The following is a 144179-nucleotide window of genomic DNA, read 5'->3' on the forward strand; positions in this document are numbered from 1 at the left end:
ACCAGCCGCAACCCAAAGGAGACATACCCAAGACACTGAACGACACTCAAATGGGTGCCCAAACGACAACTGCAACCCCCTAGAAACCAAAACTATGAACACGTAACCACAAAAACTCACACCCTAGGCCTAGGAGACAAAGTTGGCGCTACTACAGCAGTAGACGAACGGTCAAGCCACATTGGGTGCCCAAAGACCTATTGCATACTCAAGGTTACTACGAAGTCAACAACTAGATTTGGTTGCCCAAAACTACAAGCGGTGTGCATGCCCCTCAATCTAGGCCCTCCAGCCCATCTCCACAAAATGGTAAGCCAACCAAGAATGAGAAACCAATTGATTGACAAAGCACCAAACCCATAGAACCTCAACGAGTCTATCGACCAAAACCACAACCAACTACCCCATTACCAACTCAACCTGATGCTCGTAGTGTCGCGATTGCTCCACAAGCAGAAAGCAAATCATCATCTAAGCCCCATGATCAACCCATCACACAAGTGGTTGCAAAACACCCTACTGACCCAATCCACAAAGTAAGCATCAATTCCTAAGTTACCCAATCCAATCCCAACCTCTCTTCGTAGGTCTCAGACCCTCCTATGAGCGTATATCTATCCTTGCCTTGGCCTTCGACCTAGCCACGAATACAAGGGATGATTTAGCCACCTGCATTAGACAATTGGACACCACCTTCACCACACTAGCCAGGAGCTATGAATGGCTAGACTTAGGTCATAAGCATCTAGAACTTAGAAAACGTGGTGATAAAAGAGCAAGTGGTAAAACAAATTGTTGACTAGGGTAATCTTGAATATGGAGAAGGTCAGCCAAGCCATTGACTCCCAATGGTTCAATTTTAGTGGTCGATTGATAGGTAGTTGCTCCTCAATTTGCAACATCTGGACATTGGGCACTTCTTGTGGTCGGCATTAAACTTTCTCCTTGTGAATTCAACCAACTTCTTGCATTTCCTTTTGGCCTTGATCATTCTTTCCACAATGGCAATATCTCAAAATTGGGTCCTTCTTCCCTTGGTGGTTTTGCTTGGGACACTGTAGTTGACTACTCTCGGTGCTCTTGCTCTCCAACTCGAAGAGCTGCTCCAACTTTTCTGTCAAGATCCCTACTTGCATCAAAAGTTTCCTCTGTTGCATCAAACTTGGGCTAGTGCCAATTCTAGGGGTGGGCTCCTAAGCCCATATCTTATGGCTCTCTCTGAGATCTCTAGCTTCCTCTTTAGCCCATCCATGAAGTTGTCAACCTGAGTTATGTGAAGCATTGTGTTCAAGAAGGCATGTTGCTGGACTTCTAGCCCTGACTCCACTGCTTTCGGCCATTGCTTCCACCATGATTCTCCCACTTTCTGCTAGGGCAATGCATATTTCTAGTCTTTGACCCTTCCAAGATTCCTCTCCTCCTAGGCCTCGGCCTTCTCCTTCACCTTTCCCTGACTCTAGCTCAGCTTTGATGATAGCATTGTCACCACCTCCTCTTCTTCTTTCCAGATTTCCAATATCTTCTCCTTGTCTTTTTTGTAACTATTCAACTCTCCTTTCAGTCGTTCTTGCTCTTGAAGGATCCCAAGGAGTCGATTTTTTGCCTTTAGAAGCTTTTTAGTTGACTCTCTATCTTTCTTCTGGGCCCTAATCTCTTGCAGTTCCTTTAGGAACCAGTCTCAAAATCGGACCATGTGTCCTAGTCCCAAAATCGAACCTAGTGCCAAAATCTGACCATTGGTCATAGTGCCACAATCGGACCACTCAACCCATCATAGCAGTCGGACCCCCTTGTCCGACTAGGGAAATCGGACCAAAGTAAAATTTGACCACCATGTCCGAGTCTCAAAATCGGATCAATTGCGATAATCAAACCACTGTTCCTAGTGTGAAAATCAAACCAGGCTGTTCGATTTCCAGAATCGGATCACCTCACCAGAACTTAAAATAGAGGATTTTTGAACCTGCCTGACAATCCTAGCCACCCAGTTCACATCTCTGACCCCCCCTAGAAACCTAATTTAGCCCTTAGAAGCCAGAGACCAGACAGGATAACCGAGGATTCACCCCAAACAGCTAGATGTTAACCCCAACACGAAGAAGGCAAAAGAAAGAGGAAAAGACGCAGGGCAAAGGGAGAAAAACGGTAGCCCGACTGAAGAAAGAAGAGGAAAAAAGACCAAAAGTGCAAGGGCAACCTCAAAAGTCCAAGGCAAATGTCGAAGGGGAAAGACGCATTTTAAAAATGTAAAAGAGCGCCGACTCTCACCTGTGCAATTTGTAAATGTAGACAGGCGGTGGAAAGGAATCTAGGAAGATAGAAGGACAATGGGAAAAAGGGCCTAGGCTACGGCCGGCCATGTAAAAAGGGGAAAAGGGGATGACCGCCCAAAAGGGATTTAGGGTTTTGTATATAAAGTTGAAAAGTGAATGAGAAGCTCATTCTTGTGTGTGGCCAAAAGTAGCTCTCCTCTTCTTCTTCTTCTTCTTCTTCTTCTTCTTGCTTGCTTGAGCTTGTGCTTGAGAGAGGGAGTGTGAGAGTGTGAGGGAGTGAATGTGTGAGGGTGAGGGACGGAGGAGGAGAAGCTCTCCATCTTCTCCTCTCTTCTTCTCTTCTCTTCTCTTCTCTTTTCTTGCTCGCGGACGTGGAGCTTGAAGTGTGGAGCTTGAGGATGGAGCTTGCTTGAAGCTTGCACTTGGATCGTGGAGCTACCGGAGTGCGCAGGAGAGGAGGTAACTCGAACGGCATCAAGGTAAGCTCACTACACCCGTAAGGTAGGCATTGCGCATCGGCTATGTGAGAGGTAGCCATTAGTGCTCGGCTTGGAACGTTTGAAAAAATAAGCGGTCCGAGGGTCTCGACGGTTGAGTGAAAGCTCCCACATTTTGGTTCCGTTGCCGAGACAACGGATTCAAGCCTTGAGCGCTTGCGCGCTTTGAATCGAGCATTGGAGTAGGGTTTTCCCCGAACCGGTGCTTGAGGTAGATAGGTAGGAAGCGAGGGGGTTGAAGAGGGTATTCGATCTCCTTGGCAAGTAGGTTTTTTGCTTTCTTGAGATTTATGTTGTGGAATGGAGTAGTGTAGGTATTTATTTTGTAATTTGGATACATTTAGGATAGGAAAAAACAAAGAAAAAAACAAGCAAACAGTAGGGTTTTTTGTTGTTGTATAACAGGCTAAAACAGGGAAACAGGGGACCAGATTCAGTTTCTAGGTGAGACAGGGACAAGGAACTAGTTGTAAGGTTCTGCAACGCTGGGAATGGACCTTAAGAGGCCTGGGAGGCCAGGACAGACCTCGTTTCCTTGGTTGGCCTTGTGTGTGTGTGAGAGAGAGAGAGAGAGCTTCCGGTTCACAGGGCGAGGAAGCGCTACCCCGATTTCTAGGTGCCAGCGATTCGTGCAGCTCCAGGTGATTCTGGTGTTTTCCAATAGTGCTCTAATCAAATCTAGGAACTCTGTGGTGATTGTGTGCAGTACATAGTAAGGAGGGGTCAAACGCGCCGGAATCGCGGCTCAAACGCGCGGGAATCGCGCCCGCCACTGACGCAGTCGAACCAACTCACAGTGGTCCGATTCCCAGAATCGGATCACCCGAGTCTTGGGGTCGGACCGTCCGTCAGAATCGAACCGTCTGACTGAGGGAGTCGGACCAGACCTGTCCGATTCCCAGAATTGGACAATCCGATCGGACGTGCCACGTGGCACTCGGACCACTCAAATTCAGATCAACCCGTCCGACTCGGACACTCGGACCAGTCCGAAATTGGACCAGCCAGAATCGAACCACTTTTTGATCCAACTCCTAGAATCGGACATGACCAAAATCGGACCACTGGTCCGATCGGACCCACCCAAAATCGGACATCCGATTCTGATAATCGGACTCCTGAAAATCTGACATCTGAGAATCGGACAGAAAACTCTCAAAATTGGACACGTGTCTAGAACACAAATTTTGATACATCTAAACCCCGAGATTGACCCCAAAGGCTACATAGAGCTAAAGGAACAAAATTACAGATCCATAACCGGGCTAAAATTTAGAGCACATAGTTTAAAATTTGGCTATAAACAGTTCTCCAAATTGCATATGGTGTCTACCGTAACGGCCCTGCGGGTCGGGGGGGACTGCCCCCCCGGACCCCCGCAGAGGGGGCTCTGCCCCCTCCGCACCTCCCCCGAGTAGGTTGGAGAGAAAACGCGCGCCGTGACAGGTCTTCCAAATTGGACCCTAGTGAAGCAATGGCTCTACACGAGTATGGATTCTCACCTGCAAAAGAGCAGCCAAAAGCCCATACCCGAATAGAGACAAACAGAGACCCTAGAACCTCAATGGGCCAATCTAGCCATCAAGGGCAAAAAGGCCACACCACGTGAACACAAAGATATTGTGTTCATACCATGTCTAGTTAGAGCGAAATGCAACATCAGCAAGCAACAAATGCCAAGATGACTAGACATGACACTCTTGACGAGAGATGTACCTTGAGCAACACTACACAGACAACCCAAGACATTGGTAGAGAATCCACGTCTGGTCATGCAAGTAGGGACTTAAGGGCATCTATCAGAAGGCTTAAGTTTACGAGCCAAGACCCGGAAGATGAAGACATAGTACCACCTGCTTATCTTAGGGTCAAACTCACTGGGAAAAGAGAGCATACTATTGATGCTCTAATTGATGAGGGAGCAGATTTTAATATCTTGACCTATGAATCATGGACTCTACTAGGCCAACCAGAGCTCACACTGACTAGTGCAACTCTTAGCCCTTATGGGAGACACCCACAAGCACTCATAGGGAAGTGCAAAATCCTTGCGACAATTGAAACGGAAAGCTTGCCTATCCTATTTCATGTTCCTCCAAATAGTGCTAGCTGTGGGAAAGAAACCCTCCTAGGAAGGCCCTTCAAAAGGGCGACCAAGTGTGAGGCTGACTACGTAGCTTAGAGGATACACTTGACACTACCGGGTGTAAGGATAGTCACGACCTTTAGCAAGGGTGACCTCGGCAAACCTCAAGGGAAAGGCAAGGAAGGTGCTAACGTAGCAGTAAAGCCCATTAACAAGAGCAAGGACTTGTTGGAAGAATTGATACAAGCACAGGTCGAGCAACGAGAACCAGTGAGTGAGGCCATGCTTGAAACAAAAAGGTTAGGGGACAAGGCCAAGGATAGGGTTTGGACTCACAAATATCGTAGAAGACCCCAAAAGAAGCCCAAGCCTTATAGACGCAGGCATCGATGGAAGGCCAATACAACACCACGATGGATATCCAAGGCATTGCTTCGTGCTCAAGGGTATTATACATGCAATCATTGGATTTGGGTACCCAAACTCCCTGCTAAGCCACCTCTATCTGAAGCCCAAATTATGTCCAAAGCAAAGAGGCGTAGGAGGAAAACTAAACGAAAGGCCAAGTTTCAAACCAAAAATATTGGAGTGATCGAGCCTCTCAAACATGGCCTATCAAAAAGTAGATCCTCAGCCTAGTGTGCTTGACAAGCGGACATCAGATGTAGCCATTGAGCATGCACAAAAATCATTAGTGCCCAAGGAGCCTTTGATTTCCCAAGGGGAGAGCAAGCATCATAGGCACAACATTGCTCAAGGCAAGGCTGATCGCTCAACAAAGCAAATGGCACAGTCGTCTAATAGCCTCGAGCAAATCATTCAGCCACTGCCAAGTCCACCTAAGAGTTCTAGATCTCCTACATCCTCTTTTTCCAAAAGGACACAGGAAGCACAACAGCGGTTGTTAAGGGAAACGGCTCAATTCCAATCTCTATCTCCATCTAAGTTTCCAAATGTCCAAGAGGTGGGACATTACGCTATCTGTAGCTCTCGACCCAAGGATATGCCTGAGCCACCTAATGTGACTAGATCAACTCATGTTCGATCTACACAGATGAGTGCTCAAAGGCCAACAAAAGACACAACCACTTCTGATCGCCCTAAGGACTTGACATCGCAATCCACCAAGGGTAGCCATCCCACTAAACTAGCTGCTACTACTTCCAATCAGGGATCACAGCAATCACAGCCCTTGGCCATGACAAGACCCCTTGCGGAACGTGTCCTTAGTAGTTTACCTATGGAGAAGGTGTCGCAACCAACTTCCTCGACAACTCCAGCACTTTCAAAGTGCCTAAAGCCTAGGCTGGAGGAGTTAAACACAAGGGAGTTGGCTGAAGAGCTAGACTCTCCGAAAAGGGAGGTAGTTGTGCTCTCACAATCTAGCGAGGCTATTCAGCAGGCCACAGCCATGTCCTGTAAGGATACTCTAGAGAAGGAGAATGCTGAGGCCCAACCAAGCACATCAGCGGTCAACCTAGCCTAGGGTCCTAAGCCATTAGATGCACCTACGCTGACCAAGAAAAAGAGGAGAAAACAGCGAAAACAACAACTGTTGCAGGTAGTTGCGGACCCCAAGAACATTGGGACGAAGAGTGCTGGAGAGCTGATGAATAAAGCATCAAGTCCATCCACCAATGAACCCATAGATGTCTCCCCTAATAGCGGTGAAACCTCAGAAACATCCGTGTGCTCTGAAAAATCAAAGCAGCTGTTGCCATCAACATTTACTTTCAACGCTCAATCCACTGACAATAGAACCCACATCGACCAATCAAGAGTGGATACAACACGGTCACAACAAGATGACGAACTCACACTAGTCACATCCAAGAAGAACCATAACACAACAACGAAGCCTCTAGAGAAACATGGAAACCCCAAGGGCATGAGCAATCCCAACGTTGACCAATCTTGCTCATCTAGGCCTGAGCCCCCAGCTATGCTAAAGCCCAGGCAAACTCCTAGAACCTTGCATGAGATGGCAACCGAGCAAGCCCTCGCTGAACATAGAAGTGTCGCGGAATGCTTAACTGAGTTGGATGCTAAGCTCAAAGTGTTCGCACGTATCTATGTCCTTGCGGACATGGGCGCATGCCCTAAGGAGCAGCTTGAAGAATACTTGTTATTCCCCTTATCTTGGGAAGAGCAAGAACATTTTGACGAGCACTATAACAAGCTCTTACATGAACGCATGCAACTCATCTCTGACGAGGAGGCTAACAAACTGCGCTTAACCGTCACGTTCAATGAAGTGCTCTACCGACCGAATCTCATAGACATAGAGCAACTAAAGCGACTAACAGAGGGCCGAAGTCAATTTGAACAGCGTTGATGTGAATGCCGCATTGCAATGGCCGAACTAGGGGCTCAGATCATGACAGTCTCTGAGGAGCGATTGGCCAAATGGCGATCCCAAAGGGACCCAACATATGTGGCACCAACTTCCCTTCGAGTGTTGTCTGCCATTCCGGGTACGGACTTAGCTGGAACTAGCCTAGAGAGCCCTTTGATTAATAAGGTTCTCACTGAGGAGGAGTTACACGTTGCCAATAGACTCAGATAAGGTTCCATGTTGCTCGATGTGGCAAAATATCTATTGATACTAAGTAAACTGCCACGAGTGCTGGATGCGTGTGCCATGCTCCAGTACAACCCTGAGTTCTACAATTGGTTCTTATCCTCGTGAACTGACATTATGTATATAAATAAACACTGATTCTTGTGTCACCTTGTGTAAACAATATCAACACACACAAGTAATGATAGTCAAGCGCAGGGAGAAGAGTTGGGTCTGACAGGATAAGCTCCTCAAGTCCTCCTCTCATCACCCATTTAAAAGTCATGTGACCATCCCCACCTCCAAGTGAAGGGCATGCAACCCACGTTACCGCCATAGGAAGCCTTGACCAACAATACTGATGGTGTAGACAAGGTGCAGCCCCTTTCTATACACCTTCTTCCCTTTTTTGTCTATCCTTCCGAGAATGTGCCCTATCCCACTCCATGACAACCAGTCCATACAACTTAGCACAAGCCAATATTGGCTAATGGCTGGAGGCAAAATGAACATCATCATGGGGGCCATCCCTTTACGACAAAACACTACATGCCTCACCCCTCCCCTTCTTGTCACATGCGCTTGATAAACCACACTAAAATCCCTTCCATGCGAACAGTTGTATCCTATATCAAGGTCTAACCCTTGGATTGCATCTTGCAGGCTTCCAGACGGAACACATGGAGAACCATGGACATCTAGCATGCAAAGACGCTCTTCACAGACGACGGGAGCACGTGGCACGCGCCCCTCCACCGGAGCGCTATATGCCCACCATCAAGAGGTATGCCAAGAAGCGAGGCCGTAAGCGCCACTATCTAGGGCGAAGGCCGAAGAATCCTCGAGTCAAGAAAGCCAAGACTCAAAACGCGCAACAAGTGGTAGCACTAGTGGCACGAACCCCCAGCTCACGCTCGGGCCCCCGATGCTCAAGGGCAGAAAGGGCAGCTCGGGATAGGGAAGAATTTAATGAGCTGTTTAAGGACATTTTGGAAACGGTCACGGCCCGAGACTACACCATTCATGTCCCAACCGACATGTTCCCTGCCCAGCCTCACGGGAGCCCCGCACCAGCAGTGCCCCGGTCGCCTAGCCAACTGGACTCACCCTACCTAGTACCTATCGACTAAGCCCCTATGATGTACAAGTAGCTTGGTAAGTCATCATGCCATAACTTTTTGTTTTTGACGAGTAAAGGGGCAAGATCCCCACTTGTACACATTCCCGTTACCTCTTGTTAATGTATGTGACCTTAACAAGCAATGAAATAGGCATCCCAATATACATCATAGCATTCTGAAGAATTATGTCTTAACATGATTGCATTGGTCCGATGTACTTAACACAAGCGAGCATGTACTATCACGAAGTGACAAGTTGGTGCAGAATAACACAGGTCAACGTCTAGAAGCATTTAATATCCAAGTCACCACAAGACCACCAACCCCACCAAGAACCATTATGGAGAAAGTAACAGGATACCAAGAAACAAGAGCCATGACGGAAATGCCACTGGATGAGAACCCAAGGACACCTTTGCAGAAAAAGCACATATTGCAACTGAGCATGGCCAAAGCATAATCATCGGTTACCTCCTCCTTCTTGGCCAAACTCTATGTTCGGGCAGGAGCCACGCTGTGTAGGCCATTTGAATTTGAATTCTTCTACCCTTCTACCTTGAATTGAGTGCTACCCCCACAAGTGGTTGAAGGAGTCATTCAGGTCTCAAAGAGGCTAGGGAAGTGGTGGCTAGACGAGAGGGCTAAAAATCCCACATTATGGCAAAGAGAGCCTACAAAATATTGGAAGGATAAGGTCATGGAAGAGCCGAGAAAGGTCAAAGACTATGTAGCCCAACCTAAATGGCGCCGAAAGATCTGGGATACCAAATTTTGAGGCATGGATGGATTTTTGCAATATGCTACCATATGAAAGGGATGACCCCACTTACATGGCTTACCCGAGGTGCCATGGTGTGGATTTTGATCGGGGGAAGCATGGCAGGTACGACTTCCCTTTGATCTACAACATCAATGCCGTCACTCCTAAAGAATGCCTAACCTTTAGGGCACAAGACCTCTGACTCTCCATCACTCACTTCTTGGATGAGTTCATGGCATGCCCCAACCCTACTTCCCTTACTACTTGCAATTGCCTCTGCCTCTTGCAAATCCTACTAAAAAAAACATGTAGTCCAAGAAGAGCACCTATCACCCCTTTATTTTGATATCTATGTAGGGATAGATAGTTGTGCAATGACTCGCCTGATGTTAAGGGCTGCTCTTCTTGCCACCTTTTTGCATGAGCCTTTTGGAAGATATGAGTGACAGTAGGTTCTCAAAATGTAATCATCCTTTCCTCTCTACTACCCCTCTCTGATGCCAGAAGGCATATTTCATGGTGGATTCCATGAAGTTTTGTGGTGGATTCCATAAAATTATATTTATTTGTCGAGGCTCATACACAAGGCAGATTCCTTGCGCAAAAAGTTGATGGGGACGCCTGTCCTTTTTGGGCGTCACGTTAATTTAATGTGCAAGTGGGTGATTCCATAGCGGGTGATTCTGCAAAATACATATTTAAATTAATGGATGTTTATGAGTTTAGAGTGCACACTCGTATTAAATTACGGTTATGACAGAGTTCCAACCTATTTATTTATTTTGTAGCTAAAGATTGCTAGGTATTCACTTTTGTCAGTTTAATTTTATTATTTTCTAACAATTGTGAATGCTTCAGTTGATGTGTAGAGCAGGCCAATGATGGCGCTGGGAAGCACTGGGTGATAGCGTGTATTCAAGTTATTTAGAATAAATTATCATTTTTGATGGGCGTGTGTCTTAGACGTGGCACCAATATTAATTTTAACGCGCTTATTTATTGAAGCGCTTGACATATATTTATTATTTTGTATGTGCATGGGCGCACAATTTAAATATTCATTATTGGTCATTGTATTTGGGTACAGCCCAACTCTTGGGACACCCAACTGCTTTATTCTTTATTTGGACAAAAGAAAACACAAAAGCTAAAGCATACTAATTGTAAATTTGGGCTATTTTTGAGCTTGGAGATGAATAAAATACTAAATACATGCTTTGTGGAGCGCTCACACAAGGCATGGGGGGAGATTGTACCCAATTGGTTTTTTTGCTTCATGTCGTGCAAGTCTATTTTCTTGTTTTTTGTACAAAAGTAGATTTCTTTTGTTCTTGGGGACCTTCCACCGCTCACTACGTACACATCTAGCATCCGATTTGCGCACCAGTGGTATCAGAGCAAAGTTGAGATCGAGGGCTTCCAATCACTTACCATCTCGCACGAAGGCGAAGTTCCTAGAACGAACGGGCTCTACAGTAAGTCTCGCGACAATCCGTCAATACCAGCACATTCCTGGCAGTGAAGAACCCCCTGCTATGCAATCGAATCATGAAGGACTAGTCTCTAATGGCGGATGACTACCCGAGAAGCCCCTTTGTAAGTCTTTTAGTATAATAGAGAACAGAGGAGAACTTTATCAAGTTTGAAAGTTTAAGATTTAACAAAAGCTTAAGCTTCACAAATTCGATGGACGGCAGCGGTAGGATGTACTGATCATTGTTGAATTCAGCACCGACATCTTCTTGTCCTGCCACGTTGATTTCAGAGAAGTGAAGTTTTTTTTAATTAAGGTTTAAGCTTAAAAGCTTAAAGACTACTACCTTTAAAATTTTCTTCCTAGCCGGCATTCACATTGGTTAATCCCGAACCAGTTTTTAACCTCTCTACAAGCCCCTGTTCATACCTGTGTTATGACATAGATGAATTCTAGCAACCAGAGAATCACACACAGACTATACAGAAGACATATCCGCTTGGAAGAAGACCGACATTAATTTTTGTAACCGCGAAAAAGAAAGATTGCTAAAAAGCCTTTTTTTTTAAGAGAACAAGCCTTGTAAACCCGACCTTGAGCTACGCTCATCCCGCTAACATGATTTTGAGTATGTGAGGTTGTTTGAAATTTTTTAGGATGATCAATCAAAATGTGGAAGATTTTATGCCGAATGTGATTTATCAGATGCGACGATGAAACAAAAACTGGACCTAACTATGATGCAACTTCAAGAGGAATGAAGAGCACGTCAAACTTTGCAAGCTCAATTGGCCAATCTTCAACGATCTACTGCCGATCAAGATGGGGACCGCAACCTAAAGATATTATATGGCATACGATCGATGTGACACTTGAAGCACAATCTATTCAGAAAGAAGCCAAGTTAAGTAAAAGAAATTTCAAATTTCGTACTTTCAATGGGTTACGCGATGGAAAGATTGTATTTGCTTTTATCAATCATTTTGATTATTATTTCCATGAAGAACAGTATACCGACAAAGACAAAATTAAGTGTGTCACTAATCATTTAGTGGGTAGAGCATCCCTATGGTGGACTGTTGTCCACAAAAGTGTTGATTGTCCTACTACTTGGAAGACTTTTCAAAAGAAATTTTTGCACAATTTTCTTCCACCCCAATTTCACGAAAAAGCAATCAAACAGTGGGATCTTCTACAACAAAGAGATTGCGAGCCTATTTCACAACATACTGAGAATTTTTGGAATGCTTTATTGCAACTTCGAATGCTCGAAGATGTACCTGAGGCGACCCATAAGCCCAAGTTTATGTTTAGTTTGCTTGGTCACTTCTATGTGGAAGTGAACATGTTCAAGCCAACGACTCTCGAGGATGAGATTTCCTTGGCCCATGATGCTGGAGACAAAATTCAAGGACGAGAGAAGTACCCACAACAATTCTCAAATAATGGTAACTTCGGTACAAAGCAATCCAATTCTAACTTTCGAAGATTCAATCAAAACCGGTTTGTTCCATCTTCATTCTGTAAATCTTGGACACGACCCCCTACTTTACCATCAAATACAAATCCAAATCCTAAGCCATCTCTTCAGCCAAATCCCAACATTCCTAAACTTCCTGCCATTACCAATAATGTTTCTAAAGCCAAATCCATAGTCTGTTATAAGTGTCATCAACCTGGACATTTAATGGTGAATTGTCAATCCAAAAAGCCAATTGTTCACATCAACTACTTGTGAAGATGAAGACCATGAAGAAATGCCAGATTTCACGGAAGACAATGACGATATTGACACTACTTCAGATACTTTACCAGGTATACCAAATCCCCATTCTTTATTAATGATGAAATGTCTTGTGCATAGTAAAGAAAAGACTATTTTACATGATGATGGGAGCACACACGATTTTATTTCTACAAAATTAGTCAAAGAATTGAATTTATATATTGTTTTCACTCATTATCGCATCAAGGCTGCATTCTTAGGCACTAGATACAATGGAACACAAGAAGTGCATGACTTAGAAGTTAAAATGGGTGATTATGCTGAACGTAGAAATTTTTTAGTTGTGCAATCTAGTGACATTATCTTAGAAATGTCTTGGTGTCATTAGTATAATCTTGATATAGATTATTCCACACATTCAATGAAGATTCATTCTAATGGAAAACAAATCACATTGCATGGTATGCACACTTTTGATAATTTTCCATTGCTTAGTCATACACAGGCTAAACGTGCGTTAAGAAAAGGTAGCAAATCCTACTTAATCTGGGTGAATGAAATTGAAGTTAAGGAAAATAAGATGCATCCTAGGCACGCACAATTTCTTTCACAATTTAAAGATTGTTTTGCCCTACTGACTTACCACCTGGTTTACCACCCATACGTCCGGAAGATCATAAAATAGACTTAATTCTAGGTTCTCAACCACCATGTAAAGCACCTTATCGACATAATCATTTGAACAGAAAGAAATTCAAACTCAAGTTGAAGAATTGTTAACCCAAGGACTCATTAGGCCCAGTAGTTCTCCATTTGGTGCACATGTCCTATTAGTTAAAAAGAAAAACAACACCTATAGGATGTGCATTGATTATCGTGCCCTAAATAAGATCAATGTCAAGAATAGATATCTGATCCCTAGGATAGACGACCTCATGGATAAACTACAAGGGGCTGCAATATTTAGCAAAATAGATCTTAAATCTGGATACCATCCAGTACGACTTGACACATCTGACATTTTCAAAACTACATTTAGAACTCAATTTGGATATTATGAATTCATTGTTACACCTTTTGGTTTAACTAATGCACCAGCTACATTCAATCGTATGATGAATCGCATATTTTTGAAGCATCAGCATTGTGTCATTGTTTTCTTTGATGACATATTGGTTTTCAATAAGAATGAGAACGAGCATTATGAACATTTATCCTTGGTTTTCAAATTATTGAAAGAGAATCAATTATATGCTAATCCTGAAAAGAGTGAATTTTTCCAAACCCAAATTGAATACTTAGGACATATTGTTTTATCTCAAGGTATTAAAGTTGACTCCAAAAAGATAGAAGCAATTTTGAATTGGCTGATACCTAAAAATGTGCATGAATTACGTTCTTTCTTAGGTCTTGCTAGCTTTTACAAAAAAATTGTGAGAAATTTTTCATTGCTTGCATTACCTTTGACAAAATTATTAAAGAAAGGTATTGTGTATCATTGGTTTGAAAATCAGCAAAAGTCTTTTGATTTACTAAAACATGCCTTAACCCATGCTCTTGTATTGCAACTCCCTAACTTTAATAGACCATTTTTCCTAGTAGTCACTAACACTAGTGGATCTGGAATAGGAGCTGTCCTTATGCAAGATTCCCATCCCATAGCCTACTCTAGCTGCAAGCTTAAACCCTCTGAACTCAAGTATTCTACCTATGATAAGGAATTGCTAGCTATAGTACAAGCTTTACATCAATGGAAACATTATTTAATGAGATCTGAATTCATGATTAAAACTGACCAAAAAAGTATCAATTGACATATTAAATGGACCACTTTTATTCAAAGTTTTCATCCACTTATCCAATATCAACCCGAAAAAGAAAATGTTGTTGTCGATGCCTTAAGTAGAAGACCAACTATTCATAATATCTCTGTGATATCTTTTGATTCCCTTATCCCTATGAAAGATACCTATGACCAAGTCCATAGTTTTCAAGCTGATTGGAATAAATTAATTGCCAATAATTGGATTCCAATTGATTCATTGTCTTATGTTGATGGATTTACGTTTTATGAGAAAAGGTTATGTGTAACTGTTCCATTTAGATCATTTGTATTGCACGAAATTCATTGTCCCCCATATCAATGCCATAGAGGTATTATTTCCACTTTAGGTACATTGATTGAAGATTTTTACTGGCCACAGATGGAATCTGATGTTTCTAACTTTGTATCTAAGTGTTTAATTTGTCAAAGAGTTAAGCGACACCATGGTAAGCAATATGGTTTGTTAATGCCTTTACCAATTCCTAAAAGACCATGGAAACATATTTCAATGGATTTTATTTTACTGGTTTGCCTAACACTCACGCTAATTATGATATGATTTGGACTATTGTAGATCGCTTTAGCAAACAGACATATTTCATTCCATGTAAGAAAATGTTAACTGCATCTCAAGCTACTAAATTGTTTCTGAAAATTGTTTTCACTAAACCATGGTTTACCAAAAGTTATTATTTTTTATCACGATTCTAGATTCTGCAATAATTTTTAGACTACTTTGTTTGCAAACTTAGAAATAAAGATTGATTTTTCATCAGCATTTCATCCTAAAACAAATGGGCAAACAGAAGCTACAAACAGTACAATCTTGGATCTTTTACGTCCATACACAATTTCAAAACCACAAACATGGGATACATACTTGCATTTACTTCAGTTTGCATACAATAACACTCCATATAGAGCTACACAGAAGCACCTTTTGAAATCATTTATCGGTATAGATTGCCTACACCTATTACTTTATTATCAAACAAAGTTAAAGTTGCTGATGATATTGCCGATATACATGCTACTATTTTTTATGAAGTTAAAGATATGATTGCAAAGGCCTAGCACTCATATACTAAACAAGCAAACAAGAAAAGACAAGCTATGAATTTCACAGTTGATGATTATGTTTGGTTACGAATTGAAAGTGAAGACTACAAAGTATTAAGAAACACCCTATTGTAAAGTTAGCTCCTAGATTTTATGGACCTTTCAAAATCATTCACAAAATCAATGACAATGCCTTTAAATTAGAACTACCCCAACACTAGAAAATCCACAATACTTTTCATATCAGTTTGTTATGACCTTTCAAAGGCCAATTACCTGTCCACCTTGTCTATGAAAATCCTCCTTTGTTAGAAGAAAAAACTGAAATCCTTGAACCTGAGACTATTCTAGATACCAACTTTATGACCACTAGAACTGGCTGTAGATATTCTAAATATTTGGTGAACTTTAAAAATTATCCTGTTGAAGAGGCCCAATGGATGCATGCTCATGACCTAAGTACTTACCCCTCACTGCCCGCTCCACATTGAGCTAATAGCAATTGAGAACAATTGCTATCCCACCCGAAGGGTATGATGCCAGGAGGCATATTCCACAGTGGATTCCATGAGGTTTTGCAGTGGATTCCATAAAATTATATTTATTTGTCGAGGCTCGTACATGAGGTGGATTCCTTGTGTGAAAGGTTGATGGGGACGCTTGTATTTTTCGGGCATCACATTAATTTAATGTGCAAGTAGGTGATTCCATAGCGGGTCATTCCGTAAAATATATATTTAAGTTAATGGACGTTTATGAGTTTAGAGTGCACACTTGTATTAAATTAAGGTTAGAACAAAGTTCCAACCTATTTATTTATTTTGTAGCTGAAGACTACTAAGTATTCACTTTTGTCAATTTAATTTTATTATTTTCTAATAATTGTGAATGCTTCAGTTGATGTGTAGAGCAGGCGATAGTGGCGATGGGAAGCAATGGGCAGTAGCGTGTATTCAAGTTATTTAGAAGAAATTGTCATTTTTAATGGATGCACGTCTTAGGCGTAGTGCCAATATTTATTTTGACGTGCTTATTTATTGAAGCGCTTGACATATATTTATTATTTTGTATGCGCATGGGCGCACAATTTAAATATTCATTATTGGTCATTGTATTTGGACACATCGACTCTTGGGGCGCCCAACTGCTTTATTCTTTATTTGGACAAAAGCAAACACAAAAGCTAAAGCATACTAATTGTAAATTGGGGCTATTTTTTAGGTTGGAGATGAATAAAATACTAAATAGATGCTTTGTGGAGCGCTCACACAAGGCATGGGGGGAGATTGTACCCAATTGGTTTTTTGGCTTCATGTCATGCAAGTCTATTTTCTTGTTTTTTGTACAAAAGTAGAGTTCTTTTGTTCTTGGGAACCTTCCACCGCTCGCTACGTACACATTTAGCATCCGATTTGCGCACCACTCTCAATGTAAGAATTAACCAAAAGGGCTACACATTAGGAAAAAAATGAACTCGCGAATGGGCCTTTTAGTCCCCCCTCTCACCTCCTTAAAATAAGGAAAAGAGGAGAGAATAATAGTAAAATAATCCTCTTCTCTCTCCACTTTTGCAATCTCGTTTTTCCTTTTTTATATTATCTACAAAGATATACTCAGATTCCTTCTCTCTCCTCATTCAAGAAGTCTTTTTCAACCAAATTTTATATTCAAAAAGAAGTTAGTTACGGGAGTGTGGTGCTTCGTTTCCAATACACAATGATTAGTAGATATGAGGTAATTAATTTTTTAATTGAGAACAAGGAAAATAAAATTTTGAAAGTTCCTTTTAAGATATTTTGTGGATTTTTTATATTCTAGCTTTTGGTCAAAAAACAAACCAACTAGTCAAATTTCGTGTTTTTTGGAGATGTTTTTGGAGGTAAAACAGAAATGTCTAAAATACGAAAACTATTGGACATCCCTACCCTCTGAGTTATTTTCCCTCATATATATACTCTCTCATGGCTCTATTGTGACCTCTTCTCTATGTTTATGCAACCTTCATTAACAGAGTGAATTACTTACACCCTCCTTTCCCTTGGCACCTTTGTGTGCCTCTCTGTGCATCTCCACTCTACCTCCTGTGACAACCAAGTAGGCTCCCTGTTTCTATTAATAGTAAAATGAATACATGAAAGAAGAATCTGCATATTGAGGTAGAGATTGAATTTGCCCCATTATTCAAAAGAACCCATCATACCAGTGTCAACCCTTAGGTTTTTCAGAGTTATAGGCAAATGGGATTGAAACATGTGGATTTGTGGGTTGATGGGGGAATTTACCCAATTGACCCCTTAAACAATAGACCTCCAACTTTCTCAAGAATCACAAATTTGCTAAAGTATGTATGCGAGGGTGAAAATGGGTTACTCGGTTATACTAGGCGTCTCAATGATCAGGCGTTCAAAGTATTTACAACTTGCCAAGCAACCATAAAAATTTGCCATGATGTGATTGCTTCACATCAACTTCATATACAACAGCTCATAGGACAAGTGGTACACCTGAATGACACTATAATTCAACAAAAAATCAAATTATTTCAATGCAGGACACTATCCGTGACATTGGTATCTCATATGAGGAGGCAAAGGCATAATTGGATGACTTGAGAAATATCAACAGCAAGCTAACACAGGAGCGCAAACGAAAGAAGAAGCCAATCAATGAGTTAATTGTGAATAGCGGCCAGTGGAAGCGACATATCAAAGCATGTAAGGTAGCTCAGAAAGAGAACCTAGGTGAGGGTGAGGTTGGATCGTGTATTAGTAGATTGCTAAAGGCAAGTAGATTGGAAAACGCTTTGAGCAATCCTAAGTTCAAGGCTATGAAGGAAAAGGTGATTGAGTGCACATTAAAAGATGTGTCAAATGAGTTCTCAGCTGTGGATGCAAAATCTATTTGTGATAGGGCCAATATTAGCACAACTTACTCAAAGATATTCAAAGGTATGAAGGCTAGGTTTGGTCGTATGCTAAAGAGAAATAGAATCGTGCCTCTTCCTCAACCTTCAAAGTTAATAGAGGCCCAACGGCAACTTAATACAAAGGTTTTGGAGCTGATAAGAGATCCCATGCATGTTCAATGTGTGGAAACACTAAAGGTTGGGACCAAAAATGCATATGAGGTGAAGTTCACCGAACTCAACAATTACTATTTAGATTTGTACAAGGTGCAGTCAACAATGGTCATGTACTACAATGTGTATGTTGAGGAATGTAATGGTAAATTGTAGTTTGTTATAAAATTAGATGAAAGTGAGGTCGTCAAAGAAGTAAAGCTTGAAAGAGTTAGTGTAACTTCGATCAATAGAGCTTTACAATTCGACAAGAATAACCCAGGGAACTTTAGTGTTCAATCTCAATGCCATATGTGTGGTGGCTCACTGCATTTGAAGTTCCTAAGCAAACATTTGAGATGTTGCAGCTATTCTTTATGCACACAAGCATTCCAAGCATCATCGATCATCAAGAACAAGGTGAGATGCTCTCGGTTGAAGGGTATGGTCAATACTTGGTTGAATGGCATCTTGCAAGAGGCTTGAAAACTTTAAAATGCATGTGTGGAATCTCCAATGGTGCAAATACAAAGAATCCATTCCTATATTGCTTGACAAAGAGGGTGAAAGGAAAGGACGGAAAGAAGAACTAGCAAAGGGTGACAAAGTGATGCATCGACCCATAATAGAAACGATCCCACTTAGAAGCCCATTTTCAACATTCCATTGGATCGTATTCACATTTGTTCATTGCATGCTTTTTTCAGAATCATGGAGAAACTTGTATATGAATACATTTGATTTGCTTATAAGATGCAACCAAAAAAAGAAGCCATTGCATCATGTAGGAATGTGGAGTGAGTGCTATCAGAAATTGGGCTACACAAGCATCAAGTGACGATTGAAAAAGATGAGAAGAGATCAGGAAAATCCGGTAACTTACTAAAAAATCCTTGCTTTGGAGAAGCAAAGACTAGGAAGTTTCTCTCAGTACCCATCAATGAGGAAGGAAATGTCATGGTTCATAGGCCGCACGACTACGATGGGTGGAAAAAGTTACATTTTGCAGTTCTTGATCAAAGTAATGGAGGAAAAACAAGATTGGCCAAAGCTAAGGTTTGGATAAGTCTTAACAAATTGGCCCCCTTACTTTGCAAGATGGTGTTTAACAATGAAGATAAGCAAGAATTTATCAATGTTGTCCATAGCTTCTACGAAAATATGGTGGAAGCATGGAGCAAAAGCTCTATCGCACATTACATGGTGCATACTAAGTTAATATTTTAAAATTATATGAATTGTATAAACTATTGAGCATAGTTTTACTTGTGTGATATGTGGCTTTGTAGCATATGCTTGAGGAACATGGGCCATACTTTGCAAAAAAGGGAAGCATCAGAATTTGGTCCACACAAGGGATGGAAAATTCACATTGGATAGCGTGTGGTGCATACCAAAGAAAAACGGATCATGGTGGAGGGGTGAATGGTAGCAATCCAATGATCCAATTGCTATATTGGTGGTATAGGATTATAGTAGCGGATGAAGCTAAACTCTCACAAAAGAGAGCAAATGAAAGTGCTAATGAATCGGCTGCAAACATGATAGAATCGTGTTGTGTCACTAGAAGAGTGTGTTATGAAGCCTCAAGTGCGAAAGAAAACCATGCCAAGTGGCTAGAAACAAGGCTTCTACAAGGTAGCAAATAGGTTCGAAGAGAGCTAAGATAGTAAAATGAACAATGTGTTTAGTGTGAATGCAATTCATAGTTTAAGAGAGAAAGAGATAGTGTGCATCTATGTGAATGAGTCTTATAGTTTAGGGTTATATAAAAGAGGATTTTACTTTCTATCTTATTCATTGAGTTCTCACATCTCTTGTGCAGGAAAGACGGCTAGGTCTAAGATAGTTGCAAATAAGCTTCCACTCAGAGCCCCATATCGTGTTCAGCCCCTTGGAGCAACTACTAGCTCAGATGCACCCCCTTCTCAACCTAACCCACCTTCCTCAAGCCGCCCTCACAAGGGTCCTTCTCAGCATCCCCACAAGAAATGCAAGTGGAAGCCAGGTACAATGGCCTTGAGGGTAATTAGGAGGTATCAACGCTCTTTTGATCTCATCATTTCAAAGGCGAGCTTCTCGAGACTTGTTCGTGAGATTGTGCAAGACCTCTACCACACAGAAAGTAGGAGGTGGTTTTTGGCACAAGGTCTGATCGCTTCATAAAAGAATGTCTTCATGCTCTACAGTGTGCTGCGCAGAGGCCTTTTTAGTTGACTTGATGACTAATACTCAACATTGTGCAATACATGTGAAGTGCATCACTGTAACTCCCAAGGACTTCCAACTTGTAAGAAATCTTCAACCAGTGAAGGATACATTCGATCCAATGGAATGAACACAGTTTGTGTTAACCATCAGACGAACAAGGTGGAAAATCTGGAAAAGCTAAAACAGAAGACAAAGGCCAAGGCAAAGTGAAACGGAAGACGAAGGCGCGCCAAGAAAAATCTGGAAACACAAGAAGCGCACAAAAATCCTAAATAAGGGAAAAAGACACATAAGGAAAAATGCAAGTAGATACTTTTGTAAAAGAGCGCAAGCGCATCATGATTTAATTTAAGGAGCGTCGGGCTCTCACTCGTGCAATTTGTAAATGTAGACGGGTAGTGGAAAGAAAGCTAGAAAGATAGAAGGACAATGGGAAAAAGGACCTAGGCCACGGCCATCCATGTAAAAAAGGGGATAAGAGGATGACCGCCCAAAAGGGATTTAGAGTTTTGTATATAAAGTTCAAAAAGTGAATGAGAGCTCATTCTTTTGGTGTGTGGCTAACAAGAGTTCTCTTCTTCTCTTCTCCTTGCTTGTGTGTGCTCTTGAGAGAGGGAGTGTGAGAGTGTGAGGGAGTGAGTGTGTGGGAGTGAGGGATCAAGAGGGTGAAGCTCTTCACCATCTTCTCTTCTCTTCTTCTCTTATCTTTTCTCACGCACACGGCTATGGTGGATGGAGCTTGGAGATGGAGGAGGCTTGAGGATGCTTGAGTTAGCATCTAGGATCGTGGAGCTACCGACATATGCGAGAGAGGAGGCAACTCATTTCGGCATCAATGTAAGCTCACTACACTCATAGGATCGGCGTGTCAGCTAGGTGAGAGATAGCCATTAGAGCTCGCTTGAAACGCTTGAAACAATAAGCGGTCCGTAGGTCTTAGCGGTTGAGCGTGAGCTCCCTCTACATTTTGTAATGTTATCTTTTTTGGCATAGTGTTATCCTCGTGCATTGAACATATAACTATGTCCAAGTGCAAAAATATTATATGCGTCCTTAAAATATAAATTAAAATTTTACACTTGTCCTTCGCTCTCAACTTTGACTGTGCATCTTCGCTGTATTTTCAATTCTTACTTATAGTTTTTGTTAGCACTATCAATTTCAATAGAAAAAACATGTAAAAATTTACCATTTCTTGTTGCAAACTTTACTCCTGGTGCCTCTATATAGTCTATGTGGTGTGAAGTTTCTAAGGGCCAGAAACTTCACACGCGCACTTGTTAGGTGGCCAAGAGCCCAATTTTTTTTAAAAATGCCTGCAGACCCTTGGTCCAAAGTCTGGCGTCTAGAGCCACTTTCCTACCAGATTTTGCTTTTTTTTAATAATTTGGGCTCTTGGCCACCTAATGAATGCTTGTGTAAAGTTTTGTCGCATTTCGATAAAAGGTTATGGATTTATGATCACACGATGTACAATGCGTATGAAGCTACATTAACCCGATTTTGGGGTTTAAATGGGTTAAAAGTTCATTCTTCTTCTCATTTTCACATCTTGCTTTCTTTGCTTCCTCCATTTTCAGATTCCCAACCTTTGTCTCTTCTCCATCTTGCCCTCCTCAAGCTTGCATGGCACACACCAAGCAAGCATGTCGTCGTTTTAGCCCCATGAAGACCTCACGTCAAGGCCCGCCACCTAGAGCACAAGATGGAGCCTCCTCTAGTGCAGCAACAGGTGCTTCTCATAGAGCACAAGGACCACCACAGAAGAAGAGGATATGGAAACCGGGCATTTTCGCCCTTCGAGAAATAAGGAGAATCCAATGTGGATACGAGCTTCTCATCCCGAAAAGTTCTTTATAAGGTTGTTCAGGAAGTCATGCAAGACTTGGAGTTGAAAGGGATGGGAAGATTTTGGGCGCAAGTGCGAGATGGCCCACCAGCAGGAAGGTGAACTGCTGTAGCTATGGAGGCCCTACAAACAGCTGGCAGAGGGGTTTCTCATCGACTTGTTCGATGATACATAGCTTGTGGCCATCCATGCAAAGCGTGGTCACAATCACAGATAAAGACATGAACTTTATCATTCAGCTTTGACATAGCAAGGGGACTCTACCATAGGTTACTAGATTAATTATGCAAGGTCTTGTAATGAGTGTTATAGCACCATAGCATCTTTGAAGGCCAAAAATTTTTATATACTCTGCCACATTGGAATATTTATTTAGATATACATAATATCTCATGCGATGTGTACTGAATTCAAATAATTGAGTAAAGTTGTTTTGTTTTGTTTCTTGAAACGCACGACTCTTAATTTTTGTTTAATGTACGAACGCATCAAAAGTAGTAATACATACGAATACGGGTTACATTATTGCTTATGCACAATCGCAAGTACAATACTACGCGTTGAATTATGTTAATATATTCGAATGCGTCATTCACGTACCACACATTATCATCACACTTACACAATAGCAAGTGTAGTACTACGCGTTGAATTATGTTAATGTATGCAAATGCGTCATTCACGTACCACACATTATCGTCACACTTATATGAACCACACATTTATTTAATAAATATTTATTTATAGGGACAAAGTAAAATATATTATATTCATCAAGAAAAATACATGTGATGGCTGCTAGTGATGGTAGATACAAAAAGCCGATAGCCAACGCATCTAGTTTAAAATAGAAGCTAACAGGTGGATTTTGTATTAACTTTGTAATTTTCTGGCACATTATACTCAAGGGCCAATCATCCTCTATTTGCAATACTTGGGGCTCACAGCCCTCACAAATGACAATAACATCCACAGCTGTACTTTTATGCATGTCTTGATCAAGGCACAACCATTTACCCTTGAGCATCCACCATCTACGATACTTGAACACTAGGCATAAAGTCTATCGTGTGACAAAGTACCTGTAATTGGAAAGGAAAGTTAGCCGATTCATCCCAAAGTAAGATAATAGTCAACTAAGAGAGAAAATTTTCACCTAAAAGCCATGTCCCTTGTTGTGACTCGACACTCCACTATGTCAGGACTATGAATTATTTTTTATGTCCAAGTTTTGCCTAGAATCCTTGTTACATAATCCTCTGATACACTTTTTATGACGTACGTGCTTTTGGTACGTCTCAAACCCTTACATTCCTTGAACATGTGTGCAAAAATTGCAATCGATATGAACCAGCTTAGATGTACATTCTTTGAGCCGGTTCTTGGCTTCATAGAATTCAATATGTCTACTGAAATTTTTGTACTACACATGTGCAAAATGTCGCTACTACACAATGTCCATTCTATGCTATTGAGATTTGATATGTGCATAGACTCAAGGGTTCCATATTCTCGACTCCCCTTGGACAATATGTACTTGGAGTCATAGAAAAAACCAAGGTCCTCTGCAAGCTACTTAGCTGTACGCCCCTCAAAGAGCAATCTACCAATTTCAAGGTGGTAATACTTAAAAGAACCAGTGAAACTCTCAACATTTTGCCACTCATAGTAATCCGAAGGGTATACTTATGTAAATACGAGATAAGTTGTTACATAGGTATCATGAAATTTCTCATTCTCAATGAGTTGCAAATACTTATTGTTTGCAATATTTCGTTGAAAGGGCACAGTGGGTGCAATATGTTTTTTTTTTTGCATGAATACATGTACAAATGCCTCTGTTACAAGGTGAGAATCAACATTCCTTTGTCTGAGAGTGCATATGTACCGAAGACAAGCAATGATACGTATCAGTGATCCAATTCCCTTCTTTATCTTTTCTGTTACATACTTCCATCGAGAGAATGCTTGTTCTTCTCTCATGTATTATAACCTACGCATTAGATGTAAAGAAGTATGTATTAACCCCTAAATAATAAGCATTTTAAGTCTATCTAGTAATTATCAATATGCCATACAAATCAACATGGCATTAAGAGATGTTTACACTTTTGTAAACAGACATAAACATTGATATCAAAATGCACATGGATATATAAATTGACAAAAGTATAAATTCAATTTCAAGGCATCACTTTAATCATACCATTTAAATGAAATATAATGAAAAGAATAGCACAAGAATACTCAGAGAATTTTGCCAAAATAAATTTTATTATAATGAAGAGGAGTCTGATTTGACTCAATGCATTGTATGAAATGTGGGTATTATAGAGTAGTTGTTACAAGGATAGCAGCCACATGGCATGAAATCTTAATAGGTACATTGGATTGACACCTGAGATATTCTAAGACTCAACACATTGTGTGTTATATGGATGATATGATACAAGAGTTTCATGGATCATTGCCAATTGGTATGGAGATCCAAATGGACACATAGGACCAATAAAGCAGAGGATTTTTGAACCATCGACTTCCAACAAATCCATATCATCCAGCACAAAGAAATCACTCACCACATCAAAATAGTCGATCGAGAATTATGTGCTTCACCTAAACCTTGTACAATATTTGCATGTACAAAAAAACACCTGCATGAATCCCTTTTAACAAAAATACTTGCATGAATCCCTTTTAGCAAAAAATATCTAGATAAGTGCATGAATAGAAGCAATACAAAATAGGGCCAATTCACCTAAAAGTTGATCTGCTAAAGATAAGATTGAATCGTTGCTAATCAAAACCCATTGCAAATGATGGACATATGAAAACATCAATCCCATCAAACATAAAAGTCACTAATTAAATGAATAAATTTTGACACCACAAAATATGGTAGATTTACTTGTAAATTGAGCTACATACTCTCTGCTCTACCTTGTGTTAAGTGCTGCAACAACAATTGATTCTTAAGTTAGAAATAGCATCAAACCATATTGTAAAGATAGTAGAAAAGGGATAATACAGAGAGGAAGAAAGAGAGTGTGTGTGAGTACGCGGGAGAGAGAAAGAAATAAGCACCTATCCAATCTTACCCAAATTGATCTCTACAAAAGACAATAGCAAGAGTTAGTATTTGCATGAAGGTATACTCAAAAAATAGTAGAAAAGAGAAAACATAGAGAGAGAAAGAAAGAGAGAGAGATGAGCACTTATGCAATGTCACTCAAAATGACCTCTACAATAAAACAACAACAAGGGTTAGAATTAACATTATGTTGTATTGAAAGATATTGACCAAAAAAAAAAAACAAACAAAGAGAGAGATTAATATCTTTGTCTCTTGCTCCAAATAAACTCTGCAAGAAAACAACAATTAGAACCAACATCAAATTCTATTGAAAACACAACATAAAAGAGAAACAACACATAGAGAGAAGGGGGGAAGAAAGGAGATATATATATATATATATATATATATATATATATATATATATATATATATATATATATATATATGAGCACCTCTGTCTCTTGTCCCAAACAACCTCTGCAATATAACAACAATAACAATAAGAAACGACATCAAACCCTATTGAAACAATAGCAAACAAGAGAAAATGCAAAGAGAGATGAGCACCTGTGTTTTGCCCAAAATCTGGAGCTGCATGGAGAAGAAAGTGCGGAGGTAAGCAGAACGCTCAAAACCCTAATTACTCTCAGTAGGGAGCTTCAATGGAGTCAAAAATTCACGAGTATAGAGAGGAGAGGGAAAGTGGTCTGTTTCTCAACTTTTGGGTCAAACTAATTTCGTGAGAGGGAAAAAATCGAAATTGAAAATTCTCCAAAAAAGTGGGGGAAATACAAGGTGAGAGAAACGCAAATTTTTTGTACTATTCATTCTCTCTTTTTTTTTTATCCCCTACTACCTCTTTTTTTAATAGAAACCCAAGATTTGGAGAGAAAAGATTCACCCTCCATGGATTTCAACATCTAGCCTTCCTATTGGACAATCCAAAAGGCCCACATCTTATACTATATTATTTTTAAGGGCCCATTTGTGAGTTCATTTTTTTCCTAATGTGCAAATCCATTCATTCCTTAAAAAATCTTTAAGACCCCCTCAAAATGTAGCTATTGAAGAGCATCAGGATAAGGTCTAGTGTGCTCCCTCCCAATGTATCTCAAAAAAAAACCCCACATGAAGCAAAAGAAAAGGAATGAAGAGATTTCTCATGTAGCATCAGAGTGCCACAAACGTTGTACCTAAGGGTTCTCAAGCTAGGTGTGTTTAGTGGCCTCAATCGACTAGCTTCATGCCTAACCCCCTAGCCCCCCGAGTTCCCCCACTTCACACTTAGGGCACATCAAGGGGGCATGACACATCTAGGGAGTTTGTACTCGTAGACTTGTCTCCCTAAGTCACACCCGTAGCACCTCCCCTTGTACACAAATGGATCCTCAAGTATGGGACAATACCACAAGCTTCCTTGAGGTTTGACCCTGCTTGCCAATTTCACTGGCAGCACGAACATTCCACACTACATGGCAAGGTAGGCACACCCCCCCCAAGGTAGTATACTTCCTTTTCCTTTTCAGGTACATTCAACAATCCGTGACCTACCACTGACTTCAGAGGCCTCCACAACCTCACACACAAGAATCTACTCTCGGCCTCCACAAGCTCACATCCATTGGGTGATGCTTCTTCTCCATATCCAATCTCCAAGAAGCCCCATCATCCATCCATATGGCAACCCTTCAACCACTCGAGCCCTCATCTCAGCTAGCAAGTACCATGGGACTCACACTCAAGCTAGGAGAGGAATAATATTAATCTCAATGCAAAGAAAGAAAAAGAAAATCAAGAAGATGTAGGACAAAGAAAGAAAAAGAAAATCAAGATGTAGGACAAAGAAAAAAAAGGTGGGCCAATGGAAAAGCAAGAGAAAAAGGGCCAAAAGTGCAGGAAGAAAATTTAAAAGTCCAAGGCAAGTGCAAAAGGGAAAATGCACATCTTAAATATAAAAGTGCATACTAAATCCTTGTAAAAGAGCACCAGGCTCCCTTTTGTGCAATTTGTAAATGTAGATGGGCATGGGTGAAGGAACAATGTAAATAGGAAGGAAATAGGGAAAGATAACCTAGGCTAAAATGGCTGGTCATGTAAAAAAAGGGAAAGGCACCCAAGAGGAGTAGGGCATGTATAAAGACAAAAGTAAATGAAGAATATCATTCTTATATGTGGCCAAAACTAGCTCTCTTCTTCTCTTCTTCTTGTTATTGCTTGTGCTTGTGCTTGAGAGAGGGAGTGTGAGAGAGTGAGGGAGTGAGGACCATGGAGGAGAAGCTCTCCAGCTTCTCCTCTATTCTTCTTATTCTCTTCTCTTCTTTTCTCGTATTGCATGTGGCAATGGAGCTTGGAGCTTGAGGATCAAGCTTTCTGGGCTTACACCTTAGATCGTGGAGCAACCGAAGTGCTTGAGGGAGGAGGCAACTCGATCGAGCATGGAGGTAAGCTCATTAAACTTGTAGGTGTGACGGAGCACACGATTATGTGAGAGATAGCCATTGCACTTGGCTTGAAACCCTTGAAGCAATAAGCAGTCCGTGGGTCTTGGCGGTTGAGCAAGAGCTCCCACATTGGGGCTCTCCCCATAATCAATACATCTCAAATGCACTACATGGTTCTACACAACTTCATCATAGAATCATCCCAAGATAGACATATGTAGCCTACATGCCATAAAAATACAATATGATCAATGCACGGTAAATGTCTATTATGAGTACACAAGTGTTTGATGTTGGTGCACATAGAACATCAGAACCACATCATTTTACATGTGTATAAGATCAAAACAAGATTGCTAGAAAAATCCCATCAATGCCTTCATGCCATTTTTGGCTTTTTCGCATTTTGTGAAGTACTCACTCTTGGCTTTCAAGTTTACCCTTTTGATGTGATTAGTGTACTTTCAATAGTTGCTTTTAATTTTTGCTAGTCGTTTTTTACTTTAGCCTTTGTATTCCCATTGCACATTGCCTTTCACTTTTATGTTGTGCATTGCCTTGCTTTTTGCTCTTACAACCAACTTCATGGAAACAGGGTTAACACAAGAGATGAACGTATATTCACGTTAGAGGAAATGGATCCTATACACCAAACATAGATCCAATTACTACCATATAAAGGCACATTAGAAAAGAGATTATTGGATCAAAGAGAAGAAAAAAGAGAATGGAACCTTCATGGATGAAGGGTGCTATTATTTTGGGGAGAAAAACTAATTGTCTTTTTCTAAATATTTTGTCACTAACAATTTACACTTTGACAACCACAATCCTTGGTGGATTGTTATCTCACTTGTAGCTTTCTTGCTTGCACAATGGGGGAATACACACAAAGGTGGAGGCTGAAAACAGTTTTCCTCTTCTTAGTTGTGTAAGCCAAAAGAACTCAAGTACAAAGAAATAGAAGAACCCTAGATATGGGTCTCAAACCAAACTCAACTAACTAAGGTGGCATACTAACTGAGCCACGAACTAGAGTAGATAAGGATAGCTATCATGTAGCTATTATTCAGGGGCGGTGTACCAACCGCATCTGCAACTGACAAGTCGATGACATAAATACACAACGGTCACCCTGGCGTATCACAAGTGGAGCTCGATATCTCAACACTCCCCCTCGAGCTCAATCCCAATTCCTGCACACCAAGCAGGTCTCTGAACTTGCGCAGCTTCTCTGCGCCCAATGCCTTTGTGAATATGTCAGCTACCTGATCCTCTGTGCTGACATAAACTAGATCAATAAGACCTAGTAAAACCCTCTCTCGCACATAGTGATAATGCACCTCAATGTGCTTTGTTCTAGCATGATAGACTGGGTTATTTGCCAAGTGTATACTACTCATGTTGTCACAATAAATGACAACTGGCCCATCTATAGACTGATGCATATCATAAAGTAGCTTATGCAACCAAGCTACCTCACATGCAGCCATTGCTGCACCCCTGTACTCAGCCTCTGTGCTCGACAAGGCAACTATAGGCTGTTTCTTGCTGCTCCAAGTGACTGCAGCACTCCCAAAAGAGAACACATATCCACTGGTAGATCGTCTATCAGAAATACTACCAGCCCAATCAGCATCAGTGTATCCATGCAACTGTATCTGAACCCCAGTCTCATAAAATAGTCCATACTGCAATGTGGACTTCACATACCTGAGTATGCGTCTAGCCGCATCCAAATGTGGTTTCCTTGGAGCCTGCATAAACTGACTTACCAATCCAACAGTATAGCTCAAATCTGGCCTGGTAATAGTCATATAAATCAAACTTCTTACTATGCGTCTGTACATAGTAGGGTCTTCTAGAAGCTCACCTACATCTGTGCTCAACTTCACATTCTGCTCCAAAGGAACTGAAATAGGCTTACAGCCTGTCATCCCATATTTGGACAGCATGTCCAATCCATACTGCCTCTGCAAGAGTTGTATCCCACTTGGTGATCTAATCACCTCAATGCCCAAGAAATAACGCAGCTTTCCCAAATCCTTCATCTCAAACTTCTGCTTCAATAGCATTTTCACATGAAGGATATCTTCATCACTATCACTTGTCATAATCAAATCATCAACATAAATGACAAGTAGCATAATACATTTCTCTGTTTTTCTCACATAAAGTGAGAAATCTGCCTTGGAAATCTGAAAGCCAATAGTGACAAGATACTGTCCTATCTTGTCAGACCATGCTCTAGATGCTTGCTTCAAGCCATACAAGGCTTTCTTCAACCTGCAAACAAACTCAGGATGAATAGCATGCACATAACCTGGTGGCTGCTCCATATAGACCTCTTCTTGCAAATCACCATGCAAGAAGGTATTCTTTACATCCATCTGATGTAAAGACCATCCCTTTGATGCAGCCATAGCAATGACTGCTCTTACAGTTGCCATCCTTGCAACTGGACTGAATGTTTCTTCATAGTCAATGCCATATGTTTGTGCATACCCCTTGACTACTAATCTTGCCTTGTATCTGTTCACAGAACCATATGCATTGTGCTTCACCTTATAAACCCACTTACAGCCAATTGCATTCTTACCTTTAGGCAAAGGTACTAACTCCCATGTAGCATTTTCTTCCAAGGCATCCATTCCTTCATCCATGGCTTTCTCCCATTTTTCTTTTCCCATGGCTTGCTCAAAAGATGTGGGTTCTGGTTCCTGTATCACTTTGACCATATATGCATAGTGAATGGCTGTAAATCCATCATATTTCAGCCTATCCACAGGATACCTAGCTCTCGTAGACCTGCGCAAAGTAGGTTCACTCCCAGGTGCTCTCAAAACATCCCTGGTCTTCCTTACTCCAGGTGTAACAATAGAAGGAATACCCAACTCATCATCAATGCTCTGTTCTGAGCCACTGGATTCACCATCCACATAAGAGTGACCTGCATTCACATCAAACATGGGCTGATCAACCTTCTCTTTTCCTTTTCTTGATACCTGCATACCACTATCTACATTGCTTTGAGAAGATTCTCCTGATCTCAATCTGCCTGTCCATGGCGAAGAATGTGAACCACTGCTAGAGGACGCTCCAGGTCCACTAATATTTTGTGACTGTTGCTGTGAATTATGTGCAGCATTACCATTTTGTGCATCTACATCATCAATCACATTTACTGGTTTATCCCAGCTACTCATCTCATCAAAAACAACATCTCTGCTCACTGTAAACTTACGAGTAGAAGGGTTATAGCATCTATACCCTTTTTCCTGCAGAGAGTAACCAATAAAGATGCACTTCTCAGCTTTTGGATCCAACTTGGATGTCAACTCATCTGGCACATGTACATAGGCAATGCAACCAAAAATTTTCAAATGAGAAATATCTGGTTTCCTACCAGTATACCTCTCCTCTGGAGTCATCCCATGTATTGCTGCAGTGGGAGTCATGTTCATTATATAGACTGCTGTAGCAACTGCTTCAGCCCAATAAAAATCTGGCAAGTCTTTTTCATTGAGCATGGCACGAGATACCTCTCCAATATACCTGTTTTTCCTTTCTGCAATTCCATTTTGTTGTGGGGTATAACTGCATGAATATTGTTGCGTTATGCCATGCTCCTGCAAGAACTTTGCAAACTCATTTGAGAGGTACTCTCCCCCTCCATCTGACCTTAGGCATTTTATTTGCAGACCTGTTTCTTTTTCAGCCATAGCTTTAAGGGTTTTGAAATGCCCAAAAACTTCACTTTTCTTTTTCATAAAATACACCCAAACTTTTCTGCTATAGTCATCAATATAAGTGACAAAATAATGACAGCCTCCAAGAGATGCAGCTTTAGTAGTCCACACATCAGAGTGGATTAATTCCAATGGCTTCTCACTCTCTTGAACATGTCTAGGAAATGGTTTCCTTGCCTGTTTTCCAAACTGACAGGCTTCACATACCTTATGCATTTCTGCAACCTTGAATTTTGGCAATCCTGCAACAATATTTTGGGCTTGCATTGATTTAAGTCGTTGTACATTAACATGACCAATGCGTTTATGCCAGATATCAATATCTGCAACTACACCAATCCCATGTGCAAACATTGCTGCACTCAATTCAGACATGTCTGCATCCAACGTAAACATTCTGCCCTTCTTCTTTCCTTTTGCTATCAAGCGACCTTTATTTTTCATATCCTCAACAAAGCATCCATGAGGATTAAATCTGACCTGCAAGCCCTGCTCAACCATTTGACCGACAGAAACCAGATTCTTGGTGATATTCGGGACATGAAATACATCGGACAGGTATTTCTTTTTCCCATCCTGCATAGACAAGGGAATTTTTCCAATCTGCACAATAGGATGTGCAATATCATCACCAGTCTCCACAAATCCTGGTTTTTCCATTTTCCTTGCATCCTCCATCCATTCTGCATGACCTTTCATGTGGTTTGATGCACCTGAGTCAACATACCATACATCATTGCTTTCTTCTGCACTTATCACAGAATTGTTCATGTACTGCACCATGAACAAATGCTCATTTCTGTCATCACCCTGTCTGCTAGAAGATGCATAATTCCCTTGTTGCAGTTTTCCATTCATGATGTCATTCTGCTTTTTATAGCAGTCTTTAGCCATATGACTCATTTTACCACAGTAGTAGCATTCAACATTACTGTTTGCATTTTGACCTCTTTGGCTCCCCTTGCCTCTAGAGTTACCACATCCTCCTCCATAGGACTGGTTTTCTTGAGTTTGCTGCATATTCTGATTTCTACCACGGCCTCCAAATCGGCCTCCTCTACCTCTACCTCTACCTCTTCCAGCATTTGAGTAGAAGACAGCTTCTTTTGAAGTTCCTCTTGAAGAAGATGCACCACCATTTCTCTGCTCCTCAGAAATTAAAAGAGCAATCAACTCCTCAAAATCAGGAAATCTTTCACGAACTGAAATGGATGTCCGAAACTGTGCATAATCCTTTCCTAGACCATTCAAGGTCACAGAAACTAAATCATCATCTTCCACTGGTGACCCAATGGAAGCAAGTGCATCTGCAATCTTCTTCACCTTCATGTGGTAGTCGTTGATGCTCATATTTTCTCTTTGCACATTGTGCAACTCTTGCTTGAGCTGCATTTTCCTAGCTTGCGTATTTGTGCTATACATTTTTGACAAAGTATCCCATGCCTCCTTTGGCGTACTTGCATCCTGAATATGCACAATCATAGAGTCTGAAATGCTGATAGACAGCCAATACATAACTTTCCTGGCTCTCTCATGCCATGCTTTAAATGCCTGCATTTGCTGTTGATTGGGAACATCAGGAAAAACTGGTTCTTCTTCATTTCCTGCAACAAATTCCCAATATCCTTTTCCCATAAGAAAATTCGTCATTCTAAACTTCCATGCTTGGAAGTTGTTCTTGTCAAGCTTTTCAGTGACAATCTGTGAAAGAGAATCAGATGTCATTACAGAAGACTGCAAAAAATTCTGTCACTGCAAAAACCACAGCTTCACCCTCACAAGGGAAAATCTGCAAAACTGGCGAAAGTGGTATTTGACCACACAATCACTTCCTAGTGACGATTTTGCATCAACAGGCAACAAGGATGATTCTGTAACTCCCAATGTCTCTGCGCACAAGCATACAATGCAATTTTTACACTAACTATTTACCTACCTGTAGAACAGTGGCTGCACAGCATAAAACTGGGCCTTTTCCTGAGTGCGTGCAGAAAACTTCCGCCTCCAAAACAGGCCCCGAAATGGCCTCAAATCAAAAAAACAAGGTCGCCGAGGGCTAAAGCCCCTTCCCGCAGCATATACTGCCCTCTTGCTTCACCGCGAAGGGCGTCCCAACCTGAGACAATGCACTCCTGCACTTTCCGGCTGTGCTACCTGCAGAGATCTGCTCCCAAAACAGAAAATGAAAGCAACAGTGCTCCTCTTACCAGAACACCGCGAGCTTGGCTTGCTTTCTTGAGCTCCTTACCACGAACAAGGCTCTGATACCATGTCAAGATTGTGGGAGAGAAGGAAGGAGTCTCACTTGTAGCTTTCTTGCTTGCACAATGGGGGAATACACACAAAGGTGGAGGCTGAAAACAGTTTTCCTCTTCTTAGTTGTGTAAGCCAAAAGAACTCAAGTACAAAGAAATAGAAGAACCCTAGATATGGGTCTCAAACCAAACTCAACTAACTAAGGTGGCATACTAACTGAGCCACGAACTAGAGTAGATAAGGATAGCTATCATGTAGCTATTATTCAGGGGTGGTGTACTAACCGCATCTGCAATTGACAAGTCGGTGACATAAATACACAACGGTCACCGTGGCGTATCACGAGTGGAGCTCGATATCTCAACACCCCACATGACCACTTATAAAAATACTTTAACTTCATATCTACAAATTGGTTCCAATGATATACACTACTACTTTGAATGTGAATAAAGGAAAATAAGATATCTACGTGATGACTAAGGATAATAAGATTGAGGTGAACTATATTTTACTTGTTTCTTCCTTAAAAATAAATTGTTATGAGTTGGCGGTATGGTTAAAAGGGGTCACAAGTTGAATTTGAAGGTACTAGATATCTCATAAATGATAAGAAAAGAAATTATAAGTGATTGTAGAAGAAACTAAGCATGGAAGGCTATTCAAATTGGATGCTTACATTCCCAACTTAAATACAATGACGATGAAAGAAAAAAGGACAAATTCTATATAGCTATGGCACAAAACATATGGTCATTTGAACTTCAAAAAGCATGCTAACATTGAAATCTCACTCTATTTGGCAGTAGAAATTATAGATCCACATTATCATCTTGATGTATGTGAAGCTTTTGCTATTCCAAGCAAGCATGTCAAAGACTCAATAAAAGCTCCATCTGAGCTCTTGAAACCTTGGACATCATTCATATTAAAGTCATTTCAAATCTCTTCATTGAATAGTTTAGTCTATTTTGTTATCTTCATTGATGACTACTCAATATATACTTGGGTGTACTTTCTGAAACAAAAAACTAAATGTTTATGTATTTTCTTGGATTTCAAATCCATGATTGAGAATGAAAGAACGAAAAGAGTGAAAATTCCCAAATAAAAATAGAGTCCTGTGTATCTTTCTAATACGTTTGTTGCGTTCTAGTGGAAGGTGGAATCGACATAGAATGGCTAAGAGAAAGAACATGATATTAATTGGGTGCTAGATGTATGCTCAAAGAAAAAGGTAAGCCCGATATGTTTGGGTTGAAGTTGTCAATACAATTTGGTATAAAGGAGTTCTTCTATTGAAGCCTTGAGAGACATAACTCCTTTTGAAGTCGTTTTTATTAGTCAAAAGCCAATACTAAGTCTTTTGAAAGTGCTTTGGAGCATTTCTTATGCTCATGTAACTAATAGATAATAGGAAGAATTTGAATTCTAAATCTATCAAATGTGCTTAGGGGTTACAATAGTGTCAAAAAAGCATATCGGTTATATAATTCTAGCATAAGAAGGTATGTTTACATCTAGAGATAATCATTATGGGCATGTATACAGATTGGAAATATTTTATAGTTCATACAACAAAGAAGAATGTAAAAGACAATTTATCGACACATTTTATATCTATGCCAACTTTCCATATAGAAGAAGTTGGACTAGATAGTGAAGGACATAAGGATACCATTGAAGAATAGAAAATGGCTACTCTTAGGAGGTCCACAACTCAAAGTCAAGAAACTCAAAGGCTAAACATTAAACAATAGCTAACTCAATGAAGAATCTAGCTATTCTTACTCACAAATATTAAACATCAAGAGGAACCCACTTTGTATGAAATGCATAAAGACAAGATAAATGGAAGAAATTTATGGATAACAAAAGCCATGCTTTGCATAAATTAAGACTTGGAATTTGTGGGAACTTTTGAGCCCTATAATAGTTAACTTGATTTTTTCTTATTAGTTCAATTTGTCTGGTAGTTGAAGTCTTGTCAATGCCAAAAGTGAAATATGGTTTAACCCTAGTAACCTTTAGTTTAATTAGAAAAATGATTGCAGATGCCAATATAGGTCATAAGTTTGGTTCAAAAAGAAGCAAAGGGTAGAAAGTAATTGGCTACAAATGGGTTTATAAAATCTAATATAACAAAAAGGAAAACTTGGAAGGCATAAAGCTAGGTTGATTGCAAAAGAATTCTCTCAAAAGCATGGGCCATATCATGATGAAACATATGCTCTATTTTCCAAAAATGAATTTATTAAGGCTTCTTATTTCTTGTGCTACCATAAACCAATGGAACATATGCAAAATCAACAAAAGAATGACCTCTTGAATGGGACACTAGAAGAAGAGATATATATCCAAAACAAGGGAAAGAAAACTCGGTTTTAGGTCAAAGAAAAGCATATATGGAGCCCCTAGATCATGGTATACAAGGATTCGTTAACACTCTATAGCTAGTAGTTTTAGCAAGAGTAATATAGACAGTACACTCTATTATTAGTTTTGCAAAAGTGACATAATGTTCATAGTTGTATATATGGATGATCTGTTAGTACATGGAATAGTGAAAATACAATTGATAAAGTCAAATCTAAGCTTTCCTTAATACATGGAATAATGAAAATATAATTGATAAAGTCAAATCTAAGCTTTCCTTAATATTTGACATGAAAGATTTGAAGATTTTGCACTACATTCTTACTATTGAAGTCTAACAGTTCGGAGAATCAAGTTTTATCTTTGGGAAAACTAAGCTACTAAGTTTTGGGACAACTTTGGGTCCACCTATCATCCTATTAAAACTCCCATGGAGTCTAAAGTCAATCTCCTTAAGGATAAAATGGAAACTAATTTTGATGCTTCAAAATGTAAGTCTTTAATTTGTGTACTGATTTATCTCAGTATTACCAAGACAAATATATGTTATAAATTAAATAAAATGGGTTAGTTATACAAGCTCTTATAATGTCTCATTGGCATGTAGTGAAAAGAGTCCTTGGATACTTGAAGGGTACCAAGCACTAAGGAATCATATATTGTAGAAATAGTGTGATTGTTACATGGATTTTTCGATTTTGTGAGTATGCTTCAAAGTTGGATTAAGTCTATCATGAATTATACTTTTTTATTGAGTAATGGAGCTATTTCATGGGCTTCTAAGATTGGCATTAGTATTTCTTCTATGAAGGGTGAATATAAAGGTCTCACAATTTTAGCTTGTGTAGCTATTCAATTAAGGAGATTTCTACATAAGATAGCATTTTGTATGGTAGTCAACTATAGTTTGTCATAAAATTAGATGGTCATATTATCCAAGGGGTGAAGCTTGAGAAGGTTAGTATCACATAAACAAAGAGACATTCTACTAGGACAAACACCACCCACATAATTTGTGTCCAATCTAAGTACAACATATGGTGGCTAGCCTTATTTGAAGTCCAAGGAAGGCATTTGAAGTGCCAAAACTATTCTTCATATATGAACGACTAACCAAATATCCTCAATCAACGTGAACAAGGTGAGAGGATCTTAGTTGAGGGGTTTTGTAAATATATTGTGGGGGTGGCATCTAGCAAGTGATTTGAAGACTTTGAAATTCATGTTTGCCTTTTATTAATGGTGTAAACACAAGATCTTCACATCTTTATTGCTTGATAGAAATGGCAAAAGGAATAGACAACAAGAAAAAGCCACAAGATGTGCAACAAAATTTAACACCTTTTTTTTTTTGGGTACTCGTGTAGCTACATGTACTACATACTCATGGACATATACTGTTTTTTCCCATTGATGTTTCCAAGTCATCTAACCCTCTTTTTTGTATCAATGGCATTTGTAACAATGTTAAGTAAGAAATATCGGCATCCAAAGAATTCATTGGTTTATATTAGCACAAGGTCAAGGGAAGGATCTATGTCTTCTTATGTTGTAACAAGAGCTAGTACAACTACTTTTGTTAACCAACACTTGGAATTGAAGTATATTTATCAAGAAGATATCCACTCTAGTAAACCAAGGAGGGCATGGCCCCAAATTTATGTCTGAATAAAACAATGCAAAGTCTCCCCTATACATGTTGTATGGCACTCATATGGTTTTACATGCTAAATATTCATTGAAAGTTTTTCTTTCATTTTTCCATCATTTTGCTAATTGGCCTAAACTTCCAACAATGTCAAGCAAGAAATATCAATATCACAACTACTCATTAGTTCAAATATGAACTTTCATGCCCCTTCTCTACCCTTGCAATTTTTTTCAACTTAATAACAATAGGCTAGAGCAAACCTCACAACGAACTTCTTGTAAATGCATACAACAAATGTCTTCTGTGGCGGATGCCCTTGTTCTGTCCCTAAACTTATTGTGCTTCTTAACGCAATTTTCCTAAGGTTGCTTTGCGACCAATTTGTGCATAAGTATTTCTTTATTTTACTTTGATCCACCCAACATACTCTATATGCATAGAACAGTATCTTGAAGGCTTGCTTTAGGTGCTTCCTTCTAGAGGTCACCATGTTGTACTTATCAAGCTCGGAATGCCCCATATCTATTAAGTGCTTCAAGGCCATGTGGTAGCTACATGCCCAATAAAAAGAATTGAGAACATGATCTTGTGAACCAACTATCCCCAAAGTGCTTAATGCAATTCCTCTCTTTTTTTCACTTTATTTTCAATTGTTCTCCAAGGCAATGCACCCAATGATGACAATTAAATTCCCTACTTTTTGTTCAATGTATAATTGTGTTTGGTATGATATTTGGATTGTCTACAAGGATGGAGTAAGTGTGTCTATTAAATTGTAACCCAAATGGTTTGAGCGTGTAGGTGAATACACAGGCGGGTAGGTTCAAACCTTAGATACATCCCTTGAGTCATCTTTCCAAGATCACCTTTTTCTTTTGTAATCAAGTGTATGTATAAGAGTTCTATTCCACCATACCCAAGAAGAAAAAAGGAACTCTTTAACTTCACATCATGACAGATGGATGTAGATGTGTGCCAATACAGTACCAACTAGACTATGAAATACTGGATGAGCCAATAGTACTATATGTACCGCTCTAATTACTATATATGACTCTATTAATAGCACTTACGGTAGTAAACTTCCTTGAATGAGTAACCTATTGGCATAGTGTAGGAATGCCAGGTATTAGTAATACTCCTAGAGCTGTCAGTACGATGGTGATTACCCAATAGTAGTACTGTTGCACAAAGAGTACTGCTGATGCATCACACCCATGACACCGTATTGAGTTAACAGTAACTGCGCTGGCGGCATTGAAATTTGACTGTCTAGTGGTTTAATATGTATTGATGGGAAGAGAGAACTGGTCTTCCAGGAAAGAATGCGTGTTCAAGAGAAAGCACAAGACAGACTACCAGCTGATAACATGTAGCTGTTGGGTATAAAGGCAACCAAACGGAAAACAAGCTGTGTGTCTACTGGAACGGCAACCCAATTCAATTCGAGTCAACCCAATTGCAGTAAAATACGAAGTAGAGAAAAACAATGCGAACAGAGAGGGTGAAGGCAAGTGGGTGTGGCACAGACACACACATCCACGCGTGTGTGTGACATATGAGAGAGAGAGAGAGAGAGAGAGAGAGCTACCACGGTTCCTGGGCTGCATTTTAGTATTGCGCTGCATTTTACTACCTATAGGAAATTTGTGTGTTTTGATATTTTTGTTTAGGATCCGATTCTACTTTTATGTGGGTATATGTTATAATATAGCTATTTCTGTTATTGCCCATTTTAACTTCGTTTTTATTGGCAAATGGGTTGCATCTACAACCATATGCATAGAAACCATTAATTGAAGATTCTTTAATGTCTCAATTATCATTCATCAAAGATTTCAAACCAGATAATTCTCTATGTTTAGAAGTGGGATTTTTTCAATCCTATGCTCAATCAATACCAGAAATCCAAGGAACTGCAATTTGGCAGCAAGATCATCAGGGAGGAACAGGAGCCTGAAGTAGCAACTTTATACTGCTGGAGATCAACAATAAAGCAACTCAAGAACTGTCAAAACGTTTTTGGAGCTGTTGCATCTGATCTAACTGTTTATAAGGGGTACTACCCTGCTCTAAAAGCACTACAACCTCTCAGCTGTAGCTTTTCCATTCATATTTTTAATACAAGTTCGATGCTTCCCACAAAGAAAAAAAAACAAATCCAAGGAACTATGTTTTGAAAGAAACAAGCGTAAGAAATCAGTGTGGGATCATCTTTAGCAAATCTCAACAAGCCTTTTTCTTTCTTCCCCTCGAGAACGCCACTTCCGAGTGAGAAATTGCCTTGATGTCAGCACTCCACTAATGTCATTATCAAAAGCACTACAGTCTGGTTCATCAGAATGCCATCTCATATTCTGTAACTAGAACGAACGCTGTTAACACATTTAACATAGCAATATCACAAGAACAAATCTAAAGAACTTATTATTCCCCGCATGAGCGTCCCTTAGGACAAGAATCAACAGCCAGCACATTCCAAAGCACATGATTTTTAACAGTTCTAGTTGAACCTTTGTGACTATCATCATACGTCATCCCTTTTTCCCTGTGCTGCCATTGGTTTTCTAAAATGTCATTCCTTTCCAGACCTACTCGGACCATCTCCACAGTGAGAACTAGAAAATTTTTTGTCCCTGCATAGACTAAGAAGAACAAAAATGATCTAAATGTTTCAATCAGAATGCCATTCCATAGTCAGCACATACAACGATGTTAGTTGTCCGATATAGTAAGATGGAAAACAAAATTTAAGCTTCATATTCTCAGTTGTATGTCCCTCAAGACAAAATCTAGTCTCAGTGCACTCCACATCACAGTAGCACTATTTTCACACATTTTTATATCACTACTTTTTGGTATCCCCCTACATTAAACTGCTTCTCCCTTATCTTTTCGTGCCACGGTTGGTTTTCTAACAGGTTCCTTTCCAGCCCTACTCTGGCTATCTCCATAGTTAGAGGTAGAAAAGTCTGTTCCTGCATACATGACCAACATGCAAATGAAACTATCAGTGTAAAAACCTAATTATTCGCCTCAAGCCTGAAGTCTCTAAACAAATTAACCTGCAGATGCTTGGGCCCTGAATTTAACCATCATAATCATAAAGCTTGAACTGAAAATGGTCCATTGGGGTAAAGGGTGGGGGCTGCACATATCTTTGGAGTGCAGCTAGACCTTGAACCATTGTATTGTACTTGATAAGGGGAATCGAAGAAGACGAGCATTGTTTTAGGGCAAAGGCAGCTAGAAGCAACAATACATGCAACATGGCATGAACTCCCCAAAGTATTACCCTAATTATGTACCCTAACCAGAAAAACCAAAACACAGATATTTTCTAAGCCTGTACCAGTGCTGTTAACATAGTCCATTAAAGAAACAGTTACTTTGACTGTACCAGAAACCATGCAACTAGTGCTAATCTCTCAAGCTAGCAAGCATAGCCACAACACAAATCAAACACACAAGGGCAACAGCTGCAGCTAGTATACAGCTACACATGTAACCCAAACTGAAATCATCAAAACACTAACTTAGCACCACCTGCACTGCCAGCTTAATTAGAAATACACCAGGAAAAATCTGTACCAGATACACCACAAAATCGGTAAGTGCTTGTGCATTTCTATGAACAAACTTCATCTATGCTAGAAACTTTGACCTCTCAAGCTCAGTGCATTTTCCACAATGCAATCCTGTACACTTACTTATCTCTTTCCTTGTAGTGTGCTTGAATAGTGCCCATGTTCAGATGAGCACAAGCAAGGCAAATAACACGAAAAGAGAGCCATGTGATCAGTGACGCCATCAAGGTCATGACGAGCAGCAAGGTCTCATGCAGGGCAATTGATCACATGTGCAGTCAACAAGTCACAATGGTAGCATGACCACATGGAGCAGCAATTCATTGATGTCAGGCTGCTTGTATTGTTTATGATGGCGGACTTGCTGGGATCAAGACAGAGTACAGGACAGACTAAGTGCAGAGTTCAGAGTAGGAAGAGTGAGTTGAAGGAGTGAGAGCATGACACAATCAGTATTTAGTACAATGACAGGATGTACCACTTTAGGTTTAGATAATATATAAAGTACAAAAGTGTAGGGATGCGTTCACACCCGAACACCGTAAAAGGAATGATGAGCCTTTATTCCCAACCTCCCACCTAAAGGCAACATGCCTAAAGGTAGAGAAAAGAATCAGCTAAGTCTATGTATGTACAAAGTTGAAATACACATAAACTATCCAACCCCCATCATCTAGCGGCAATGAGCAAACCGCTCTACTTGAAGACCCTTCGTGAGAAGGTCTGTAGGGTTATCATCTTGCCTGAAAGACGATTCCGTTCTAGCATGATAGCACTCTAACTAACACAATGAAGCATAGGAACCTCTGTAATACCAAGCTCTCTCACCAAACGTGAAAGCCATAAAGCCTCTTTGCATGCCTCAGTGGTAACCACATACTCTACCTCTGTAGTAGACAATGCAACACACTTTTGCAGCCTGGATATTCAAGAGACTGCTCCACCTATGAACGTGAATACATATCTTGAAGTAGACTTCTTGCAGTCGGGATGATCGGCATAGTCTACATCCGTAAAGCCAACGGTAGATGACTTCTGCTTACCATAGCAGATACACAAATCCTTTGTGCCCTTAAGGTATCTCATGATACCCTTCACTGCTTCCCGATGCTTTTTGCTAGGATATGCCATGTATCTACTAACCACTCCCACCGCAAATGCAATGTCAGGACGTGTAGCAACCATAGCGTACATCAAGCTACCAACAACTGAAGTATAAGGTGTCTTGGCCATTTTAGCCTTTCCATCATCAGATGTAGGGTTGTCATCTGCACTAAGTTTCACATATGGAGACAATGGTACACCAACGGCTTTCCCCCCCTCCATATTGAAACGTTGCAAAACCTTAGTGGCATACTCCTGTTGTGACAGATAAAGAAAACCATTCAATCTATCCCTGAGTATACGCATGCCAAGAATTTGATTGGCCTCACCAAGATCCTTCATATCAAAGCTATTCTGTAAGCTCTACTTCAAGGAGTCCAAGGCATGAATATCCGTGTCTGCAATCAGCAAGTCATCCACATACAGAACCAAGAGAATAAGACTCGCATCTGTTGCCTTCTTGGTGTATAAGCAATGGTCAACTTAAGAGCAATGGAATCCCTAAGATTGCATAAATGTATCAAATTTTTTACAACATTCGCGTGGTGCTTGTTTTAGCCTATACAAACTCTTGTTGAGTTTACTTACCATGTGCTCTTTCCCCCTTGCAAAAAAACCCTCGGGCTACTACATATAGATCTCCTCATGCAGATCACCATGTAAGAAAGTTGTTTTTACATCCATTTGTATGAGTTCCATACCTTTAGATGCAACCAAGCCCAAGATGGTTCGTAAAGTAGTCATTTTAACTACAAGAGAAAATATTTCATCAAAATCAATTCCATGTTCTTGCTTATACCCTTTAGCAACCAGTCATGCCTTGTACTTTGGCAAAGAACCAAAAGTGACTTTCATTTTGTAAACCCATTTGCATGGTAACACTTTCTACCCTTTAGATAAATGCACCAAATCCCAAGTGCCATTTTTCATGAGAGATTCCATCGATGACAACATTGCATTATGCCATTTCTCGCTGTCTTTTCTGTCCGTTGCTTCCTGGAAGCATGACAGCTCACCACAATCTATCAACATGACATAATCAGCCACATAATTGACACCATGAACAAACCTATTTGGCTGTCTTTGCACTCTAGTCGACCTACGAACCCAATGATCAAGATTTGTTGGTTGTTTACTCTGCAAATCTATACTAATAGCTGGCTGTTCTACGAGTTCAGCATGTTGTACAGCTGGTTTTGGTTGTTCCAAAGGCATCTATTCTTCCTGAATTTGTGGTATGTGATGGGCAAGGTCTTGCTGATCATTTTTAGGGACATTTACAGCAGGTATTTGCTACTTTCTAATGGGCATTCTTTGTTGTCCTATCTGTACATCCTCCCGAAATACAACCCTTCTAACCTCCTGTGTCTTTTCAGGTTGTTTGTGCATGCAATCTTCCCGAAAGATAACATCATTTCTGCGTGCTACTTTTCTATTGTCAAGATTCCATAATCAATACCCCACCTCACCTTCATCACCATATCCTAGGAAAATACATTTACAAGACTTTGACTCAAGTTTGCTAGGTTCTTCCTTGCGAATATGCACAAATGCCTCGTAGTCAAACACTCTCAAGTGAGCATACGAAGATGGCTTGCCCGACCACGCTTCTTGAGGGACTTCCCGCCCTGCCCCCCCCAAGGGTGAAGACTTTAGAAAAAGAGATTTCTTATGTAATGTTTGAGTATGCTTACCATAAATACAATGATTACACAATTCAAAATCAACATATCTCAAAGACGGCAAATAACCCAAGCAAGAAACCACTTTCATTCCAATTTGATTCATGTGTCCCAACCGGCTATGCCACAAAGAAACACTTGGCTGCTCCATTGTGGAGACTACATGGTCACGCGCGTTAGATATATGCAAAGGATACAAGGTATCACTTTTGCAACTCTTGGCAACAATGTGAGAGCTCTTACAAATTTTCCATTTGCTATCCCCAAAGGTGGTGTGATAGCCTTCATCATCTAGCTGCCCTATGCTTATCAAGTTCTTCTTGAGTTGAGGTATATGCCTCACATTATGCAAAACAAACACGAATCATGCTGAAATTCCAATTTCCCACTGCCAATGCCTACAATTTTACATGCACAGTTATTTCCCAAGTGGACAACACAACATGCACCACCATTATAGTCAGAAAACCACTCATGATGTGGTGTGACATAAAAGAATGCACCTAAATCAAGTATCCAAGAGTGCATGTCATCGTCAAAATCTGCAATCAATGCATGTGCACTCAAAGAAGAAGTAAAAAGTACACCATCGTCGCTATCATTCTCATGAGTGACTACATTTACCTCTTCTATTTTCACACTGCTCTTCTTTGCAGGCTAGCTGTCCTTTTTCTCAACCTTGTTGTCTTCAATATTTTTGTTTTTTCCTCTTTTTCTTCAATTGAAAACAGTCCCGTTTGTACTGCCCTTTCTTGCCACAATGATGACACTCCACATTTTTTCCATGATATTATGTGCTCTATTTTCAAACCTGCCCTTTTGCTAAAATCTGCCTCTAGTGTGCAATGCATTAGAAGACTTGTTTACTGAATTATTTTGCCCGTTGGGTTCTTCCATCAGCAACGAACTCTCCACATCAGAATATAACCACTAAGCATTTGAGTTACTCAAAGTTGTCCTAAAAGTATCCCAACTTTCAGGTAAAGTGCATAGCAAGAAAGTAGCCTTGAACTCATCATCAATATGAAAATCCAAAGCAATAAACTGACTGAAAATTGAGTTGCACTCGTTCAAATGTACAAACATGGCTATACCTTCATGCGAAAGTCCATTAACTTTTTCAGTCAATAAACCTTGCTAGCTGCACTTTTCTGAGCATACAATTCTTCAAGCCTTTGCCACATTGCATATGCTGATTTCAGCTGCTCAATATTAAAGAGCAAGTTGTCTGACACTAAGAGCTCAATGGTAGAGTGTGCAAGCTCGTACGAATCATCCCACTCCTCTTGTTCCATATCTGCTGGTTTTATTCCCTTTGTTTTGATGGGCTTCAAGTGTTTCTTCTGCACCAAGACATTGTAGCACTCTTTTTGCCATATTGCAAAATTATATGCACCCTCAAGCTTCTTGATGTGCAAAAGATTGCTGCTGTCACTGTTTTCAGCCATAATTACAGTACTAAATTAACTCAAGAGTCACCAAATGAAAGCCCAAATGTCACACAAATAACCACGGTACACTAAAGTACCAACCAGCAGTGAAAATCCAGAGATTGCAGAAATTTCAGATCTGCAAATAGATTTTCACAATTAGAGAGTGTCTGTATGTACCCAAGTGCATATACCAGACAATTGTTGCCCAAATTGAAGAAATTTTGCAGAAGCCCCAATTTTCTTGGATCCAATGTGCACAAATTTCAATGAAATTGAAAAATTTTCACTAAAATGTGAAAAGCCCCAAAATTTATCGAGCAAATGTGCACTAAATGTGCAATTTCTAAGTCAGATTGTCTTGTGCTGCATCAAAATCCCCAAATCCGGGTAAAGGCCCAAATTTTTGGGTCAAAATTGCACATTGTGCATTTGCGCACAAATGCCCATCAATGGAAGAAGAAATAAGGATTGCAAGAAAAAAAAAATTTAAAAGAGAAAAATCAGGCCTATTAGACCTTGACTAGGCATGGTCTCCGCCTATGTTGTATCATAGCCCTATCACCCACTAGATCTGCGCCGATGGCCCTGCGTACCTATCGCATTTAACCTACATGCATGTTGCCTGTTGGCTGCACCCCTGTCACCTATCAGATGTGTATGCCTACACGCGTGACTACCGCCTTCCGCATCAATGCTTCTGTTTGGTCACGTGTCGCCAATCTGGTCCTCTGTTGACCTGTCAACAGGGCTTCTCGAAGCGCTGTCGCCTACACTCGCTTGTCGTCTGCTCCCAACTCGCCTCTGACAGCTGACTAGCTCGTCTGCTCCCAGCTTTGATACCAATTTGATGGCAAACTTGCTAGGATCGAGACAAAGTACAGGACAGACACAGTGCAGAGTTCAAAGTAAAAAGAGTGAGTTGAAGGAGTGAGAGCATGACACAATTAGTATTTGGTACAATGACAAGATGTACACTTTAGGTTTAGATAATATATAAGTATAAGAGTGTAGGGGCGCATTCACACCCAAACACCGTAAAAGGCATGGTGAGCCTTTATTCCCAACAGTTTAGTCAGACCATTGATCCTTCACAAAGTCGTGAAACTTCCGAAGGTTTGTAGTAAGTTGTTTTGCAAAGCATTGGCTCTTCATGATGTCGTGAAACTTCCAAAGGTTTGTAGTACTTTGTTTTGGAAAGCATGCAAGATATCGAGTTACACATTTTTCCAAGGCCTATTAAAGGCGAATGAAAGGCAGCTAAAAAGGTATCATGGTTGATCCATAAGTGATGAGGAGAATCAAGTGCATCATCTTCAATTATCATGGGATTCAGAATCAACAAACGTATCTTCATCTTCAAAGATCATACTCAATTGCAAAGCACCTAAGAGAAATCAACCAACTGATCTGAAATGTTCGTGATTGAGATGAAAGGGTACCCCTAGCTCCTAGTACAATGACGATTGCACAAAAAGTGAAGGATTTGGCATCAAGACATATGCACTAGACAGGTGTAAAGGCTATCTGGTTCAAGGACAAGGCAAAAGAGACAAGGTGTAATGTAAAACTTTCATTAAATTGAGAGTTTGCACCTTAGAATTGATTACATTAAAGTTTCATCCAGTAAGCAATGCACTTGAGTTATAAAGCAAGCCCCAAAAGTTTGGTCCAATGAGCAAATCATTTATAATAAAAGATCCAAGCATTAATTAACTCTCGATTTAAAAATGAGATTTGATTAAGAAGGAATTGACTACTCGTGAAGAATGAAAATGACTAAGATGTGGGTGGCACAAGTATAGCAAAGATCTGGAACAAGCGAGACAAGCAAAGCAAGCAAGAAAGCTAGGGAGACCTGCCTTGGAGACTACCATGTGCAATGCCACAAATATGGTGGATCCAGAGTCGACCGCTCCAAAAGACCAAAAAATAGATAAATGTGCACATATACATATTTACATGAACAAAATGTCAATGCATGGGACAATGCAAAGGGAGATGCAAGATGTCATGCTTACGCAAAATGCAACGCAATGGTGCCACTTATACAATACCCTCACAGGGAAATTATTCACTTGTCCAAGTGCTCTTTTACAATCATGTCATCCTAACAATGCGGATGAAGTTACAAATGTCCATAAGTATATAAGCATCATCACTGTCACTATCAAGAGAAGTAGCCACCCCCTCTCAATTTGGAAGGGAAAGCAAGAGGAAAGCACCCTCTCCCCGTCGATCTAAAGAAGTAGAGGAGGGTGTATCCAAGCCAACGATCCTAGGTAGAAGATACTAAAGAACCAACCAGTTGGCCGCTTTAGTCAAAATGTTTGTAAAATTGCCTAATGAAGGCACAAACTCTAGGCCAATAGTACCTAGCTCAACTTGCTCTCTGGAAAAGCGAAAGTAGACTCCAACATGCCGCGTCTGTGGTGTGATGATCAGATTGCCCACAAGGGCAATGGCACTCTCGTTGTCGCAATAGACTAGGAGAGTCACAAGAGAAGTGAAGTGCCGCCAATAAGCTCCTTAGGTAGATGGCCTCGGTGGTGCCATCGAAGAGAGCTCTATACTTAGCCTTGGCCGTGAAAGCCGGCACTCTCTCTTGCTTACGGCTAGACCAAGAAATCGGAGCCGTGCCCAAGGTGAAGAGGTAGCTACCATGGGAATACCGCGTGCTAGGATCTCCTACCTAATCAGAATTAGTATACCCCTACAAACATAAACCAGAACCATATGTAAGGCCATAAGAATAACTACACTATAAATAATGCAATACACGAAGACATGCAATCCAATGTGATATCCTAGGTGCTCTGAAATACTGATTGAGTAAGCTAAAGCCTGACCTAGTGTGAATTAACCTAAGAAGTTACTCGTGTGCCATTTCAATTACTGTCCGGTTTCTACACTCTACGATACCCTTCTAAGAGGGGGAGTTGGTAGAGGTGAGTTAATGAGACATGCCATACTGCTGTAGAAACTCGAAAAACTCGTGGGAGATGAACTCACCATTGCTATCACTCCTCATGCAACCAACAGGATGACCCGTCCGGTTATGAACCAGACACTGGTTATGAACCAGCAACACCCAAGCAAGGAAATATGTGAAAGCATCAGACTTATGCTTGAGAAAGTACACCCACATGTATCTCGAATGATTATCCACTATCAAAAAGAAGTACAATGCGTCGTTCAAGGTGGCAGTGAATGTTGGCCCACAAAGATCAACATGAATCAATCTAAGAGGCACCTCAGCTCTATGTGTAGACTGCTAAGGAAATGGGGTACGGTGTTGCTTCTCGAGCTAACATACTTTATAGATATCTCGAGCTAGCTTCAGGAGACGAAGGCCCTCAACCATCTCATGGCAAGACAACTCATAAAGAGAGTCATAGCCAAGATGCCCTAGGCAAAAATGCTATCTCGAGCTAGCTTCAGGAGACGAAGGCCCTCAACCATCTCATGGCGAGACAATTCATAAAGAGAGTCATAGCCAAGATGCCCTAGGCAAAAACGCCAAAGACACTCATTGTTCGTAGGCTCCCGAGATGTAGCTAATGCTTGGAAGTGATTAAACATGGAGCCCTCAACTATTGGCTCGGTAAGAAAATGGGTCGTGTGGTATAGGCCATTAGGATAGGCCTTACTGCGAGCAATCATTAAACCAGTTTGAGAGACAAAGACCTCGACTAAGATCACTGTTAAGAAAACTGCTCGCCCCAACAACTGACAAAGCTGCTGAACAGATAACAAGTTCACCCCAAGCTGAGGGACATGGTATACATTGTCCAGCGAAGCCAAATCCGAACCCTTATCAGTGGGAAAACTGACACAACCTTGAGCCTGAATCTTGACCAAGGAGTTGTTTGCTACGTAGACCCGCTCAGCTGCTGCAGAGGCTCGAGTACGAAAGATGTCCTCTATAGGAGTCATGTGATGTGTAATTCCATTGTCCACAATCCAAACAAGTATTGATGTGCTTGGCTATGATACATGGGCCTCTGCGGTAACCTTGTCGGAAGGCAATATCGGCTGGGACACAGCATAATGACCAAAGGGTCCACTAGATAATGCAATGGAAGCAAACTGTGGCACCAACTGATCCACACTCGAGAGAGACTAGGGAAAATACCCACGTTGCAAGGATCTCGAAAGTGTGTGAGGAAAAGATGGAACACCACCTGATTGACGAAGAGATGAGGTCCTTGCGATCATGCCTAAGTTTGAAGAAACCCCCGGTATGGTGAATGAAGATACATGTGATCCTACATGAGATGCAACATGCGATGCACTTAATGGAGACTGAAAGGATATGGCAGTGGAATAAGAGGGTGGGATGAAAGGGAGATTAAATGAATTTGTGATAGCTATAGATGTGGAAAACAATGTGGACTCCTTTTGTCCATTAAATGCATTAAATTGAAATGATGATGATGAAGATGCACCTACTTCATTTTGACCTTTGAAAACAAAATTGTTTGAAGGAAAAGAAGAGGAAGGAGTACATAGTTTCTTGTTTCAACTGCTTAGCTAGTCTTGAGTTCATAGAGAAATATCTGTTTTCCTCGTTACTCATAAACAAGAAATTGTTTTGCATATATTCTTCATCATGAAAATCATCCCATACCAATAGGAGAAGGGGAATCATCATTAACAAAATTTGAAATGGTAGACATACCTCACACTGGAGAGAATAAGTATGAAGGCAATGGAGTGTACTCTATGCCAGTTTCCACTTGCAAATGGCCAGTCCTAAGTGGAGATTTCGCCCTTCCCGTATGGTTAGTAGATCGGTGCACCAAATCTAAAGGGTAAAATTCAAACTTATCTTCTATCTACTGCTAGGCTCTATGCATCAAAATGAGATTGTACTCAGATGCAGTCATCTCGTAAGGTTGTGGAACTCCATGGTAGTCCAATGTCCGTCCGGCCATGTTGGGAGCTTGTGAAGTAAGCTCTGAGGCCCACTCCGCTTGGGAAAGATATGTTTAATAGCCTCTTTATCTCTTGATGTACCATCTGTTACCTCGTTGGAGGATTCAGTTACCCTGAGTGAATCCTGAATCGTAGCAAGACAACCTCCAGATATTGAACACCAACAAACGCAGCCAAGGAAGGCTAGATCTAATGCAAATGGTAGTGCAGAAAAGAGAGACTAAAAATGCAAGTGAGGAGAGAGAAAACAGTGAACACAACTGGGAGGAGAGAGAAAACAACAAACGCACACTGCAGAAGAGAGAAAAAAGCAATGACAAGCTGAGGAGATAATGGTGACAGCAGAAGGAGAGAGAATCTACAGGGCAGCAATTGGGGCCTACAAACGCAGCAGTATACTAACATGGGAGGCTGTACAACAGCTAGATGACAGATAACAGTAGTCGCTTGGCTAGGTATAGTACCAAACTGATGATGACGAAGGGCTGGAAACAAGCGCTTGATGAGTGAATACTACAATGGACAGCTTGGATCTGATGTCCTCCACGAATAGGGTGTGGGCAGCAAGCTGAAAACACTTGAAACCTGCAAAAACAAGACTAGGACTGAATGGAAGGCAGCATACCTATTTATAGAAAGTTTAGGCCCTCCAAAGAGGGTTTGTGCTTATGGGATAGAGACACTCTCTAAGAATGCATTTCTTTTTAAATAAACAAGGTTTCTTCCTCAATTAAGCATGTTTTGGGGCTATTTAAGTGAAGCTAATGCATTTTTAGCTCAACAACCAGTAGAATTATCCTCCAAGGTCACTGCATTCTATGTGAAAACAATGTGGGTACCTAGCCATGTAAGACCATGAACAGACAAGAAGTTCAAACCCAAATCTGGTACGTAGAAGACTCTAGCCGAAGAAAACTACATATCTATCAATAAGGGAATAGTCCCCACTCCTCAAAAGGGAATGGTAGAGTTGTCACCAATGGTGATTGTGCCCCCTCTGGAACTCATGTCCTGAAGCTAATCATGTCTATATGTCATGTGAGAAGAGGCCCCACCATCCATGAGCCAAAGGCTTCTCTTGTGCGGAAGAAGTAAGAGTTGTATCCTCCTCAACAAAGGCATCCACAAAAGATAGACTCTATCATAGTTGGGGTGGCCTTCGAATCCTTCTCCTTCGGCTTCAAATGGAAGTACTTCTACCAACACTTCTCCTCGAGATGAGTACCCTTCCCGTAGTGTGGAGACACTTGGACTACTTCTCATCCTTCTTGCCCTCCTATTTCTTCTCCTTGGCCTTCTACTTCTTCTTCTTCTCTCCACCTATACCTGCAATAAATGCCTTGGTGGAGTCAGTTACATTGGCCCCAACCTCTCTAAATCGCTCATCATGCTCCAAGACAAGCAGTGAAAGCTCCTCCCATCAGAATGTCTCACGGGTCCTTGATGTGACAAGGTTGATGTAGAAGACATCAAATAGAGGAGATGGCAACTAAGTCAAAAGAATCATGGCCATATCTTCAAAAAATATCATCTGACCAACAAAGGCAAGCTCACCCGTCATGTTCTACATCTTAATGAGATGCTCCTTCATGGAAAAGGAATCATCAATACTGAGCATCCGCAACTTCTTCTCAAGGGAAATCTTTGAACGAACATCTTATGCCGATACAAAGACGCAGGCTTCTTCTATACTTCCATTGTGGTCTTTAACCTACGAACATGCACAGGGACAGAATCTTACAAAATCATAATGAGAGAAGATCTAGCTCGAGAGTCGAGCCAATCCTACAAGACTACAGGATAAAAAGAAGTCATGTCTACAAGATCCTCCTTAGGACACGAGTAGGATTAGAAACGAGGTCCCAAAGATCGAAGGTGTCGAGTATGCACTCCACCTTATATGACCACAACAAATAGTTGGAACCATCTAGTTTGTCTTCTCTGGGTAAGGAAGGTAAAACAAAAACCAATATCGAGGGTATTAAGAATGGCATCTTCATTTCAAATGGAACCTTCTATGATAGATGAATAAAAGGGGGACCACTCAGAAGATATCTGGAAAGAAGCTCCTCCTCTGAGTCATCAAAGCTTGTAAACTGATAAGACATCTTCGATCCTGTAATCATCCAGAAAATTGTGTTTTGATAGCACGAAAGACATCAAGCAATTAGCTATAGTGGATATAGATGTGCCGCTTGCACATAGTATGTTGTCGCCTGCCACTAGAAGGAAATCACCACTGCTATTGCCTTGACCAAAAAGTTGAAACCGGCTGCCAGATGTGGTCACCTCTGCACAAATCCTCCAGAAATGGCTGATTTGCAGCAAACGCAAGGTGTAGAGCCTGTGTTTTGGGGACTGGGCAGCTCCTCTACTAAATATCTCCAAACTCTATTCTCACTTAGGTGATAATACCATGTGAGAGTGTGCAACGGAAGAGAAACACAAACACAGAGAGAGAGAGAGAGAGAGAGAGAGAGAAAAGGATGAAGGAAGAATACTGCACTGACTGAAGAAGAATGTTGATACAAAGGTGATGGATTGATCAGTCCTTGCATGCAGCCTACAACATTGGTGAGCAAACCAGATCTGGTTGATGATGATGGTAGCACCAAGAACGGAGTGTCGGAGTGCAAATGAAGAAATGAAGACCGGAGAGAATGAGGACTATCGAGTGGGAAGGACTGGCTATAAATAGCCATAAATGCCCAAAACTAGCCGACCTTCCCCTGAGAGAGTTGGCCAACATTTAATGCTAGTCGCACTCCAAAAAATGCCAAAAGAATATCAAGTGGCCACAGAAAAATCTTGACTAGAAAGGACAATGTGCAACAAGTGGAGGCAAACTTTGAAAAGTAAAAATTGACCTAGAAACGTACACAAGAAGCTGACAATTGAAGGAAATGCACCTAAAACTGCCAAAGCTCCTATGTCTCTGTCAGACTCTAACAGGAGCTCACAACCAGGAGAAGACAAACACGCATGACTAAAATAGACACACTTACAAATTTTAGGTTACAAAAGGCCCTTCATGGCTTGAAGCAAGCTCCTAGGGCTTGGTATCAACGGATTGATTGATTCTTCTTGGTCAATTACTTCCATCGCTCAAATCACGACCCCAACCTTTATTACAAGGTTGCGAAGGACACGTGTGTCTTAGTCATCTTGTATGGTAATGACCTCATCAAACAGAGGAGGTTAATTGTACTAGACGTATAGTGAGCTCGGAGTTCAATATGACAGATCTTGGAATCCTACACTTCTTCCTTAGATTGGAGATCTATCAGATGGCACAAGGCATTTTAGGTGCATGTCCAAGCTTCTTTCGGAGTTTGGTATGGCCGAGCATCAACCTATTTCTTGCCCCATGGACTCAAAGTCCAAGCTTTTGGCAACAGGACATCCCCTCAAAAATGCCACCCCTTACACATGCCTCATTGGCTCTTTGATCTAGCTGATTCATACTCGGCCGGACATCTCTTTTATGGTGGGTTTGTTGTCTTCTTTTATAAAGACTTCTACTCATACTCACTAGTGAGCCGTTCTACGCATTCTGTGCTATCTACAAGGGACTCCATCCTATGCAATCATGTATAGACAGGGGGCCACTCTTTTAGAATGGAGTGACTCTAATTGGGCATGTGATGTGGACTCACAATGGTCCACTACTGGTTATGCCTTCTCCCTTCAATGGGGAGCTATCTCTTGGAACAATAAGTAGCAACCTATTGTGGCTCTTTCATCTACAAAGGCTAAGTAGCATGTCCTTTGTTCTACAGCTATGGAGATAGTTTGACTTCATCACTTGTTGGCATCAATTGGCTTTCCATAGACAAGACCTTCAGAGCTGCATGTGGACAACCAGAGTGCCCTCGCTTTGGTGAAGAACCTCGTGTTTCATGCTCGCATGAAGCACATCAAGGTTCAGTATCACTATGTTTGAGAGCGAATCATGGCTTCCAAGTTAGTAGTGGCCTACTATCCTATTGAGGATGACGTAGCAGATCTCTTTACAAAGCCTTTGCCCAAGGCTTCTATGCTTCATCACATAAGATCCTTGGGTCTTCAAACACTCCCAAGATCTAAGAGGGAGTGTTAGTCTATCTATTTTGGTCATGTCAGTTTGTCATCTCCTTGTTGCGAGCTCCTATTATAGTCTGACGGAAACATGGGAGCTCTAGCAGTTAAGTGTGCATTTCCTTTGTTAAGGCACATTTTCTCTGCATTTCTTTATCTATCAATCGGTTTACACCCCATGCCAATGCCTACCTACTCCATGATTGTTGGGATACTTCTGTCATCATTCTGTCATTTTTCATGAATAGTCGAACTGCATTTGTTGCGGTCATTTTGGCATTTATGAGCAATCAGCCAGATTTGGAGCCCCCACTAACTGCAGTCGGCCAGTTTGGTATTGCTGCTATATGTAGCAGCCATCCTTTCCCACTTGGTCATTCATTCTTCTGCAGGCCTTACACTCTCCGACTTTGGTGTTGTGTGCAGGGACTGATCAGTCCTCATCATTGTATTCAGCATTCTTCTTCAGTCAATGTGGTATTTCTTCCTTCGTCTCCTACTATCTCTTTCTCTCTATTTCTCACTGTGTTCGTGTTCCTTCTTCCGTTGCGCATTCCGTTGTGCACTCTCACACATACACTTCAATACCTCCCTCAACCTACTCCCATGAGAGCCATTGGCTGGTTGATAGCTCTATTCTTGAGCATCTTGTACATTCTTTCCTTCATTTACAGCATTCATTCATTCACTCCAAAGTTCTCTCTTCTCTATTTGTATTTGTGTGTTTTAGATATTGAGTTTTGCATTTTGCGTTTTGTGTTATGTGTTTAGGGTTTGAGTTTTGCACATCACTATCTGAGTCTTTGCGTTTCAGTCATGGTCGTATTTTCTGTGTTTCCTCGGTGCAAACCCTAGCATATCTTCAAATGGTGTTAGAGCCAGTGCTATTGTAAACGGTACCCTGTGGATATTGTGGAGACTTGGTTTTGTGCAAGGTATATGAATGACACATAACCGATTCATAATGTCTCAAACACCTCCTTCTCAAGATCCCACGATGTCTTATCAAGCTTTTCCATCATTGGAGGCCCTGAGGAGACAATATGGGCTCCACAAGGAAGATGACACCCAACCTTCACCTTCACCTTCTTTTTTTTCTCTTGCTCCAAATTTCAATCACTAAACAAAAGAGAAGTTTGAAGAGTACTTGCGCATCACGTATAGTTGAGCTTGAACCCCTCCTACCAACGTTGCTACTCCATCTGGACTAGTTGGTGAGACTAATCACGTCTCCGATCATGAAGGGCATACAATGGTTGGGACGATTGGTGACTACAATGTTTGGGACGATTGGTGACCCATCTTTTTCATCACAACCAATCCCAATGTCAAGTTCATACAACCTCTTTGAGTCATATGAATCAAAACCCTCTCGTGTTTCTCTTTTTGGTGTGCAAGATCCAAATGATTTTGACTATGTAGATTTCAATAGAGGGGGCTCTCAAAGTAGACATCCTTCATCAAGTATATCTACATCTTCTATTTCATTTGAGCATGTAAACCACTCTTCTTTAAATCCCTCCCAGCCCACCCTCTTCTGACCCACACCTCAATTTCCTCTCTTCTTCATTTCAAAACCTCGGATTGCACTCCCTCCCCATCTAGCATACTAGGAGTTGGATCCTCTCTCTGCTCCTAGCACTCTCTCTTTCTACACACCATATTCTACCTACCCTCACTTCACTACCTCTTTGTCGCATGGTACATCGTTGGGGGAATGCCACCCTTTGACATTGTGCCTTCCACATACCCACAAGCGAGTACTTATTTTCACCTTGGGACACCTGTGATGGGCATCCCCCTCACTAGCCCAAGTCACTCACCTCCCCATTCATCCACCTTCCAAACACAGGGATTTCTATCCTCTACTTATGATGCACCGTCACACGCTCCATGGGTCACTCATACGCAAGGATTTTCATCTTCTGCTCCATATGTCCCTAACTCTCCTCCATGGACTACTCTTGCAATCACCATGCCTATGCCTAGTCAATCCATGCATACATTTGGATCCACTATGCATAGTGGATACTCTAGGATTAAGTCCCAAGTGTACTCCACTCCCCCACCCTACCCCGTCTATCCACTCTACCCGCATTATCCTTCTTACAGCACTACAACTCCTATTGCTATGGCCAAGAATGCCTTCACAAATGAGACTCGTTTTAACAAGTCGAATTTCACCACTGTATCGAACTTCATGCAACAAGTGCTTGAATCGCAAGGACTTTGGGACCTAGTAGTTGGTATTGAGCCTACGCTCCAACCTAAGCACATCTTATAGAGCTAAATAACCATTAGCTTTCATTAATGAATTTTAATCATTCTTTTTTGTGTTTTTGCTACCGTCAATCTACCACATCATCATCAACCTGCTACATTGCAGATTCTCTCTCCTCTGTCTGCATGTCACTCTTTTGTCATCCACATTGCTGTGTTTACTACTGCCAAACTTCTTCAAAGGCTATCTTGCTGCGTTTTGGGATCCATGAAGAACACAACACACTCTCCAGCTCATTACCTCTGCCTCGGTCCTCAAGACACTAGAGTTCAAGGTACAATATTTCTTTACTACATGGTGTGTTTGATGCATGATCATTGTATTATTCAAATTCATTCATTTATGATCCTCACTATGTTCATTGTCTCTAAGTTACCCTAACCCTAACTGTGTTCTATTCAATTTATGCTTTGTCATACACTTGTATTTATGTTTCTACATTACGGTATTTCTTTACATGGTACCAAAGCTAGGATCTCTTCGAAAAAACCTAGGCCTTTGATCTAAAGCCCTTCGCAAGAAGCAGGAACAATAGGAAGGCAAGATGACTTCAAACACAACATCACTACTTCGTTCTCCCGATCCAAATCCATAGATTCAATGCACCAATCTAATGATTTTGAAAGAAGGACAGAACCTCCATAAAGGACTGGCCATCTTGACATGGAAACGGGTATGGAGTACAAACCCTTTATCTCTTTACCACTCTCATCTCCATCTCTACCTCTTGAATCTATGCTCTTTATATCTCCACCATTCAAACCTATGCCAGGTATGCAAAACACTTCTCCATCTTTTGAGTTGACTTTCTCTTTTCAGCAAGATGTAGGTGATTCTCATGAAGAAGGGACTATGCAAACACATTAGTGATTCATTAGTCTTAAAGAATATAGATTTTTGTTTTGGAACACAGAGAAAGGTGATGAGTACAAAAGATCGACACAACTACTTGTAAGTTCTCTCCCTTCTTTTCCTTAAGTTTTACCTTCTCAAGGTCATTTTGAAGTAGGCAAACCATCATCATCTTCATTTCATGCATTTAATGGAAAGGAACAAAAAATATTTCCCACAACTGCAACAGCCAATCCATTTGATCTCCCACCCATCCCACCTTCTCTACTGCACCTTCCTTTCCGTCTCCATTAAGTGCACATCGCATGTTAGCACACATCATACTAAGGGATCCTTCACCCTTAAGCACAACCTTCAGAGCCTCATCTTTTCCTTAGCCAAGTGGTGTATCGATGATGCTAGCTCATCCTCCCTTTCCCGCACTTCTGGGATTTTCACGGCCTAGGAATGCCACCCAACCATTACCGGGTGTGGATCAATCGGTTCCACAATTTGCCTCCATGGCATTACCTATGGGCCTTCTAGTAATTTTTCTATGCCCCAGCTAACATTTGGGCAAGGCTCATGTGTCCCGATGCCTTTGTGAGAGTGCACAACGGAAAGACACAAACACAAAGAGAGGAGAGAGGGACAATGAGAAGAAGCAGGAAGAAATCTGCACTGACTGAAGATGAATGCTGAATACAACAATATGGACTAATCATTCCCTGCACGCAGCCTGAGGTGTCAACAGTGAGGGCACCAGATCAGGCTGAGAATGATGATGGAAGCAGCACTGGAGATGGAGGAGTATGCCGAAGACGAAGTGTGTGAATCAGCAACCTGCAGAAGAATGTGATCTGCCAAGTGTGGGGTGCAGCTATATATAGCCAAAGACCCCCAAAATTGGCCAACCTGAAATCTAGACCAAAAATATGGCCAACCTGACAAAATCAGCCTAGTGCCTACTGAAATAGCTGGCTGACTGTACCAGAAAAATGCTAAAATAATGTGAAGGTATTTTGGGGCAGCCACAAGGAATCTGAGCAGGAGACATGCTGGCAAACCTAGGCAATGCATAGAAAATGTGCTCAAAATAGAAGAAATGCACACTAGACTACCAGAGCTCCCATGTCTCTATTAGTCTCTCACAAGAGCTCACAATCAGGAGGTGACAAGCTAACAATCCTAAAATAGGATGGCTAACACCCCCTTTTAGATCCTAGGAATGTCTAAAGACCCAAAATTCTCATATAATGAAGCATGGAAGCCTTGGGCAAAGGCTTTGTGAGGAGATCCACTGCATTGTCCTCCATGGGACAATAAACCACTAATAACTTGAAATTGACAATCCACTTTTGAAAATAATGGTACAGAACCTCGATGTGTTTTGTGCGGGCTTGAAACACGGGGTTCTTAGCCAGAGCTAGGGCATTTCGGTTGTCCATGCATAGTTGAGTGGGTCCTATCTAGGGAAAGTCAATCTCCGCCAACATATGGCAGAGCCACACTGCCTTCATAGCGATTGAGTGGGTCCTATCTAGGGAAAGCCAATCTCCGCCAACATATGACAGAGCCACACTGCCTTCATAGCGATTGAGCAAAGGGCGAAGTACTCTGCCTTTGTAGAAGAATGCACCAAAATAGGCTGCTTCTTACTCCTCTATGAGATGGCTCCCAAACTTGTAGTGGACCATCTTGAATCCACATCACCTACCCAATCAAAGTCACTCCATCTAGAAGAGTGGCCCCTTCTCTATACATGATCCCGTAGGATCAAGTCCCCTATAAATAGCACAGAACGCACAAAGCGGCTCTCCAGTGAACCTAAGTAGGAGTCTTCATGAAAGAAGACAACAAAGCTACCACAAAAGATATGTCCAACCGAGTGTGAATCAACCAGATCAAAGAGCCAACAAGGCAACTATAGTGGGCAGCATTGGGAAGGGGATCACCTACTGCTAGTAACTTGGACTCCCAAGTCCATGGAAAAAGAAATAGGCTACAATGCACCCATACCAAACTCTGAAAGTAACTTGGAGATGTACATATGCTGGGAAAAAAAGATTCCCTATGCCATTTGATAAATCTCCAAACCAAGGAAGAAGTGAAGGATCCCAAGATCCATCATGTCAAATCTTATCGCAATATCTCCCGAGTCAGATCAACCTCCTATGAGTCACTCCTTATGATAATAAGGTCATCATCATACAAGATACCCAACACACACCTATCACCCTCAACCATATAATAAAGATTGGGATCATGATCCAAACGATGGAAGCTAGTTTGTGAGAAGAAACAATCAATCCTCTGGTACTAAGCTCGAGGGGCTTGCTTTAGGCCATAAAGGGCCTTCTGTAACCTGTAAACATGGTCCTCCCTCCCTTGCATAAGAAAACCAAGAGGTTGTTGGCCCAAGTGGTGTCAAGGCGTGGCAAGGTGGCAACGTTGAAGCCAGTGCAATTCGATGGCCTACATTTGACGTGTCAATAGGAAACACAACAGGGCAGACTACATGTCGATTATCTGCAGTCATGAGGCTTTGAGCGATGCTGAGAACGAGAGCAACAGGTTCGGGGTACACCCCTGGGTGGTAAAAGCTTGGGGTGGTTGGTTGGGCAAGGTAACTCCTACAACAATAGAAGAGCCATCAAAAATGGAGGAAGCCTTGGGCAATAATTGACACAAATGGGAGAAGTGGCTTGTGGTGATTAGAAGCGGCCAAGAAAATATGGTGGCACGAGGTGCAATCACCAAGAAGACAATAGAGCTAGCATGAGTGCAATGGCTCGTAGGGAAGCCAACCGAGCGCAAGGAGCTCAATGGCAATGGTTAGTAGCTATTAATTGATAGAGAATGAACTAATCCATGCGCAATAATTCAATCACAAGATGAAAGGCGATGTATTAATGAGTGAGAGAGAATACAATGCTAAAGGCAATCAATATGAATAATGCCACACTAGTTTGCGAATACGGCACTAAGTGTCTTTAAATAATAAAATAAAAATCTAATGACTTAACCGTGATAGAAAACCCTAACAAAAACCCTAGCCCTAGCGTCACTTAGTGTCCTAGATCCTAGTGGCACTAGGGGCAACAGCTGCATTTAATGACAGTTTCAATGCCTAGGGAGCCAGATCATGAATCAAAGGGCATCAACGCATAGCCCACGAGATGGCCTACAAAGTCTAGGAGACATAAATCTTCTCCTCCAAGACACCATTCAAAACAGCCGACTTCATATCCATCTGATAAATCTGCCAATGGTAATGAGCAGCTAAAGCCAAGATAGCTCGAACAATGGACATCTGAGCTTTAGGTGCAAAAGTCTTAAAGTAATCCAAGTGAGTGATACTTACGGTATGGTACACTTACACCCGTAAGGGTGCATTTACATGTACAAGTAAATATATATACAGAAAGCGTAACGAAAGGCCTTTACACCTAACAACCTCCCACTTAAGGGTCTAGAGTGAACCTTTAACCGACTCCCACTAGTCGAATGCAATGCTCATGTTGAACCTTTGCAAGACTCTTAGTGAGAACATTTGCAAGGTTATCTTGTCTTTTGATCTTAGTCAATGTGACTAGACCATCATCCAAAACGTGTCTAATAAAGTGATACCGCATATCAATATGTTTGATATATGCATGAAACATGGAATTCTTAGCCAGACATATAGCACTCTAGCTATCACATCCAAGTACAAGTGTTTTGGTAGGCAGTCCGAAATCCTTGACCAAACGGCCAAGCCAAATAGCTTCTTTCATACATCAATGGGCCAAAACATATTCAACTCAATGGTAGAGTGCTATTATCTTTTGCAATCTAGAGCACCATGAAACTTTTCCACCAATCAAGGTGAAAATGTACCCACCAGTCGACTTACAAATATCCAAGTCACCTACCATGTCTGCATCACCATATCCTAGTAGACCTAATGTACCCTATCCATAGCATATACATCTTCTTTGTGTGCCCTTAAGGTATTGAAAGATGCATTTCACTACCTACCAATACGCTTTGCTAGGGTTTGACATAAACCTGCTTATGACTCCTATTGTATGAGCAATATTAAGTCTAGTGGCAACCATAGCATCATAGTTTTTAGGTATGAAAGATACGGTACGGTACAGTACGGTACAATAAAATACGGTACTAAATGGTACCTTAAGATTTTATAAGATACAGTACAATAGTAGTTTTATAAAAAAAACTTGATTATTTTGGACTAAAGATAATAGAATAGATGTTTCAAGTCTAAATAACAATGCTATTAGAGTATATAAGATAAATCCTTGAGGGTAGCATGCCAAAACCTCATGCTACATGTGCAACATGCGCTATTGCTACATACTTACAACTACATAGATGGAAGTGGATACATCATACATGAATGATCATACAAATAAGAGAAGTGTGGGCTTGAGAGAAGGTTGAGAGTGAGAGAGAGAGAAGGTTATGAGAGAGAGAGAGAGAGAGAGAAAGAAAGAAAGTAAGTAAGTTATATTAACGTCTACGAAAGACCAAGTTGGCCTATGAGACCAAAGGTGTGAGAGGCTTGAGAGAGAGAGAGAGAAAGAAGAAAGAAGAAAGAAAGTTATATTAACGTCTACAACAGGCCAAGTTGGCCTATGAGACCAAAATGTTGCATACAAAATGTCTGGGAGGTTTCAAAAGTCCCAGTAAAGCTAACGTTTATGCTATGTTGAACTAAATTGAGTAGGTACAAAATGATATCTAGACTAGATACAATCTAGAGGTACTCCCAGTGCAATGTGGAACTGCTCCTGGGGTGTTCATCCTAGGATGTCCTGCATGGGTCAGTCTAGCATGGAGAGACTAAAGCGGCGGGGCAGGGCCCTCCGATGGCGGCATAGTATCCCTTGTATCTTCGACATGTATCTTCTGCGGGGACGGGGACTGGCGGGGCGCGGGCGCCGAGCTTTGCCTCTTGCTATGGCTATTTCTAAGGTGGTCCCCTGGGGTCGGGAGGCCGGTTGGGCTGGTGGGGGCTCGGTGGTGGGGAGGGTAGCTGGTATTTGGTAGAATTCGTTGAGTGTGCGTTGATTGGTGGCTCCTTGTCTTTGCTCCGTGGTTCGTAGGAGGTGGTCTCTGTGGCGTCGTATTTCCAGTAGAAAGAGCCCCAGGCATCTCTGGTCTTTGAATTCCATCACCTTGGAGAGTGGTCCGAATCCTTCGCTAAATAGGCAGTGGAAGCGTCCCCGGATTTCGTAGTACCCTGGGCATCTACAGATATAGTGTTCCTCTGTCTCTTGCTCGAGATGATAGAGTTGACAGATTCGGTCTTCTGGGGGGAGGGGGTTGACCCCGTATCTGCCCGTTTTGACCCGTAGTTGGTGTGAGGATGTGCGGATCTATCCGATGGCACTTCTGACCCCGTGAGACAGGTGTGTGTCCATGTAGCTTGGGCGGGTGATGAAGCCATCCGGGGAGATGTGCAGGAAGTGCTCTCGGTAGAAAGCCTTCTTGGTTCCTAGTTCCGACGTAGGGGTCACCCATGTCCTGGCTGTGTCTGTCTGGATGATATCCATTCTGATGATGCGATTCACCTCCTCTCGGCTAAGCTCCAGGTGTGGGCAGTCTAGGCTGTATTGTAGTGGAGGGAGGTGGTCCATGTGCAGGCCATGGAGCCGTAGCCAGGTCTCTGTTCGGGCATACTAGCACTCAGTGTCCCCTTGTGTTGCTAGCTGTTTGGATGACTTCAGGGCGAGTCTGGGGTACTGGTGCCGGGGCAAGTCCCATATTCGATGCAAGAAGGTCACGGTCTGGAAGAGGGCCTCAGCCACGAGGGGCGGTGCCCCCAGCTCTGCGCGGATGATCTCGTGTGGTACGGAGAGCTTGCTTCGGATCATCCGTGAGATCATAAGTATTAAGGGTCTCTCCATCTGCTCCCATCCCTCATAGGTGGCCTCCTCCTTAGGCGGTGGCTGATCCTGTGGGGCCCTCCGCGTGTGGTAGAGAGAGAGAGAGAGATGTGAGAGGCTTGAGAGAGAGAGAGAGACAGAGACTTAGGGGAGAGAGAAATAAAAAAGAAAGGAGAAAAAAAAAGAAAGGAGAAAGAAAAAAAGAAAGTTGTAGGCTTGAAGAGGAGTGGCCAAAAAGTGCCTATTTTTCGTACTAAATCGTACGAACACGTACCGTGTTGTACTGTACGGATTAGTCCATACTACATACGGAGATAACCCTACATAGCATACATGAGTGACCCACAAACTGAAGCATAGGGAATACTCTTCATAGTACTGGCTACCTTATCATCTTTTGGGCAATCTACTTTGCTAAGATTAATGTACGGTGGTAATGTTACACCAAGAGGCTTAGCATCAACCATAGAAATGATATACTTTTCTTGTGAGAGAAATAAGAGTTGTTGCTCTCTCTCTCTCGTTACAAGCATGACCAAAATGTATTCAGCTACACCCAAATCCTTCATGGAGAAGGTTGGATTCAGTTGTCTTTTCAATGCATTAGCGTGGCTCTTACACTTACCAGCAATAAGCATATCATCCACATAAAGCACAAGAATAATAAGACTTTCATCATCAACCTTCTTTGTATATAAGCAATGATCTGCATTGCTTCTCTTGAATCCATGTGAGAGTATGTAGACATCAAATTTCTTATATCACTATCTAGGAGCCTACTTTAGACCATACAAGCTTCTCTTAAGCCCGCACACCAAATGCTCCTTTCCTGGCATAACAAAGCCTTCTAGTTGCTTCACATACAACTCTTCTTCTAAATCACCATGTAGGAACGCAATTCTAACATACATTTGATCAAGCTCAAGATCCATAGATGCTAAAATGGCAAATAATACACGGAGAATAGTCATCTTGACAACAAGTGAAAACACTTTTTGAAAGTCAATCCCCTCTTTCTATGTATAACCCTTAGCCACAAGCCTGGCTTTGTATTTGGGTTTGCCATCTACACACTTGATTTTATAGACCTATTTATTAGAAATGGCTTTCCTATCTTTGGGCAATGGAACCAAATCCCAAGTATCATTCTGATACAAAGATTTCACTTCTTCCTACATAGCTAGCTCCCACTTTTTCTTTAACTCATAAGATTGTGCCTCTTTGTATATGAAACTCACCCTCATCTGTGAGTAAAATGCAGTCCAAAGAGGGATCAAACCTCTATATAGGTCTTCTGACACATGTAGACCTTCTCACCCAATGATCTCTATTCTTAGTAAACAATGGGTCTACATCCAAAGAAATGTCCATAACCTCATTATTTGCCTATTGAACTACATTTTCAGGCTGCTGTAATGCATTTTCAGCATGCTGATTATACTGCCCAAGCTGATTTTCAACATCCCTTTGCTGCCAATTTTCATCTTGCTCAATAATGACATGCTGATCATCAAAACCAACATCAAACGGTGCTGAATTTTCAATGGCTGATGGCTGTTCAAGTGGCTGATCATGCTGAAATTTCACTTTATTCTTGTCTAAGTCACTAGATGTGGCATTTTTCAATAGCTTTGATTCATTAAATACCACATCTCAACTACGTATTACCTTTTTCATGCTTAGAATCCAAACTCTATAGTCCATGTCACCTTCATCTCCATAACCCATAAAGATGCCTCCGATGTGTTGGGGATAAAGGCGCTTCCACCTAGCCGCCTATGTATTACTACACTGACAGTACCCGCCACTGCACACTGCAGGTGGCGAGTGCCTGTCACAGTCACTTATTCTTTATTCTTTTAGTGACAGTTTGAATAAAGGAAGGCCCGGCCACACATTGTGGTTGTTGGAGTTCCCATTTCTTGTCTCTCTTTCTTGCTATTGCTCTCCCGCCATAGCTCTCGCGTGCAAGCTTCGATCCTTCTCTCCTTTCAATTGGTATCAGAGCTTGGCTTTCTGACTCTTGAGCTTGGCTCCTGGCATTCTTAGCTTCCCATCGACTCCCTACTCGCATTGGGTCTCCATCCCGGCAGCCATAGCCGACTCCCTTGAGCTCCCATCACTCCCCGGCTTTCCGAGCTTCCTCCCGGCCTATTGAGGCACCCTCAGGGCATTCACACAAAGGTATTGCTTCATTCTTTACTGGGTTTTATTCAGTCCACAAGGTGCAAGCAACAGGGCAGCCATATCCAAGGTTCATGGAGCTCATATCTTGCTCCCCCTTCATGGTGGCTTGTTGAGGCCTCTTCCTAGGCTTCATTGGTGCCTACCCTACCCCCCACACTTGCCATTTAGGCCATGTGGCATTGCAGTAACCCCAAATGAGGTTGTGCCAGTTTTTCAACCTGTTTCCAGCACCTACAGTTTGGTCTTCCTCATCTCCAACTGCCCAAGCATTGGGCACTTGCAAAGGCTCCATTTCGAGCATATGAACATGCTTTGAAGCTTGGCATCGAAGGTTTGAGCACTGACATTGATTTGGGACTGATTTGGCACTGTTTTGGGACTGTCCACAAGCAGTTTATAACAGTGCTACAGTGACATTTGATGTTTATGCTTGCACGGCATTGCTATTTGATGCCTAGTTGGTCCCGGTTGATGCCTATTGATTTGGGGATGCATGCCTATTGATTTGCCACCATTTTGGAGCTGATTTTGATGCTGAAATATTCAGTTTTGCACAGTGAATCACTGCTATAATACAGTGGGCTGAAGCTATTTAACTCATGCTTGGTTATGCCTATGCTATTCAGGCTATGTTTCGGGCATACATAGTGATGTATTGACATTTGGGGACTGACTTTGAGCTTGGCTTACACTCCGGATCATTGATTGAGCTTGAGCTCGGCTTTGGAAAGCATTTGGATGCTCCGTCTTTGATACAAGATGGCATGCTTTGGTCTATGCTTGACTGCCATTACGGGTTATGTCACCTATGCATGCTAGTTACATTGTTTGGAGCCTTTTGCTACTGGAGCTTTGTCTTGGCTTGACTTTGGATTCCCGGAGCTTACTTGGGCTATTTATTGGCTTGCCAGAGTTACATTTGGGATGTACATGATGTCTATGGATGCTACATATGGATGCTCTACCGCCTACATGTTCGGGATGTATCATCGATGCTTGATCTTGGACACTTGTCACTGGTGCTTGTACATGCTTTGTTCGAGCTTTGTTGCTTGATATTTACGGCTTTTGTGCCAGTGGGAGCGTCTTTGGATGCTTGACAGACATTGAGCAGGCGGTCTATGCTATTTGAGCTTTTGAGACTATCTTGGATTTCTTACCCTTTGGGATGATGCTAGTTCATATGCCTCGGTTCCTTCCGATGCTTATGAGCTGACTCTTTGACTTGGGTCCCTTTCCTTGTGAACTGACACCTACTTGTGTCAAGTCTTGGTAGTAGCAGACTTTGCTCCGTTGACTGGGGGTGTGCCTACTCATTGACAGATATTTTATGACATGTTTGGGTGTCGGATTCATGCTTATCGACTGTCATATGCCTATGTTATGCCCGCATAATGCCGCTTATGGTCTTGGCAGTATATGATTGCCTTGGGATCCGCTTCTGGCACAGTTAGCTCTCATTTACTGAAATCTGTCATTTATTACAGCAAGCTGAAATCTGCAGATTTTGAGCACTTCTATGAGGATAATGCTTACTATTTGATGTTATCTTGGTCATATTTGGTGGACAGGTGCTTCTCTTGGTGAAATCCACCCTTTCAGTCAGTTTTAGTAATAGTTTTAGTGCATTTTCTGCTAATTACAGCAACCTGCAATTTTACTTTTTTTGCTTTGATTTGGGACAGTATGGTGGTCATTTGAAAGACACGGCTCTCTTTAACATTGCCAAGTTGGATGGTATCAACTATGGGTATTGAAAGTCCCAAATATGGCAGGTTTTGGTGCAAAAGTTGCAGATTAAACCCTTACATTTCAAAGGTGTCAAACCTGAGGATATGGATGATGATGTTTGGATGGAAGTTGATGAGCTATGCAAGTCTACCATTATTTTGTCACTCTCAAAATAGGTCCATCATAATGTTGTTGAAGATGAGAATTAGAGTGCGTGGGATTTATGGAAGAAGATTCACGAGCTTTATACGCAGTAGAGTCCTACATCACAGATGTATTGGCTGAAGCAGTTAATGGACCTTCGCATGAAGGAGGAGACCTCCCTTTTATCTCATTTCAGTCAGTTTCATGCTATCATGAAGAGTCTGTTGTCACAAGGTATTGAGTTCAAAGATAACTTGCACCCGTTGTTTCTGCTCGGCAACCTGCCTGAATCATGGGATGTCTTCCGTACTACCATATGCACAAACAAGCTTGATAGGCTGAAAATCAAAGATGTTGAGAGTGCCTTATTGACTGAGGAAATCAACAAGAGAAACAATGATGCTTCCCGCTCTTCACATGCATTGACCATTAGAGGTGGCAGACATGGCAGGCATGATAATGATCATAAGGGCAGGGACTCTCAAAAGTTCAGGTCCAAGTCACGTGGTCGTAGTAAGTCCCGTGGACGAAAGTCTGATCTTACCTGTCATTATTGTGGGAAAGCATGACATATTAGACCGCAGTGCCATAAATTGCACGATAATAAGCGCAAGGAAAAGGGAAAAGAAAAAGTGCAGAAAAAGTCTTCTGAGCGCAGTATTGTGCCTGCAAAGTCCAGTGTGAAGATAGAAGAGATTAATGTCATTCAAGCCACTGATTCAGATGATGATTACATACTTGCAGCTTCTTCATGCAATGCCTTACAGACTTCTAAGATACATTCTATGTATGCGCAGTGCTAGCTCTTGGATTCGAGTGCGTCCTTTCATGTGACACCCTGTCGAGATTGGTTTCATACCTATCATACCATATCTGGTTCTGTGCGTCCTGGTGATGACAGGTCTCTTGACATTGTGAGCATTGGAGATATTGGACTGCAGTTTCCTTCTAGCAGTTCTTTTGTTTTGCATGATGTACGCTATGTATCTGCGTTGACTCGCAGCCTTATGTCAGCTAGACAGCTTGATGATGCAGGGTATTTTGTGTCTTTTGGAGACTCTGCATGGAAGATTACTCATGGCAGGCTTGTACTTGCAAGAGGTGCCAAGTCTGGCAGCCTCTGTCCCTTATTTGTATCTGGAGCTACTTTGGATCACGTTTTGCCTGTGGATTCTATTTCCCATGTATCCCTTTGGCATGCTCATTTGGGGCATATGTCTCTTAAAGGAATGAAAATGCTCCGTGCTTTGCAATATCTTTCGCCTTTTGACTCTTCGCATTTTGATTCTTGTGATCATTGTTTGTATGGCAGGCACACTAGAAATACGCATAAAAAGTCTGGTAAGAAACGCATGGATGAGCCCCTGGCTCTTGTGCACTCAGATGTATGTGGACCCATGCCCTATCAGTCACTTGGTGGGGCAAAGTACTTTGTTAATTTCATAGATAATTACTCACGTAAGGTTTGGGCTTATCCCATAAAGAGAAAATCCAATGTCTTAGACACATTTTAGCATTGGCTTGCATTGTGGCAGAGAACTAGTCTGGAAACAGGTTCAAATGCCTAAGGTCACATAATGGGGGTGAGTATGTATCACGTGCTTTTGAGCAATTTTGTGATGAGCGGGGTATTAAGCATCAGTTGACTGCCCCTTACACCCCATCCTAGAATGGTATGGCTGAACGCATGAATAGGACCATTCAGGAAAGGATCCGTAGCATGCTTAGCCAGGTTGGCTTACCGCAACACTTTTGGGCTGAGGCAGTTACTACTGCAATACATCTCATTAACAGGTTGCAAGAGAGATGGGTTACCGTCTATGGAATCCGTAGGCGCGGAAAGTGATCCGCAGCCATGATGTCATCTTTTATGAGGACAAAATGCATATGCAGCCTGAGAAAGTGGTTGAGATACGCAAAGTTATCTTTCAGGAGGAGCCACTTGCTCCCGTTCAGCCCGCTCCACGGCCAGCTAGGCAGCATGCAGCATCACCTGATGCTCGTGGCCCAGATATTAGACATGCTAATGTTAGACAGGATGTCGGTCAGACAACAGAGCCTGGGTTGAGGCGTTCTACTAGAGATAGACGACCTCGACCATTTTGCACCTCTATGGATTATGTACTGGTTACAGATGCAAGAGAGCCTCTCACTTAGGATGAGGCTATGTGCGGAGGTGATTGTCACTCTTGGGAGAAGGCTATGCAGTCTGAGCTTGACTCATTGCATAAGAATCAGACTTGGGATTTGGTTTCCTTGCCTCAAGGTAAAAAGGCTTTGCCATGCAAGTGATGTACAAGCTGAAAAGTACCCCTCGACACCCCAAGCCGGCATACAAGGCTTGATTGGTTGCTAAGGGTTTTAAGCAAGAGCATGGTGTTGACTTTGATGAAGTCTTTTCTCCTATGGTCAAGATGACCACCCTACACTTAGTCTTAGCCTTGGTTGCACAGCTTGACCTGGACTTGTACCAGATGGATGTCAAGACGGCTTTTCTACATGGGGACTTGTATGATGAGATTTACATGGAGTAGCCTAAGGGCTTTGCAGACCCTAGCAGGGAATACCTAGTGTGCAAGCTAAAGAAGAGTCTGTATGGCATAGAGACAGGGAACACCCGTTCCAGCACATAGGAACGGATAACGCGTTCCGGGAGGTACGAGCCTAGGAAACGCTGGCGAAACGTTCCCTCCCGTTCCCTGGCCTGTTCCCTCCTATACCCTGGCAGTTTCCGCCCGTTCCCTAGCCGTTCCTTGTTTGAAACGGTTGTTCTAGCAACATAATTTTTTTTTATTCTTTTTTAACGGGTGTCGCCCGCTACTCCCACCTGTCGCCCACTACTATTGTACCTACTCCTGTCCACCTGTCGCCCGACTGTGTCGCGACTCACTTGCTCCTGTCGCCCGCTTGTTGCCAGCCCGTGCCGCTTCTCCCCGGTTGTGCCGCTTCTCCCGCCTGTCGCCTGCCTACTCCCGCATCTCCTTGACTGTCGCCCGCCTACTCCCGCTTCACTCACCTGCTCCGCCTGCCACACCTACCTCGCCTGGGCCGTGCCTACCTCCGCCCGCCTACCTCTCCCACCTACCTCTCCCGCCTCTCCCACCTGCCTCTCCCGTCTACCTCGCGTGCGGCCCACATCTCTTGCCTACTTGGCCTGACTCCCGTCCGCGATTAGGTGAGGTCCGAGGAATCTTGATTCTCAACGCTCATATTGAAATTTTGGCTGAAATTTCTACAATTTCATTGAACTTTCAACTTTGGTTAAAATTTCTGCAATTTCATTGAACTTTGACACATGGATGTTGAAATGTTGGCTGCAAATTTCTGTAATTTCATTGAAGTTTACTGATTATTTGTCACTTCTATATAGATGGAAGCATTGACATCTATGGGATCTTCATCATCCTCAACAAGTACTTCGTCAGCAACTAGACGAAGTCGAAGCACTACTTGGTCATGGTGGGATGAGGTAGATGCAAGGGTGCCATTGAGAGGTGGAGGGGCTCGCCCTTGGAAATGCAAACTTTGCTCTTATACTCGCACTAGTGGGGCTGATAAAGTGAGAGCCCATCTTCTACATGAAAAGGGAAAAGAGGTGCATTTTTGCACCAATGTATCAGTTAAGAAAAGGCAGGAGTTACTTGACCGTATAGCCACTTCTATGGGGAATTCACATGCCAAGAGAACGCCAAATATAGCAGTGGATCCAACAACATGGATTCCAAGGCCAACAGGGCATGGTACTTCATGCAAAAGACCACCAAAATTAGTGGCTACGCAGCCTTCTCGTGGGCCATCAATGGCAGCAGGTTGTGGTGTTAAACAGAGTTCATTGCACACTTCATGGGAACCAAAGAAAAAAGAGGAAACAGATGCAGCAGTGGCACGCTTTTTTTACCATGACCATATTGCATTCAAATCAGCCAGTTCAACTTATTTTTTAAATATGGTGACAAAGATTGCAAAGTATGGACCCACATATAAGCCCCCTTCATCAAAACTATCAGGACTACATTGCTTCAGAAGGAGAAAGCAGCCATAGAGATTGCAACAGCAAATATTCGCAATCAATGGGCAAGAAATGGAGTGACATTGATAGCAAATGGATGGAGTGACACACGCCATAGGTCCATACATGGTGTTGTCGCATATTCTTGTGGGGATGTATACTTCATTGGTAGTCATGATGCTTCAGAGATTGGAAAGAGTGCAGATATATTGGCATCCGAGTGGTGCAAGGCAGTGCAGGCTGTTGGGGCAAAAAATGTAGTGCAGTTTGTGGCAGATGGTAAACCTACAAACAAGGCAACAGGAAACATTTTAATGGCAATGTACCCACATATCACCTTTAGTCCATGCATGGCGCATTGCTTGAATAACTTGTTGAAGGATATTAGGGACTTGCCATGGATTGCATCTCTTGTTGCGAAAGGCAACAAGATTATCACATTTATATGCAATCATTAGTACTTGCATGCTAAGCTTCGCAAGAGAAGTGACAAAGAACTTCTTAAATACTCGGATACACAATTTGCATATAACTTTCTTATGCTTGGTCGATTGCACTATTACAAAGGTGCAATTAGGGAGCTATTTGCTAGCGATGAGTATGAAAATTGGATTGGGGCTGCCATTGCTACTGTTGTGTTATGTAATGCATATGTCTCTAATAGAGATTTTTGGGATGAGGTGAATCGCACCAACCAAATGGTTGATCCTATTATGCACATGTTGAGGCTTGCAGATGGCATGGATCCATGTATTGGGAAGATCTACGAAGGTATGGATCGCATGATTGAGAGGTTGGAGAGTTTGGAACCAAATGCAGATAGGTATGAGCAGATCAAGGAGTTATGCATCAGCAGATGAAATGAGTATGACTCTCCTATGTATGCTGGAGCGTATGTGCTTGATCCTGAGTTTCAACAAAAGATGCAAGAAAGAGACCTCAAGGTGGTCAAAGCTTGAAACACATTGCTTGCAAGGCTTTATCCTAGCCGTGAAATGACACGCAAAATTAAAAATCAGCTCTCTGTATATCGGCAAACATTAGGGATGTTTGGTATAGAGGATGCACTAGAAGACAGGACAAATATTGGGGCTGCTTTATGGTGGGAGGACTACGAGGCAGAAGCTCCAGAGTTGCAAAGTTTGGCTATTCGTATTCTTAGCCAAACAATTAGCTCTTCTTGTTTAGAGCAACTGTGGAGCTCATTCAATCACATTCACTCAAAGAAGAGAAATCATCTTGGTACAATGAAGACGAATGACCTAGTTTATGTGAGCTCCAATCTTCGCTTGCTAGCTCGTACATCAATTACAAAGGTTGATTCTTATATGTTGGGAAAAAGATGACGATGGTGATGGTGATGGTGATGGGCAGGATGTTGTTCAGCAGGATGAGCATTCAAGCATAGTGGAGCCATCTTCCATGAATCAGAGCACTTAGTAGCTAGCCTTTTGAAACTTTAGAGTACTGACTTGGAAATTGGAGCTCTTGTAACTTGGATCTTTACTATTTAGGCTTTAAAGTTTAGTGCATATTTTGTGTTTTGCAATGCACACTTGTTGCCAATTGGACTTATGCAACATTGTTGATTACAATGTTGAATTATGAATGCAACAATCCATTGTTGGTTACAATGTTTTGAATCTTTATTATTGTTGAAACTTGATTATTATATCTCTAGAGTCTAATTTTACGAATTGTGGTTGATATGATCTCTCTCTCTAGATTCTAAGACAAGTGTTGACTCTCTCTCTCTCTCTCTCTCTCTCTCTCTCTCTCTCTCTATATATATATATATATATATATATATATATATATATATATTATTGTTGAAACTTGATTATAATATATCTCTAGAGTCTAATTTTACGAATTGTGGTTGATATGATCTCTCTCTCTAGATTCTAAGACAAGTGTTGACTCTCTCTCTCTCTCTCTCTCTCTCTCTCTCTCTCTCTCTCTCTCTCTCTCTCTCTCTCTCTATATATATATATATATATATATATACCATTCCCTCTGTTCTCGTTCCCTCACCATGGGCGTTCCCCCCGTTCCAGGGGGTCCCGTTCCCTGTTCCTGGTAACTATGCTATATAGCTTAAAGCAAGTACCTAGGGAATGGTACCATAAGTTTGATGCATTCATGCAATCACACGGCTACAGCCGCAATGCTATGGATCCGTGCTTGTACACAAAGAAAGCCCGTGACGGTTCTTTACCGATTTTGGTACTCTATGTGGATGACATGCTTTTAATAGGGACAGCTCATGAGGAGCTCGATGCTCTTAAGGCTCAACTCAAGAAGAGCTTTGAGATTAAAGATCTGGGACAGGCCTCTCATATACTTGGTATGCGCATCATGCGCGATAGATCTCAAAGACTCCTCTATTTGTCACAAAGGGAGTGCGTACATAAAGTCCTTGAGCGCTTCCGCATGCAGGATGTTAAGCCTATTGGCTGTCCATTCCCTTCTCATGTGAAGGTTTCACTGGCCGATTGTCCGCAGACAGATGAGCAGAGGGCCGAGATGGCCAAGATTCCCTATGCATTAGCCATGGACAGTCTTATGTATGCCATGATAGCCACCCGTTCATATATTACTTTTGCAGTTGGGGTTGCGGCATGTTATATGGCTACACTTGGCAAAAAACATTGGGATGCCGTGAAGGGTATCATGAGGTACCTGAAAGACACAGCAAATATGTGTCTGTTATGGCAGCCAGGATACAAGAGTCGTGGGGTACACTGACTCTGATTATACATGACATGCAGATAGTAGGAAGTCCACTTCTGGCTATATGTTCACTTATGCTGGAGGGGCTATCTCTTGGAAATCCAAGGCGCAGAAGTGTACGGCCCTTTCTACTACAGAGGTCGAGTATATTGCAGCCACAGAGGCTTGCAAAGAGGCTATCTGGTTAGGCCGTTTGATTGCAGACCTTGGTATGACAGATGCTATACCTACACTGCATTCGGATTCTATGAGTGCCATTCAATTGGCCAAGAATCCGGTCTTCCATGCGAAGACAGAACATATTGAGGTGAGGTATCAATTCATTCGCGAGGTCGTTGAGGACAGGTCTGTTGACCTTGTCAAGATTCCGACTGAGCAGAATCCTGCAAACTTGCTCACGAAGAGCCTCACTACTGAGCCCTTTGCCTTCCTCAGGAGATTGATGGACATTGGATGAGATGACGTCTTTTTCCTCATCCTGTTGTACATGTGTATATGTTGTACTGTCTTTTCCTTTTTCTCTCTCTCACTGGGGCAGATTTGCCTTTAAGTGGGAGGTTGTTGGGGGTAAAGGCGCCTCCGCCTAGCCGTCCGTATATTATTACACTGACAGCACCTGCCACTGCACACTGCAGGTATGGCGGGCGTCCATCACACTCACTTGTTCTTTATTTTTTTAGTGACAATTTGAATAAAGCAAGGCCTGGCCACACATCGTGGTTGTTGGAGTTCCCATTTCTTGTCTCTCTCTTTCTTGCTCTTGCTCTCCTACCATAGCTCTCGCGTGCAAGCTTCGATCCTTCTCTCCTTTCACGATGGACTTCATATCAAGTTTGGTTCTGCTATCAACACGTACATGTATATAACATTCACAGCCAAAGACCCATAAGTGGTCATATGAAGCAGGTTTGCCAAACCAAACCTCTTTAGAGATACCACTATCAAGCGTACAATGTGGAGATCGGTTGCAAATATGCACCGCGGTTTTAAGTACCTCCCTCCAAAACAATTGCAAGATATTAACTATGGACAGCATACACCAAATCTTCTCACACAAAGTGTGATTCATCTGCTCAGCCATACCATTAGATGACGGATTATAAGGGGCAATGAGCTCCTGTTTAATCCCGTTTATATCACAAAACTCATTGAATTCTTTTGATACATACTCTCCTCCATTATCTGTACTTGTGCACTTCAGTTTTGAACCCTTTTGAGTGCTAACGAACACATAAAACCTTTTAAAAACATTCAATACCTCACTTTTCTGCTTAAGCAAGTAAACCCATAGCTTCCTAGAGTGGTCATCAATAAAAGACATGAAATAACGGAAACCACTATGAGTTTTTATTGCCATGGTATATACATCAAATGGACTAAATCCAAAATACATGCCTTTCTAGAGGCTCCATGAGAGTATGAACTCTTTACATGTTTTCCCAAAATACAATCATCACAAAAGCCAAGCTTTGAATCTTTCACATCAAGTCTTCCAAGTGAAGAGAGTGCCTGCAAACCCTTCCGGCCCATGTGTCCAAGACCCTTGTGCCATAGCTCCATGTATGACTACACTTCTACAACTAAAACAAACTTTCCAGTAAGAGCCTTATAGTGCAGATAATACAAAGTTCATTTTTTACTGTCTCTAGTGACAAGCATGGATCCTTTCTATAACTTCCACATTCCACCACCAAAAGTAGTGAAGTAACCCCTGTTTTCTAACTACCCAACTGAAAGAAAACTCTTCTTGATGCCAGATATATACCTAACATCATAAAGAATCAATTCCTGGCTATTTTGAAGAGCCAGATATACGATGCCAACTCCCTCTATGTCACATGCATAGTTATTCCCTATGTAAACTTTCCTAAGGTGACCTGCTGCATAAGAAGAGAAACGCTCCAAAGACAGAGATCCATGAAATGAAGCACCACTATCAACAATCCATGATTGTGACAAACCATCATGGGCAAACAACAAGGCATCTATCATATCCTTTTTAGTAATATACATGTCTTCTATTGTCATAGCATGTGGATATGAAGATGCAGCCAACAAATCTGCAGTATCTTCATTTTCTTCCATCTCTTCAATGACAATCCTAGATACCACATTTGCCTTCTCCATTTCTTTAGGGTAGAGTTGCTTTCTTTCTCATTCATTTTGCCTTTTGCATTTATCTGCTTTTTGCATTCTTGTTTATTTTTAAATACCTGCAATTGGGCTTTTTATGCCCTTTATGTCCGCACTGGCAACAAGTGACATCTTGTTGTTTTTCCTTGCTTTTGTTGTGATTTTTGTGTTTATTTGTAGCATTTGACTTCTTTTCAGTCCTTCCTCTCACATTATAGGTTAATCCACTGCTGTCCCACTAGCCTTTCATCTAATCTCCTCATTGAGAATAGAACCACGCACACCATCAAAAGTCAAGTTGGGGTTGTTGCTCAAAGAGACGACCAATGCTTCCCATGAATCTCGTAAAGTCATGAGCAAGAAGATAGCCTTTAAGCTGGGATCAAAAGGCTACAAGTCTGCATCCTATAACTGACCCAAAGTCCCAATAAATGCATTCAAATGCTTTGAGGCAGGCTTGGACTCATCAAGCTCTAAGTTAACCAACTTCCGCATGAGATGGACCTAATTGACAGGAGTCATATTTCTAATTGCATAGAACCACACACACCATCAAAAGTCAAGTTGGGGTTATTCCTCAAAGAGACAAAAAATGCTTCCCATAAATCTGGTAAAGTCATGAGCAAGAAGATAGCCTTTAACTTGGGATCAAAAGGCTACAAGCTTGCATCCTGTAACTAACTCAAAATCCCAATAAATCCATTCAAATGCTGTGTGTGCACAACAGGAGTGCAATGTATGCAGCAATAGAGAGTGCAGAGAGAGCAACAACATGAGTAGGGTGTGTACTAATCTGGTACACACAAAGAATAAAAGAATGTATTTATACTTAGGGTATGGTAGACTTACACTCATAAGGGTGCATTCACATGTACAAGTAAATATATACACTAGAAGTGAAACAAAGGGCCTTTACACCCAACAATCGGCCTGCTCAAAAAATCCCTCAGTAACAAGCCTTGTCTTATGCTTGTCCAAGGATCCATCTGCAAGATACTTGGTCTTCTAGACCCATCTAACACCAATAACCTTCCGCTTCTTCAAATGAAGAATCAGCTCCCAAGTCTGGTTCTACTCAATAGAATCGAATTCAACTTGCATAGCACTATGTCAAACCTCCTATCCAAGAGTCTCATCAATTGTAGTAGGCTCATGATCATGATGAATCTGTGACATAAGGGGTTTTTTAAGGTGCTTTTTCGCTCCTCAGAAGTGCGGAATTTCGTTATGCAGCGCATTCCTTTGTTTTTGGATGGGCAGCTTGTTCACATGGTCCCTTGGAGGCCCATGGCCAAGTTTCAGGAGGTGTTGAGGCAGGCATGCCCTATTTGGGTGGAGGTGGTTGATTTTCCTGCACATCTTTGGAGACTCCTCCCGTTGGTTTTGAGAAACCTTGGTGAGGTGTTGGTGGAGCCTTGGCTCACTTCTGTACCGCTGCACTCTGGCATGGTATTAGAGCAGTGAAGACAGACTGATTGAATGACGAACCCATCTGAAGAGGAGATTTCAGCACAACACAAGGCTGCATTTCCAGCGTTCCAGGGCGAGCAAGAGGGCTGCACATCGGGACAAGGCTGGAGCGAGCATGGGCGTGCGAGAAAGGATCAAAGTTGGTGAAGTTACTACTGTTTGCTGCTATTCCAAGAGGAGGAAGGCTGAGTTTCTGACCTTCAAGTGCAGATTTTACCTTTTCATCACCTCCAACAGGTGAAGGAGCAAGGCGAGCGAACCATAGTCCTAGAAGGCTGTATTTTCACAGTCAGAGGGGGTTGTTTTTGTGTTTTGTGCAGGCATTGTAGGTAAAGGTGACTTCTGAGACCGAGACAGAGTTTCAAGCGATCACGGATCGAAAGGTGCTCGTCTTACGGACTCTTCCATCAGATCAAAAGCTCGATTGTGAAAACTACCGGGCGGGTAATGATGCTTGCCTTATTGAAGTCCTATGATTTGGTGGAGCTTGTTACAGAAGCCATCCATCGTCCTTTGCGCGACGAGTCCAGACTCTCTTCCAGTGAGAAGGTGGAGTTGGTAAAGGCTCAAGCACATTGGGATAAACTCAATGCTCACATTCGCTCGTTGTTATTTCTCTCATGTACTACAGATGTTCTCTCTCATATAGAGCATTTGACGGTGGCTCGGGAGATATGGCTAGAGTTGGATCAGATGTATAATCAAATGACTGTCATGAAGCAAGTCTCTTTAGAAGTGAAGATACAGACTATGAGTGTCAACAAGTCATCATCCATGCGAGAGCATATCAACAAGCTAAGGCAACTTCAGATGCAGGTTCAAAATGCAAGGAAGGTGATCACTTCCGAAGACATGGTGATAACTCTCCTTTCACAATTACCGCCTCGCTTCAATGGTTTTTATTTTGCCTTGATTGCTTCAGGGCGGTCTAAGACACTTCGGTGGGAAGAGTTGGTTCCTATGGTCTTGGACCAAGAGGAGCAACTAAAAGGAACCAATGCTTCAAAATCTGAGGCTTTGGTTGGTCAATCCTCTCAGAAGAAGGAGAAGGACCAAAAGAAAAAGAAGGAGGACAAATCTAAGAAGGACAAAGACAAGGAGTTTACTTGTCACATTTGTGGCAAAACAGGTCACTGGAAGAAGGATTGCCCCGACAAGGAGAAGGAGAAGGAGAAATCTTCAAAGGATTCCAGAGCGGTGGCTACTCCCTCATCAGCTGCTTTCCTCCATTTGGAGGTGGTTGAGGATTCGACCCTGATGGCTTTTGATGCTGCATCGACGGCCCCATTCACTTGGGAGTGGATTGTTGACAGTGGTGCCTCCCAACACGACTCCTTCTTTAGCAGGTGTTACTCATTTGCGGCCTTCCCATGGTCAAATTCTCATTGGTAATAGTTTGTCTATTCCTATTCAAGGACGGGGCAACATGCATCTTATTCCTTATGGACGTAGTGGTGCCCATGCATCTGAGGTACTTTATGTGCGGGCTTTGGGATATCATCTTCTCTCGGCGCACAAGATTTGTGCCCTCGGTCTTTTGGTCGAATCCTTTATGAATTTGTTTTAGTGTAGTAAGTAGTTGCACTAAGCTGCTACTATTGGATTTTTTGTTTTGGCTTAGGTGACAAAGGTTCTTAGTTGTTGGCTTGGGGAAGTTACTATATGTATATCCTCTACATCACGTGTGTTGAAGGCCTATTTATAAATATGATTATCTGTAAAGTTTTCTTAAATAAAACATAAGCCTTTTCTATTCAATTTATAAATAAACCCTTTATATTACACCCTTCTATATGTAAAAAATGTACAAAAATGGTATTTAAAAAATACCTTATTTTGAACCCATATGATACATACATATATTCATGAGTAGCTTACCGGAGGTTGTTGGGAGACATTATGTGGATTCTTTTTGGATTCTTGATCGAGGATCGAGACAAGTTCTTTCTTCAGGTTATGAGGAGAATGGAGTCTACAAGTTGCGGGCTTCTTCTACCTTGACTTCTCTTCTTCTTACCTCTCAAACTCAATCCGAGCTTTGGCATGCTTAGTTTGGCCACCTCAATTATGATTACCTTTGGAAGGTGTTTCAGGACCAGTTTGTTCAAGGTTTACCGGATATTGTGGTGAGCCAAGAGCCTTGTGTATCCTGCATCCGTGGGAAGCAAACTCGTGATGTTGTTCCCAACAAGGCTTCGAGGTTGTCTTCAGCACCCTTGGAGCTTGTTTCTACCGACTTTGTGGACCGATGACGATGGAGTCCCTTAGAGGAAGCTTGTATTTCATGCTAATTGTGGATGATTACAGCAAGATGACATGGGCCTACTTCTTGAATCTGAAATCAGAGGCTTTCTCCAACTTTAAGGATTGGTTTCTTTTTTAGGAGATCTGATCGGGGCGGAAGCTGAAGACCTTACAATCGGATAAGGGTGGAGAATTTGTTTCTGATGAGTTTACTCATTTTTGTGTAGATCGTGGTATTAACCAGGAGTTTGCTAATACAAACACCCCTCAGGAGAATCGCATCTTGGAGCGGAAGAATCGCAGTAGTGTGATCAAAATGACCCGTACCATGATGAAGCATCATTAGATACCCCAGTGTCTATGGACTAAGGCTGTGGCTACTGCAGTTCACATCCTTAATCGTTCGCCTACCTCCGTTGTTGATGTGACTCCCTATGAGGCATACTTTAGGTCCAAGCCAGATCTTTCTTATTTCACGGTTTTTGGTTGCGATGCCTATGTTCACATCCCAAAGACAGCATGATAAATTTGAAGCGGCTTCCAAAAGACAGGTGTTTGTGGGCTATAGCTCGCAGTCACTACTAATTGTATGATCCTGTTAAGCGGGACGTCTACACGAGTCGTGATGTTCGGTTTGTGGAGGTTCCAACCTCGGAGGGGGGTGAGGACCACCCTGTTCTTGGAGATCCCGATGACAGTTGGGCCCCAATGACGGTTTCTCTCGAGTCTATGTCTCTTGAGGACTCTTCTTCAGATGACGAGCCTAGTTCCCAGCCACTGGATTCACCGATTGCTCCTCCGCTGCCGGTGAACCTTCCAAAACTTCAACAGATGGAGAGCATTGACCAGCCTCCTCCTCCTTGGGCCCGTGACACACTCCGAGATTCAGGGATCGAGAAGGTCCCTGAGGAGTAGCAACCGCACGATGGACTACGGAGGTCACCGAGACACCAGGCACATTCTATGGAGCTTGTTTGCTCTAACTATTGTTTGATTTCTCGTGTTATGCAAGATAGAGAGTCTACCTCCGTGAAGGAGGCTTTACAATTTGATCATTGGCTGAAAGCGATAGAAGCCGAGTTAGAGGCTATTGAGCGGAATGGCACTTGGTACCTTGTGCCTCATCCCTCTCATAAGAAGGTGATTGGTGTCAAATGGTCTTCAAGACCAAATACCATAGTGATGGCTCTTTGGACAAGCACAAGGCTCGCCTTTTTGCTAAAGATTTTGCTCAGCGCCCAGGTATTGATTTCCATGATACTTTTGCCCCCAGTGCTCGTATGCGATGATCTGTGTTGTTCTTGCCTTGGCGGGTCATAGGACATGGCCCGTCTTTCAGTTGGATGTAAAGTTGGCCTTCTTGAACAGTAATTTGAAAGAGGAGATCTATGTAGAGCAACCTCCTAGCTTTGGTTCCTCAAATGGGAAGGTTTACAGGTTAAAGAAGCCCTTGTCTGGCTTGAAGCAGGCTCCACGTGCTTGGAACGAGAAGATTCATTCGTTTCTCCAGGTAAAGTTAGGATATCAGTGCTCTAGGGCTGATCCGCAGCTTTATGTGCACACTTTCGAGGGTCGTCGTGTGTTGTTTGTTTTGTATGTTGATGACTTGATTATTACAAGTGACCATGCCCAGAAGGTCGAAGAGACGAAGGCATCCTTACATCAAATGTTCGAGATGACGGATTTAGGACTTCTCTATTTCTTTTTGGGCCACGAGGTTTATCAGACACAGAGGGGGATTTTCATATCTCTGCAGAGATATGTACAAGAGCTCATGGTGACTTTTGAGATGGAGGTTTGTCAGTCCATTTCTACTGCTATGGATCCAAACTAAAAGGCCACTTCACACTCAAATTTTCCTTTGGCGGATGCTACCCGCTACTACCAGCAAATTGGATCATTGATTTGGCTCCTCAACACATGGGTTGATCTATGTTTTGCTATAGGTCTCTTGGCTGGGTTCATGAGTGCACCTCAACAGGTGCATTGGCAAGCTACCCAAAGGATACTACACTTTCTAAGGGGGACCTCCAACATAGGGATTTACTATCTAGTAGGTAAAAGTGCTTCCGATCTTGTCCTTGCAAGTTGGAGTGATGCGGATTGGGCTGGTGATGTGGACCATAGGCAATCTACTACAGGGTATTGTTTTACCTTGGGTGTAGGTATTATCTCTTGGAGTAGCAAGAAGCAACCCATGGTAGCCCTATTTTCGACTAAGACGAAGTATCGAGCCACGTCTTCTACCACATGTGAGACTATGTGGCTTCGGAGATTGTTGAAGGAGCTTGGCTACCCCCAGACTCATCCTACTATTCTACAGTGCGACAACGAGAGTAGCATTGCCTTCGCACGAAATCCCGTATTCCATGCTCGGACGAAGCACATAGAGATCCAGTACCACTTTATCAAGGAGAAGCTTTTGGATGAGACTATCGATGTGAAGTACTATAAGACTAAGGACAATCTTGCAGATCTGTTTACGAAGGCACTTCCCAAGGCTCTACTTCGCCGACATTCCAGATCCCTCAGCCTTATGCCTCATCCAGGATCTAAGAGGGGGTGTTAGAGATTGTCATCCCCTGGAAAGGCATTTTTCTCAATTAGGTTGTGTACATATGCAGTTTTCCAACCAAGAAGTCTTTCGAGAGTGGTTCAGTGTGTGAAGCAGTGTTTCAATCTGTCAGTGCCACATCAACAGCCAAACATGTAGGTTGCAGTCAAACTGCCACGTGACAGTCCAATCGAACTATGCAGTCTAGTCAGCCAGATTTCAGCACAGTCAACTGCATTTAATGCAGCCAACCTGACAGTTGTTTTTGCTTTTTCTTCAAGCTATAAACAGCCTGCCACCAGCACACTCTCTCATTCTTGCAGTTGCAGATTTCACGGCAGAGATCGGGCAGATTGCAGCAGACTTCGAGGTGTCCAGCAGGGAGACATTGTCGAGGTCGAGATATGCAAACATACGGACTGTGCCCGTGTACATATCTGCATTCCTTTGTATTCAGCATACTTTATACAGCAAATCTTCATGTTCTATCTCATTCTCTCTCTCTCCTCTCCGTGTTCACCCTACTCTCTCAGTCTTGGTCCCACGCTTCCGCACCACTGCACTCTGACAAGTTCGTCCCATCAAGCTTCTTATATGCAAGTAGAGAGGGTAGAACGAGCAATTGCATAAGGGGTGTTATAACTATCAATCAAGGATTGGTAAAGACAAAAGATTGAAAAGGGAGAGAATGATAAGATGGTGGTTGCAAAGGAATCTAGTCATGGTCCGTCCTACTATCCTCATGATCATGGCCCTATAAATGCCAGTTGTTATGGTCTTGGTCATTGCTTTGACTGTCCTCACGGTCTCTCACTCCACATAATCCCCCCAATGATATTTATCGACCATAAATGTCCTTCAAGAAATCCTGCAAAAACACAAGAAAAGACTACTGCTCTGGAGGTTCTCCCCCTGTTCATGGTTAATCTGCTGCACAGAAAAATACTGATGTGCAGCAGTGGCGGGAAGGTCAATACAGTGCTGGATAGATGTGCTGAGCTGAAATCAAAGGCTGTCCAAGGTGCGCAGGCTGGAAACACTGCCTGTAGAGGGATGAAAACAGCCAAAGGATCCTAGGAAGGAATGAACCTGAAGAAAACGCAGATGATCTGCCTTGAAACAATGATGCCAGCACCTGTAACAGGCCACCCAGCTGCTATAGCAGTCCCCCAGAATGACACATAGCAGTATCTAGTCCACATACCAATATGGCGTGGGCTCATGGTGTAGGACCAACCTGTTTGATTAGATCTTGGCTCAATATGTTACTAGTCCTTTGCTTGAGGATCGTATTGGCTCTCTGGATGGGAACAAAGTTTGAAGTCCATCCTTGTAAGTTTCTATGTTATGTTTGTATATTTTGTGTCACATCATGTGTGCAAGTTGATGTAAGTTAGTGGTTCCATTGGCATTTGTGTATGTCATGTATGGTCATCTCTTACAAGGTGAGCCTCACTCTGAGTCAAATGAGGACATTTGGAGCTCTAACATTGTGCTTTTTTGGCATTTTATCAGCCTAGACACTTTAGGTGGAGGTGATACCAATTTCATTCCTAACACACAGAACATTTTGTCAGTGGACGGTCTAAGTTGGGGGTGGTCTAACTGGGGTGCCTAGATTCTAGGTCTGGACAGCTAGTATACCAGTTGTGGCTTCAGTTTGCCAATTTATAGGCAGCCTACCCTTTCCCTCCACTCATCGATCCTTCAACCAGCCCTCCTCATTCTATCTGATCCCCTTGCCTCTGTCTAACACCCACATTGACACTCCAAGGTGTGTATTGAGGCTGATTGTTGCAGCCTTGTATCATTTAGTCTTCGTGTTAGTTTGTTCTTTCTCCCTCCTACATTTTTTTCAATCTCCTTCTCTATTCACTCCATGTTCACCTTCCTTTCCTTTTTTGCACTCACATGGTATCATTCACCTTGTGGGGAGCCAGAGTTGATTGAAGAGTATTGAGAAACCAAGTTATTCTGTACATTTCTTCTCCTTCGTTCCTATTTTAGTATCCATTTACAGCCCCAAAAAGGCTTTATTTTGATCATTATTTAGTGTTAGGGCGGTGGCACTCGATAGAGTTGGGGCACCACTCCAAACAATCCGTGCCTATAAATACAGCATTGACTTCCCTCGTTCTTCATCCAAAATTCATTCCTTTTGACACTCGGTCACTCTCCTCCATATTCTCTCCTTTCTCCATCCTCTCCATTGCCATTCACACCCCACGAGGAGGACATTAGGTTCATGGCTTCTACATCCATCTCCACCTAGCATTTTGTAGCCTACATCATCTATATCAGCCCTTCTCACCTAGCGTCATCATCAAGCTTGTGTTTGCTAGTTTCAAGCCATCTACAGTAGGTTACAACCTCTTTATCAGCCCTACATCAAATACCTGCATTTTTGTGTTTCTTCACTACTGAAGGGCTGCCCATCAATTGCATGTTTGCAACCACTTACATGGAGAGATCTTCATCAGATATTATTGCATTTTCTTCTCTAGCTGGCTGCCCAGCAATCGCCTTGATAGCAGCCATCATCTCAAAGAGATTTCAGTATATCCTTCATCTCTAACAACTCCTGAGGATTGTGTTTTGCACCCTCTACAATTTGCTATCCTTTCCTTCACCATTCAGCATTGCCTTCGATATCCTACTCCCGGAGGACTGCATTTCTCTCCCTTCACTGTGCAGATTCCCTTCAGGTGTTGCCGCCTGATCAAACAGGACAGTGCAGTCATCTTCAAATCTTCAGCTCCGCTCTATCTTCTTCTTATTCTATGTTTTCTCTTAGTTTCTTCTTCCCTCAGTGTTTGCCGTGCAATATGTTTCTCTCCACAAACTCTATTGTCTCTCTAATATGGTATGAGTGCATACCATTCTGTCACACTATTTTGACAAGAGGAGCATTTGTCTACACAACAACAAGCTAGATCAATGTTTTTGTGTATTTTGGAGGACTCTTGAAGCATACAAATGACAAACCAGTACAATTGATGTTTTTGTGTATTTTGGAGGATTCTTGAAGCATACAAATGACAAACCAATACAATTGGGAGGATCGAGTGGATCGAGACCATAAGGACAATCAAAGCAACAACCGAGACCGAAAAGACCCACATTCACACAATCATGGACTGTGAGGATCCTTGTGAAGACCACTAAGATTAACATGGTGATCATGACGCAAATCACAGGGCACGGGCCACTAGTCCATGATTGGCCACCGTGACACCCCCCATGTAGGTGCCTATCCTACCCTCTCTTCCCACCTCTGAAAGTTGGATGGAGCAAACTATTCTCTATGGTCGTGTAAAGTCAAGTGCATCCTTGACACCTTTGACCTATGAGATTTTGTGGCAATCCCTATTCCCCAACCTATTGTTGATCCCATGTTGGAGCCACCTCCAACTCAACAACTTTATAGGATCGGCTCAATACCAAATCCCACTCTCCTCTCTTCTTGAGTTATACAAATTCTGTGCTCATGCATGTAAATATATCTGCATCACAACAAAAGATTGGACCAAACTCGCTTCTCTTTGCCAAGTTTATACATTTGGGCGTTGCATAACCCTCAAGTTGAAGCTTCAACATCTCTCTATTCCAGATTCTCCTACGATGAAGGACCACATCAATGAGATGGAGGAGGTTCAAGATGAGCTTGCAGCCGTCAATAAGATCATGACTTTGGAAGAACTTGCTGTGACACTATTGCCATATCTCCCATCAATGAAGTATGGCATACTCTACACCAATCTTTCTCTCATACGAGGGATACTATCACTTGGAGGAGCTAGATCAAATGGTGCTAGAGTAAGATGTGAGTCACAAGGAGACATTTTCTCACAAAGCCATGCTTTTGCAGAATCGTCTTAGGACACAAGAGAAGCACAAAGGATGTCCAAAGTCTCCACATTGTGGGAAGACCTTGCACCCCAAGGAGAAGAGCTAGAAGAAATACCCTCACCTTCATCCAAGAGCAAAGGATGAAGCTACATCCAAGTCTCTCTCTACCTCTACTTCTACCCCCCCCCCCCCCCCGATTACTCCGAAGTCCATGTACCTTCCTATCCATCAATTGGAGAAGCCTCCTTTAACTCTTGTCTTCTAGAGGCCTTCGTATATCGATACTAGGACATTGAGTTATGTGACTTTCTGAGGCGATTAGCTCCACAATCTCCATTCTCATGAGGGAAGAATCACTCTAAGTGACATCACTCAACCCATTTGTGGTGTTGGCACCTTGCCTCTATTTCCCGAACATCCATCTTGGAGCTATCACAAACATGCCATGATCAAGTGTATGGATTAATTCTTGCTCATGCCATATGAATCCACACCCCATGCGAATGCATCCTTAACAAGACACCCTTGAGCCAACCATGTGAACCCACCCTTGCCATGTCATCATAGAACCTTCTAGAAGATATGCCATGTCATCACATGCATCATCGATGATGTCATCATGGAACATTCTAGAACATCTTTAGCCACCCTCCAACACCTATAAAAGGAGGTGCTTGCCATAGAGCTCCTCAATCTTGCCAATGCCAGTCTTGGGAGCTCAAGGAGTTAAGACCTCCAAGTAAGTAACTTCGAGTTCCAGTTCTAGTTCTTGTCTAGTCATGGTATCTAGTCTTGTCTTGTCTTCCATTATACTCCTGTTATCTTGTTACCTTATAATCTCATAATACGAGATCTTGTCTAATATTGTCTTGTATCTTGTTCATCCCCGTTGAGGGAGATCTTGTAATTCTGATATCTTGTATCCATATCTACGACCCTGGTTTGTGGGATCCTTCATATCCTATCAAGTCCTGTTGTCTATACCTACAGTCCCGGTTTGTGGGATTTTCCATATCTTGTTAAGTTATCATTGTACCTTATGCCCCTACGTGGGATTATCTTGTAATCAAAATTCTTGTAACAAATCCTGCATCTAGTCTAGTCTCTTGAGCACAATCTAGTGCTCCCATTCCAGTTTGGCAAGATTACTTTCTAGCCCTACTGAGCACCATGGAGGCGATCCTTGAAAGAATCGTAGCCTCCTTTCGAAACCTCCAATAACGAATTCAGTACTTGAATGAATAACAAGCGCAACTTCAAATAGAGCACCCTATGCATCTAGGCCCTGCGCTTCAAGAGATGCAAGACCAGATTTGAGACGTGCAAAACAACAAAGGAAGTAACCAAATGATTCCGTGTGTTTATCAACCCCCAACAAGAGAACCCAAGATCAACATGCCAGAGAAGTTCAATGGTGCCTATTCAAAGTTTAGGGGAATCCTACAACAAGTAAAACTCTATATCCGCATGCAACCAGATAGGTATCTAGATGATGCTTTTCAAGGTGGGATTCATTGGGACTTTGCTTTGTGGTCAAGCTTTATCATGGCTCGCCCCAATCTTGGAAGAGAATATACCAATACTTCATAACTATGTGGCATTCCTTTGCGAGATCACTTCCATATTTGGAAATGCATGCACTGGTCAAGTAGCAGAAACAAAACTTTGGAAGGTACGACAAGATAACCGCCCTGCCTCTGGCCCTCAGCTTATGCATCTGAATTTAGGCAATTAATCTATGACCTCACTTGGCATGAGGAGTATTTTATCAACCAATTCAAATGGAGTCTTTGAGATGACATCAAGAACCTCATGCTCACTATGCCCAATGCAAAACACTCAACGATTATATAATGCAAGTCATCCAATGTGATAATAGATTGTTTGAGAGGAAGCAAGAAAAGCAAGATGAATTAAGGCCTCACCAATGAAACCCAAGCATAATCAAAGACCCAATCAAAGAAGAAACCAAGCCCGAACCGATGCAAATAGATAATACCAAATTCCAACCCTTGACCCCACAAGAAAAGCAAAGACGAAGAGAGATTCATCTATGCATATAATGTGGAAACCCTAGACACCTTGCCCTAAATTGCCCAAGTAAGAGGGCAAGAACCCCAAGAGTTATTGCAACCACCCTCGAGCAGGAAAACAAGGATGTCTAGTTGTAAATGAGACCGTACAACTAGACCTTGATATAAGAAAGGGTCTCTTGATTCCAACCACATCCATGGAAAGTTCCCTTGCCACAGTCCAGATGATCCTGCCGAGGAAGACCCTTTCCCTCAAAGCCTTGGTCGACTCTGGGGCCTCCACATGTTTCATTGATGATGGCCCTGTGAATAGATACCAGATTCCAATGCTCCAGAAGACCAATACTGCATCAGCTAAGTCGTGGATGGAAGTCCTCTAGCATCGGGAGATATTACCAAGGAAATCCGACCACCCATGGTAGCTCTTGGCGATCACAAATCTCATGTATGCTTTAATGTCATATCTAGTCCCACAAATCCAATTATCCTTGGGATGCCTTGGCTAAAGAAACACAACCCAAAAATTGATTGGGTTAAGAAAAAGATTACACATCGTGAAAATCAAGAAAAGTCGGTATATCTAGGAGCCAAAGCCTTTGTGCACACAGCAAGTTAGGAATCGACCTACATAATATATCATATACTAGCTCAAGAATCTAGTAAGGATAAGTCAGTCAAGCTACCAAGCCAAGATCAAGAATTCCAAGATGTCTTTGAAAGAAAAAATGCTGATCTCTTGCCCGAACACAGACCATATGATTGTGCTATATAGCTCCATGAGGGGGCTCAACCACCTTTTGGACCCATCTACAAGCTATCCCTTGATGAACTAGTTGAACTACGCAAGAACATTGATAAGAACTTAGCCAAGGGGTTCATTAGGCACTCGAAGTCTCCTGCTAGAGCCCCAATTCTGTTCGTGAAGAAGAAAGACGGGTCACTTTAAATGTGTGTGGATTATCAAGGACTCAACAAGATAACAGTCAAGAATCGATACCCTTTGTTGTTGATACCAGAGCTCTTGAAACGCCTTGGAAAAGCCAAGATCTTCACAAAGATTAATCTACAAGGGGCTTGCAATCTTGTATGGATTAAAGGAGACAAATGGAAGACAACCTTCCGCACAAGGTATGGTCACTTCGTGTATGTTGTTATGCCATTCGGTCTCATCAATGCTCTTGCAGTGTTTCAACATATGATGAATTATATCTTCCGAGAGCATCTAGATGATTTTGCAGTTATATACTTGGATGATATCTTGATATTCACAAAAGATCCAAAGGAATATGAGCACCATGTAAAATTAGTTTTGGAAAAGCTCCGAGGAAATTGACTATATACAAAACTTGAGAAGTGTTTTTTCCATCAAACAGAAGTGGAATTCTTGGGGTACAATGTCTCCCAGAGAGGAATCTTCATGGACCCCAAGAAGATCGAGACTATTCTTGACTAGCAAACACCCATATGTGTCCACGATGTCCAATGTTTCCTTGGCTTTGCCAACTTCTACATGATATTTATCAAGGATTACTCAAAGATAGTCACACCACTCACCAGACTCACAGGAAACTCAAAGTTCTCATGAACCCTAGAAGCCGAGAAGGCCTTCCAAACCCTAAAGGCCGCTTTCACCACTACCCCAATCCTAGTCCACCCAGATCCTACCAAGTCATTTTTCTTGGAGACCGATGCATCAGACTATGCCTTAGGAGCCATCTTGTCCCAGCATGGAGATGATGGTCGTATGCATCCAATGGCATTCCACTCAAGGAAGTTCTCCCCTCCAAAGAGAAACTATGAGATCCATGAACTCTTTCCCATTGTAGATGCCTTTGATACTTGGCGTCATCATCTAGAGAGTGCAGCCCATTAAGTTATCGTCTATACAAATCACAAAAAACTAGAATACTTTATGACAACCCGCATCCTCAATCGAGAAGACAAACTCGCTGGAGTAACTCCTTATTTAGGTTTTGACTTTGTCATTACCTATTGCCTAGGACACCAACAATGCCAATCAGATGCTTTATCAAGAAGATCCTACCTGGCACCTAATAACAAAGAAGAAGCTTTTGATCAACAACGAGCAATGCTACTCAAGCTAAAGCAACTCCAACTAGCAGCCATGTCCAGTTGTCACCCTACCTTGATCTAGTTAATCCATGAAGCCCTGCCACATGATGATTTGGCTAACAATGTAAAGAGAAAAAAGGAAATGAAGTTTGTGAGTTTCAGGAAACTAATGGATTATTCTTCTATAAGGATCTACTTTACGTCCCTCCAGGAAAGCCGAGACTCCAAGTACTCCAACAATGCCATGACACCCAAGCAGCAGGACACTTTGGAGTTAATAAGACCTTAGAGCTTATTTCAATAGATTTTTAATGGCCCCGGATATGGAAAGAAGTTAAAAGAATATATAAAATCATGTGATACCTGCAATAGGGCCAAGGTACCTCGTCACAAACCACATGGCCTCCTGCAACCCTTGCCCACTCCAACGTAACCTTGGTCTTCTTTGTCCATGGAATTCATAACCGATCTTCCCAAATCAAACAACTATGACTCTCTTCTTGTTGTGGTAGATAGATTCACAAAAATGGCACATATCATCCCTTCCACCAAGACCACCACACAGGTGCAGCTACCGCTAGACTCTTACTCAAATACATTTTCAGACTACATGGACTCCAAGACGACATCATCAACCATCGGGGTCCCCAATTCATATCTAGTCTTTGGAAGAGCCTTTCCAACCTCCTTGAAGTCCAAGTTAAGTTATCCACAGACTAACAGTCAAACACAAGGGATGAATCAAGTCTCGGAACAATATCTCTGCTGCATCATCAACTACCATCAAAATGATTGGTTTGAGCTCTTGCTCTTTGCAGAGTTTGCTTATAATTATAGTATCCATTCATCTACCAAGCAAACTCCTTTCTTTGCAAACTATGGCCAACATCCAAGGATGGATGTACATCTCTCCAATCAAGTAAAAAACCCTGCCACCCGAGATAAAGCTCAACACCTAGCAAGAATACACTAAGAACTCAAGCAACAAATCCAAAAGGCTCAGAATCAGTACAAGCACTATGCTTGCGAACCAGCATCGTCTCCAACATCTAGCATACAAAGTCCGTGATAAAGTATGGTTACTCAGGCAAAAACTCCAGATCCCCGTCGGGAAGATCTTGTAATTCTGATATCTTATATCCATACCTACGGTCCCGCATTGTGGGATTTTCCGTATCTTGTTAAGTTATCATTTTACCTTGTGCCCCTACGTGGGATTATCTTGTAATCAGAATTCTTGTAACAAACCCTGCATCTAGTCTAGTCTCTCGAGCACAATCTAATGCTCCCATAACAGGAGCTCCATCTCAAAAGTCCTACATGTTTCAAACTTGGGCTTCCATCTCTTTTTAGTTCATGGCCTTACGAGGCTTGATACTAAGGTTGTCTTCCTTGAGCAAGCCATCTTTATTGAGAATCCTCCTTCCTAAGCCATTCTTGTGATAGGTTGGTAGGAGAGGGCTATACAAGCTTGATTCCCCTCTCAAAGAGAAGGGCCTTCTAAGGTAGTTTTTTGTTGCCGCACATGTTTCCATTTGTGCACCAACTATCCCACAAGTTCTATCCCATGCCCCACAATCTCCTATGGTGGTTTCCTCATACCCATCATCTCTTTCAAAGGTGGGCAATTTTGGAGATGCAACTATGAATTTCTTGGCCCTTTCTATTTCAAAGAAGGATTCCTAGGATCATAAAGAGCTTCTTCCAAGATTGCAACCTACTTCGGCCCTTTTTAATGCAACTGTCTCTTTCCTTCATCATTGAACCACCATCCCCTACCTCTTGCCTATGTCAAATGTGGGTGTAACAATGGAAGCATGTCATGGGAAAAGGTGCCACGTACAACAGTTGCAACTTCATCCATACTTCAAAAGATGTCTTGTAGGAGGTAATCGCCGACATGACTTCTTTAGAAATACAGCGAAGCAAGGTTGAATAGGCACAAGCATCGTCCAAATCCCATGTAAGCATTGCTTCCTCATGGTTGTCTTCATCAAAATCAACTGATGTCAAAGTAGGATGCTGAGGACGAGGAATAGCTCCACACAAAACATATCATAACCGCTTTGTCAAAAGTGGAGCAACAATGGAAGCGTGAACATACGTTGTAATAAACTGCTGAAACGCAAGACAAAAGAGAAAGGGAAAGAAAGAATACTGAAGAACACAATACAGACTAGAACTCAGATGTATACTTGGGAAATGGAATCCATATATTCAACACGAGACAGTCGCATACAATAGTGAGTCATTGGTTGTGTGGGCACTAGCATTGGCTCCTCTATCCACGGAGTCTCCACGCATGTGATGGCACATGAGTGATTGAGTGAGGAGAAGGAACCTGAATATATAGGACAAAAATATGTCCTCAATATGATCAAGTCGGCCAGCTTTTGATACTGGTCGACCAACAATAAATGCTAAATATGACCAAAATAGAGACCATAAAAAATGCCTAAAATATCCAAAATAATGTGCCCAGCCTCTACATGCATAGACTCACACATATTTGATACAATACAATGGTACAATGAAAAGAAATCATGAACCATACAACACAGAACCACCAAGTAGAACCATGGATACCCAAGCAGTAGGTGATCAAGCCACCACCAAGGTGCTTCAAAGAGAACCTAATGTTGATGTCAAGCGTACCAACTCCTAAAAATAAAGAAGATCATAGCATATCTCGATGTTTGTCCCAACGTCTCTCAATAGCATACAGGACCATCATGTCAAAAATAGCTCTAGAATATATGTGACCATGTTGTTCCCACCTTTGGCCAAACCGCCAAAGAGTCCCCTCATGTGAGCTTATGACTAGAAACCAATCCCATTCTCTGTCTAATAAACAACCCATCATGAACTTGGATGTCAATCCTAGCTCCAAGATTTGAACTTGCCAGACTTCAATCGATGTGTCGGGGAAGTCCCTCTCTAGATCATGTGCATCTGTAAAGATGTATAGATGAGGCGCGGCTGCCCCATCTCACCACCCTCTCACACCCTCTAGATCATGTGCATCTGTAAAGATGTATAGATGAGTCGCGGCTGCCCCATCTCACCACCCTCTCACACTCCCTCTCTGGCACTAGAGAGTCCTAAGAGATATGGTCGTCACCACCACTAGAAAGCAACTGGGGAAGGGGCCATCAATCCCTTCTCGCAATCCAAAGAAGCTAATCCTTTATGTGCCTTGGCCCTCGCTTTGCAGGAGAATCGAAGTCTAAGTCTAAGGCAAATGATGACTTATCAGAGGAGTCCACATCTCGCTTTGTCTTCTTCTCCTCCTTCTTCTTGGAAGCCACTAACTCTTTGGAGTTTGTAGAGGCTATCAACCGCCAAGACCCACGGACCACTTATTGCTTCAAGCATTCCAAGCCGAGCACTAATGGCTACCTCTCACATAGCCGACGCGCCATTCATCTCTACGAGTGTAGTGAGCTTACCTCCATGCCCGATTGAGTTACCTTTTCTCCCGAGCACTCCGATAGCTCCACGATCCAAGTTCAAGCTTCAAGCGAGCTCCATCCTCGAGCTCCACGCTCCAAGCTCCATTGCCGCAAGCAAGAGAAGAGAAGAGAATAGAAGAGAAGAAGAGAGGAGAAGACGGAGAGCTTCTCCACCCCGGTCCCTCACCCTCACATACTCACTCCCTCACACACTCACACTCCCTCTTTCAAGCACAAGCTCAAGCAAGCAAGAACAAGAAGAGGAAGAAGAAGAGGAGAGCGACTTTTGGCCACACACAAGAATGAGCTTCTCATTCACTTTTCAACTTTATATACAAAACCCTAAATCCCTTTTTGAGCGGTCATCCCCTTATCCCCTTTTTTGCATGGCTAACTGTAGCCTATGCCCTTTTTCCCATTGTCCTCCTATCTTCCTTGCGCTTTTTTACAAAAGTATAGACTCGCACTTTTTCTTGTGCGCCTTTTTCCTTGATTTAGGGCTTTTCTGCACTTCTTGTGTTTCCAAATTCTTATTGGTGTGCCTTCATCTTCTGTTTCACTTTTGCCTTGGCCTTATCTTCTGCTTTAGATTTTCCAACTTTTCCACCTTGTTCGTTTGAGTGTTAACAGAGTCCTTCCGTAAATTACATTTCTTCCCATAGTGGTAACACTAGGTCTTCGACTGCTTCTTCTTCAAACCCCTCTTTGAAGCTGCAAGAGCCTCACTAGAACCTAACGAAAGCGTCCTCTGTAACCACAATGATGCCTCGTGCTCAAGCAACATCAAGGTCATATGTGTAAAACTGACAAGAGTCAATGATGTATGTATCCTCAAAGCATTCGCCACTCCATTGAACACGAAGGGAGTTTGGAGAGGAGTCCAATAAGATGAGCCTCTAGAAGAACAGACTACATTTGCCGAAGCTGGTCTTGGATTTGGGTCACACAAAGTAGAAAAAACTCGATAGTATCTTTGGCCTCACACGGAATTTGTTGGAGTTGTCCATAAAGAGTAACTGCCCTCATGGTGAAAGGAGCCGCGTACATCAACTGCAACTTCGTCTATTCTTCAGAAGATATCCTGTAGGAGGTAACTGCAGGTAGGACTTCTTTGAAATTACACTAAAGCAAGGCCGAGTAAGCACGTGCATTGTCCGAATCCCATGTAAGCATCGCTTCCTCATGGTTGTCTTCCATCAAAATCGGCTGGAACAGGAGAACGCCGCAAAGGGCATTCAATAGCTTTGCAAACCACATACCATAACTGCTTCTATATAAACCAAGCCTTCATCACAACACTCCATGTAAGATAATCAGGTCCATGTAACTTATCATCAATGGATGTGCATGGAGGAGCCATCTATAGAGGATTTAGAAGAGAAATAGAGAAAAGAAGGTATTTGGAGAGGGAACACAGCCAAACCACAAGCACAGACTGCAAAAAATGAGAGTTCACATGCAATATTCACCAAAATCTGACCAAAACAAGAAAAAATCTACTGCAAAAAGTCAAAAAATTAGCCAAAAACTGCATGAAACAGCAAAAACGGCCTGAGAATGCAGTCACCCAGCTAGGAGGAGATGTAGAGACACCAAAATGCAGGTTGAAACTAACACGCAAGCAGTAGAGGGATTGACGCAAACAGTACAGATGCTAACATCAACATAACATAAGAAAAACAGGACGCCTGGTTGGAGCAGCACTCGCCTAAATCAACAATGGTTAAAATAGTCCTAAAATCAGCAAAGAAAACACAACAGAAGCATAGAACCTCAGCTCTAACACCATGTCAGAAGTGATGCAGCGATGGAAGCGTGAACATATGCTATAATAAACTGCTGAAACACAAGAAAAAAGAGAAAGGGAAAGAAAGAACAGTGAAGAACACAATATAGATGATAACTCAGATGTATGCTCGAGAAATGGAATCCATATATTCAACACAACAATCGCATACAACAGTAAGTCACTGGCCGCATAGGCACTGGCATTGGCTCCTCTCTCCACGGAGTCTCCACACATGTGATGGCAGATGAGTAACTAAGTGAGAAGGAGGAGCTTGAACATACAGGACAAAAATATGTCCTCAATATGATCACGCAGCCAATGCTAAATATGACCAAAATAAAGACCATAAAAAATGCCTAAAATATCCTAAATAATGTGCCCAACCTCTACATGCACAGACTCACACATGAGTTGGCATATCTGCTAACACGCTTTTGCGTAAAACAAGCTTTTATCACGATACTCCATGTGAGATAGTCAAGTCCATGTAACTTATCATCAATGGATGTGCCCGAGGAGCCATCTATAGAGGATTTAGAAGAGAAATAGCGAAAAGAAGGTATTTAGAGAGGGAACACAGCCAAAAAACAAGCACATACTGCAGAAAATGAAAGTTCACATGTAGTATTCACCAAATCTGACCAAAACAAGAAGAAATCTGCTGCGAAAAGTCAAAAAATCAACCAAAAACTGCCTAAAACAGCAAAAACGGCCTGATGATGCTTTTGCCCAGCTAGGAGAAGAAGCAAAGGCACCAAAATGCAAGCTGGAACTGACATGCAGGCAATAGAGGTGCTAACGTAGGCTGTACGAAGATTGACATCAACAAAAACATAAAACAGGTCACCTAGTTGGAATAGTAGTCGCCTGATAAAACAGTCTTGAAATCAGAAAAGAAAACACAGTAGCAGCACAGAACTTGAAATCTGATACCATGTCAAAAGTGGAAGCAGCAATGGAAGCATAAACATGTGCTGTAATAAACTACTAAACACAAGACAAAAGAGAAAGGAAAGAAGGAACACAATACAAATGAGAACTCTAATGAGCAGAAGATCCACAAGTGTGATGGTGAGTGATTGACTAACTGAGAAAGAGCCTGAATAAATAGGACAAAAATATGTCCTCAATATGATACGGTCGGCCAGCAATAAATGCTAAATATGACCAAAATAGAGACCATTAAAAATGCCTAAAATAACCTAAATAATGCCCAGCCCTAAATCATGCACAAACTCACACATGAGCTGACGTATCTACTAACAACATGCCCATCCCATGGCCCTTGGTCTTGATTGTTTTTCTTTGGCAGGTTTATAGCACTTTCGATAGCTCCTTTTTATCGTCTCTTAGTTAGATCAAAGTCTTGGCTCATCCATTTCCAACTAGACATCACTAGAGTGATCTGTGCGAGGCCTCTTCACTCCCATTGGCCTATGGTAACCTCCCCTTGGATTGGGCTTTTATTTGGAGAGGGCATCTCCTCCTTCGTTGGCATGCATCATCTATAGACTTCATCAATATTGGTACTCCTCCTACCACCCTCGGATCCCTTTCATCTTATTTGGCCTTCCACCAAATCCAAGATCGTAGGGGGGTGTAAGTAGTCGTGTGTAATGCATGGTCATCTCCTACCTGTGAGCCTCAATCTAAATAAAACACGGGCATTTGGAGCTTTGACATAGGGTTCATTTGTCATTTTATTAATCCTAGAAACTTTAGGTGGAGATGACACAAGTGCATTTCATTTCTAGCACAATGGACATTGTCGCAGTGAACAAGCTGATCTAGACACCCATATTTTGGGCCTAGCCAACTAGTATACAGATTGTGGCTTCAGTTTGCCTATTTATAAGTAGCTTGCCCCCTCATTCCACTCATCCATCATATATTGTTCATTCAGCCAACCCTCCTTATTCTATCTCACCCCCTAGCTCCGTCCGGCACCCATATTGACACTTCAAGCTCAATGTTGGGGCTGAACGTTGCAGCCTTGTATCATTCAATCTTCTTGTCAATTTGTTCCTCCTCTCTCCTACGTTTCTTTTAATCTCCTTCTTCTCTATTCACTTCATCTTCCTTTTCCTATCTACTATGCACTCTCACAATTTCTTTGGTTTCAAAGCAACAATATACTTTCTACAACGTGCCATGACGATATCAAAACAGCACTGAACATGGGACCATGAAGATCCAGCCTAATGGATCCTCTCAATGGCTACTACTAGCAAGATAAATAGACATGGGGGCATACAACCATGGTCGGTTTAGTGAGTTCTTCCTCTTGCCAAACAAATACTCATGTATGGAGGTTCATACTTACAGCAAGAAATCTTTATGCTTTTTTGTTTCATTCAAGGACATTTAATGAAGCAAGTACAATTATGTGTTAACGAAGACCTTCAAAAAAACATTAAGCAGAAACAAAACGTGTTCCTTGTGCTAAACTTTGAGAAATTTTCATGGGTTCCAGAGAGACACTCCTCTTGGCCTCCGCTTTGGAAGGATACTGAGGCTTGTGTTCAAGAATGCATTGCCTCTCAAACCGTAAAATTGGACAAACACAAGACTTAGTTGTTGCAGCCATTTTTGAACCCTGTAAATTTAAATATGTATACCTGCCTACGGCTGATTGTGCATGTGGAGCTAGTATGTACGGCCAAAAGGAGGTCACACAAACAGATGGCATTTTACACTTCCAGATTGCAGTCCAAATACCACATGACAATTGAATTTGGGAACTGTTAAGCCTCACAAAGTACAGCTGACACAATTGTTTCGTGTAATGTAGGCCTGCTATCTTCACGTTTTACCATATAGGAAAAACTTAATGCAAGAACCTGCACATGAGCCATTTTACACACCCATTAAAATGCCCCACTGCCGACACAAACATTGGATTTAACGTCTGGCATTATGGAGAGAACCTTGCTGCAAGATGAACTACTCATTTTGCCAAAACTTATGGCAAACCCAGTGTCTGCATGACAAACTTCCCACTGCCTGCATGGAAAGCGCATTCTCATATTATATACAAAGACCATCCATGCATTGATAATAAGAAAACCCAGTGAGAATGACCAGTTCAATCCCATGAAAGTTATAGCCGTGCTGAGCAAGCAGCACCTAGAAAAATACAGCTTATGGGTAATGATTTTTCGGTGCTTTATGGAGGGCAAATCAGATGCTTTTCAGGGGAATTACAAGAAACTTAGTTAGACAGCAATATCTGAGATGCCTCTCACTTAGACTTAATGCTGTAAATTAGGGAAGTGGCCTCTGTTTCTAAGTTAAGGTGGGCCAATCCTTCAAGAAGAGTTCAATACTTCACCGTGCAACGCTGATAGTGATAACCCCTCAAAATCATGGTGGAAAGCTACCCTTGGTTAGGTATTGTTGAAACTTTGACAAACTAAGGAAGAAAATACTTCATAAGACACATGGTACTAATCTGTGAGACGTTACAGCAGTATTCAGATTGAGAGACAGCTTCAGCACATCATAGAGCTAATGTATAGTGCATAGCTTGATAATTTATTTTCAGTGATGTGTTTGAGCACATCTTGTTTCCAGTATTGTGTGAATATTGTGTTTGAGCGTATAAGTTACCTACACCCATATGACTAGGTAACATGATTTCTAATGCTATTCACTCTACAAAAAGAGCCACCAAAACCCTTGTTCAAGTCTGTGTATGTAAATTTAAGGATTGTCATATCCAAAATGATGTCTATATTACGTGCCTGGTTGACCGATTCAGCATGTTTGAGGTTAAGTACAACCCAATCCTGAGACAGAAGCCGCTGTCGTCTTGATGGTTTCCTGTGGGAGGATCCTAACTAACTTTTAAGCATGGATGTGTTTTTCTTTCAACAAGGAGCTCGCTGAATAATCAAAGACATGGGCACATGCTCCAAAAGGGTACATATAAAGCAAAATGTGGATGTGCTCAAAGGCGGCAGTCTCATTAGTAGATTCAAGATTGTCAGGTTTCAGCAACCACCATTACAAGGGGCTCGCATTGAAACATACCTGCAGTGTTTACCCAATAAGGGGGGGGATGCTGCTGCCCCATAGCAGCATAAGCACACTCCCCTTCAACCTCTTTCCTGTGGAAATTCCTGTGGCATTGACAGGCCGCGCAAGTGTACACGTGCTCCTCACCGATGGGGACGTATTCGCCACAGCCGTCAAGGGCATACCCACCGGTGCTGGCAGCGAAGTTGCGTCGACATTCTCTGTATCTCACCTTGGGCTCATGGGTGGCCTTGTGGGCTGCTGCTCCCAGCTTGGAAGAGGCCTCATGATCATCATCACAAGAATCATCATGTACTAGTGCGCTAATGGGTTTGGGGGGGCTGGATGGTGACTCTGGGGGTGAGACAGCAGCCGGGGCATCCATCTCATATAAACACCGGGTTGATGGAGCTGGGGTGATGATGCAGGTGGTGGCAAGGGGGGGAGCTGGGCATGCAACCACCCTGGCAGTGTGACAACAACGCCAATAATGAAGCTGATGCTGACGATGATGGTATTAATAAGGAAAGGAAGAAGGAGACGCAGTAGCAGCAGAAGAGACTGGGAAGAGGGAGCTCACAAGTTATCATCTGGTTTGAATAAAATCGAACCAGGCTCCCTCTCGCTCTGTCTCTCTCGCTCTCTCTCTCTCTCTCGCTCGCTTCGTTGCCAATGCCAATGGGCCTTGTTCAGTTGCTCTCGTTTGTGCTCACATGTAATTATAGAATAATAGTCTCGATGTATCCTATTGTCATGGTTTGCTACAAAAGCTTTATATATTAGATAGATAGCTTCATACATAAAGTGCATATATTTCACTAAGGCTAACTACGGTTGCATGTTGTTGTTGTTGATAGTTGTTTTATACAAAGATTATACACCCACAGTAACTAAGGTTATATATGGTTGTTGGTGTTATGTACAAAGATTATACACTAAGGTCACATATCGTTTTACCTAAGATTCTACAATACATTGTTGGTGTTGTTTTAATATCCAAAAGGTCATCGCTCTTTATTGATCCCAATATGGTTTGTCATTGAAAGTTGGCTCCTTTCGAGGGATGTTGTTTCCTTTTGTAAAGGCACAATCCAAGTAGTTAGTTAGCCAATTCCAAGGCGTCATTTTATGTGGGCCATGCCAGCTGAGGTACCCAAATTGTAACTTCCTAGGCCCTACATTTGGTAGCTCGATTCGCCTTTGCATCAATTATTTGTTTCAAAGACTATATTGTAGTAATGCAACTTTGGGAAATATTCTTCTTTGAATCATGTATGAATGAATGCTTCTCATCCTACATTGAAGAGGAAAGTGGACATCTTGGAGAAGTTTTCTTGTCATATTTCTACAGAGATATTGACTAGAAGCATGTCTCTATCATACATTTTCTGGCACCAAAATACTTTGCAAAAACATTTGCAAAATTTTGGAGCCTCATCTAAGATAAAGCACAACCCCATAATTTTCCAAAGCTTGGTTAGAGTATATGGCTTGTTTTCCTTTTATATGCATCAGCTCTTCTCTAACATTCACCTCCATGTCTTTGATATGCATTGTAGCATCATTTCTCCTATTGGTTTTCCCACCAAGCTTCATAATAGCTCTTTAGCTTTGATGTTTCCATTTGTAGAAGCTCCAAAAAAGTATATACTTAGATTCCATGCCATTTTGGTTTCAAACTTGCATGTTGTTCATCTTCTACCTTTGACCAACATTAGCCCAAAAAAAAAACCTTAGGCCTTTCTACAAATATTGGATCCACCCATATTTAATCACCAATGTTAAAGAGTGCAATCAAAGGAATGGTGTCCGTACCCAAAAGAGCTAAATATATACTTGGTTGTTTTTCCTTTATTGTAGAATAATTGAGACAGATCATTGAGTAATTCATGTTGTAAATTTTTTTTTATAAGCTTTCTTTAGCTTTCTAAGTATGCCAAGTATTATGATACTCGGAGGATACTAGATTCTTCAAATTTGGGTCTAGCAAGACATATTTTATCCCCTTATTGAAAGTTTAATTCTCACTCTAAAGGCCCAATAAATCTTGGAAAGTCATTGTACAAGTCAACCTACATTCACAATAACCTTGTATATTAAACCCTCTAGTGAAGCTAGTACATGATTTGTTCCATTCTCTCAAGAAATGTCCTTTATGGCTGGAAGGTCAAAGGGCCCTCCTAAAGCAAACAATGCATTAAAGGTTTGAGGGAGGGAAATGCATAATTCACAAGAAATGTATAGCATTAGCTGTATGAGGGAGGAATATACAAGATATGTATACTCTTATTGTTACTTTTGTTGGAGTCTACCCTCCCTTTTGAATTGGTCTTTGGGGGAAGGAGAAAGAGGGGGGGAGGTTGATCATTGTAATTTGGCAAATTTTGTACTTTGTCCTTTGACCCTTCACTCACTCCAAAGTTATTATATGCACGAGTATGATTGTAAACATTTGTATTAAATTCATTTGCTTGCCATATATGCATTGCAATTTATCTCCTTGCTTATTGTTTGGAGTAGAAATCTTTTTAAAGCTTGGAAATCTCTTGGACCACTTACATAAAAATGAAAAGGATGCAACACAATTATGTAAAACAACAAAAAAAGGATGCAAATCTATTATGTGAAACAAAAGAACCATAAAGACTAGATGGCCACTGCCCATTATTTAAACCACTCTAGAAGCAAAGAAGAATCTTGCATTTTCTATAAGAGTCAACCTCCCATCGTGCACATGGAATTACTTTGCTAAGAACATATCTATATGCAAATGCTTTTATGCTTTTTCCAAGCTAAGGTGGTGTATCAATGATTGTTCTTCTAGATTTTCAAAACATTACACATATCATGCCACATATTTAGTGATCTAAAATTACATCTTCATATTCTAACATGTTCATGGCTCTATTACCTTTGTACCTTATCAAGAGCAAAAAATGCACAAGCAAGCATATAAGAGACTTGTATTACATGTATCCATAGCAGTAAATGCATCATGCCTTCTTTCGTTGAATGTGGTTGTTTGACTATACAACTTCTAGTCCATTATGTACAACTCACAAGACTATACAACTATGTGTTGATATTTTGCAAATTGATAGAATGGGAATTCAAATAGGGTTTAAGTTGGTAATTCTACCAGATGCACTTCACCACTAGCCTAAAGAAGTGTAATAAGGTAGCTTCCAAGTAGCAAAAGTGCTTTCAATATTTTGCTCAAATGGTCCTTTGCTAGCATGGAGAAATGGAATAAGAAAGCTTTAACAATCAAATTTCAAAGCTAAACTTCACCATTGAATGATTTGTTATGAGAGATCATTAAAGTTTAACGTTTGTAAAGGCCTTGACTGCACATCTTGAGAGGCTTTAGCTATGTACTACAAATGCACAAATGGTTCTATTGTTGATACAACATATCATCTAACAATTTGCATGCTTGAGGGGAAGAGAGAACAACATACCTAAATGCAACTAGCGTTCCATGCGCGCTTTGCCACTTCACTGCAGTTTTGCTATCACAAAGCGGCAAGAGAAGTTGCCAACTTCACTCAACAATCCATTTCTCCTCTTTATCTCTCCTCTTTTCCCCCTCTATTTCTAATTTTTCTTCTCTCTCTCTCTCTCTCTCATTTTCTCTCCCTCTCTCCCCCCTAATTTTCTGTCTAAAATTCTCTCTCTCTCTCTCTCTCATTTTCTCTCCCTCTCTCCCCCCTAATTTTCTATGTCTAAAATTCTCTCTCTCTCTCTCTCTCTCTCTCTCTCTCTCTCTCTCTCTCTCTCTCTGCCTTTCTCTTCTTCCCCCTCTCTCCTCTCTTTTCCTTCTCTCTCCCTCTCCTCTTTTTTCCTTTTCTTCTTCTTCTCTCTCTCCATTCTCTCTTTAAATTTTTTTGTTTTCTCTCTCATTCCCTCTTTTAAATTTGATATATTCTCTCTCTATAATGCTCTCTTTGTGCTCATATTCTCTCTCTTCTTTTTATTCTTCTCTTTCTCTCTCCTTTTCTTCTCTCCCCACTTTTCCTCTCTTTCTCTTTCTCTCTCCTCCTTTTTTATTTTTTATTCTCTCTTTTAAATTTTATATTTCCTCTCTCTATATTTCTCTCTCTTCTTTTTATTTTAGTTAAATTTCTCTCATCTTTTTGTTCTCTCTCTCTCTCTCCTTTTCTTCTCTTCCCACTTTTCTCCTCTCTCTCTCTCTCTCTCCTCTTTTTCCTTTTTTTCTTCTCTCTCTCTCTCTTTGTTTTCTCTTTAAATTATTTTTATTTTTCTCTCTTAATTTTTATATTCTCTCTATATAATTCTCTCGCTTCTTCATGTTCTTTTCTCTATCTCTTCTTTTTCCTTTTTTATTCTCTCTCTTAAATTGTATCTTTCTTCTCTCTATAATTATAATTCTCTCTTTGTTATTCTCTCTCTCTCTCTCTCTCTCAAAGCATGTGAAAAACTGTCAAAAAAGTCAAATTAACTTTTTTTAAAAATATTTAAATTTTAAAAATACTAAAAAGTTTTTAAAGATATTTAATGAAAAGAGGAGGGAAGTTTAAATTAAAAAGATTAATCTAACTAAAAGAGAGAGAGAGAAACTTTTGATTTGAAAAGGAGAAGAAAGAGACCTCTCTCTCCCCCCTCTCTCTCTCTCTCCTTTTCTTCTCCCCTCTCTCTCCTCTCTTTTTCTTCTCTCTCCCTCCCATTTTTTCCTTTTTTCTTTATTTTCTCTCTCTCACTTCATTCTCTTTATTTTTTTCTCTCTCTCTCTCTCTCTCTTTTAAATTCCTCTCTCTATAATTCTCTCTCTTCTTCTTCTTCTTCTTCTTCCTCTTCTCTCTCTCTCCCCTTTTCTTCTTTCCTCGATTTTCTTTTTCTCTCTCTTCCCTTTTCTTCTCCCCCTCTCTTCTCTCCTCTTTTTAAAATTTTTCTTTCTTTTAAATTTCATATTTTATCTCTCTATAATTTTCTCTCTTATTTTTCTTCTTCCCTCTCTCTCCTCTTTTTTCATTGTTTATTGTCTCTCTTAAATTTGATGTCCTTTCTCTTTCTCCTCCTCTTCTTCTCTCTCTCTCCCCCTTTTCCCTTCTCTCTTCGCCTTTTATTTTAGTTTATTTTCTCCCATCTCTTAGTTATATATATATCTCTCTCTCTCTCTTCATTCTCTTTGAATTTCTTATTTTCTCTCTCTCTTTCTTTAAATTTTATCTTTTTTCTCTCTTCTTCTCTCTCTCCTTTTCTTCTCCCCTTGCTATTTTCCTTCTCTCTCTCTCTATCTTTTTCCTTTTTTATTCTCTCTCTCTTTTAAATTTTATATTTCCTCTCTCTATAATTCTCTCTTTGTTCCCCCTCTCTCTCTTTCTCTCTCTTTTCTTCTTCTTCTCTCTCCCTCTACATTCTCTCTTTTAATTTTTTATTTTCTCTCTTTCTCTAACTTTTATCTTTCCTCTATAATTCTCTCTCTTCTTCTCCCTCCTCTCTCCTCTCTTTTCCTTCTCTCTTTCTCTCCTCTCTTTTTTTTTAATTCTCTCTCTCTCTCTCTCTCTCTCTCTCTCTCTCAAAGTATGTGAAAAACTATATCAAAAGTATTTTAAATTAAAATTTTACTTTTAAAAATATATAAGTAAAAGATAAATACAAGTAAAAAAGTTTTTTTAATAGTTAATTAATAGAGAAAAAAGTGAGGGAGATTTAAATTAAAAATTTTAATCTAATTAAAAGAGGGGGAGAAGAGAGCGAGAAACTTTTGATTTAAAAGGTGAGAAAGAGACGCTCACAAAAATTTTGATTAAATTGAGAGAGAGAGAGAGAGAGAGAGAGAGAGAGAGAGAGAGAGAGAGAGAGAGAGAGAGAGAGAGAGAGAGAGAGAGAGAGAGAGAGAGAGAGAGAGAGAGAGTTTAATTGAAAAGGGAAGGGGGAAGAGAGAGGGAGTGATTAAGTATGAGAGAAAGGGAGTTCAAATTAAAGAGGTGAGGTTTGGGAAGCCTCTAGAGGTTTGAGGCTTTCTGAATCTACAACAAAAATAATATAATAGTAAGATACTTAAAGTACATGCATGTAATGTTAGAATAGGACAATAAACCAAAGATAATGCACATACCTTCAATGGTCTTCATAACTTAGACACACATTTTGTGGTAGAAAGACAACATATTTAGAGTAGTAGTTAACCTTTCCTCAAGTTTTCTTGAGGGAATCCCCATCAATTTTGAAGCACTCACTCTTGCTGGCACCTATACATGACTTGTGAATAATTCTAGTTCCTAGTTTGTGGCCTTTGAATTCCTACAAAGGTATGTACCAAAGAAAATATGTCTATCCTAACTTAGATATGGCTAACTTTGTTGGAAGGCATAAACAATATTTGTAAAAAAGATCATTCATGATCTTGAATAGTAACATGTTTAACATATCCACACCACAATCATACAATACATCAAATGTAGGAGTAGAAACTTATTAATCCATCCCATTCTGCCTTTTGACTAATTTTGAATTAGAGCATAACTAATATTTGTGTGAAAGATGATTCACAATCTTCAATTGTGACACATTTGACATGTCCTACAATCACACAATACATCAAATATAGAATTACAAAACTTGCTAATTTGTCCCATTGTACTTTCTCAATAGAAGAAAACTCATACTCGTAATGTTCGAAAATTCCTTTCATGGATCTCATCCTCATAAGAGTACTCAATCATAAAAAGCATTGGTTACTTTCTCATACTACATTTTATATACCCATATTGAGGTTTTGTAGGTTATCTACTTATGTAAAGAGATGGTACGTTATACCATGCAATGTGACTCATATTTTCTTTTCCCGCTTTGCATTGTGGATAAACAAAGCCATCGTGGAGTATGATGTGCTCAGAAACAATTGATTCGTCCCTTTTAGATACACTATTTGAACAATGTTGTAAGTACAATTATAGTTATTAATTTGAGCCAACCCATAGAATGCACAAAAGCCATGTGAGTTGATATCCATATTTGTAAACACGTGTCTTTGAAATCTCAAACTTCATTAACCAAAAGGGATACCTAGGTATAAGTGCAAAACTTATAGTTGTGTACACCCAGCTAGGTTGCATGAGTGAAAGAGCATAATCCTACAAATTATGAGAATGATGATAAATGTCCAATGAAAAGTGAAAATCTTCATCATCTTAGCATAAGAAGAAAGTCCTCAGTGGCGATCAGTCTAATAGAGTAATTCCATATGGGGTCATTGAAAATGACATGGCATGTTGATTCTAAACTATATTGATACTAAAATAGGTATGGTTTTTATTATCAAATATAATTATGAGAATGATGATAAATGTCCAATAAAAAGTGAAAATCTTCATCATCTTAGCATAAGAAGAAAGTCCTAAGTGGGTATCTACCAGAGTATGCTAGTTTAATAGAGTAATTCCATATGGGGTCGTTGAAAAGGACATGCCATGTTGATTCTAAACTATATTTACACTAATATAGGTATGGTTTTTATTATCAAATATAATTGAAAAGGGCATTTGAATACTACATAGATGTCAAAAACTTTAATCAATATGGTGGTGGTTGTTGAAATGATAATGTTGTATGGGTAGTTAAAATGTAATTGGTCCCTATCAATTCCATTATATTGAGGAAATATTGTGGACCAAAAAGAAAAAGGGATAAATACCACAAGCTTGCTTTCTCCATCAACTATTTTAGAGTTTTCTTGATAGCCCACCACATAGACTAAAAGGGCACCTTCCTAGCATTGATCTAATGGGAAGATTGCAAATGAATAAAGACAATGCTTTTTGATACAAAAGGGTAGAAATTATAATTGAGGTCATGCATTTTCATAAAGTAAGGATGTTAATTATATATCTAAGCAAGAATGCATTGGTATAATTGCATACAATAATAGCACTTGGTATTAAACATCTAAAAACAAAAAGCATCTCATTTTTCTATTGGAGGTGTATGATGCAATATTCTAGAAATCTCCACTTTTCGATAGTTGGTGTGATAGCTGGTGCACTGTGTTCATGACCAATGGGACATTGGGAACACATTCAAATAAATTTTCTTATACTTGCATAAAGGAGTTTTATTGGGCATGATGTAGTTCATCTCTTAAACTATAAATGTGTGCAAGAATTGGTTTGGTTGGGTCATCAAACTAAATAAGATTGTAAAAATGCAAATGTAAATTAGTCATGTAAAAAGTTACATGCAATCTTCTTAGGCCATTGCAAAGCTTATTTAATAAGCAAATAGTAGTACTAGTAGGAACGTGTAAGTTGGAACACATTACTCATTGAACTTCGCTACATAGCCATCATACTTGCAATAAGAACTTTGATTAAGTATATAATAATGTTTTTCAATGACATAAGTGTACAAGTTTGTACAAGTCTTCACTCTTCAAGAAATCATGCTATATAGTAATTGTTAGAAAATGCTTATTACGTGCAAATTGTAGAACAAGCATTGGGTTTGAAACTTAACACAAGTTACAATCACAATGTATCTTTATTTAAAATCTCATATTTTTCTTTGTTGTTGGTGTCAATGTTAGAAATATATATGCTACTCAAGTGCTTTAGGGTTTTCTCAAGGTAGTGCTTGAGTTCACAATCTCACCATTAGATTAGACTTGTGTGGTTAGACGAATAACATATTAATTTGACTATGGTTAGCATCGTAGTTACCTCTTTGAGTTGTATCTTTTTTTTCAAGTTGTGTGGAGAGTGATGAAGATGGATTGAGACTCCTCTTCCTCTCTTCTAGAACTTGTTTATGGTGTTGAAAGATAGTGATTGCGGTCATGCAATGCTACATTGGATGGGTGACAAGGTAAATTAAACACCTCACAAGTGGGTGTTGACATTGTAAGCTTTGGTGTTTGCAAGTGTGTATATGTGAAAACACACTTATGTGCTCAAGATTGTATGGTGCATGAATATGGATGAGAGATGTGGAGTGGAGTGTGCCACATAGGGCATATATAAAAAGCGTGGGTTGTATGGTGTCATGTGGAGACATACATGAAAAGTGTAAGGGATCACTAATGGAGCATCTCCTCCTTTATATGTGTAACCATTTCATGCAATGGAAGAAGATGAAGAGAACATTTGAGTGTGCATATTGTGTGCCTTCCCTCTTTAGCCATGGAGTTCCTTATCTATTCAATCCACCATAATTATATGACAATCATTTTATACACACCATGATCAACCCCACATTGGGATTCTTAACATATGGAGCTAACAAAACCACAAATTTAGAGAAGAGCGACTACCATTTTGGTGTATTCACATTGTGTTTGGTAGCAAATAGCAGTCTAGCATTCAAGGAACATTGAGCTAAGTATTCAAAGATACATGGTTTCATAATCGAATTATTTTGGGTGGTCATTGTAAAAAGTACAAAATTATTCTTTTTCAAGCATTTTGGAGCAAGAAGAGTGTGCCATTTCTCAACTATTTAGCATAGCAAAATGCATGCTTTTTTGGCAACACTAAGTGTAGGAAAATGGTAACAATCCAAACTACAAAGTTATAATCTCAAGGGATGCACCTTACAAAATGTAAGTGTATCACATAGATCATTAAGAGAAACACATATATTTAGTAAAAAATAAGATAAATATACGTGATTACATTTGTAGAAGGGTTTTTTGTGCATTTTAAGAAAATAACATATAATTTTCTTAAGAAAGAGGGTCATTTTATTATAGCATAGCTTGTTAGTAGAGGGGTTTCTTAAATACCCCTTGAATGCACATCATGTGTTGGGTTTCCTCTAAGATTTGATGGATCACCTCTCTAAGTAGGCTTGAACTTTGAAATTTTTGTATATAAGGCACATTAAGTTGTAAATTGTGTTATGTGATTTGAGATGGCAATATTTATCAACATCAAATAGTACATCATGCTCTAAAAGTGTGTTAAATGGTACATGTGATCCCTCTACATGTGAGGCAAAGTCTCACTCTGTTCCTCTAAAATGATAAAAATAGTTATGTATTTGATTTAATAAATTCCAATGAGCTATGTACACCATAATTTTGAATTAATTAATAATGTGGAAATTTTCTCTAAAGACAGTACTTTTAATCAATAAATTTTAATTTTCTACTTTAATTAACTTTAATTGAATTATAAATACCAAGAAAAACTATTTTTTTCTATGTTTACATGATTTATAAATACCAAAGAAATCACTTTTGATATTTACGTAATTTTTAAATACTAAAAGAAATATTCTTGATGTAATTTTTATATATTTTTACATTTATATAATCTAACTAAATCTCCTCTTGCTCTTCTTCATCTCACTCACTCTCTCCTTCTTCACTCTCTTCCTCTCTATCCTCCTCTTCCTTTCTTCTTCTCTTCTCCTCACTTATCCTCTTATTTTCTTATCTTCCTCTCCTCCTCTTCCCTTCTTTTCTCCTTCTCTCCTCTGTTTCTCCATCTCTTCTCTTCTTCTCTTCTCCTCTTTTCCTCTTCTCCCCCTTCACTTCCCTTCTTCTCCTCTTCGTCTCTTCACCTCCTTCTCTTCCCTTCTTCTCCTCTTCTCTTCTTTCCTACAAGTTTTCTAACTCTTTGTGCGTGCGTGCGTGCGTGCGTGCGTGCGTGCGTGCGTGTGTGTGTGTGTGTGTGTGTGTGTGTGTGAGTGTGTGAACAATTGGCAGTCAAGGTAGAAGCATTTAGCCTAAGTTAAGGATAAATCTAAGGCTTTATAGCCTTTGGCTAAGGCTATTAGCCTTAGCCTATCAGCTTACTCCTCTGCTATCTTGCCGTCGTGGAGCTCTCCTTCTCTCCCTTGATGAAACCAAAGAACCAAGGTAGTCTTTTAATCACACAGTTGTGGGGGTGCATAGTGGCTTTGTGGCTATTGCGAGTAGTGATTCATGTCATGGAGATGATAATGACTAGTGTCTAGTGGTAACAATGCAGCTCATTGATACCAAATCGATGGATTATCCTTTCTATTCCTTTTCCACTATTGTTATAGTTCCTTAGTTAATTTCCCTCTTATGTGCCCCTTTCATGCACAGTCTTTCCCAAGGGGACACAATACTTTGACTCCGTTGCCTTTGTATTAGACACACAGAAGGTCAATAATGCAAGGTGAGAGGCAATTTCTAGTGCTCAAAAGAGGATCTTCAAGGCTAAAGTGGTCTTATCTATGTATTCCATATGTGCTCACTATCATGACTTTTGTACTTATGGCCCATTCTTCTACTTTCTGGAAAAAGTTCCCACAAACAAGGAGTTCAGTAGATGCAGGAGTTCAATAGATGGTTTTTATCAAGCCCACATCTCACTTAGATACTTCAAGTTAATAGGCAAAGTAAGTGCTATTGGAAACTTAAAAGGAGAGGGAATGGGTCCTTACCTGCTATGTGGGATTTATGAGGAATTTAGTGCATTGTCTACCATGGTTAGAGACGTTTTCCCTTATGGAATCCTATTATTGGAATGTCAAGTCTAGGTGTCCTTCCTTGACCTACATTCCATGCACGAAACAAAAGTTAGAAGCATCTTAGAAGCCATGGGGGCATCCAATCCTACTCATCCTCATGAGAGAGAATGTATCTTGGCAATAGTTAGGAGGTTGGAAGGTCATTAGAATCCCCACGCAAGAGTGTTGAGATACATTTAAGTCGGCTGGTTAGGTTTGTTGGGGATAAAGGCACTTGTGCCTACACAGCCTTGTATTTACTGCACACATCATGACCACACACTTGTACATTACAAGTGGCAGGCACCCATCACTGTCATTGTATTCTTTACTCTTTTAGTGACTATTAAATAAGGGAAGGCTAGTCACATATTGTGACTATTGGAGTTTCCACATCTTGGGTCTCTCTCTCTCTTGCTCTCTTGCTCTAATCACTATAGCTAGCATCTCTCTTGCTTCTGCTCGCTCATGCTTCCACTTAAGCTCCACCTTTCAGCTGTTATCAGAGCCTACCATTCAAGGAGCTTCACCAAGCATTGATCGTGTCATAAAAAAACATCAAGAGGGTGCACAATAGGGTGTTCATTTAAGTGATGGCCTAGTGGTAATACTTCTTAATACAATTGCGATTGAAGTGCCTAATGGCTTCCCCCTCTAGGATCTCAAGTTTAATATTGCTATCCTATTGATTTGATGAATGTGACATTGTCCTAAGGCTTGGAGTTTCAACTTCTACTTATGACCCTTAAGAGAGTACATGGGCACCAAGTCATCAAAGAATTGTTGTTGCACATGACTATCAAACTAGGCTTTACATCGGGCCTTTTCAACAAGGAGGGCATATTTGGCTAAAAGACGGGTTTTTGTGAGGTGTTCTAACTCCACAAGGCAGTTGGCCCAAGTAATAATGCCTTCACAACACTCTTGTACTGCAATGCAAAGACTAGGGATGAGAAGCTCTACTGGCACAATGGCATCAATGCCATAAGTAAGTCGAAATGGAGTATGGCCGCCAGTTGCAATCTTAAAATCTATGCAATAAGCCCATAGGGCTACCATAAGCTTGTTATCCCAATCTAAATGCAAGGTAAAAATGGTCGTGGTTAGTACATTAAGCAAAATCTTGTTGGTAGACCGAGCTTGGCCATTGGCTTGATGATAATAAAGAGAGAACTTGTGGTGGATAATTAGAAAGGTAGAGAGCAAATGCTCAATAACCTCATTCAAAAAGTGAGTCCCTTGGTCATTAGCCAACTCGATAGGGTAGCCAAAGTGAGAAATCACTTGCTCTCACAAGAACTTAGCTGTGGTGCGGGTGTCATTCTTGCATATGGTGCATGTCTTAGCTCATTCAAGAAGTGAGTCCCCAGGTCACTAACCAACTCAATAGGGTAGCCAAAGTGAGAAATCACTTGCTCCCAAAAGAACTCATCCATGGTGCAGGCATTGTTCTTGTGTGTGGTGCACATGTCGGCACATTTGGTTTGATAATCAGTTGCCACAATGACGTAGCATGCTTGGGAGTACTAGGCAACAAGAGTGATAGGTCCTACAACGTCAATTCCCCACTTTTCAAAGGGTTGTCTAGCAATGGCTGGTGAGAGCTCCATCTTATCCTTGCAAATTAGAAGTTTAGTGCATTGGCACTCCTCACAGTAAACAAAATGTGCCACATCCTTGAACAAAAATAAACCTATTTAGACAATGACAATATATAAGTGTGGATTTACATAGCTTATCCAACTAATCCCAATCATCCTGATCTATGCCTTTGGTCTTGACATCCTTGGTTTTCAATGACTTGATTTGATGCTTATGCACCAATACCTGCCATATTTGCATCTTTTAATAAGAAAAATTTGTGCCATCAATTTTGTCAATATTGAAGATCACACTATCATTTGAAGACCCAGCCATAATGATAGTATACCACTACAAAATCCAAGAGAATGGGCTACTATAAATGATTGCAAATGAGCCCCAAAACATAGCCAAAACAAGGGCAAAATAGGAGGGAATACCAAAGTATAGAGATGTCCACCAACTATACAAGCAATAGACTACCAAAGTAAAATGGCTACTCTCCAAGAAAATGCTAAGAAACTATAATTATAATTCTATAATAAATCCAGCATTATGACCAAGACCATGTGGGCAAATAATCATAAAATACTATGCTCCCATTGCCAGGAACATCTGCATAACAATCGGGATATGTAAAAGCAACTAGCAGTGAAGAGGCATACAAACCATAGTAAAGTCTGTCATAAACTCAAAGGGAGTCAATAATTAGTACATTTGATAGGCAAGACATTGTGTATGTAAGAGATCTCAACCATACTAAAGTCTATCATAAACTCAAAGGAAGTCGATAACCAATACATCTGATAGGCAAGACATTGTGTATGCAAGAGATCTCAAGATCAACTGAAGAGATCTGTCAAATACTCAACTAGTTGAGGAGAGAGTAATGAAGCTCAATACATAACTAAGAACCATGTATACATCACTCACATCCTATTGATAGAGGTAAGTCTCTATGTCTAAAGTATGTAAATCAAATCAGCCCACTAGTAGGTGTAACTACATCTAAGAGTGACCAAGAGAGCATGCACATAAGGCAAGAATACCAATATCTTAGTAAACCAAGATCAACTATATACACAAAACTCCCATTCATTCTTTAATGTTTGGGTTATCTCTATTTCTTTACATCTTCACTACTAATACCCTCATTCATGAGGCATCTGACTATAACACTCTTCTATATAACATCTAAACGTACCTAGGCCAATCCACTTTGACTCTGACTCACACCAAACTCAATCCCTATGGTGGCCAACCCTATCACTCTTGGGCTAATGTAAGCTCTTGCTCAGTCTTGCGATTGAAAGCATCCCCCTTCTTTTTTATGTTCGAAAGAATTGAGAGGACGTGGGAAAGGTACTTCTCTTGGATCGACCCTTTAAGTATCAATTTCCTTGCAATATCAACTATGTTGATCAGTGCATTCATTTGCAATTCCTTGGTGCTCGGGTTGTTTTTTCTTTCAACAAAGGGGATCTTTCTGTTGGAAAAACACCAACTACTCATCCCACCCCTTCTCTCCACAAGGGCTCATTTCTCCATCAATTGCTTTTCATGGAAACTTCACACTACCTTGCCAATTCCACCTCCACCTCCTAAAACCTCGTTTGGAGAAATCCCATTCAATGTCACAAGACCCCTCAAAAGCCCAAGATTTCCTTGTGCTAGGTGGGCTCATTCCCTTTTAAAGGCTCAAGGCTACTACAAGGGTAGTGCCTATATTTGGATCCCCAAACACTCTAAATCCCCATCTATCCTTGCACGTCACAGTTTCCTTATAGTTGCTCTAGGCAGCTACCAATGCCAGACTTCCTATCGGTAGTATTCTTACTAATCCCCACCCCCAGCTACACCGTCTTAAGTAGAGTTCACTCGCCTCTCCCTCTCCATTGGATTAACCACTTTCCACTTGCATCCTCAATCTCTTACTAGTTCCCACTGCTAGGACCCACCTACTCCTCCTTCCTTTCCCTTGAAATCTCAAAATCATCTAACGCATCCTCTTTCACTCCCTCTTGGCTAGTCCAATTACCAGATTAGGTGGCACATGCTAAAATCCAACATGCACATGGGGAAGTAATGCACCCTCATCTCTAGATGAGTTCCACCACTCCAATCCCCCTTTTGGTCTTAAATCTTTGCTTATCTACCATTCTCCTAGAGACATGACAACCAACTTGGCCACAAATGACAATTCTTTTGAGCTAATTGGTTACTCCAATTTGATTCCATGTTTACTAATTTTGCTAAGCTATTTGCTATGTTTGACCTTGATCTTGCCGATAATGAGGCACTTGCACTTGCTACATGATGGAATCCCATTTGGGAGGAGAATGAGCATCTCTTCTACAAAAGTCTCCTACTACAAGTTGAGGATGTTAAGACAAACATCTTCAGTCCTCCCAATTCATCCCATCTTATGCTTCTATTTTTATCAAGTGCAATGTTGCTGATGAATTTGTAAATTTTAAGGCTAAACATACCACATTTAGTCCTTTTTTATGCCACTGGTTTAGCCATCACCTCAAATTTTCTTAGGTTGGCAGTCGCCTCATGACTATTATTGAGCAATGGCACTCCATTAGCACCCTTTGGGTTGATCCTACATATCATTCCAATGTTTCGATTGCTGTCATTATCTTGGTTTGGAAACTTGAAGTACCATCTAATATACAAGACCTTGCTCATCGATATTACCACTTATTTTTGTGGCTTGGCTATGTGCCTCTTTGACCTTGATGCATTCACTGAGTTGGAGTATAACCCCAACTTTTACACTTGGTGGCTATCCACCACACCCTCTTCTTTACCCTCTGGCTAGTTGCCTTAGGATTTTTATTGTACATAATTTGTTCATGTTTTATTTTGTTTTTGTGTGTGTGTGTGTGTGTGTGTGTGTGTGTGTGTGTGTGTGTGTGTGTGTGTGTGTGTGTGTGTGTGTGTGTGTGTGTGTGTGTGTGTGTGTGTGTGTGTGTGTGTGTGTGTGTGTGTGTGTGTGTGTGTGTGTGTGTGTGTGTGTGTGTGTGTGTTGCACCGATACCTTTCCTAGTCCTCTTCTTCTTACACCTACAAGCTAGGAAGCTTTCTCATCTTTCTTCTTTGCAAGGGGAAATAAAGCCAATCAATTTTGGGAATTTTTGCTAACAAGCAAAGGTATGGTTTGTTTATTGAAAATTTTTTGTTAGTTATCTCAACTTCCTCAAAGTGTGGTCTTATTTTTTTGAGCAGATGGCAACTAAACTCGTTGACATGTCTGCACTGGTGTCCATCAAGGACCTTCACATTGATGAAAAGATTGTATTCACGATGGAGCAATTCAAAGAGTTTGGTCTTGAAGTTATTGTGGAGATTTGGAGCTTTGAAATTATGCCAACTCACTAATTTTAAAAACATTATTAGTATGTATCCTACAATTAGGGAGTTGATGGCTCAATGTTAGTTGAATGACTATGCTAGGGTGACCAATGGGCTTATTCACTTTCCCAATTGTTACAATTTTGTTCAAAACTATGATCATAAGTCAGGAATAAGTTTGATGAGATACCAATAGGAGAATAGTAGAAAATTGGGGAGGCAGAACTCACTTCCAAGTTGGTCAAGCAAGCCTTGGGTCTTCACCAAGGGAATAGAAAACATAGTAGACCATATAAAACTCCCCAAGTGGACCAAAGGTGGGATTGTAAGCCTAGTGTCACATCATATGGATTGTTACTCATAGCCACTAAGGAGGAGGATCTTAGGTCCATCACTCAAGTTTTCCATCACTTCTTTTTTACCTACAACAAACCCACCACATATCCAGGGAGGATACCCAAGGGCCTCATGGAAGTTATTTTATTTGGTAGAATACTTAAGGAGGACTTGAATGCCGTTTGGTTAGAATACATTTGTGAATCCCTTGCCAAGACACTGTTGAGGCCAAGTTGTGCATGATTAACTACGGTGGTGCTCCTAGTAAGCTCATCACTATTTCCTTAGGACTCTCCAAACCATTGAAGGTGGCTTCATTAGTAGTTGAGATGGGTCAAAAGACCAAGGGATAGAAAAGGAGCTAAGTATTGTGAAGCCACTTAAGAAATTGAGCTAGAAAGGAAGTAAGATAGGACAATATCCCAAAGAGCACCACATAGCCTCACGAAGTCTTTGAAGGCTACACATCACATGAAAGAAGCTCTCCAAAGGACAAAGAGGGCATGGCCACAGCCATGCAAGAATCACCTAAAGAAAATATGAGAATGAAGGAAATTGCAAGAAGTGCACAAGACTCCATGGTCAAAAAATTAATGATTAGTCCAAGAGATTTTCATATGCTGATGACCACTCTCAAGACCATACAAGTCAATATCAATGAGTTGGAAAGGGAAAAATAGAATGAGGATATTATAGTCATTTCTGGAATAGAAATGTGTGGGAGCTTTCGCTCAACCGCCAAGACCCACGGACCGCTTATTGTTTCAAGCGTTCCAAGCCGAGCACTAATGGCTACCTCTCACATAGCCGACGCGCCCTCCATATCTACGGGTATAGTGAGCTTACCTCCATGCCGTTCGAGTTACCTCCTCTTCCGCGCACTCCGGTAGCTCCACGATCCAAGTGCAAGCTTCAAGCAAGCTCCATCCTCAAGCTCTGCGCTCCAAGCTCCATCACCGCGAGAAAGAGAAGAGAAGAGTAGAGAAGAGAAGAAGAGAGGAGAAGATGGAGAGCTTCTCCACCCAACAGTCCCTCACCCTCACACACACACACTCCCTCACACTCTCACACTCCCTCTCTCAAGCACAAGCTCAAGCAAGAAAGAAGAAGAAGAAGAAGAAGAGGAGAGCTACTTTTGGCCACGCACAAGAATGAGCTTCTCATTTACTTTTCAACTTTATATACAAAACCCTGGATCCCTTTTGGGCGGTCATCCCCTTTTCCCCTTTTTTACATGGCTGGCGCCATAACCTAGGCCCTTTTTCCCATTGTCCTTCTATCTTCCTAGCTTCCTTTCCACCACCCGTCTACATTTACAAATTGCACGAGTGACAGCCTAGCGCTCCTTGAATTAAACCATGATGCGCTTGCGCTCTTTTACAAAAGTTTTGACTTGCGCTTTTCGTTGTGCTCCTTTCTCCCTTATTTAGGACTCTTCTCCTTGTGCGTCTTTGTCTTCCGTTTCTCTTTGCCTTGGCCTTTGTCTTTATCTTCTGCTTTAGCTTTTCTGGATTTCCCACCTTCGTTCGTTTGAGGGTTAACATTACCCCCCTCCTAGACGAGTGCCAGTCCCATGGCACTCGCCGTCGTAGGTAGCAGGCGTTAGCATGCACCGAAGACGTGGGTGACAAGGACGTCTGTGGTTGCCATGGCGGAGTGTTGGTAGTGGTGGGGAGGAAGGTCATTGGGGGCACGTTGGTGGGTTAAGTGGTAGGTGGTAGGGCAATGGGAGTTGGTGGTAGGGTTGTTCTTTGGGGGGGTTGCACTGATGGAGTACATGTGGTGGTTTGTTGGGGATTCTGTACACGATGATTCTTGGCAGGCTTACAGGGTGATAAGGATAGAAATTCAGAGGAGTGTTGATGAAGAGCGAACGACACCTTCATTGGAGTCTTCAATACCTGCAATTGAAAACCTCTCATAGGTCATTTCTCCCTAGGGGTAGTGCTAGTCTTCTTTATCGTGCACAAGACATAGTTTAATTAGTTTGGGAGACAGGTCGAACTCTAAGCAAGCTGAGAGTATTGTCCTGCACTTGAGGACCCAAACTGTGTATATAGTTCAGTGCAGATATTATGTGAGTGCTCGTGCATACTTAGATATTACATAGGTAGAAGACCGCGGGCTGGTTTCTCATAACATCGTGTGGAGTAAGTAAAGTCGTCCATGGTGGGAAGAAGTACACGTGAAGGCGTATGCGACATCGTGTGCATTGTGATTGCACGACGTAACATAATAGAACACAGGGATACTGCACTATCGGTTTGCTGGTAGACATTGGGCTTGTGCGATGAGGACAGTGTACTTTTCATGACCATTCATGCAGTGCTTACCACAATTGATTGCAATGGTATTAAGACAGAGTGCAAGAGGGAATTGTGTGAATGGGTCAGGGTGACAGGTCTAACCATAGGCAAGACAAGCTCCCTAGGTCTGGCGTGCCCTTGATGTGCCCTGAACTATTGTGGGTGATGCTAGGGGGCTAGGGGACTAGGGACGGAGTGAGCCGACCGAGGTCACTGGACGTATCTAATTTGAGGACCCCTAGGTGCGGTGCTGTGATCATGGGCGCTTCTTATCTTCTTATTCTTTTGTTTTCTTTTTTTTTGTTTCGTTTTCTTATGCCTTTTTTTTTCTTTTTTTCTTTCCTTTTTTTTTGACTTGCCTGAGTACAACCATTGCAATATGTTGAGGCTATCAACCTTTCAATGGGTTGGGAAATGTCAAGCTTCGAAGGCTCAGGAAATGGATATGACAGTGATGATTGTGCCCTAGCCTCGTTGTTAGAGAAGCCGTTGTTGCGATGTTGGTACGATTGAGGTAACAACCGTCGTGAGCTCCCTGTAGAGCTTGACCCAAGAAGAGAGCCTAGCCTATGACTATGCTTTGGTTCGTGCGATGTGGCACTCGCAAGGGTGATTTTTTGCGTTTGGCAGCGTGGCTTTGTTGCGGCTCTTTGTGCGTTTGGTGGTCTTGCAGTGACTTGGGCATTGAACACGTTTGCACGAAGACCTGTGTCATCCTACATCCACTTGTTACTTCATGAGAGTATATGCAAGTCACATGCGTCAAGTACAATGAACAAATGCAATTATATCAAGATATAACTTTTCAAAATGCTATAATGCTGATTGCAATGCCTATTCCAGTGCTTGTTAAAGATGTGGCATAATTAACGATAGGTAAAGAAAGTGTGTACAAGTGGGGAGCTTGCCCCTTTAATCATCAAAAGACAAAAAGTTATGGTAGAATGGCTTGTTAAGCTGCTTGTATATCATAGGGGCTACTCGATTTGCACAAGGCGAGGTGAGTTCCGGTGATTAGGTGGCAGGAGTGGTGCTGTTATGGGGCTTCCTTGAGGTGGGCAGGGAACATGTCAGCCTAGACATGAATGGTGTAGTCTCGAGCCGCCACCGTTTCCAAAATGCCTTTAAACAATTCATTAAATTCTTCCTTGTCCCGGGCTGCTCTTTCTGCCCTTGAGCATTTGGTGCTTGAGCGTATGTTGGGGGTTTGTGCAACTGGTGTTGCCACATCTTGCGTGCTTCTTTGAGCTTCGACTTTCCTGGCCCGAGGATTCTTCGACCTTCATCCGGGATGGTGTCACTTAGGCCCTCGTTTCTTCGCATACCTTTTGAGGGTGGGCATGTAGCGCACCTGTGGAGGGGCATGTGCCACATGTTCTCGTCGTCCGCGGAGAGCGTCTCTACAAGCCAGCTGCCCTAGGTTTTCCATGTTTTTCTCATAGGGGGACTTGCAAGATGCAAACCAAGGGTTAGGTCTTGATATGGAATGAGACCGTTCGCATGGAAGGGATTATATTGCGGGTTATCAAATGCATATGACAAGAAGGGGAGGGGTGAGGCATGCAATGCTTGTTGTAGAGAGATGGCCCTCATGATGATGTTCATTTAGCCTCCAACCGTTAGCAGATTTTGGCTCATGCTAAGTTACGCAGATTGGTGGTCATGGATTGGGCAGGGCTCATCCTCAGAAGGATAGATCAGGAAGGGAAAGGTGTATAGAGAGGGATTGCACCCTGCTTACATCATCAGAGATGTTGGTCAGGGCTTTCCACGGTGGCAATGCGGGGTGCATGCCCTTCGCTTGGAGGTGAAAATGGTCAGGCAAGCTTATCCTGTGGGCCCCAACTCTTCTGTCTGCGCTTGACTATTATTGCTTGTGTGTGTTGATAGTGTCTACACAGGGTGATAAAAATCATTGTTTACTTATATACATATCCATGGATCCACGTCGCTTTATGAGGATAAAAACCAGCTATAGAACTCCGGATTGTACTGGAGCGTGGCACACGCATCTAGTACTCGTGGCAGCTTACTCAATATCGATAGATATTTTGCAATATCGAGTAGCATGGAACCTTGTCCGAGTCTACTGGCAACATGTAGCTCCTCCTCAATGAGAATCTTATCGAACAGCAAGTCCTCATGGCTAGGTTCAGCTAAGTCTGTACCTGGAATGGCAGTGAGCAATCGGAGGGAGGTTGGTGCCACATAGGTTGGGTCTCTTTGAGACTGCCATTTGGCCAGTCGCTCCTCTGAGACTATCATGATCTGGGCTCCTAGTTCGGCCATGGCAATGCGGTTTTCACACCAACGCTGTTCAAATTGACTTCGGCCCTCTAATAGTCGCTTTAGTTGCTCTATCTCTAAGAGATTTGGTTGGCAGAGCGCATCATTGAACGTGACAGTTATATGCAATTCGTCGGCTTCCTTGCCTGAGATGAGTAGCATGCATTCATGCAGGAGCCTGTTATAGTGCTCGTCAAGATGTTCTTGCTCTTCCCAAGATAAGGGAAATGGCAAGTATTCTCCGAGCTGCTCTTTAGGGAATGCGCGCATGTCTGCTAGGACATAGACATGTGTGAACACCTTGAGCTTGGCATCCAACTTAGTTAAGTATTTGGTGACACTTCTATGTTCAACGAGGGCTTGCTCGGTTGCTATCTCATGCAAGGTTCTAGGGGTTTGCCGGGGCTTTAGCGTAGCTGGGGGCTCAGGCATAAATGAGCAGGATCGGTCAACGCTAGGATATCTGATGCTCTTGTGGTTTCCCTATTTCTCCTGAGGCTTCGTGTGGGAGCTTTCACTCAACCGCCAAGACCCATGGACCGCTTATTGATTCAAGCGTTCCAAGCTGAGCACTAATGGCTACCTCTCACATAGCCGACGCGCCATCCATATCTACGGGTGTAGTGAGCTTACCTTGATGCCGTTCGAGTTACCTCCTCTCCCGCGCACTCCGGTAGCTCCACAATCCAAGTGCAAGCTTCAAGCAAGCTCCATCCTTAAGCTCCATGCTCCAAGCTCCATTGCCGCGAGCAAGAGAAGAGAAGAGAAGAGAAGAGAAGAAGAGAGTAGACGATGGAGAGCTTCTCCTCCTCGGTCCCTCACCCTCACACACTCACTTCCTCACACTCTCACACTCCCTCTCTCAAGCACAAGCTCAAGCAAGCAATAACAAGAAGAAGAAGAAGAAGAGGAGAGCTACTTTTGGCCACACACAAGAATGAGCTTCTCATTCATTTTTCAACTTTATATACAAAACCCTAAATCCCTTTTGGGCGGTCATCCCCTTTTTCCCCTTTTTACATAGTCGGCCATAGCCTAGGCCCTTTTTCCTATTGTCCTTATATCTTCCTAGCTTCCTTTCCACCGCCCGTCTACATTTACAAATTGCACGAGTGAGAGCCCAGCGCTCTTTTACAAGATTTCAGGGTACGCCTTTTTATTTTAAAATGCGCCTTTCCCCTTTTGCCTTTGCCTTGGACTTTTAAGGCTACCCTTGCGCTTTTGGCCTTTTCTCCTTTTCTTTCTTCAGTCGGGCTACCTTTTTTCCGCCTTTGCCCTGCGTCTTTTCCACTTCTTTTTGCTTTCTTCGTGTTGGGGTTAACATTACCCCCCTCCTAGACGAGTGCCAGTTCCATGGCACTCACCGTCGTAGATAGCAGGCTGTAGCATGCACCGAAGACGTGGGTGACAAGGACGCCTGTGGTTTCCGTGGAGGAGTGTTGGTGGTGGTGTGGCAGAAGGTCCTGGGGGCCTGTTGGTGGCCCAGGTGGCTGGTGGAAGGTTGTTGGAGTTGGTGGTAGGGCTATGTTGTGTTGGGGATTGCATTGATGGCTAGCACAAGTGTTGGTTTGTTAGGGATTCTGCACATGATGATTTTTTGTGGGCTTGTCGAATGGTAAGGGACAAGTATTCAAAGTTGTGTGTTGATGAAGAGCGAACAACACCTTATACCTGCAAGTGGAAAACCTCATATGTGGTCTCTCCTTAAGGGATAGTGCTAGTCTTCTCATCGTGCACAAGACATATTTTGATTAGTTTGGGAGACAGATCGAACTCTAAGCAAGCCTAGAGTATTGTCTTGCACTTGAGGACCCAAACTGTGGATATACTTCTGTGCAGATATCATGTGAGTGCTCGTGCATACTTAGATATTACATAGTTAGAAGACCGTGGGCTAGTTTCTCATAACAATGCGTGGAGGAAGCAAAATTGTCCACGTGGAGAAGGAGTATACGTGAAGGTATATGAGACATCCTTTGCATTGTGATTGCACGACGAAGCATAATTGAATACAGGGACACCGCACTTTCAGTAGTTGGAAACTATTGGACTTGCTTGATGAGTATGGTGTACCTTTCATGGTCAATCGTGCGGTGCTTATCACCACTGATTGCAATGGTACTAAGGCAGAGTGCAAAAGAAAATTGTGCAAGTGGGTCAGAGTGACAGGTCTAACCCTAGGCAAGACAAGCTCCCCAAGTATGTCCTGCCCTTGATGTGCCCTGAACAATTGTGGGTGATTGTAGGGGGCTAGGGGACGAGGGACGAAGCCGGTCGACCAAGGTCACCAGACGTACCTAATTTGAGGACCCCTAGGTGCGGTGCTGTGATCGTGGGTGCTTCTTATTTTTCCATTAATTTCTTTTCATTTTCTTTTCGTTTCTTTTTTCTTTTTCTTTCTTCTTCTTTGTCTTTTTTTTTTGCCTGAATACAACCATTACAATATGTTGAGGCTATCAGCCTTTCAATGGGTTGGAAAATGTCAAGCTTCGAAGGCTCCGAAAATGAATAGTACAATGATGATGGTGTCCTGGCCTCGTTGTTAGAGAAGCAGTTGGCGAAAGGGGGAGATGCACTTGAGCTATTGCAACCCTCCTTGCGGCACATGCGATGTGGGTACAATTGAGGTAACGGCTGCCGTGAGCCAACTATAGAGCTTGACCCAGAAAGGGGGCGTGGCCCAAGAATGGTTTGTGGGCCATGCAATGTGGGCGGTTGGTAAGGGTGCTTTCGGCAGCGTGGCTTTGCCGTGGCTCGTTGTGGGGTTGTGGGTGTTGCGGTGATTGGGTATTGAACACTTTCGCACAAGGACCTGTATTATCCTGCATCCACTTGTCGCTTCATGAGAGCATATGCATTGTGTATGTCGCAACTATAATAAACCAGTGCAATGCAAGGAGACATCACTTATTTGAATTCTATGGTGTTAACTAGACATTTATCACCTGTGCTTGATTAGCTTTTTCTTTTGCTCAAGGCGTAGCATATATTAAACGCAGATATGATAAGTTCATACAAGTCAGGAACATGTCAACACTTAACAAGTCGGGAACACTTAACCATTTAAAAACAAAAAGTCCTGGCCAGTTATCATTTGATAAGCCCTTTGTGCATTATGGGCTACTCGATTTGTACGAGGCGGGGCGAGTCTGGATGGCCGGGTGATTGGGGCTCTGCTGGTGTGGGGCTCCCGTGGGGGTGAGCAGGGAACATGTCGGCTGGGACATGAATGGTGTAATCCCGGCCCGCTACCGTCTCCAGAATATCTTTAAATAACTCATTAAATTCTTGTCTTTCCCGAGCTGCCCTTTCTGCCTTTGAGCATCTAAGGCCCGAGCTGAAGCTGGGAGTGCGTACCACTAGTGCTGCGGCCTGTTGCGGGTTTCGAGTCTCGACTTTCTTGACTCGAGGATTCTTCGGCCTTCGCCCTGGGCAATGTCGCTTAGGGCCTCGCTTCTTGGCATACCTCTTAATGGTGGGCACGTAGCGCTCCGATGGAGGGGTGCATGCCACATGCTCCCGTCTCTTGTGAAGAGCGTCTTTGCAAGCCAAATCTCCATGATTCTCCATGCGTTCCGCTAGGAAACCTGCAAGGTGCGAATCAAGGGTTAGACCTTGATACATGATACAATTGTTCGTATGGAAGGGATTTTAGTGTGGACTATCAAGCGCATATGACAAGAAGGGGAGGGGTGAGGCATGCGGTGTTTATTGTAGGGGAATGGTCCCCATGCTGATGTTCGCGTTGCCTCCAGTCATTAGCGGATATTAGTTTATGCTAAGTCGCGTGGATTGGTTGTCGTGGAGTGGGACAGGGTACATCCTCGGGAGGATAGACCAAAAAGGGAAGAAGGTGTATAGGAAGGGACTACACCCTGTCTACACCATCAGAGTTGTTGGTCAAGGCCTCCTATGGCGGCAATATGGGATGCATGCCCTTCACTTGGAGGTGGGGCTGGTCACACGACTTTTAAAAGTGTGATGTGAGGAGGACCTGAGGAGCTTAGCCTGTTCAACCCGACTCTTCTCCCTGCGCTTGACTATCATTGCTTGTGTGTGTTGATATTGTTTATACATGGTGACACAAAAATCAGTGTTTATTAATATACATATCTATGAATCCATGTCACATCACGAGGATAAGAACTAAGTGTAGAACTCGGGGTTGTACCGGAGCATGGCACACGCATCTAGTATTCGTGGCAGCTGACTTAATACTGATAGATATTTTGCCACGTCGAGTAGCATGGAACCTTGACCGAGTCTACTGGCAATATGTAACTCCTCCTCGGTGAGAACCTTATCAATCAAAGGGCCCTGTAGTCTAGTCCTAGCCAAGTCCGCACCTCGAATGTCAGTGAGCACTCGAAGGGAAGTTGGTGCCACGTAGGTTGGGTCTCTTTGAGATCGCCATTTGGCCAATCGCTCCTCAGAGACTGTCATGATCTGAGCCCCTAGTTCGGCCATGACAACGCGGCTTTCGCACCAACGCTGCTCAAATTGACTTTGGCCTGCTGACAGTCGCTTTAGTAGCTCTATGTCTACGAGATTCGGTTGGCAGAGCACTTCATTGAACGTGACGGTTAGGCGTAGTTCATCAACCTCCTCGTCAGGGATGAGTCGCATCTGTTCATGCAGGAGCCTGTCGTAGTGCCCGTTAAGATGTTCTTGTTCTTCCCATGATAGAGGAAAGGTCAAGTAATCCCCAAGCTGCTCCTTGGGGATCGTGCCCATGTCCGCAAGGATGTAGACACGCGCGACCACTTTGAGCTTAGCCTCCAACTCAGTTAAGCATTCTGCGACACTTCTATGTTCAACGAGGGCTTGCTCGGTTGCTATCTCATGCAAAGTTCTAAGAGTTTCCTTAGGCTTTAGCATGGCCAGGGGCTCAAGCCTAGATGAGCAAGATTGGTCAACGCTAGGATTTCTTATGCTCTTGGGGTTCTCACGTTTCTCCTGAGGTTTTGCTGCTATTTCGTCATGGTTCCTCTCAGATGTGACTGGTATAGATTTGTCACCTTGTTGTGACAGCGTTGTATCCACTCTTCATTGATCAATGTGAGTTTTATTGTCAGTGGATAGAGTGTTGCAAGCAACTGTTGATGGCAACTGTTGCTTTGGTTTGTCAGAGCACACAGATGTGTCTGAGGTTTCACCGCTATTAGGAGAGGCATCAGTGGGTTCATTGGTGGATGGACTCGATGCTTTATTCATCAGCTCTCCAGCGCCCTTCGTCTCAATGTTCTTGGGGTCCACAACCACCTGCGACTGTTGCTGTTTTCTCTGCTTTCTCCTCTTTTTCTTGGTCAATGAAGGTGCCTCTCTCGACGACTCAGGACCCTGGGCTATATCGACCGTTGATGTGCTTGGTCGGGCCTTAGCATTTCCCTTCTCTAGTGTGTCCTTATGGGACATAGCCGCGGTTTGCTGAATAGCCTTGCTCGGTTGTGAGGGCACAACTGCCGCTCTTTTTGGAGAGTCTAGCTTTTCAACCAACTCCCTTGAGTTTAACTCCTCCAGCCTAGGCTTTAGGTCCTTTGAAAGTGCTGGAGTTTTCAAGGAAGTTGGTTGCGACACCTCTTCCGTATGTGAAGTTCTAAGGACACGTTCCACATAGGGTATTGTCACAGCCAAGGGCTGTGACTGCTGTGGTCCCTGATTGGAAGTAGTAGCAGCTAGTTTAGTGGGCTGGCTACCCTTGGTGGATTGTGGTGTCAAGTCCCTAGGGCGATCAAAAGTGGTTGTGTCTTTTGTTGGCCTTTGAGCACTCATCTGTGTACATCGAACATGAGCTGATCTAGTCGCATTAGGTGGCTCAGGCATATCCTTGGGTCGAGAGCTACAGATGGCATCATGTCCCACCTCTTTGACGATTGGAAGCTTAGATGGAGATAGAGATTGGAATTGAGCAGTTGCCCTTGACAACTGCTGTGGTGCTTCCTGTGTCTGTTTGGGAGAAGAGGGCGTAGGAGATCTAGGACTCTTGGGTGGACTTGGCACTCGCTGAATGATATGCTCGAGGTTACTAGACGATTGTGACATTTGCTTTGTTGAGCGATCAGCCTTGCCTTGAGCAATGTTGTGCCTATGATGCTTGTTTTCCCCTTGGGGCATCAAAGGCTCCTTGGGCACTAACGATTTTCGTGCCTGCTCAATGGCTACGTATGACATCTGTCTATTTAGCATGCTAGGATGGGGCTCTTTCTTTCGAACAGTCATGTCTGGTTTCTTGCCTTGAGACCTAGAGTTTCTCTTAGATTTCCTTCTGTGCTTCGTTGCTTTTAATGCACTATGGCCTTCAGTCAACCAGGGAGGTTTGGCAAGGGGTTTTGGCACCCAAATCCATCGATTGCCTGCATAATACCCTTGAGCCCGAAGCAACGCCTTGGATATCCATCGTGGCGTTGTGCTGGCTCTCCATCGATGCCTCCGTCTATACGGCTTGGGCTTCTTTTGGGGTCTTCTACGATATTTGTAAGTCCAAAGCCCGTCCTTGGCATTGTCTCTTGACCTTCTTGTTTCAGGCCTGGCCTCACTCACTGGTTCTCGTTGTTTGACCTGTGCTTGTATCAGTTTTTCCAACAAGTCCTTGCTCTCGTCAGTAGGCTTGACTATTACGTCAGCACCTTCCTTGCCTTTCCCTTGAGGTTCGATGAGGTCACCCTTGCTAAAGGTGGTGACTATCCTCACACACGATAGTGTCAGGTGTATCCTCTGTGCTACATAGTCAGCCTCACATTTGGTCGCCCTTTTGAAGGGTCTTCCAAGGAGGGTTTCTTTCCTGCAGCTAGTACTTTTTGGAGGAACATGAAATAGGATAGGCAAGCTTTCCGTTTCAATTGTCGCAAGGATTTTGCACTTCCCTATGAGTGCTTGTGGGTGTCCCCCATAAGGGCTAAGAGTTGCACTAGTCGGTGTGAGCTCTGGTTGGCCTAGTTGGGTCCATGATTCATAGGTCAAGACATTAAAATCTGCTCCTTCATCAATTAGAGCATCGATAGTATGCTCTCTTTTCGCGGTGAGTTTGACCCTAAGATAAGTAGGTAGTACTATGTCCTCATCTTCCGGGTCCTGGTTTGTAAATTTAAGCCTTCTGACAAATGCCCTTGAGTTCTCAACTGCACGACCAGATGTGGATTCCCCATTGATATCTTGGATCGTCTGTGCAGTGCTATTCAAGGTCCATCTCTCGTCAAGAGTGTCATGTCTAGTCATCTTCGCATTTGTAGCTTGCTGAAGTTGCATTTTGCTCTGACTAGACACGGTTTGAACACAATGTACATGTGTTCTTGTGGTGTGGCCTTTTTGCCCTGGATGGCTAGATTGGCCCATTGAGGTTCTAGGGTCTCTGTTTGTCTCTATTCGGGTATGCGCTTTTGGCTGCTCTTTTGCAAGTGAGAATCCATGCTCGTGTAGAGCCATTACTTCACTAGGGTCACGGCGCGCGTTTTCTCTCCAACCTACTCGGGGGAGGTGCGGAGGGGGCAGAGCCCCCTCTGCGGGGGTCCGGGGGGGCAGTCCCCCCCGGCCCGCAGGGCCGTTACGGTAGACGCCATATGCAATTTGGAGGACCGTTTATAGCCAAATTTTGAACTATGTGCTCTAAATTTTAGCCCGGTTATGGATCTGTGATATGCCTTCAACTCTACGTAGCCTTAGGGGTCGATCTCGGGGTTTAGATGTATCAGAATTTGTGTTCTAGCCACGTGTCCAATTTTGACAGTTTTTTATTCGATTCTCAGATGTCCGATTTTCAGGAGTCTGATTTTCAGAATTGGACGTCCGATTTTGGGTGGGTTCGATCGGACCAGTGGTCCGATTTTGGTCATGTCTGATTGGATCAAAAAGTGGTCCGATTTTCAAGTGGTCCGATTCTGGGAATCGGATCGGACAGGGTGGTCCGATTCTGGCTGGTCCGATTCCGGCCTGGTCCGATTGTGAGTGGTCCGATTATGGACTCGTCCGAGTGTCCGAGTCGGACGGATTGGTCCGAGCGTCCGAGTCGAACAGATTGGTCTGAGCGTCCGAGTCTCAAACTCAGACAGGTTGGTTCGAGTGCCATGTGGCACGTCCGATCGGGCTGGTCCAATTCTGGGAATCGGACGGTCTGACTCCCGAACTCGGGTGGTCCGATTCTGGGAATCGGACCACAGCGAGTTGGTCCAAGTGCGTCGGCGGGGGGCGCGATTCCCGCGCGTTTGTCCCCTCCTCACTGTCTGGTGCACACAATCACCATAGACTTCCCAAATCTGATCAGGGCACTTGTTGGAGAACATCAGACTCACCTGGAGCAGCACGAATCACCGGCGCCTAGAAATCGAGGCAGCGCTTCCTCATCCTGTGAACCAGAAGTTCTCTCTCTCTCTCTCTCACACAAGGCAAACCAAGGAAATGAGGTCTGTCCTGGCCTCCCAGGCCTCTTAAGGTCCTTTCCCAGCACTGCAGAACCTTACAGCTAGTTTCCTGTCCCTATCTTACCCAGAGACTTGAATCTGGTCCCCTGTTTCCCTGTTTTAGCCTGTTATACAGCAACAGAAAACCCTACTATTTGTTTCTTTTTCTTTGTTTTTTCCTCTCCTAAATGCATCGAAAACACAAAGTAAATACCTACACTACTCCATTCCACAACATAAATCTCAGAAAGCAAAAAATCTACTTGCCAAGGAGATCGAATACCCTCTTCAACCCCCTCGCTTCCTACTTATCTACCTCAAGTACCGGTTCGGGGAAACCCCTTACTTTGATGCTCGATTCGAAGCGCGCAAGCACTCGAGGCTTGAATCCGTTGGTACCGGCAATGGAACCAAAATGTGGGAGCTTTCACTCAACCGCCAAGACCCACCGACCGCTTATTGATTCAAGCGTTCCAAGCCGAGCACTAATGGCTACCTCTCACATAGCCGACGCGCCATCCATATCTACGGGTGTAGTGAGCTTACCTTGATGCCGTTCGAGTTACCTCCTCTCCCGCGCACTCCGGTAGCTCCATGATCCAAGTGCAAGCTTCAAGCAAGCTCCATCCTCAAGCTCCATGCTCCAAGCTCCATTGCCGCGAGTAAGATAAGAGAAGAGAAGAGAAGAGAAGAAGAGAGGAGACGATGGAGAGCTTCTCCTCCTCGGTCCCTCACCCTCACACACTCACTCCCTCACACTCTCACACTCCCTCTCTCAAGCACAAGCTCAAGCAAGCAAGAAGAAGAAGAAGAAGAAGAAGAAGAAGAAGAGGAGAGCTACTTTTGGCCACACACAAGAATGAGCTTCTCATTCATTTTTCAACTTTATATACAAAACCCTAAATCCCTTTTGGGCGGTCATCCCCTTTTTCCCCTTTTTACATGGCCGGCCATAGCCTAGGCCCTTTTTCCTATTGTCCTTATATCTTCCTAGCTTTCTTTCCACTGCCCGTCTACATTTACAAATTGCACGACTGAGAGCCCGGCACTCTTTTACAAGATTTCAAGGTGCACCTTTTTATTTTAAAATGCGCCTTTCCCCTTTTGCCTTTGCCTTGGACTTTTAAGGCTGCCCTTGCGCTTTTGGCCTTTTCTCCTTTTCTTTCTTCAGTCAGGCTACCTTTTTTCCGCCTTTGCCCTGCGTCTTTTCCACTTCTTTTTGCTTTCTTTGTGTTGGGGTTAACACTTCGTTATTACATCATGGTTTTCCTTGGATGTGATCGGTATAGGTTTGTCCCCCTGTTGTGACAGCGTTACATCCACTCTTGATTGGTTAATGCAAGTTTTATTGTCGATGGATTGAGCTTTGCAAGCAGCCATTGCTGCTAACGACTACTTTGATTTTTCAGAACACACGGATGTGTCTGAGGTTTCACCGCTGTTAGGGGGGCGTCAAGGGGTTCATTGGTGGGTGGACTCGATTGCTCTATTCATTAACTCTCCAGTGCTCTTCGTCTCAATGTTCTTGGGGTCCACAATTACCTGCAACTGTTGTTGTTTTCACTTTTTTCTCCTCTTTTTCTTGGTCAGTGAAGGTGCATCTCTCAACATCTCAGGAACCTAGACTAGGTCAACCGTTGTTGGGCTTGGTTGGGCTTTAACATTTCCTGTCTCTAGGGTGTCCACATGGGTCGTAGCCGTGGCTTGCTGACTAGCCTCACCAGGTTGTGAGGTTACAACTGTCTCCCTTTTGGAGGAGTCTAGCTCTTTCGCCAATTCCCATGTGTTTAACTCCTCCATCCTAGGCTTTAGGCACTTTGGGGGTGTTGGAGTTGTCAAGGAAGTTGGTTGTGACACCTCCTTCACAGGTAAACTGCTAAGGATGCATTCCGCAAGGGGCATTGTCACAGCCAAGGGCTGTGACTGTTGTGATCCCTGATTAGAAGTAGTAGTGGCTAGTCCAATGGGCTGGCTACTCTTGGTGGATTGCGGTGTTAAGTCCCTAGGGCGATTGGAAGTGGTCACGTCTTTTATTGCCCTTTGAGAATTGATCTGTGTAGATCGATCAAGCCTGAGTTGATTTGGTCACATTGGGTTGCACAAGCATATCCTTGGGCCGAGAGCTATGGCTAGTGTCATGTCCCCCCTCTTGGATATTTGGAAGCTTTGATGGAGATAGAGATTGGGAGTGAGCAATCGCCATTGACGACTGCTGTTGTGCTTCCTGTGTCCGTTTGGAAAAAGAGGATGTAGGAGATCTAGGACTCTTAGGTGGACTTGGCACTGGCTGAATGATTTGCTCAAGGCTATTAGACGATTGTGCCATTTGCTTTGTTGAGCGATCAACCTTGCCATGAGCAATGTTGTGCCTATGATGCCTGTTGTCCTCTTGGAAAATCAAAGGCTCTTTGGGTACTAATGGTTTTTGTGCATGCTCAATGGCTACATATGACATCTGCTTATTAAGCATGCTAGGCTGAGGCTCTTTCTTTCGAACACTCATGTCTGGTTTCTTGCCTTGAGACCTAGAGTTTCTCTTAGATCTCCTCCTGTGCTTCATTGCTTTTGATGCAATCTTGCCTTTAGCTGATAGAGATGGTTTAGCCGGGGATTTTGGTACCCAAATCCATTGGTTACCTGCGTAATACCCTTGAGCACGTAGCAACGCTTTGGATCCATTGTGGCATTGTGCTGACCCTCCATCGATGCCTTTGTCTATAAGGCTTGGGCTTCTTTTGGGGTCTTCTACGATATTTGTAAGTCCAAAGCCCGTCCTTGGCATTGTCTCTTGACCTTCTTGTTTCAAGCATGGCCTCACTCACTGGTTCTAGTCGTTCGACCTGTGCTTGTATCAACTCTTCTTATAAGTCCTTGCTCTCGTTATTAGGCTTGACTGTTACGTCAGCACCTTCCTTGCCTTTCCCTCGAGGTTCGATGAGGTCACCCTTGCTAAAGGTTGTGAATATCCTCACACCCGATAGTATCAGGTGTATCCTCTGTGCTACATAGTCAGCCTCACATTTGGTTGCCCTTTTGAAGGGTTTTCCCAGGAGGGTTTCCTTACCATATTTAGCACTATTTGGAGGAACATGAAATAGGATAGGCAAGCTTTCAGTTTCAATTGTTGCAAGGATATTGCACTTTCTTATGAGTGCTTGTGGAGGTCCCCCATAAGGGCTAAGAGTTGCATTAGTCGGTGTCAGCTCTAGTTGGCCTAGTAGGGTCCATGCCTCATAGGTCAAGACATTAAAATTTGCTCCTTCATCAATCAGAGCATCAATTGTATGCTCTCTTTTCACGGTGAGTTTGACCCTAAGATAAGCAGGTGGTACTATATCTTCATCTTCCAGGTCTTAGCTTGTAAATTTAAGCCTTCTAACAAATGCCCTTGAGTCCCCAATTGCACGACCAGACGTGGATTCTCCACCGATGTCTTGGCTCGTCAATGCGGTACTATTCAAGGAGCATCTATTGTCAGGACTACCATATCCAGTCATTCTCGCTATTGTAGCTTGATGTTGTTGCTTTCTGCTTTGACTAGATGCAATTCGAATGCAACACATATGTGTTTTTGCAGTGTGGCCTTTTTTGCCCTTGTTGGCTGGATTGGCCCATTGAGGTTCTAAGGTCTCTGTTTCCCTCAATTCGGGTATGGGCTTTTGGTTGCTCTTTTGTTAGTGAGAATCCGTGTTTGCGTAGAGTCATTACTACACTAGGGTCCAATTTGGAGGACCTGTCACGGCGCACGTTTTCTCTCCAACCTACTTGGGGGAGGTGTAGAGGGGCAGAGCCCCCTCTGTAGGGGTCCGGGCGGTCCCTCCCCGGCCTGCGGGCCCGTTACGATAAGTGCCGTCCGTGATTTGAAAGACAGCTTAGTCAAATTTAACCAATGTTTCAAGTTTCAACCCTGTGGTGGGTGTGTGATGTGCCTTTGGCTATGTAGCCTTTGGGGTCACGTCCGAGGTTCAGGGTTTTCCTAATGTGTTGCCTTAGTTGTTTTTGGCCAATCAGATTTTTGCTGCGCAACGTTTTTCATCTAGGTCTCCGGGTCCCGCTGTTGCTGACAACTTCAAGCTATCAAGCGGTTACTACCTACGATTCTTGAAGTGCCAGAATCGAGTCTTGAGCGCCCTAAGGGCTTTCGACAGTCTATGCTGCTGAGTTCTAGCCGGATCAGGTCAATTTTTTGAGAATTCGATCAATAATTTTTACTCAGCCCAGTTGGTTCGAATTGCAGGGGCCGAGTGCCCGATTCGGCCCGTCCCAGGGCCGAGTAGAAGGGGCCGTATGTAACTGTCCGAATGCCAGATTTAGCCAGTCCGAACCTAAATGTCCGAGAGCCGAGTGGGCCGAGGCCGAGTCAGGAGGGCCAAGGGCCGAATTCCAAGTTAGTCCGAGAGCGCAATTTGGACGGCCCGAGAGTGGGTGTCTGAGTGGTAGTGCGCATTTTTTTGCCGGACTTTACGAAATTCACCGTGCCAGTGTTGGAGGCCTTCCCCCTAGTCAAGCAGCTCCAGATCCATCCTACTCATGTAGGGGAAGGTGTAGAATTACCTGGGTTGGGTAAATATCTCCTGGATGACAAGATCGAAGCGGATCCACTCACGAAGCTTTCCTCTTCCCTCCTACTCTCTTGAAACCCTGCAATGCACAATGTGGCCTTGCCACTTTTGGCCCTTATACCCCTTCCCAGGTATGGTATTGATGCCCCCAATCACTCACTTGCCGATCTTAGGCATTACAAGCGAGCTTTTTACAATTTTTTGCATGATTTTTGCCCTATTTTTGCTCTGTTTTGCAATAGTAAACCCTAATGCTTATTTTCTTTGTTTTTCTTTGTTTTCTCCTACTCTAATGCATCCAAATTACAAAGTAAATACCTACACTACTCCATCTCACACATTAAAAAAAAAAACAAAAAACCTACTTGCCAAGGAGATCGAATACCATCTTTAACCCCCTCGCTTCCTACCTATCTCAAGCACCGGTTCAGGAAAATCCCTACTTCAATGCTCGATTCAAAGCGCGCAAGCGCTCAAGGCTTGAATCTATTGGTCTTGGAAATGGAACCAAAATGTGGGAGCTTTCGCTCAACTGCCAAGACCCACGGACCGCTTATTGTTTCAAGCGTTCCAAGCCGAGCACTAATGGCTACCTCTCACATAGCCGACACGCCGTCCATATCTACGGGTGTAGTGAGCTTACCTCCATGCCGTTCAAGTTACCTCCTCTTTCGCGCACTCAGGTAGCTCCACGATCCAAGTGCAAGCTTCAAGCAAGCTCCATCCTCAAGCTCCGTGCTCCAAGCTCCATCACCGTGAGCAAGAGAAGAGAAGACTAGAGAAGAGAAGAAGAGAGGAGAAGATGGAGAGCTTCTCCACCCCGCGGTCCCTCACCCTCACATACACACTCCCTCACACTCTCACACCCCCTCTCTCAAGCACAAGCTCAAGCAAGCAAGAAGAAGAAGAAGAAGAAGAGGAGAGCTACTTTTGGCCACACACAAGAATGAGCTTCTCATTTACTTTTCAACTTTATATACAAAACCCTAAATCCCTTTTGGGCAGTCACCCCCTTTTTCCATTTTTTACATGGCTGGCGCCGTAACCTAGGCTCTTTTTCCCATTGTCCTTCTATCTTCCTAGCTTCCTTTCCACCTCCCATCTACATTTACAAATTGCACGGGTGAGAGCCCAACGCTCCTTGAATTAAACCATGATGCGCTTGCACTCTTTTACAAAAGTTTTGAGTTGCACTTTTCCTTGTGCGCCTTTCTCCCTTATTTGGGACTCTTTTCCTTGTGCATCTTTGTCTTCCGTTTCTCTTTGCCTTGGCCTTTGTCTTTATCTTCTGCTTTAGCTTTTCTGGATTTCCCACCTTCGTTCGTTTGAGGGTTAACAAAATGCAACAGCCTATTGAGGCTTCAACAAGTTTAAGAGAAGGCATAAGAAGGACAATAGAGACTTTGGGTGGTCTTAGCATATTAGAGCTCTTATGGAGCCAAAATAGGACAAAAAAAGAGCAATTTAAGAGAGATTGGAAATGCAAAAGAAGTTTGGGAAAGAGAGAACACATCATTTGGAATTTATGACGTAGTCAACCCAATAGTTACATGACTTGTAGACCTAGATTGTGGAGAAAAACACGAAGATAACATGGCTGAGAGATAAGCTGATAGAAGTGGTTCTTATGAGAAAGAGGGAAGACAACACTTGTGCACAGGCTGTAGATCTTATGGTCTATTTGGAGAAGGAATAATCATGGACACCGGCTCTTACCAAAGAGTTGCCAATAACTCATCAAACTCAAGCACAATTGAGGGTAGCCTTCATAGGACTACAAGGCACCATCGGGATGAGTTTGATTAATGTAGTCAATTAGGTGGAGGAGAAAGCTAACAAGGCCTATGAGTAAATGTTGTAGCAACTACTTACGGACTAGCACATTCCCTTCACAAGGACTGTTAGTTCAAGCTTTATACTACTAACTACAAATGTGCATCCTCACTATAACAAGGGAAACATTAGCAAGCCTTATAGCACTATGTCTACTAGAAGCATCGACAATGTCAAGGAACTCAAGGCTTAGTTTTGGAGTTGGCTACTACAAGCAGTATGGCCAATTTTGACTAGGAAGGAGAGCTCACACTATTGACCTTTAACCCAACAAGGAGCTAGATAATCAATCACTTGTGTGATATGGGGTATGACAAATAGGAATTGAGAGATATAGAGATGGCACAACTTGAATATACTGAGCCATCATGTGACAAGTAGACTAAATCATTGGCTAAAGGCATGATTGTAGTAAAGCCTCTCAAAGTTGTAGCTTCACCATCAGATTACATGGATCAACAAGGTTTTGATGAACCAGAGAAAGGCTTTGTAGCAATATCCCAAGATTTACCACTTGTGATTGAGCTATCATTTAAGGCCCAAGTGTGCTTTGATAGAATGCTCCAGGTTCTTCACACTTCCACTCAACATGCACTAGAGTTTCCACTTAACTTGTAGGAGTTGAAGCACAAATAGAAAATGTAGATGAGCCAATCAAGACCTATCATGAGAAGTAGAAAAGGAAGACTATTTTGATTTTGATGGTTATGAGAATGCCAAATTTAGGAAACCCTTCCATCTTAGCACATGCAAAGGCTCATCAAAGTGGGCAAGCACATAACCAAAAAATGATTGGGAAAACAAGACAAATTAACTTTGAAGGAAGCTTGCAAGGTTTCCAAGGAGAAGAATAGAAGAGAATACCTCAGAGAGTAACCATGTGATGTTGGGGTAAAGGTGCCTCCGCCGTGCCGCCCCGTGTATTACTACACTAACAGTACCCGCCACTGCACACTGCACTTTATTCTTTACATTCATTTTAGTGACTAGTAAATAAAGGAAGGCTGGGTCACACATTGTGACTGTTGGAGTTCCCATTTCTTGTCTCTCTCTTTCTTGCTCTTTCTCTCCTGCCATAGCTCGCGTGCAAGCTTCGATCCTTCTCACCTTTCAACTAGTATCAGAGCTTGGCTTCCTCTTGCTCGAGCTCGACTCGATGCTTCTCTACCTTCGCATCGACTCCCTTCACGCATTGGATCTCCATCCCGACAGCCATATCCGATCTCCCCGAGCTCCCGTCACTCCCCGGCTTCCCAAGCACCTTCCCGGTCTATTGAGGCACCTTCAAGGCATTGGTACTGAGGTATTTGATCATTCTTTCAGGGTTTTATTTCAATCTACAAGTTGCAAATAGCAAGGGCAGCCGTGGCTTCAAACCCTTGAAGCTTATTCCCCTCATATTGTGCCTTATACTTATCAAGGCTCAAAGAGGCTTGTTATAGGCCTTTGATAGGCCCTTCTTGAGCCCCCCATTACCCCCTTTTAGCCCATGTGGAGCAGCAGCAAGTTCAGCACCAACAGGGCAGATTGCGCCATTTTTTCCAGGCTGTTAGCACTCGTCTACTTCAGCTCCACACTTGGCCATTGCTTCTTGCTCTCTACCTTGATCAAGAGGGCTATTAGACTTCATGTTTGATGTCATTCAAGCTTTGGGCATTGGTCTTGATCATTCGGGGCTGACTTCTTCAGATTTGGGACTGTCATAAATTGTCATAATAGGCTGAAAATAGGGCAGCACCATCGGCATTATCATTTGTTGCTTACACTCCATTCCGATTGTGCTATTTGATGCCCGTATGCAGTCTACTTGATGCCTGAATGCCTTGGGAATGTATGCACATGATTATGCCATGATTTTGGCCTGAAATATTGGTTGATTTGGGATTGCCATTTACTATTATATAGTGCTGGAAACAGGGCAGCCACACTTGGCATTGGCATTTGATGCTTATACTCTACTCCGATTACCTTGTTTGATATCCGTATGCGGCCCACATGATGCCTAGTGCCTTGGGAATGTATGCACATGATTATGCCATGATTTTGGCCTGAAATATTGGCTGAAATTTCTCAATTTTGACAGTCAAACTTGGCTGTAATAACAGTGGGCTGAAGGTACTTTGGATGCTTTGTCACTTACCTATTGGTACCGGATGTATGCTTTGGGATTTGCCATCATGTATCTGACATTTGGGGATGGCTTTGATCTCATGTTTGAATCTATGGAATGTATTTGAGCTACGCATAAGCTCTGTCTTGGTTGGTATTCACTGGCATTTGGACCGACTTGGGAGCTTTGCCTTGGATGTATTTGAGCATTTCCGACTCAGTTTGATCATTTACTTGGTTGCTTCCATCAGTTGCTTAATGTATGTCATGCTCTTGGGATGCGTATGATGCATTGACTTGGTCACTTGTCACTAGTACTTTGTCTTGGGTTGCTTGAGCCCTTGAGCTCGTTTGTACGCCTTTTGTGCCAGTGGGAGCATCTTGCATGCTTACTTGACCTTGAGCAGGGATTACATGCTATTGGAGCAGTTACATGTGTTGGAGCAGTCTATGTCATTGAGCAGTTACAGATGTATTGAGACTTTGGGATTATATTCCGACAATTAGATGTTGCATTGAGTATATGTCTTGGTTCACAGGATGCTTATGAGTTGAGTCTCAGTTTTGGATCCGCTTTCCTTTGAGCAGACACCTATTTGTGTCAGGTTTTGGCAGTTGCAGGTACATTTTGCCTGGATTGTCTGGGAGTGTGCCTCTTACTGGTAGATGCTATTTGACATCTCTCGGTGTTATGCTCATGTATTTTCACTGTCATTTGGCTTTGCTTTGTCCTCTTTATGCCGGCTTTGGACCTAGCATTGTTTAGTTGACATTAGATCCAGTTTTGGGACAGTTTGCTCTCATTATTGCAATTCTGAAATTTATTACAGCAAGCATTTATTGGTGGACTGAGCAGTATTTTTTATGCTGAAATATCCTGATTTGGTGTACCGCACCTAGTACTAAGTGGGCAGCATCTTTTGGCACACTTTTCTTGCCATTTGGAGCTCATTTCAGCGGATTTTGAGCATTTTCTGCAGTAAAATAGCCAGCAATTTTACATTGTCTGTGCATTTCCAGCCTGCATTATGGCATCCTCTTCGACTGATAATGCCATATTTAACATCACCAAGTTGGATGGTACCAAGTACTCTTATTGGAAGAGTCAAATTTGGCAGGTCTTGGTGCAGAAATCTCAGATTAAGCCACTTTGGTTGAGCGGGGAGCAGCCTGAAACTATGGACAATGACGACTGGCTTGAACTTGATGAGCTATGCAAGTCCACGATTGTATTGTCTCTCACTGAACGGGTACATTATAATGTATTTGAGGAAGCACAGAGTGCATGGGATCTATGGAATAAGATCAAGAATCTTTATGATAAGAAAAGTTTGGCGAGTCAGATATACTGGTTGAAGCAGCTTATGGATCTGCGCATGAAGGATAATGCGACTATGTCTACTCACTTGAGCCAGTTCCATGCTATACTGAAGAACCTGACTTCGTAGGATATCACCTTTGGAGAGGAAGTAACTTCTCTTTTCTTACTTGGGACTCTGAATGAGTCATGGGATGTATTCCGCACTGCCCTATGTGTCTCTAGTGCTACTCTGAAACTGAATGATGTTGAGAGTGCTCTTCTGCCAGGAAGAGGTTAATTGCAAAAACTTGGATGCCTCTCGTGTTTCACATGCTTTGACGGTTAGAGGCAGGAATGACAGGAATGATCGTGGTCATGGCCGTGGTCGTGACTCGCAGAAGGGTCGGTCTAAATCTCGTGGAAAGTCGCGTAGTAAGTCGCGTGGGCGCAACGCTAATGTCACTTGTCATCATTGTGGGAAAAAGGGCCATATCAGACCACAGTGTCATGAGTTGCACAATGAGAAGTGCAAGGATAAGGGGAAAGAGAAAGTGCAAGAGAAGTTCTCTAATCGCAGCATAGTACGTGCGAAGTCCAGCGTCAAGATTGAAGAAATTAATGTCACGCAGACCGAGGATTCCGATGGTAGTGATGAGTTCATACTTGCAGCTAGTTCTTCTGATGCCTCACACTTGATTGAGACACCTAGTATGTATGCACAGTGCTGGTTATTGGATTTAGGTGCGTCCTTCCATGTGATGCCTTACCATGATTGGTTTCACTCTTACCGTACTGTATCTGGATCACTCAGACTTGGAGATGACAGGTCTCTTGATATTGTGGGCTGTGGAGATATTCAGTTGCAGTTTTCCACTGGCAGTTCCTTTTTGCTCAGGGATGTACGTCATGTACCTGCGCTTACGCGCAATCTTATGTCTGCAGGACACTTGGATGATGCAGGGTTTCATGTCTGTTTTGGGGATTCTGCCTGGAAGATTACCAGAGGTAGACTTGTGCTTGCTAGAGGTGCGATATTCACATGACAACTTGCTAACTTACATATAAAAGATTCTTTTTTTTTTTGGGTTCTAAGATTGACCATTCAACATTTTCTGGAGATGAGAGAAGAATAAACTTTAGAGATCCATCTCTTATAGTGCTTGATAGTGCAGTATGAAATTTTTGTAAAGAAAATCCCATCCTTAACTGATGACTTTTAGTTTTCTAAAGGCCTTATTAGTACACCTTAATGTACAATTTGGTCTAGGGTGTAGCATGTCAATGGGCCAATTTTGTAAGCACAACTGTGAGTGCATATATGCATGTTGTATAAGTGCTTCCTTGATCCTTATTTGTGATCCCGTGAAATTTTACTCAATGTGTGTGAGTACCAATAATTCATTTTCGCATGTTCTCTCCTTTTTTGTCTACAAAATAACCCAGCCAATAAACAATTGAACAAAGCATTGGGATGGCCTTTCATTGTCCAAAGGAGGAGTAGATGCAAAACTTTGATAAGAATGAGGAAGTCCAGTGAGAATAGTTGGCACGAGTGAATTGCTCCACAAAATCACATCTACAGTAAATAATTTCTTCTTAAGAGCTTTGATCTTTGTTAAAAATTATCCATAGAGTCACCTTCATCCATGCATCAACTTTGTGATTTTGCTGATGTAGGTAGCAATATGGTGTCATTTTTTCCTTGACATAAAAGTACAAGTATATTCCAAGTATTTTTAGCTATCTTACATGAGTGAATGCATGGGATCATAGTACCTTTAATGAGTCATACAATCAAGGCATGAGACTATGCATCTTTGCCATCCTAATGAAATTGCTCAGCAATATGTGATTATGTTCTAGCATTAACTACAAAAAAATTGGAACCTATAACATACAACAACATATGTTTCTACTACACTTGCAACTTCCATAGCCATGACAAGATGTACATAAAATCTTTACACGACGTTCCACAATTATTTTGCAACCCCTCATGATGCATCACATAAGACCTTGGTTCCATCCAACTTCTTCTCATAAGCAACATACATAATACATCATTGTTGCTATCTATGGCCATTGATTGCACTTAATGCAAAAGTTTCTTGTATAAAGGAAAATTTATACAAAATGTGCATGTATTATATATAGTATAATGTAAATTAAATCATAAAGGGATTCAACTATGAAAATGAATACTATCAAAAAATTATACTTAAAAGCATGAAATAATATATGTAATATTGATAGTAGTGTAAATGGAGCCCAAAATGAATCCAAAATATTGGATGTTTATGTGTACATCACTTACAAAATTCTCATTAATCTCATTCCAATTAAAGGATATGAAGCAGAGTGTATTAAAACGACTCTATCTAAGACATTGAAACATGCATGATACCAAATGTTGGATTGTGGATTATAGGAATGCAAACATACATTTTGGAGAAGAAGACAAAGATTGAGAGCATACTATACAAAGTGTATTGTGAGAGTATGACAGAAGATTAACAAGATTGGGCTTTTCATAGAATGAATGGGCATATATATAGAGCTGGGAAAAGAAAACCTCCTAGGCCCTAGAATTTCCGTGAGAGTGTAGCAAAAAGAAACAATGAATACAAAGTGAATAGAGGAAGAGTGAGCCAAGTAAACTTTAGAGTGAAATAAAGGAAAAATACTTATAGAAATCTAAACACTACAAGCCTATACTTTGTTAGTCCCTACATGATGCAATAGAAAGCATTAATGAGGGCACTAGATGGAGGTAGGAGATGAAGATGAGGAGGAGGAGGCCTGACAGTTGTGTTCTTCAAATACTTGCAAAAAACAAAGAAAAGATGTGATTGCTAAGGGAAAAAATAAAAAAATGATGATGTCAGCCTATGAAGGGACTCACCACCTATTGTATGGCAGATTCATGATTATGCCAATAGTTAGAACAAGTAACATTCAAGGAAAAATGTCAATAACACTACGATAGGAGACACCCAACTAGAATAATGTAAAAGAAAAGGTATTGGGATAGAAAATTGCAGGCCTTGACTCACACATCATATGACTCATGACTTTGGGCATCTAGTGAGCCTAGTCCATTCACATGACAACAAGTACCTAAACCCATAGTGTCAATCTTTCTCTTCAATGTTGCCAAATCATCTTCTGTAGGTGTTTACCACAGCACAAAGGAGTGGGAAAATGGAGCGGAGGAGCGGAAAAATGGAAAAAGGAAATAGCAAAAATAGGCGTAGGATAAAAGAAGGAAAATGCGCCTTGACCGGTAACCAAACCCTGAAAAATTTAAATGTTCAGGCACAACCGTCAGGAAGTCTCACTGTCGCCTCGAGACAGCAAAAGAGTAAAAGGCATACCATTAAGTGTGGAAACGCTCCCGAATACTTGTAAAAGAGCGCTAGGCTCGCTCTTGTGCAAATTGTACGCATTAGTTGGGAATATGATAAATTGGGATGGTGGGAAATGAGAAATGGGCTTAGGCCAATGGCTGGCCTTGTAAAAAAGGGGATGACCACCCAAAAGAGATTTAGGGTTTTGTATATAAAGTTGAAAAGTGAATGAGAAGCTCATTCTTTTGGTGTGTGGCAAAAGGAGTCTTCTTCTTCCTCTCTTCTTCTCTTCTTCTTTCTTGTGTGTGCTCTTGAGAAAGGGAGTGTGAGAGTGTGAGGGAGTGAGTGTGTGGGAGTGAGGGATCAAGAGGGTGAAGCTCTTCACCATCTCCTCTTCTCTTCTTCTCTTCTTTCCTCTTCTCTTCTCTTGCACGCACGGCTATGGAGGATGGAGCTTGGAGATGGAGGAGAATTGAGGATGCTTGAGCTAGCATCGAGAATCGTGGAGCTACTGGTGTGCAAGGGAGAGGAGGGTACTCGATCAAGCATCAAGGTAAGCTCACTACACTCGTAGAATCGACGGCGCGTCAGCTAGGTGAGAGATATCCATTAGAGCTCGCTTGAAACGCTTGAAGAAATAAGTGGTCCGTGGGTCTTGGCGGTTGAGTGAAAGCTCCCACATTTTGGTTTCGTTGCTGGGACCAACGGATTCAAGCTTGAGCACTTGAGCGCCTCATATCGAGCATCGAAGTAGGGGATTCATCCCCGAAACAGAGCTTGAGATAGGTAGGAAGTTTGGGTGTTTTTGATCTTCAAAATAAGTAAGTATTTTGGGATATTTTGGTTGTTTGATGACTTCTTGTTGCGTTTAGAGTAGGCTAACATTAGGAAATCGCACCCGAGAGGCATAGGGTTTGTTGCTGTAAAATAGGGAGAAAATCGGGGAAAACAAGTGGAAAATGGAGGAAATGCTCATTTGAATGTGTAGGAATCGCAAGGAGAGTGATCGCTAACATCTGGGTAATGTCCAACAG

At 42.1% G+C, this 144179-nt stretch overlaps 1 protein-coding gene across 1 annotated transcript; it reads right to left on the reverse strand.

Annotated features, from left to right (window-relative positions):
* Window positions 1-40785: 40785 nt before the first annotated feature.
* LOC148022387 (zinc-finger homeodomain protein 2-like) lies at window positions 40786-101023 on the reverse strand. Its single transcript, XM_087698019.1, has 3 exons — window positions 100871-101023; window positions 100306-100754; window positions 40786-41026 (listed from the first exon to the last, which is right to left on the reverse strand). The coding sequence occupies exons 2-3, from the start codon at window positions 100673-100675 to the stop codon at window positions 40920-40922; spliced, it is 477 nt and encodes a 158-aa protein (XP_087554145.1). The 5' UTR covers window positions 100676-100754; window positions 100871-101023; the 3' UTR covers window positions 40786-40919.
* Between the last annotated feature and the right edge of the window lie 43156 nt (window positions 101024-144179).

The sequence above is a fragment of the Lygodium microphyllum genome, chromosome 17, assembly GCF_053477565.2.
Source record: "Lygodium microphyllum isolate KBCC chromosome 17, Lygodium_microphyllum_v1.1.10, whole genome shotgun sequence".
In the NCBI taxonomy this organism is placed as follows: domain Eukaryota; kingdom Viridiplantae; phylum Streptophyta; class Polypodiopsida; order Schizaeales; family Lygodiaceae; genus Lygodium; species Lygodium microphyllum.

Bases quoted from the DNA above. Each gene is read 5' to 3' on its own strand.
- LOC148022387 (XM_087698019.1), bottom strand. From the start codon at position 100,675: ATGGATGCCCCGGCTGCTGTCTCACCCCCAGAGTCACCATCCAGCCCC. The intron at 41,027-100,305 runs GTATGTTTCAAT...TCATGTATGCAG, and splicing joins TTATTGGGTAAACACTGCAG to GAACAGACTTTTCTACCTCT.